This window comes from Oncorhynchus kisutch, linkage group LG24 (assembly GCF_002021735.2).
Source record: "Oncorhynchus kisutch isolate 150728-3 linkage group LG24, Okis_V2, whole genome shotgun sequence".
In the NCBI taxonomy this organism is placed as follows: domain Eukaryota; kingdom Metazoa; phylum Chordata; class Actinopteri; order Salmoniformes; family Salmonidae; genus Oncorhynchus; species Oncorhynchus kisutch.
Window position 1 is genome coordinate 20,065,712 of NC_034197.2, and position 126,036 is coordinate 20,191,747.

The following is a 126,036-nucleotide window of genomic DNA, read 5'->3' on the forward strand; positions in this document are numbered from 1 at the left end:
AAAAGCAACACAGCTCATCACCCTGAACACACCATCCCCACTGTCAAACATGGTGGTGGCAGCATCATGGTTTGGGCCTGCTTTTCTTCAGCAGGGACAGGGAAGATGGTTAAAATTGATGGGAAGATGGATGGAGCCAAATACAGGACCATTCTGGAAGAAAACCTGATGGAGTCTGCAAAAGACCTGAGACTGGGACGGAGATTTATCTTCCAACAAGACAATGATCCAAAACATAAAGCAAAATCTACAATGGAATGGTTCAAAAATAAACATATCCAGGTGTTAGAATGGCCAAGTCAAAGTCCAGACCTGAATCCAATCGAGAATCTGTGGAAAGAACTGAAAACAGCCTCCAGTATTTATGCTGCAGTAGTTTGTGTCGGGGGGCTGGGGTCAGTTTGTTATATCTGGAGTACTTCTCCTGTCCTATTCGGTGTCCTGTGTGAATCTAAGTGTGCGTTCTCTAATTCTCTCCTTCTTTCTTTCTCTCTCTCGGAGGACCTGAGCCCTAGGACCATGCCCCAGGACTACCTGACATGATGACTCCTTGCTGTCCCCAGTCCACCTGGCCATGCTGCTGTTCCAGTTTCAACTGACCTGAGCCCTAGGACCATGCCCCAGGACTACCTGACATTATGACTCCTTGCTGTCCCCAGTCCACCTGGCCATGCTGCTGCTCCAGTTTCAACTTCCACCTGACTGTGCTGCTGCTCCAGTTTCAACTGTTCTGCCTTATTATTATTCGACCATGCTAGTCATTTATGAACATTTGAACATCTTGGCCATGTTCTGTTATAATCTCCACCCGGCACAGCCAGAAGAGGACTGGCCACCCCACATAGCCTGGTTCCTCTCTAGGTTTATTCCTAGGTTTTGGCCTTTCTAGGGAGTTTTTCCTAGCCACCGTGCTTCTACACCTGCATTGCTTGCTGTTTGGGGTTTTAGGCTGGGTTTCTGTACAGCACTTTGAGATATCAGCTGATGTACGAAGGGCTATATAAATACATTTGATTTGATTTGAAAACTGCTGTTCACAAATGCTCTCCATCCAACCTCACTGAGCTCGAGCTGTTTTGCAAGGAGGAATGGGAAAAAATGTCAGTCTCTCGATGTGCAAAACTGATAGAGACATACCCCAAGCGACTTACAGCTGTAATCGTAGCAAAAGGTGGCGCTGCAAAGTATTAACTTAAGGGGGCTGAATAATTTTGCGCGCCCAATTTGTCAGTTTTTGATTTGTTAAAAAAGTTTGAAATATCCAATAAATGTCGTTCCACTTCATGATTGTGTCCCACTTGTTGTTGATTCTTCACATAAAAATACAGTTTTATATCTTTATGTTTGAACCTTGAAATGTGGCAAAAGGTCGCAAAGTTCAAGGGGGCCGAATACTTTCGCAAGGCACTGTATATGATATTTGAGTGAGAGTGACTAACAAAACCAGTGGGCCCCCCCCGGTCAGTAATTCAACCATGATTTTTTTAAACCTTTATTTAACTAGGCAAGTCAGTTAAGAACAAAATCTTATTTACAATGACGGCCTAGAAAAAGTGGGTTAACTGCCTTGTTCAGGGCAGAACAGTAGATTTTTACCATGTCAGCTCGAGGATTCGATCTAGCAACCCTTCAGTTACTGGCCCAACGCTCTAACCACTAGGCTACCTGCCACCCCACTACAAGTTTAGATAGCTGGCCACTAGACTTTATCTATCAAAAAAAAAATGACGGGCTAATTGAGTGGCTGACATATTCGAAAAACTGCTAATGCAGAACCACATTTCAAAGTTGCACCTTGTGTATTCTACTATTTTAACTCTCAACAGTAAGTTGAGACCCCGACTGAATTCCAAAACTAAAAATAATGTTATTTGTTTTCTATTGATCCTTGGGCCTACAAAAGGCACGTGCTAGACCATCTAAGGGGCATGATGCAAGCGTTTGTAAACTGCATCTGTCCAGCAGTATAAAGAACAAAGTAATATAAAAGTAGCTCTAATGTACCCATATTTAATTACAGCTTTCAATTCATAGACAATTTACTTTTTTACAGCTGAAGTTTCTGTCTGTGAATGTGATCTAAGACTAGTTCCTAACTGACCCAAGAGTAAGCTACAATGACTTGAGAAATTGGATACAATTCCCACTTTCCAATAGCTAAAGCTGCCCCTAAAAATACTGTAATTAGAAGTACTGCATAGTAACAATATACTACTAAACATGTTTGCACAATTTCAAGGATTTGCAAAGAAACTCACATATTAGTAAACTGATTGATCAGAATTATAATATATGGCTGAGAGGGGATTAAGTCATAGTTAAGCCTAGTGCATATAATAATACCATGTCATAACTTGTTTGTGGCAAATACGCTTCTCTGATAAGCCATTTTCATACTATGAATTCCCTAGTGAAGCAGAAAGAATAGAAAAGATACTGTAACAAATTACAAATGAATTTCAATAGCTCAATGTCCGTACAAACAGATGATTGGAATATTGATAATCTACCATTCAAGGTCACAAAGCAGTGAAAAAAACTAACTCAAACAAATGCAGGTGTAAAGCTGACTCAGAATTGACCCTATTTATCATTTTCAGATGTCTGAGACAATTGTTGTTTCTGGGCCTTTACCGAGAACAAAATTAATTTAACTTTGCTGCCCAAAGCAAAACACCTCCTTGTAAAATCAGTTTATATGGTGATATAAACAGTGCACTGCGAATTTTAGCACAAATTGAACATTTGGAACTAACCACTACCACAGTTACATTTTGGTTTCCTAGAGAAGATGCATTTATCCAGCTGGGGAAAGCAGCCACACTTCCGTTACCTATTGTGAGCCTCTGGTCAGAGAGTCTATGGCCGGGTTCTAGAGCATCAATTGTGCTCACTCACTGATTGATCTACAACTAATAATGAGTAGTTATTTACGATGCACAGCAATGTACTTTGTTTGGGTTATGTATATATTGCATATACAGTAAGGCCCATAATTAGTGGCTTGATAAATATGAGCAAAAAATACTGTATAAAATATATAATACAAATACTGAGTTAAAGTGCATTTGGAAAGTATTCAGACCCCTTTACTTTTTTGTACCCACGCACAATACCCCACAATGACATAGCGAAAACAGATTATTAGAAATACCTTATTTAAATAAGTATTCAGACCCTTTGCTATGAGACACAAAATTGAGCTCAGGTGCATCCTGTTTCCATTGATAGTCCTTGAGATGTTTCTACAACTTGATTGGAGTCCACCTGTGGTAAATTCAATTAATTGGACAAGATTTGGAAAGGCACACACCTGTCTATATAATGTCCCACAGTTGACAGTGCATGTCAGAGCAAAAACCAGTCCATACTGAGGAGTGGCTTCCGTCTGGCCACTCTACCATAAAGGCCTGATTGGTGGAATGCTGCAGAGATGGTTGTCCTTCTGGAAGGTTCTTCCATCTCCTCAGAGGAACTCTAGAGCGCTGTCAGAGTGACCATCGGTTTCTTGGTCACCTCCCTGACCAAAGCCCTTCTCCCCCAATTGTTCAGTTTTGCTGGGCGGCCAGCTATAGGAAGAGTCTTAATGGTTCCAAACTTCTTCCATTTAAGAAGGATGGATGCCACTGTGTTCCTGGGGACCTTCAATGCTGCAGACATTTTTTGGTACCCTTCCCCAGATCTGTGCCTCGACACAATCCTGTCTCGGAGCTCTATCGACAATTCCTTTGACCTCATGGCTTGGTTTTTGCTCTGACATGCACTGTCAACCGTATGACCTTATATAGACAGGTGTGTGACTTTTCAAATCATGTCCAACCAATTGAATTTACCACAGGTGGACTCCAATCAAGTTGTAGAAACATCTTAAGGATTATCAATGGAAACAGGATGCACCTGAGCTCAATTTCAAGTCTCATAGCAAAGGGTCTGAAGACTTATGTAAATAAGGTATTTCTGTTTTTTATTTATAAAAAAAAATGATTCATTCTATAAACCTCTTTTCACTTTGTCATTATGGGGTATTGTGTGTAGATTGATGAGGAGTTTTATTTTTATTTAATCCATTTTAGAATAAGGCTGTAACGTAACAAAATGTGGAAAAGGGGAAGGGGTCTGAATGCTTTCCGAATGCACTGTATATGGCTGGTGTGTGAGAGTGAGTGGTCAATCGTGACTTAATTGAACTGACAGGCTTAGCTGAGCAAAATGCTCATTGGTTTATTGACACTGGTTGTGAAGAAAAGACTGAGTAATGTATAGAGGGGTGGCGTACCTCAAGGTAAAAGTGTCTCAGTATAGTATATCGGATGGGCACACTATAATTGTAACTGAGCTGGCCAGACAATGACATAAGTAGTAGAAAAGTGACCGATACAAGCATCCCAGTGGAGGAAGACATGGTCCATACTCATTATTGACGTAGGCATACTACACAATGAATAGGAGGACGGGTTGTTAAACTGGGCTATTATTCTGGATTTCAGTCAGCTGACTCCAATCTAGTAATGGCACTTGATAGGAAGCGTTAAAACTAGTCAGCTGTGCGAAATCTATATGAACGTGGTATAAAAGTGTTTACGAAGGAAAGAATCATTTTCAATATGCTGATGAATTAAAGTAAAATGTCAAACAAAATGTGCCAGTTTCTCTGTTTTGTCTTAAAGGAATTGTTAGAGATTTTGGCAATAAGGCCCTTTATCTACTACTCCAAAGTCAGAGGATCTTGTGGATACTATTTTTATGTCTCTGTCTAGTTTGAAGGAAGTTAGAGGTAGTTTTGCAAGCCAATGCTAACAAGTGTTAGCACAATGACTGCTATTAGATACCCATAGTCATTGTGCTAAAAATGGTATCAAATAAGTTCATCTGACTCTGGGGAAGAAGATAAAGGGCCTCATTCCCATAGTCCCGAAGTATCCCTTTAAATACTGACAGTCCTTGTGTCACGGCTGTCTTCTGTTGAAGGACAGGCGGACCAAAACGCAGCGTGGTTATTTTTATACATCTTTAATAAAGATGATAACTTGAACAATGTATAATACAAAATAAGAAACGTGAAAAACCGAACCAGCCCTATCTGGTGCAACAGACACAAAGACAGGAACAATCACCCACAAAACCCAACACCAAACAGGCTACCTAAATATGGTTCCCAATCAGAGACAATGACTAACACCTGCCTCTGATTGAGAACCATATCAGGCCAAACACAGAAACAGACAAACTAGACACACAACATAGAATGCCCACTCAGATCACACCCTGACCAAACAAAACATAGAAACATACAAAGCAAACTATGGTCAGGGTGTGACACCTTGCTTAATTTTACTTTCTTGGAAGATAAAATGACTACTGAGCAACTCTGTCACCCCCTGACCTTAGATATCTCTGTTTTTCTATATATTTTGGTTAGGTCAGGGTGTGACTAGGGTGGGTACTCTAGTGTTTGTATGTCTAGGGCTTTTGTATGTCTAGGGGTTTTTGTATGTCTATGTTGGCCTGATATTGTTCCCAATCAGAGACAGCTGTTTATCATTGTCTCTGATTGGGGATCATATTCAGGTTGCCATTTTCCTCATTTGTGTCATGGGATCTTGACTATGTTTAGTTGCCTGTCTGCACTAATTTGTATAGCTTCACGTTTCGTGCGTTGGTTTTGTTGTTTTGTTAAGTGTTTCATTCATTAAAAGGAGAATGTATGCATACCCTGCTGCGCCTTGGTCTCAGTCATACCACGATCAGGAAGATCCCACCACCAATGGACCAAGTAGCGTGTTGAAGAGAAGCAGGGATCCCGGGCCCGGGAGAAAAGTGAGTGGAGGACATCCTGGACCTGGGAGGAGGTAATGGCAGGGGACAAGACCCTGCCATGGAAGCCGGCGGAGGCAGCCAAAGAGGAACGACGACGATACGAGGGGACACGGATAGCAGGGAAGCCCGAGAGGCAGCTCCAATAAAAAATGTGGGGGTGGCACACGGGGAGATTGGCGGAGGTAGGGTTCAGACCTGAGCCAACTCCCCGTGCTTACCATGGGGAGCGTGTGACTGGTCAGGCACCGTGTTATGCAGTGATGCGCGCACGGTGTCTCCAGTGCGCATTCATAGCCCGGTGCGCTCTATTCCAGCTCCCCGCATTTGCCGCGCTAGAGTGGGCATCCAGCCAGGATATCCTGCACCGGCTCTACGTACTGTATCGCCAGTACGCCTTCACAGCCCAGTGCGTCCTGTGCCAGCGCCCCGCATGTATTGAGCTAAAGTGAGCATCCAGCCAGGACGCATTGTGCCAGCTCTATGCTCCAGGTCTCCAGTGCGTCTCCACAGTCCAGTGCGTCCTGTGCCTCCTCCCCACAGTCGCCCTAAAGTGCGTGTCATCAGCCCGGTGCCACCTATACCGGTCCCACGCATCAGGTCTCCAGTGTGCCTCCACAGTCCAGTAAGTCCTGTGCCTCCTCTCCGCACTCGCCCTGAGGTGCTTGTCATCAGCCGGTGCCACCTGACCCGGTCCCACACATCAGGTCTCTAGTGTGCATCCACAGTCCAGTACGTCCTGTGCCTCTTCCCCGCACTCGCCCTGAGGTGCGTGTCATCATCCCGGTGCCACCTGTACCGGTCCCATGCATCAGACCTCCAGTGCACCTCCACAGTCCAGAGCTTCCGGCGACAGTTTCCAATCCAGAGCTTCTGGCGACAGTTCCCAGTCCAGAGCTTCCGGCGACAGTTTCCAGTCCGGAACCTCCAACGACGGTCCACAGTCCGGAACCTCCAGCAACAGTCCACAGTCCGGAACCTCCAGCGACGGTCCACAGTCCGGAGCCTCCAGCGACGGTCCGGGGTCTCCAGCGACGGTCCCCAGTCAGGGGTCTCCAGCGACGGTCCCCAGTCCGGGGCCTCTAGCGACGAGCTGCAGTCTAGAGCCTCCGGCGATGATCCACGGTCCAGTTCCATTAGCGTAAGGAGGGGAGACTGCGTCCAGACCCGGAGCCGCCAGGTAGATGCCCACCTGGACCCTCCTCTATAGGTTCAGGTTTGCGGCCAGGAGTCCGCACCTTTGGGGGGGTGTACTGTCATGCCCTGACCGAGAAAATGACTACTGAGCAACTCTGTCACGCCCTGACCTTAGATATCTCTGTTTTTCTATGTATTTTGGTTAGTTCAGGGTGTGACTAGGGTGGGTACTCTAGTTTTTGTATGTTTAGGGTTTTTGTATGTCTATGTTGGTCTGATATGGTTCCCAATCAGAGACAGCTGTTTATCGTTGTCTCTGATTGGGGATCATATTTGGGTAGCCATTTTCCTCATTTGTGTTGTGGGGATCTTGACTATGTTTAGTTGCCTGTCTGCACTAATTTGTATAGCTTCACGTTTCGTGCGTTGGTTTTGTTGTTTTGTTAAGTGTTTCATTCATTAAAAGGAGAATGTATGCTTACCCCGCTGCGAATTGGTCTCACTCATGACAATCGTGACAAACTCATGTAATGTCACGATAGAACATTGGACTGTTTGAGATATTATAAATATTGAGTTGTCAAATTGGTTTTTCTATCGGTGATGAAACATGTATTTTTCTGTTTTGATAAGATAAGAGAAAAACATTATGTTCAGGAAGTGAAGGAACGTTATCAATTAATCAGATACAATCAAATTTCACCAAGCACATTTGCCCCTAAGAAATATTTTTGAAACAAAACTTGCATCTCCAGTCACTTTTACATCCCTACATTTCAGAAAAATTATCTTTCCTTTCAAGAATAAGACACAAAGTATTTCCACTGAATCCTTACATTTCCACAGCAAATAACACCAACAGCATCCTCGCCATACACTTCAGCTGATCTCAGATCTGCATTTTCAATTAGTTTCAATCTCAATTGTCAACTATCAATTGTATGTGGTGTGCTGGAATTTTTTAGCTTTTGGTTTACATAATTACATTATGTAGGACACAGGCAGCCAGAAGCAATTTTTCTCTTTGGAACACTTGAGAGAGTGAATGGAGCAGATCTATTTAAAGAAGTGGGTTAATGGTGAGGGGAAGAGGCTTGATTCAGATAATAAACACATTTTTTACACATTAGGATGTTGGTTATTTCGCCATGATGCCCCCAGAGTCTCTGTTTAGTAGATTGCTGGAGCATCCCTACTATGAGGCATACAGTACAACAACATAAAGGGCCTTTCCACTTCATAGAAATGTCTCAATGTAATAATACGAATGCGTAGTGTATGCGTATCTTTCTATACAATGAAAGGGTGCAGGGAAAATTCTGTTGCTTGTAGACGTTTTTTTGGCCCAAAAGGTTACAATTGTGTTTTTTCTAGGTACTCAGTCCAATTTGTAAAAAAAAATCCAGTTCTGACTCTGATCTTGGGATATCAGTAACTGTTTTGCACAAAGATTCACCATCAATGAGCTATTCTAAAGTACAAAAAAAAAAATGGACTTCAAGCTAATTTGCCTAACCAAACCCAGCAACCATCAAAGCCATTAACACCAGTCTCAATAGTGCTGCAAGAAAGGTTGGAATATATCAAAACAGTCTGAAACAGTCTTACAGTCTGAAACAAAAATAAACAGCGCTGCATATTGATATTTAACCATGCTTTCTCGCTCTGGTGCAAGAATATTATTTTGGAATTGTCCCTGAAACCTAGATACTGCTTTTGATTGAATGCAACCTACTTCTACACACCTCTCAAAGCACTTCCATGCATCGATTTACTGTAGGAGCTGATTTCCATTTCTATTGGCAGATAAGAGAAAATCTCAAATAAACCAAAATGACACGCTAATGGTTGTGCAGACTCAAGTGCTATTTGTACCGATTTCTTAGCATGACATGAAAGTGGTTAAATACGGTTTACTTTTAACCAGTTGAGGTACTGCTGTACTGCTGCACTGATTAAGTAAAATTAATGCTCCCAAATTATAATTGATAGATTCACTTTGAAGTACCTTGGCACAGGTATGAGGCAAAAAAATCCTTTGAAGGCAGATTCTCCAACATTCCTCCTGTGTGAGCTTGCCAAAAATGGAAGTCAGAAAAATGAAGGAACTGTGAGAGGTACTGAAAAAGTAGTTCCAAGTTGTCCAAGACGCACAGCTAGATAGAGGATACACAACGAAATGCTTACTTGCAGTTTCCTTCTCGACAATGCAACAACAATAAGAAATAATAAAAGATAAGAACAGGAACATAAAGTAAATGGCTCAGTAGAATAGAATAAACATTTTAGCATGTAGGTATAATAGAGGAAGGCACAATTTACAGTCCAATATTTACATGTGTTTTTGGGAAGGGTTTATTGGGGGCAAGGATTTAAATTGTGCAGTATTTAAATCAAATCAAATTGTATTGGTCACATACACATAGAGTGTGGCAAAAAAAGTATGTAGTCAGCCACCAATTGTGCAAGTTCTCCCACTTAAAAAGATGAGAGAGGCCTGTAATTTTCATCATAGGTACACTTCAACTATGACAGACAAAATGAGAAAAAAGAATCCAGAAAATCACATTGTAGGATTTTTAATGAATTTATTAGCAACTTATGGTGGAAAATAAGTATTTGGTCAATAACAAAAGTTTATCTCAATACTTTGTTATATACCCTTTGTTGGCAATGACAGAGGTCAAACCTTTTCTGTAAGTCTTCACAAGGTTTTCACACACTGTTGCTGGTATTTTGGCCCATTCCTCCATGCAGATCTCCTCTAGAGGAGTGATGTTTTGGGGCTGTTGCTGGGCAACACGGACTTTCAACTCCCTCCAAAGATTTTTTATGGGGTTGAGATCTGGAGACTGGCTAGGCCACTCCAGGACCTTGAAATGCTTCTTACGAAGCCACTCCTTCGTTGCCCGGGCGGTGTGTTTGGGATCATTGTCATGCTGAAAGAACCAGCCATATTTCATCTTCAATGCCCTTGCTGATGGAAGGAGGTTTTCACTCAAAATCTCACGATATATATATATTAGGACAAGCAATGTCAGAGTAGAATACAGTATATACAGTCCCAAAGGAAAGTATTCAGACCTCTTTACCTTTTCCACATTTTTGTTATTCTAAAATTGGAAATATCACATTTACATACATTTTCAGACCCTTTACTCAGTACTTTGCTGAAGCACTTTTTGAAGTGATTACAGCCTCGAGTATTCTTGGGTATGACGCTACAAGCTTGGCACACCTGTATTTGGGGAGTTTCTCCCATTCTTCTCTGCAAATCCTCTCAATTTCTGTCAGGCTGGACAGCTTTTTTCAGGTCTCTCCAGAGATGTTCCATCGGGTTCAAGTCCGGGCTCTGGCTGGGCCACTCAAGGTCATTCAGAGACATGTCCCAAAGCCACTCCTGAATTGTCTTGGCTGTGTGCTTAGGGTCGCTGTCCTGTTGAAAGGTGACGCTTCACCCCAGTCTGATGTCCTGAGCGCTCTGGAGCAGGTTTTCATCAAGTGTCTGGTGTCTGGTTAGACTGTAAACTCTCCTTCCAGACTCACATTAAACATCTACAATCCAAAGTTAAATCTAGAATTGGCTTCCTATTTCGCAACAAAGCATCCTTCACTCATGCTGCCAAACATACCCTCGTAAAACTGACCATCCTACCGATCCTCGACTTCGGCGATGTCATTTACAAAATAGCCTCCAATACCCTACTCAATAAATTGGATGCAGTCTATCACAGTGCCATCCGTTTTGTCACCAAAGCCCCATATACTACCCACCACTGCGACCTGTACACTCTCGTTGGCTGGCCCTCGCTTCATACTTGTCGCCAAACCCACTGGCTCCAGGTCATCTACAAGACTCTGCTAGGTAAAGTCCCCCCTTATCTCAGCTCGCTTGTCACCATAGCAACAACCACCTGTAGCACGAGCTCCAGCAGGTATATCTCTCTGGTCACCCCCAAAACCAATTCCTCTTTGGCTGCCAATGACTGGAACGAACTACAAAAATCTCTGAAACTGGAAACACTTATCTCCCTCACTAGCTTTAAGCACCAGCTGTCAGAGCAGCTCACAGATTACTGCACCTGTACATAGCCCATCTATAATTTAGCCCAAACAACTACCTCTTCCCCTACTATATTTATTTATTTATTTTGCTCCTTTGCACCACATTATTTATATTTCTACTTTGCACATTCTTCCACTGCAAATCTACCTTTCCAGTGTTTTACTTGCTATATTGTATTTACTTCGCCACCATGGCTTTTTTTTTTGCCCTTATCTCACCTCATTTGCTCACATTGTATATAGACTTATTTTTATATTGTATTATTGACTGTATGTTAACTCTGTGTTGTTGTATGTGTCGAATTGTTTTGCTTTATCTTGGCCAGGTTGCAATTGTAAATGAGAACTTGTTCTCAACTTGTCTACCTGGTTAAATAAAGGATGGAGGATGGAGGATGGAATGAAGGTTGGAGGCCATTGTGTTCTTGAAGATCTTCAACTGCAGACATGTTTTGGTACCCTTCCCCAGATCTGTGCCTTGACACAATCCTGTCTCAGAGCTCTACGGACAATTCCTTTTACCTCATGGCTTGGTTTTTGCTCTGACATGCACTAACAATTGTGGGACCTTATATAGACAGGTATGTGACTTTCCAAATCATGTCCAATCAATTGTATTTACCACAGGTGGACTCCAATCAAGTTGTACATCTCAAGGATTCTCACCTGAGCTCAATTTCGAGTCTCATAGCAAAGGATTACTTATGTAAATAAGGTATTTTGTTTTTTTGTTTATTTATACATTTGCAAAAATGTCTAAAAAACTGTTTTTGCCTTGTCATTATGAGGTATTCTGTGTAGATTGAAACAAACTATTTAATCCATTTCAGAATAAGGCTGTAACCTAATAAAACGTGGAAAAACTCTAGGGGTCTGAATACTTTCGACGGCACTGTACATAGGAAATGAATAAAACAGTATGTAAACATTATTAAAGTGACAAGTGATTCCATGTCTATGTACATAGGGCAGCAGCCTCTAAAGTGCAGGGTTGAGAAACCGGATGGTAGCTGTCTAGTGACCGTGACTAAGTTCAGGGCAGGGTACTGGGTGGAGGCCATCTAATGATGGCTATTTAATATTCTGATGGCCTTGAGATAGAAGCTGTTTATCAGTCTCTCGGTCCCAGCTTTGATGCACCTGTACTGACCTCGCCTTCACCGGGGTGAACAGGCTGTGGCTTGAGTGGTTGATGTCCTTGATGATATTTTTGGCCTTCCTGTGACATCGGGTGCTGTAGGTGTCCTGAAGAGCAGGCAGTGTGCCCCCAGTGATGCATTGGGCACATTCCAGGGGGCCCTGCGGTTGTGAGCAGTGCAGTTGCCATACCAGGCGGTGATACAGCCCGATAGGATGCTCTCAATGGTGCATCTGTAAAAGTTTGTTAAGGTCTTAGGGGGCAAGCCACATTTCTTCAGCCTCCTGAGGTTGAAGAGGCGCTGATGCGCCTTCTTCAGCACACTGTTTGTGTGGGTGGACCATTTCAGATCGTCAGTGATATGTACGCAGAGGAACTTGAAGCTTTTCATTTTTTTCCACTGCAGTCTCATCTATGTGGATGGGGGCGTGCTCCCTCTGCACTCTCCTGAAGTCCACGATCAGCTCCTTCATTTTGTTGACGTTGAGCAATATGTATGCAGTATGCCATGCAGAAGGGTCCATCCCCTCTTCAGCCCTCAGCTGATCCTGGTTCAGCTTCCATCTGTCACTGTCAGCACTGGCCCAGGGGAATCCAATATGGACACTAACCCCAGGGACAGTCAATGCACTTTGCTCAAGCACTTTGAGTTGCATCATGGCCCCGTTTGTTGTACATTTCTGTCCACACATTTTAGTACAGTTTATAAGTGTACATGCATATATTCATAGGGATATTTAGATTAGATTATAGTTGTATAGCAGGGCCATGATCTAATGGAATACTTGTGTTTGACTACAGATGCACATATTTCCTTGTAGGAGGTGGTAACATATTTGTCCATGAGCATAACTGACATATTGCTTGATCAATAACAGGATTGTTTTTGCTGAGCTTTTGTTTTGAACAAATAATGTTTTTTTTTTTCTGCTCACGCCTTAGGGATAGAGGGAGAAGAGAAGACGGAAAAGGAGGGAAACATTAATACAAATGCAGAACAAACGGATAAATCAATATCATTGGTGGTGTTTGCTTTGGCTCACTCAGATGTTCAATCAATAGTCACCATGGAAGGAAAGGAAAAAGGAGTTCATCAAGACTAACAGTAGCAGTCCAGTTAATTGAATCTGTTTTTAACAGAAGAGAATAGGAAAACCCACTGCTGAACTATCAGTAACAAGCAGCTATAGAATTTAATGTATAGAGTATTTTGTAGTGCGTACACAGTGCATAAGTCTTCACACAGGGAGCTTTGTCATACATTTGATGTAAAGGCATCAAACTGCAGACACGAACATGATGTTACAGGTAAATTCCATGACAAAGTGAATGATTGGACCAAGAGTTTTGGCGGGTTTCAAGACGGCATTATGGTGCCATACAGTTACACCGTAAGATGTAGCGACATAAAAAAAATAAGAGCCACACAAGGTGCCGTGCAGGAAACTGGGTTAGTTACGGTTGATTATACAATTTATTATTATCCCACTGGGCACAGACGTCATTTCAATGTCTAGTTTTGATTTACATTTGATTGAGTTGTCAAATAACTTTAATTCAATGTGAAATCAACAACAAAAAATTCACCATGTCATTGGATTTAGGTTAAACATTGGATGAAAAGAATACAAAATTCCCTTACATTGATGACTTTTTGCAAATCCAATCTGTTTTCCACGTTGATTCAACGCCATCACATTAATTGTTATTGTGGAAATGACGTGGTAACAATGTTGATTCAGCCAGATTTTCCCAGTGGGATGTAATGCTGTGCATTATTCATGTTACACCTTTAAAATTAAAAGGCATCCTAGACCTCTACTGTCACTGAGGAAATGTCATATAATGAAGCGATGAACACCACTTCAGAAACATCATACATTTAGAGGTGATTGCCACGTGTAGGGCAGCTTTTGAGGCCTGATTTGGAGAGGCAGGATTTGTTGAGCGAGGAGAGACATCAATGTTTGATGAGAGATTTGTTTCCAACATGCTTTTCACATCACCTAGTTTCTCGTCGCTCCAGTGAGCTCGTCTGCTCCCTTGGTATCCGATCCACTGAAAGTGTGGAAGTCGGCCACTGGTTTTATAACCACATTCATCATTGTCCTTTCCTCCTGTCGAAGTATACTCTTCTCTGCCCACTTTTAGGAGGAGCTGGTGGTTCCTCTTGTCAATGCGTACATTTGAGACGAGGCCACGGGCATGTCCCCATTCTATTGAAGGACTTCCTTTCCTCGTCTAATTTCCTTCATCTCCACTAATGTGAATGGAAGTGATTTGTTGTAAAAATATTGTAAATCATCCTTTCCTCGATTTAAAATCCTAAAAGGATCAGTGCTAATGAAGGAAAGGGAAGTTAAGGAAGTAATCTTACATGCTGTCCAGACTGGACACGTCGCGTGTGCATCGCGTTGCAAAATAAATGTACACATACATGTTATTCAATCATTGGACCCACACTGCTCGCATGTACCAACGAGCGTCTGCTTAGCCAGGCGCTAAAATAGAACTTGTGGACTTTTGACACACGACGCCTGCAAGTCCTTCCTCTTCCATCTCCTCATTGGTTTTAGGAGCATATACCCACGTGGGTGATTGAAAGATGAACTGAGGTCCACACTGTGGTAATATACCTAAAAGTATATTAAAGTCATATACAGTCCAAAGAAGAAGAAGAAGCCTGATGGAAGGAGGAGGGATGACTAGAAACCAATTCAGTTTAAAGTTTTATCTGTGGATTAATTGTAGGAGTAGAGGACCTTTCAGGTAAAATAACAACCCAATGTTAAGATCCCAGGACAAATTAGGTAGCAACAGCAAGCTATCTAGCTAAATTGCCATAAATGTTTAATGCTTTTCGACCTGCGTGTCCTGATCATGTCTGGTGTGGGGGGTGATAGTGCACGCAGACTCACATGCGCATGCGGTCTGGTCAGCATGGTCAGCATAGTAGGAAAAACATTAATCCTCAGGGAGTTTCCTGTAAGTCCTTACACTCTCGTGGACATCTCTTTCCTGGAACCCTTTTCCCAGAGGAGTTGTACGTTCCACAGACCCTGGAAGAGATAGCTGTGTCTCCATGCAGACAGCCCTGGAGGAAGAGGGGGAGGGGGGAAGAGCGTAAAGACCAGAGTTCAATGGCAATGGCTCTGACAGGCCTGAGAGTGCAGCACACAGATAACACTTTTCTCTTCCTCTCTCTTTCTTTCTTTTTGTCTCTCTCTCACTATCTCATTCTGTCTTCTTCTTTTTCCCTCTCGCTCTCTCTGTCTCTCTCTCTGTTTCTTTCTCTGTTGGAGCAGAACCAGAGACATCCCGCGTGGGACAACCCAAAGTGGATCTGTTGTTGCTCCTACAATGCAAAGAGTGAAGTGAATCCCAGAACCACGACAAGACAGCTCTTCTCTCACAAGACACACCGAGATAGGAGACAGAGGGATGTGTCTGCGGCTGGAGCTCTGACTACCATCGTCCTGACTGACACCTCATTTATTCTGCCTATTAAGGGGAGGTGGCTCGTGGGGAACAGGGAGCGAGAGCCGCTCTGATATGGATCCAATGTGACATGGCTGCCTCATTCCTCACTCTGCAGTGTTGTTAGAGGCTGCCAGTCCCCCAGCTTTGTGAACCGCCCAGAGATGATCTTGAAATGAAGGGGAATTAAGTCAATCAAAAGTTACCGCTGTGTTCTAGTTGGACGGAGTTCCTTATTCAAAAAATTCGCTCTGCCCTTCTTTTGTTGTGGTTGCTAAGCTCCTTTAAACTGGGTCAAATAGTGGGCTAAATTAAGCAAATTTATTGGGACGTCAAGTTTGCAAAGGCAGGGTAGTCAAAATGTTAAAACGCTTGCTATCTAGAGTGAAATGTACTTCACGGCCCAGTTACAATTATGATAAGGCTCTGTGGCACATTTTATAACTCCCAGTCAGTTAGAGCCAATTATATGCATGTCCAATGACTGATTTGATACACAAAACCAACAAGTTAATATTGATGTATGATGGAATCCACCAACCCTATAGCAACAACACTTCACTAACATTTTTGCATGATTACTTTGCAAATCATTGTCTCAAGAGAATGCACTTATCACATTGTCCAATCAGCCAGACCATTTTAATCAGGAAATCCAAACCACATGCACACCTGGGAGAATCCATGCTAAGTAACGAGAGCTTGATTTGATTTACAAAACAAATCACATCCACACCAGTCACAAACATTAATTCATATGTTGGCTAATAGTATGGAGAGAAAGTTACCCTTCAGAAGAGTGACATTCAAGACAAGTAATAAAGAAAGACTACAAAAATTCAAAACACGAATATAAACAAATACAGTACAACATGCCTGAAAAAAGAGAGAGGATGTAGTGAAATGACATGGGAGGCTTATCGTAATGTAGTTCCTTTGTGGATGAAAATGGGAAGTCTCAATATTGCCATTATATTGGAAAACTCAACCCGGAGATGAAGCATACAGACTGTCTCCTACCACCAAGTAACTGTTACCAATTAGAGAGAAACTTATCACTGGGCAAAGACTAGTTCAATCAACTTTGTTTCCATGTCATTTCAACCCAAAATATCTATGTGATGAAGTAATCAACGTAAGGGCATTTAGTATTTTTTTCACCCAACTTGACGCACACACAGCTGTAGAACTACCCACTGTAGAGCTAAACAGCTGCTATGATACATCCACACACACACACACACACTGGACTACACACACAGGGCAGGCTCTCTCTCTTGCTCTCGTAGGAGGGAGAAGAGGTCCGACTGCAGTCCCAATCGCTCACTCGGGGATCCCACCTTGCAGCTGATGAAATCCGGAAGTCCCCGGCGTCTACGTCCCCGAGAGGATCCAAGCTTACCTGAGTCCCTTCAAGAGCCTCCGGAGACTGCCGATTCACCTCTTCCCGAGCCGATGCAGCTCGGCAGGGCTAGAATGTCTAGCCGAACGTGTATGCAGACTTGAGAACAAGAGTTGTCTGTACTGCAGTTCTGCCGGTTTTTGTGTCTACCTGTCCCTTCAAGAGAGCTAGCTCAGTTGTTGGAGTGAGTACACTGGTGGGTCTGAAAGATAATTGTTATTCTCTCCTGTTAGTGTAATTTAATTATGCCAATGTGCTTTCATCAATTGAAAGCCCTTAATCTATTTTATGAGAATTTGTAAGATTTCTTGTTTGCATAAAATAGACGCGGACCAGTCTTTCAATAATAGGTAATATAATTTATTCTCGGAGCGCGCTCCCACTTAATCACGTGCAGCAGTTTATATACAGATCATGACGTCATTTCACTGCTTTAACAGAATCCCCTCCTCTCGACCGGGACAAAGTAAGGTGAAAAGTTCATTCTAACTTACTAACACACTCCCAGATAACTTTTGACCCCTCAACATTATCGATCACCACTGAACTGACAGTTTTAATTAACAGAAAACCTAGGAATGCACTCACTGCCTTATCTAAAAACCCCAGAGCTAAGTTTCAGTAGGGTCAACCATAGGCTAATGACCTTATGTGTTTACACAGTCCCCAACCCATTTGTTTCTGCATAGTTGGAATGGTGTTCATTAACTTTTTATTATTCCTTGTCCGTGTCACACAATCCCTTCTTATTAACTCATATTGTCAATCACTTATAAAACAGAGTATAAGTTTACTTAGTTACAATTCTATTTAAAATGATTTGTTCAGTCATATTAATCATAATTTCCTAACATCTCCTTACTCGCCCCCCTCTCCATGCCACCATGCTGTGGGGCGACCAGTCCAAGTCTCTCCAGGTACTCATCGACTCAGGGGCCGATGTGAGTCTCATGGACGTTAACCTGGCGTCCGAGCTGGGCATCCCCACTCCACCCCTCTCCATTCCCATGGGTGTTAGAGCGCTGGACGGGCGCTCTATAGGCCGATGTGTTGGGGAACCACAGTGAGTGTTGGGGAACCACAGTGAAACTATCCAATTCCTGCTGGTTGAGTCTCTGCAGGTTCCCGCGGTATTGGGATTCTCTTGGCTCCATCGTCACAATCCCTCCATTGCCTGGGCTACTGGTGCCATCGTGGGCTGGAGCCCGTCCTGCCACACTCATTGCCTGAAGTCAGCTCTGCCTGCCCTGGGACATCTTCCTGGGCTTGGAAATTGCCCCGGACCTCTCCGCCAGCTCCACAGAGTACCAGGACCTCCGGGAGGGGTTCAGTAGGCCTGGGCCACTTCGCTTCCGCAGCACCGACCGGTATCCAAGAAGGTTAAGCCTGAGGTGCTGGCACGTAGCTATAGGGCCGCGGCTACATCCCCGGAAGCCGAGACCTGTCCCCCCCGCTCCAAGATCATTAGCCCCTCTGCTGTTCATCCTCTGTTGCCCCGTACCCTCTGTATTTTTCCTACCATTAGTCAAAACCATGTCTGACTGCCCCTTGTCTTCTGTTTCTAGGCCCATCCCTCCCCCGTGTCATCAATGGCCAGCCAGCGTACAAAGTGAGACCTCCTGAGGGTTCAACCACAGGGCAGGGGTTTCCAGTATCTGGTTGACTGGGAGGGTTATGGGACAAAGGAGAGGTGCTTGGTTCCCGCTAAAGACATCTTGGACCTGGCCCTCATCGCCGACTTTCACCATCTGCATCCCAGTCTCCCAGGTATCCGTCCAGGTGGAATGCCAGGTGGGGTCCCTAGAGGTGGTGGTGGGGGGTGGGGGGGGTACTGTCACGCCCTGATCTGTTTCATCTGCCCTTGTGCTTGTCTCCAACCCCCTCCAGGTGTCGCCCATCTTCCAAATGATCCCCTGTGTATTTATACCTGTTTTCTCTGTCTGTTTGTTGCCAGTTCGTCTTGTTTGATCAAGCTTACCAGCGTTTTTGCTGTCAGCTCCTATCCTTTTCCTTTCGTTCTCATCCTCCTTGTTTTTGACCTTTGCCTGTCCTGACCCTGTACCCACCCACCTGACCTGTCTGCCTGTCCCTGAGCCTGCTTGCCATCCTGTACCTTTGCTCCACCTCAGGATTACTGTACTCTGCCTGTCCCTGGCCCTGAGTCTGCCTGCAGTCCTGTACCGTTGCCTTACCCTGGATTATCGACCCCTGCCTGCCTTGACCTGTCTTTGCCTGCCCCTGTTTCTACAATAAACATTGTTACTTTGACAGTCTGCATCTGGGTCTTACCTTGATTCCTGATGGAGCAGAATACTACAGGTGTAGATCTTACAGTAAAATGCTTACTTACAAGCCCTTAACCAACAATGCAGTTATAAGAAAATACAAAAAAAAGATAAGAGATAAGAACAAAACATAATTAAAGAGCAGCAGTAAATAACAATAGCGGGGCTATATACAGGGGGTACCGTGTCGAGGTAATTGAAGTAACATGTACATGTAGTACATATTAAAGCAACTATGCATAGATAATAACCTAGAGTAGCAGCAGGATAGAAGGGGGGCAGTGCAAATAGTCTGGGTAGCCATTTGATTAGGAGTCTAATGGCTTCGGGGTAGAAGCTGTTTAGAAGCCTCTATGACCTAGACTTGGCGCTCCGGTACCGCTGGCTGGAGACTTTGATAATTTTTAGGGCTTTCCCCTGACACCGCCTGGTATAGAGGTCCTGGATGACAGGAAGCTTGGCCCGTTGATGTACTGGGCCGTACGCACTACCCTCTGTAATGCCTTGCGGTCCAAGGCCGAGCAGTTGCCATACCAGGCAGTGATGCAACCCGTCAGAAGGCTCTCGATGGTGCAGCTTTAAAACATTTTGAGGATCTGAGGACCCATGCCAAATCCTGAAGGGGAATAGGTTTTGTCATGCCCTCTTCACGACTGTCTTGGCGTGCTTGGACCATGTTAGTTTGTTGGTGTTGTGGACACCACGGAACTTGAAGCTCTCAACCTACTCTACTACAGCCCCGTCGATGGCATGCTCGGTCCTCCTTTTCCTGTAGTCCACAATCATCTCCATTGAGGGAGAGGTTGTTGTCCTTGCACCACTCGGTCTGTTCTCTGACCTCCTCCCTATAGGCTGTCTCATCGTTGTTGGTGATCAGACCTACACTGTTGTGTCATCAACTAACTTAATGATGGTGTTGGAGTCGTGCCTGGCCGTGCAGTCATGAGTGAACAGGGAATACAGGAGGGGACTGAGCACGCAACCCTGAAGTTTGAGAAATTGAGAATCAGCGTGACGAATGTGTTGTTACCTACCCTTACCACCTGGGGGCGGCCTGTCAGCAAGTTCAGGATCCAGTTGCAGAGGGAGGTTTGAGGGTGGTGTTGAACACTATGGTGTTGAACGCTGAGCTGTAGTCAATGAATAGTATTCTCACATACACTACTGTTCAAAGGTTTGGGGTCACTTAGAAATGTCCTTGTTTTTTAAAGAAAAGCTACTTTTTTGTCCATTAAAATAACATCAAATTGATCATAAATACAGTGTCGACATTGTTAATGTTGTAAATGACTACTGTAGCTGGAAACGGCAGATTTTTTAATGGAATATCTACATAGGCGTACAGAGGCCCATTATCAGCAACCATCACTCCTGTGTTCCAATGGCACGTTGTGTTAGCTAATCCAAGTTTATAATTTTAAGATACCAATTGATCATTGGAAAACTCTTTTGCAATTATGTTAGCACAGCTGAAAACTGTTGTTCTGATTAAAGAAGCAATAAAACTTCTTTAGACTATCTGGAGTATCTGGAGCATCAGCATTTGTGGGTTCAATTACAGGTTAAAAATGGCCACAACTTTCTTATTAAACTTGTCAGTCTATTCTTGTTCTAAGAAATTAAGGTTATTCCATGCGAGAAATTGCCAAGAAACTGAAGATCTTGTACAACGCTGTGTACTACTCCCTTCACAGAACAGCGCAAACTGGCTCTAACCAGAATAGAAAGAGGAGTGGGAGGCCCCGGTGCACAACTGAGCAACAGGACAAGTACATTAGAGAGTCTAGTTTGAGAAACTGTCCTCAACTGGCAGCTTCATTAAATAGTACCTGCAAAACACCAGTCTCAACGTCAACAATGATGAGGCGACTCTGGGATGCTGGCCTTCTGTAGTTTAGCATCTGCTTCATCTAGTCACTAGTGCTACCTCCTTAAATTTTTGCTTGTAAGCAGGAATCAGGAGGATGGAGTTATGGTCAGACTTACCAAATGGAGGGTGAGGGAGAGCTTTGTACGCGTCTCTGTGTGTGGATTAAATGTGGTATAGAATGTTTTTTCCTCTGGTTGCACATTTAACGTGCTAGTAATTAGAAATTAGGTCAAACTGATTTAAGTTTCTCTGTATTAAAGTCCCAGGCCACTAGGAGCTCCACCACTGGATGAACGTTTTCCTGTTTGCTCATAGTGGAATACAGCTAATTGAGTGCCAGCCTCTGTCTGTGGTGGTATGTAGACAGCTATGAAAAATAAAAAAATATCTACCTATCTACCTAAAATAACTCTCTAGGTAGATAGTGTGGTCTACAGCTTATCATGAGATACTCTACCTCAAGCAGGCAAAACCTTGAGACTTCCTTAGATATCGTGCACCAGCTATTGTTTAGAAATATGCATCGGCCCCCGCCCCATGTCTTACAAGAGGCTGCTGTTCTGTCCTGCTAATAGTGTATAGCCCTCCAGTTGTATGTTCTTAATGTCGTCGTTCAGACACTACTCTGTGAAATATTAGATATTACAGCTTTTAATGTCCTGTTGGTAGGATATACGTGCTTTCAGTTTGTCCCATTTATTTTCCAGCGATTGAACGTTAGCGAGCAGGATGGAAGGCAAGGGCAGATTTGCCACTTGTCCTGATCCTCACAAGGCACCCTGATCTCTTTCCGTGAAACCATTTCCTTTTCCAGCGAATCACAGAGATCTGGGCCTGGTCGGGTGTCTGTAGTAGTATATCCCTCCTGTCTGACTCATTGAAGAAGAACTCAGCAACATCATGTACAAAACAAGTTACGAACAACGCGAAAAAACAAACAAAATAGTATGGTTGGTTGAGAGTGGATAAAAAGGCAGCCTCCCCCTCCGGCGTCATGTTAAATGAACAGGGAGTTTATGGGAGTTCATCAAAATTGGATTTGTTTTCGATTTCTTTGTGGGTCTGTGTAATCTGAGGGAAATATGTGTCTCTATGGTCATCCATTTAGCAGGAGGTTAGGAAGTGCAGCTCAGTCTCCACCTAATTTTGTGGGCAGTGTGCACATAGCCTGTCTTCTCTTGAAAGCCAGGTCTGCCTTCGGCGGCCTTTCTCAATAGCAAAGCTATGCTTACTGAGTCTGTACATAGTCAAACATTTCTTTAATTTTGGGTCAATTGGTCAGGTATTCTGACACTGTGTACTCTCTGTTATGAGGCCAAATAGCATTCTAGTTTTCTCTGGGTTTTTAAAAATTCTTTCCAATGTGTCAAGTAATTATCTTTTTGTTTTCTCATGATTTGTTTGGGTCTAATTGTGTTGCTGTCTTGGGGCTCTGTGGGGTCTGTTTGGGTTTGTGAACAGAGCCCCAAGGACCAGTGTAACGCTCTGTGCTAAGTCAGGCGCAGGAAGCAGAGAGTACAGGGTAGTGCTTTTAATTGCACACACGGCGAACACAAGCCACCCCACGAAACACAGGGTGCACACAAAACAAATGCCCCAAACACGGGGACGCATACAGTCCTGAGAAAAGCCCACGAACGAAAACACGTCAACCTCAAAGGTGCACAGTAGCAACACAAAACAATCCCGCACAAAGAGCAGGCGGGCCTACTGGCTAACATAGCCCGACTAATCAGCCTACACACAAAACAGGTGAAACCAATAAACAGAAAGGGGAAAAGGGATCAGTGGCAGCTAGTAGGCCGGTGACGACGACCGCCGAGCGCCACCCGAAAAGGAAGGGGAGCCACCTTCGGTAGGAGTCGTGACAACCAGCTTGCTTGGGTGGCTCTTCTCCAGGTTCATTTCTCTGTAGGTGATGTGTTTGTTATGGAAGGTTTAAGGAATCGCTTCCTTTAAGGTGGTTATAGAATTTATCAGCTATTTTCTGGATTTTTTCTGGATTTTTATAATTAGCGGGTATCAGCCTAATTCTGCTCTGGGTGTTTTACGTTGTACATTGAGGATATTTTTGAATAATTCTGCATGCATAGTCTCAATTTGGTGTTTATCCCATTTAGTGAATTCTTGGTTGGTGAGTGGACCCCAGGCCTCACAACCATAAAGGGCAATGGGTTCTATAACTGATTCCAGTATTTTTAGCCAGATCCTAATTGGTATATCAAATTTTATGTTCCTTTTGATAGCATAGAAGGCCCTTCTTGCCTTGTCTCTCAGATCGTTTACTGCTTTGTGGAAGTTACCTATAGCGCTGATGTTTTGTCAGAGGAATGTATAGTTTTTTTGTGTGCTCTAGGGCAACAGTGACTAGATGTAATTTTTATTCATGGTCCTGGCAACTAAACCTTTTTTGGAAAACCATAATTTTTGGCTTACTGAGATTGACTGTCAGTGTCCAGAACTGACATAATCTATGCAGAAGATCTAGATGCTGCTGTAGGTCCTCCTTAGTTGGGGACAGAAGCACCAGATCATCAGCATACAGTAGACATTTGACTTCAGATTCTAGTAGGATGAGGCCGGGTGCTGCAGACTGTTATATTGCCCTCGCCAATTCGTTGATACAGTGCCTTGCGAAAGTATTCGGCCCCCTTGAACTTTGCGACCTTTTGCCACATTTCAGGCTTCAAACATAAAGATATAACTGTATTTTTTTGTGAAGAATCAACAACAAGTGGGACACAATCATGAAGTGGAACGACATTTATTGGATATTTCAAACTTTTTTAACAAATCAAAAACGGACAAATTGGGCGTGCAAAATTATTCAGCCCCCTTAAGTTAATACTTTGTAGCGCCACCTTTTGCTGCGATTACAGCTGTAAGTCGCTTGGGGTATGTCTCTATCAGTTTTGCACATCGAGAGACTGACATTTTTTCCCATTCCTCCTTGCAAAACAGCTCGAGCTCAGTGAGGTTGGATGGAGAGCATTTGTGAACAGCAGTTTTCAGTTCTTTCCACAGATTCTCGATTGGATTCAGGTCTGCACTTTGACTTGGCCATTCTAACACCTGGATATGTTTATTTTTGAACCATTCCATTGTAGATTTTGCTTTATGTTTTGGATCATTGTCTTGTTGGAAGACAAATCTCCGTCCCAGTCTCAGGTCTTTTGCAGACTCCATCAGGTTTTCTTCCAGAATAGTCCTGTATTTGGCTCCATCCATCTTCCCATCCATTTTAACCATCTTCCCTGTCCCTGCTGAAGAAAAGCAGGCCCAAACCATGATGCTGCCACCACCATGCTTGACAGTGGGGATGGTGTGTTCAGGGTGATGAGCTGTGTTGCTTTTACGCCAAACATAACATTTTGCATTGTTGCCAAAAAGTTCAATTTTGGTTTCATCTGACCAGAGCACCTTCTTCCACATGTTTGGTGTGTCTCCCAGGTGGCTTGTGGCAAACTTTAAACAACATTTCTTATGGATATCTTTAAGAAATGGCTTTCTTCTTGCCACTCTTCCATAAAGGCCAGATTTGTGCAATATACGACTGATTGTTGTCCTATGGACAGAGTCTCCCACCTCAGCTGTAGATCTCTGCAGTTCATCCAGAGTGATCATGGGCCTCTTGGCTGCATCTCTGATCAGTCTTCTCCTTGTATGAGCTGAAAGTTTAGAGGGACGGCCAGGTCTTGGTAGATTTGCAGTGGTCTGATACTCCTTCCATTTCAATATTATCGCTTGCACAGTGCTCCTTGGGATGTTTAAAGCTTGGGAAATCTTTTTGTATCCAAATCCGGCTTTAAACTTCTTCACAACAGTATCTCGGACCTGCCTGGTGTGTTCCTTGTTCTTCATGATGCTCTCTGCGCTTTTAACGGACCTCTGAGACTATCACAGTGCAGGTGCATTTATACGGAGACTTGATTACACACAGGTGGATTGTATTTATCATCATTAGTCATTTAGGTCAACATTGGATCATTCAGAGATCCTCACTGAACTTCTGGAGAGAGTTTTGCTGCACTGAAAGTAAAGGGGCTGAATAATTTTGCACGCCCAATTTTTAAGTTTTTGATTTGTTAAAAAAGTTTGAAATATCCAATAAATGTCGTTCCACTTGATGATTGTGTCCCACTTGTTGTTGATTCTTCACAAAAAAATACAGTTTTATATCTTTATGTTTGAAGCCTGAAATGTGGCAAAAGGTCGCAAAGTTCAAGGGGGCCGAATACTTTTGCAAGGCACTGTATATATGTTGAGGAGGGTGGGGCTTAAACTGCATCCCTGTCTCACCCCCTGGCCCTGTGGAAAGAAATGTATATGTATATATCTGTCTCTCTTTCTCTCCCTCTCTCTCTCTGCCCAAGAGCACAATACAGAGCTCTTATTACATGTTCCTTTGTCAGAAGTCACATTCATTAGAATAGATGTTAACTCAGCAAGTTCACAACTTCTCCCATACTCGTGATTCATCCCTTTACAATCCGAAGTCACTCCCATATTATTTGGTAGCCTAGAGTTTAAGAGAAATGGGCCAGTAACTCACGAGCTGACTAGATTAAAAATCTGTTGATGTGCCCTAGAGCAAGGCACTTAACCCTAATTGCTCCTGTAATTCACTCTGGATAAGAACGTCTGCTAAATGACTCAAATGTAAACAATTTGTTGCGTCCCAAATGGTACCCTATTCCTAATGTAGTGCACTACTTTTGACCAGAGCCCTATGGGAAATAGGGTGCCATCTGGGATGCAGCTATAGTCTCTCCGTGGAACTGCACTACCTACAGTGTGGTAAACACCTGACACCTCCACTGATGACTTTCATTGGTGTGACGTTCAATTTAAGTCTTTTCCAGGCATGTTTCATCCTTTGAGCGCTGAAGCATGCTCAATTTGTCATCAAGAGGGTTAGAGAGTCTCTTTCAAGCATTGCAATGTTCCATTATGTTTTTTAGTGAAGTAGGGTGGAATGGATGCAGAACTGTAAAAGAAAAGTCGAAAAATTTTAAAACGGTATGTGCCGAAGCTGAATGCAAACAATGGCACAACATGCAGTGGCACTCGGAATGTATTCCATTGAAGTGATAAGCACAATGTGGCTTCATATAGGCAACTTCTAAATACCAACAGCCAGCAGATTAACTGTCTATAGGCCTGTGAAGTGCAAACATGCTATTTGCTTTACAGGTTAGTTGGTGCCTGAGGTGGTTCTGTTTCTAAGGCTGGTTCATGCGATCAGTGATTTGAGAAGTGCTACAGTTAGGTGTGTTTTTTTACTATTTAAGTGTTAAAAAGCTTTCTGAGAGTTCATGGTTTGTGTTCAAATTACTTCCCCCTTTCATCCTCTCTGTGTAATTTCAATTTGGTGGGTTTCTTGCTCGCATGGTGCACAAACACACAATTTATGTATTTATTCACTTCCTCCACAGCTTGTTCAAAGAATTTCAAGCATCACCCTTTCTGACGAGTGAAGCTGAGGTTTTTAATTATTAATTGTGGCATATCTAAAGGATATTTTTTTAATCACTTTTATGTTTCCAATCCTGCACTCTACTCCGAGTAGAGCCTGAAATATTAGTTTATGTAGTTATATTTGAGTGATCGAATGACACCAAAGCTGTGACATCATACACTGCTCAAAAAAATAAAGGGAACACTTAAACAACACAATGTAACTCCAAGTCAATCACACTTCTGTGAAATCAAACTGTCCACTTAGGAAGCAACACTGATTGACAATATATTTCACATGCTGTTGTGCAAATGGAATAGACAACAGGTGGAAATTATAGGCAATTAGCAAGACACCCCCAATAAAGGAGTGGTTCTGCAGGTGATAACCACAGACCACTTTTCTGTTCCTATGCTTCCTGGCTGATGTTTTGGTCACTTTTGAATGCTGGCGGTGCTTTCACTCTAGTGGTAGCATGAGACGGAGTCTACAACCCACACAAGTGGCTCAGGTAGTGCAGCTCATCCATGATGGCACATCAATGCGAGCTGTGGCAAAAAGGTTTGCTGTGTCTGTCGGCGTAGTGTCCATAGCATGGAGGCGCTACCAGGAGACAGGCCAGTACATCAGGAGACGTGGAGGATGCCGTAGGAGGGCAACAACCCAGCAGCAGGACCGCTACCTCTACCTTTGTGCAAGGAGGAGCAGGAGGAGCACTGCAAGAGCACTGTAAAATGACCTCCAGCAGGCCACAAATGTGCATGTGTCTGCTCAAACGGTCAGAAACAGACTCCATGAGGGTGGTATGAGGGCCCGACGTCCACAGGTGGGCGTTGGGCTTACAGCCCAACACCATGCAGGACGTTTGGCATTTGCCAGAGAACACCAAGATTGGCAAATTCACCACTGGCGCCCTGTGCTCTTCACAGATGAAAGCAGGTTCACACTGCGCACATGTGACAGACGTGACAGTCTGGAGACGCCGTGGAGAACGTTCTGCTGCCTGCAACATCCTCCAGCATGACCGGTTTGGCGGTGGGTCAGTCATGGTGTGGGGTGGCATCTCTTTGCGGGGCCGCACAGCCCTCCATGTGCTCGCCAGAGGTAGCCTGACTGCCATTAGGTACCGAGATGAGATCCTCAGACCCCTTGTGAGACCATATGCTGGTGCGGTTGGCCCTGGGTTCCTCCTAATGCAAGACAATGCTAGACCTCATGTGGCTGGAGTGTGTCAGCAGTTCCTGCAGGAGGAAGGTATTGATGCTATGGACTGGCCCGCCCGTTCCCCAGACCTGAATCCAATTGAGCACATCTGGGACATAATGTCTCGCTCCATCCACCAACGCCACATTGCACCACAAACTGTCCAGGAGTTGGCGGATGCTTTAGTCCAGGTCTGGGAGGAGATCCCTCAGGAGACCATCCGCCACCTCATCAGGAGCATGCCCAGGCATTGTAGGGAGGTCATACAGGCACGTGGAGGCCACACACACACTACTGAGCCTCATTTTGACTTGTTTTAAGGACATTACATCAAAGTTGGATCAGCCTGTAGTGTGGTTTTCCACTTTAATTTTGAGTGTGACTCCAAATCCAGACCTCCATGGGTTGATACATTTGATTTCCATTGATAATTTTTGTGTGATTTTGTTGTCAGCACATTCAACTATGTAAAGCAAAAAGTATTTAATAAGAATATTTCATTAATTCAGATCTAGGATGTGTTATTTTAGTGTTCCCTTTATTTTTTTGAGCAGTGTATTTGGGCGTAATGGTTGCTGATCCGTTATCACAGGTACTCTTTCCGTAATAAAGCCGTATTGACATGGGAGAAAATCAGTCTCTCGCTACCATACAAACCTCGACAGGATGAAATTTGCTTTGATTGGTTTGTGTGTGACTTGTGTGTGATGTTTGTTTTACACAAGATCTGGCAAGCTCCGTTACTAGCCTTGTTTGTGAAATACCTTTCATTGACAAATTAGAATATGAAAGGTAGAACATAGTTGACCAAGTCATGGGAAGTTGATGCTCTAGTATAGTTCACCCAGGTAACACAGATGTTTGTAATAACGTTCCTGATTTGTTATTCTTTTGGTCATTTGACATTATAACTTTCCCAGAATGTCCTGGGAAGCAACATGTGTTAGCTGGGCAGTGTTTTTCCATTCTGGTTCTGGAGAGCCAAAAGGTACTAACACACCTACAGTCAGGTCCATAATTATTGGCACCTTTGATAAAGAGCAAAAAAGACTGTATAAAATAAACAACACAAATGCTGATCTATGTTGTATGCTCAAAAGATTTTGGAAATTATATTAATTTATACTAATATAATTGCTCAGAGAAAGGGATTTTGTTTAACAAGTAATACAAAAATGTGAAAAAAGATTACAGTATTGGCACCCCTGCACCCTCCGATTGCAAGAATAATGACACTGAGTCTGTTTCTAAATAGTTTTATGAGATTGGAAAACACGTTGGAGACCATTCCTCTGTACAGAATGTTTCCAGATCATTGATATCCTTTGTCTGCTCTTAATGACTACCCTCTTCAAATTAAACCACGTTTAAAATGGGGTTCAAGTCCGGAGACTAATTTTGCGGTCAATTTACAATTTCTTTGTGGATTTTGATGAGTTATTGGGGTTAATGTCTTGTTGGAAGATCCACTTGCGGCCAACTGTCAACCCCCTGGCAGAGGTTTTTGGCTTAAATGTCCTGGTACTTGGTAAAGTTTGTGATGCCATTGACCTTATCAAGCGCCAAAGGACCAGTGGAAGCAAAATAGCTCCATAACATCAAAGATGCACCACCATATTTTACCATAGATATGAGGTACTTTTCTGCATATGCTTCTGTTTTTCGACGCAAAACTGGTGTGTGTGGCCAAAGAGCTCTATTTTTATGTCATCTGACCATAGCACCGCCTGGAGTTTGATAAATGGCATTGGCATTTGGATTGGAAGCGGTGCTATATGTACTGTAAACATTTATGTACACCCCCTCATATAATTTACTCAAAAATATTTTTTACCACCGTCAATAACAATAACTGTAGCAAACCTGTGTTTATAAGCGTGGATATCGACTTTACCACTTCAGCATGGTTTTGTAGCACAGTCATTGCCACACAGGGCTAATTGGCCAGAAGGTTGAGGGTTCGCCGACCACCACTGACGAGCTCACTCTCCCTGCCTGTCTCATTACACTACTATCAGAGCCGACTGGCGACAATGATCAGCTAGGGGGAAATCAAATGTTCAACATTTTGATGCTATATTTATAATTGTATAAAATATATGCAACAGATTTTCCACCAACACAATTCTATGCCAATGCACAACACACAACCAATAAGCAACGTATAACTGCATACCGAATACTGACTTTGAGCACTTATCATCATGGTTTGCATTTTCAACACCACGATCAAGTGAACTATGACAATCTCGAAAACCTTTTTATTTTTTATTTTATTTTTTACTTCAGCTTTTAGTAAATACTTTCTTAACATTTTTTTCTTAAAACTGCGTTGTTGGTTAAGGGCTTGTAAGTAATTTCACTGTAAGGTCTACACCTGTTGTATTCGGCGCATGTGACAAATAACATTTGATTTGATTTGATTATGATTTGGTTTGACAATCTCCGAATGTCATTAAACTTTTGGCAATTGCGTCATTTGGATGCTGGAATTATATTAGAGTGGACGAACATGCACAGGTAGCCTACAGGAGACTTTTGAAGTAGCCTAATCCAGCAGGGTCTTGCCCATTAGGGCATAAGGGGCGGCAAGATTTCATATAATAAATTGTAACAGCACAAAGTAAATGGACCGTCTGTTCAGTCACAGAACTTCTAGGTCTGCTCTAGTCTCCTCCTTCCAATGAGTCGCTCACGCCAGACAGCTTACTTCCGCACATGACTAGATCTGCTTTGTCGGGTAAAGATGGCACTAAAACAAAAAGCTAATTGTAAATAACTTGTAAATAAACAATCATAACAGTCATAGGAGCCTGGGACCTGATAAACTGGTCAACTACATCCAACAAGAGTCAAAGCACAGAAATAATTTATAAACTCATATCTAACTAACTCTGAAATATTAAGATATTTCAGAATGAACATTAACTGGCTAGCGCATCAGGCTTTGTGACATTATTCTAGCTAGCTATCTCCTGATAGATCATGTGTTTTCACTTATTGCATCTGCGTGCTTGTTGTGTACTCCCTGGTGCACTTGTTTGTTCGTGAGCTGGCTGCTTGTTCTAAATAGTATAATCTAATCTGTTCTAAACAGTGGCGGCATGTGCAGCAGTGGTCACTTGGTTTTTGACATTCAAAGGTGAAATAGGTGTTTATGCTGTTATTAAAATGCACACACCGCTTTATATATCTTCTCAAAGAAACTACCGGTAGTTTGAAAACATGACATCATATTTCTGTCATGAGGCTCTGTTGACAATCAGCGTCCATGTTTATTCCACACAAAAGTTTATTCATTTTAAAAGTTAAATTATAAATATTTAGGCTATATTGAAGCGATACGTTCTTGGTCGAGGAATAGCTGCTCAGATCGGAAAGGAGGCAGAACATGTGTTAAACTTTCCTGAATAACTGGGCATGCTGGGAGCATAGGCCTATGTGGCCATAGGACAACTTAAGAGAATGATGATCGGCAACAGACATCAATATCAGAAGTAAAAATACAGCCAGACTGGCCTGCTACTGTGCCCTTCTATAATCTGTCAACGGTAGACCCACAACTGATCCAAATGGAATGAAACATTCAAATAACAGGAATGGTTAAAAAAAAACTACATGATTATGTTATAAAACTGTACATGCATCGAATAAGGTTTCTCAGTACTCTCTCATCTGTGTCTGTGAGACTGAGTTGGGGCTCTGGGATTTGACGCTAGCAATTGATATATGATGGGTTGGTGATAGAACCTACAGCCTGCATTCCATTGAATGATTTGTGTCTGAAATGCTGGCCTCTCTGCCATGGCCAGGTGAACCCTCCCTCCAGTTTCTCTCTCACATGCAGATGAACACTGGACTTGTTGCATTAGTATCTGTGTGTTAAGGAGTGCGAAACTGAGAAGATAGCCCTGCATAAACAAGCAGTAAATAACCTGGAGAAACCTGACGCAATGTAAATATTGCTGTCTGTTGCTTGATTGCACAATGTACCTTTGTATAATTCCACACATTTGTTGTTTGTCATGAACATTCAGGAGGATATACTTTGCAAAAAAGAGCTGTAACCCAAACCTGCTCATTGGGCTCTCAGTTTCCACCACACAAGGCTTTTGCACCATTATTCAAATGACATTTTCACTGCACTTTACAGCCTAGAGTAGAATTATACTCATTATACTTTGCCTGTGCTTAGCGCCATTCCGTTTCTTTGTTATCCTGAAAATGATTACAAGCATACCCATAACATGATGCAGCCACCACTATGCTTGAAAATATGGAGAGTGATACTCAGTAATGTGTTGTATTGGATTTGCCTCAAACTAAATACTTTGTATTCAGAACAAAAGGTGAATTGCTTTGCCACATTTTTTGCAGTATTATTTAGTGCTTTGTTGCATAAAGGGATGTTCATTTTGGAATATTTGTATTCTGTACAGGCTTCCTTCTTTTCACTCTGTCAATTAGCTTAGTATTGTGTAGTAACTACAATATTGTTGATCCATCCTCAGTTTTCTCCAATCACAGCCATTAAACTTTGTAACCATTTAAAAGTTAGCATTGGCCTCATGGTGACATCCATGAGCGGTTTCCTTCTTCTCCGGCAACGGAGTTAGGACGGACACCTGTATCTTTGTAGTGACTGGGTGTATCGATACACCATCCAAAATATAATTAATAACATCACCATGCTCAAAGGGATATTAAATTATTTTTACCCATCTACCAATAGCTACCCTTCTTTGGTCTTTGTGGTTGAATCGGTGTTTGAAATTCACTGCTCGGCTGAGGGACCTTACAGATAATTTTACGTGTGGGGTACAGAGATGAGGTGGTCATTAAAAAATTGTGTTAAACACTATTATTGCACACAGAGTGAGTCCATTAAACTAATTATGGGAAAGCTCATTTTTACTCCTGAACTTATTTAGCCTTGCCATAACAACGGAGTTGAATACTTATTGACTCAAGAAATTTCAGCTTTTAATTTTTTATCGATTTGTTGAAAGAAAACATAATTCCACTTACAAAATATGGGGTAGGCCATTGAACTTTTTTTTAAATCAATTTTAAATTCACGCTGTAAACCAACAAATGTAGAAAAGGTCAAGGGGTGTGAATACTTTCTGTAGGATACATTTATTGTCCTTAAACAAAATCAATAGGGGAGCTTTTTGAGCTGCGTGTCTTCAGTGTTCTTTCATGCCTTTTGTAACCAAACAAACAGACTTGCTAGTTTAGCTAACCAAACCATGAGTCTTAGCTTGCTATTATGAAAATTGAATTCAACAATGCCAATAATGTTTTCAAAAGCACCTCAAACATAGAACATGTAAGAATGAACTAAATCTGATGAATTCTAGTGTGCTGATATACTGTGCATTATAGGGAAATAATGCACACTCTAGAATGCCCTTCAAGCCAATCAGAAACGAGTATTCAACAATGACATTGTATAAGAGGTAATACAGTGAATCAGAGTGTTAGTGCTATAAGGGTTGAATAAGACTGTTTTATCTTGACTTATTAAGTCAGTGCATGCTCTGGTCTAGTCTGTGGGTACGATAGTAAATGCCATGGACAACTGAATCATTGAATTACATGTGAGGTAGTATATGGTAGAGTTGGTAGCTCATAGCAATTATTACTGTACAATTTATGTTAATGAGGTTTAATTACTATATAACCATTATCACTAAATGATGAGAATCCTTATTAGTAAAACATTAATATGTTAGATGTCATTACTCCTTTTGTTAGCCATAGTGAACCCATTGTTATGTATACAATATAATTAATGTATTTATTAATGTATTCTTAAGCCTGTCTATAGCCAATGCTCAGTGACTGCATAAAGGAGTATTAGATATTTCATAACAAATGTCTGGATTTTGACCCATGTTATTCATCTTAATAACGTTGATAATCCTTTGGGCCCACGCATGTAGAACACACAACCGCTATGACTCAGCCTTGGGCACGTGTACACAGGGAGGTGTCAGCGGTGCCCTAGAGTGCCGCCAACCCAATTTATTTTTCTATTAAAAAGCTGTGCTTTCTACCTCTTATTTCACAATTATAAGACAATTCTAAGTTATATTTTTCACAAATAAATATGCATATTGATTTAAATGACCATTCAACAACAAGGAAGCACAGGGCACAGTTCAGGTGGGTCGGGCAAAAGTCCAGAAGTGGGCGCAAGACAAGGTCTCACGAGAGCAACTGTCAAAGCAGAAAATGTCATAGGTTCATCGCAAATGATTGAGCTTTATACTGTATTTGTTTTGCATGTTAAAATTGTAAAATGGTTGAGGGGGTAAATTTGAACCTCAACCTCAATGTCTATGTACGGCCCTGCACTGGGTGTTGGGTGAAGTTGCCACTAGACGCTGATTTTGGGCCAATTTTGTATTTTCCCCACTAATGGTTAAGGTTAGGATTAGAGGAGGGGAAGCTGATCCTAGATCTGTACCTTCAGGAAACTTCACCCCGGAACCTTCACAGTCCTCTCTTGTTCTCTTCAACATAATTTTCCTTGCCGAGGTAGGTAACCAGCATGCTGGAGGACAAGCTGACATCCTCAATCGACTACCTATAAAATGTAGCTAATTATCCTGCCAACTCGAGTGGATGATGCTGTAGTAAAAGTATGCCAGTAGGCAGAAGTTCTCAAGTTCATTTGAAGTTTGCCATCGTTCTCTCCTCTCTTTCCTGGAGATGGAATGTTTAGCTATAGGGTTTCTAACTGATTAATATGCACACGGTTGCATGTTTGCCCCTTCATGATTCTTTGAGACGAGAGAGGAAATCTCGGCAAGTGAAGTTTTAGCACCTGTTTTGTTTGAGGGAGTATGTGTGTGTGTGTGTGTGTGTGTGTGTGTGTGTGTGTGTGTGTGTGTGTGTGTGTGTGTGTGTGTGTGTGTGTGTGTGTGTGTGTGTGTGTGTGTGTGTGTGTGTGTGTGTGTGTGTGTGTGCATGTGTGCGTGCGTGCGAATCTCCGTCTGTCTCTGTCTGTCTGTGGTTGTTCATGTGAAGAAAAAGCCCTTGGTTTGAGAGGTAGAGGGCTGATTTCATTTTCCCATGCACACTGGCTTGCAGTTGTCTCTTTTCTCCTCACTCTCTCTCTCTCTCTCTATCTATCTAGGGCAGCCCATGGTTTAACGAACAGCGATCAGCTGGCAGTCCCATCCTCCCATGTGCCCACACAATCTTGTTAAAGCATGCAGCTAATCTGTGGAGGAAATGGACTCTTCTCAGGCAAGCAGGTCTTTCATCATGCCATTGTCTGCCTTGATCACGCTCCCTCTCATACAAATACATATAGGTGCATAAGAAGAAGCCAGTTAGACTTAAAGAAGTTCATCGCACATTAGCTTGTCACCTGATTCCTTTGACAGTCAGGAGAGTGGGTTGACATATTGGCCAATCTGTATCTGACATTTAAGTGAGAGCTGCATTTGGAGCAGAGCTGACTTCCCTGTATGTTTTGTTCTTTATTTGTACAGACGTACCTTAATTTGATCATCCAGTTGTTGCAGGAATTTCCCTGCACGGCAAGAAATGCAACCTTGTAGTGTATTCAAGGTTTAAAAAGGCATCTTAAGTTTGTAATTTACACTTAAAAATGTCAGACTTGATTTGCACTAATGAAAAATGTATCAACCCCTATAACAAATGTCCATTAGTTATAATCCATCATAGATATTCACATTTCCTGTTGCTGCAGGATTATTTTCCTGCTGTGTGAAATTGGCTCAAATTAAGATACAGCATCTGTATCTCTCAAGTGAAAGTTGGTCCTCCATGGATAATTAAAACCAATGTGACATAAAGTAGAAACACAGAGAATACAGCTCTCTAACTGTTCCTCTAGAGGCTATCTGGTTTCCAATCCATCTCTCCCTCCTCCCACTGGGCACACCACATCATTTCAATGTGGATAATTGGGTTTATCAAGCGTCGATCAATGAGATTACAACCTATATTTACACACTCAAAAAGACAGACAAAAGTTTGTTGAATTTCCAATATGTTATCACTATTCTTTCAACCATCTAAAAGCATAAGCAAATTCTAATGGAACACAATGTCAGAAATGTTGTCAGATATTTTTTTCATCACTGTGCTTCATCTAATAGCAGAACCAAATGACCTGGATGGAAGTTGAGAATACATTAAAAGTGCAAGGTGCAAATGAGCAATTCCGTTCGAAATTCTGCACAGATTATTAGAGCAATTGTGAAGATCTCCACAGACCTGCGATGACCTATGTATGCTATCTTGAACATGCACGCTTTTTATGATTACATAAGAAGAAATGTATAGTTTCAGTAACCTCAAAATGTGGCCATGGATGTGTTACTAATTTTAAGGTTGAATGTTACATTAGTTAACTTTAGGCTATTTACTATGAATTAATATTGAGTTGTGTTTGGTTGACAACGCATCCAAATATCAACATTTGAATGAGATTTATCTTCTGCTTGGATAGTTCCATCTGCTAGGATAGTTCCACTGACTTAGTCTGGCTTTAATTCCATTTTGTCTACAAATGAATAATTCATATTTTTTTTATTTTTTTTTATTTCACCTTTATTTAACCAGGTAGGCTAGTTGAGAACAAGTTCTCATTTACAACTGCGACCTGGCCAAGATAAAGCATAGCAGTGTGAACAGACAACAACACAGAGTTACACATTGGAGTAAACAATAAACAAGTCAATAACACAGTAGGAAAAAAAAGAGTCTATATACATTGTGTGCAAAAGGCATGAGGAGGTAGGCGAATAATGACAATTTAGCAGATTAACACTGGAGTGATAAATGATCAGTTGATCATGTGCAAGTAGAGATACTGGTGTGCAAAAGAGCAGAAAAGTAAATAAATAAAAACAGTATGGGGATGAGGTAGGTAAATTGGGTGGGCTATTTACAGATGGACTATGGACATGTATATGTTGGATTCACATCTCCATCTCAGCCAAAAATCTAAGTTAAATAGATCATAAAATAAAACTTGAAATGCACTTTAACATAGATTTTTGGTTGAGGTGTAGACGTGAATCCTAGATATCAATTATTAATTTGTAGACAAACTGGAATTGTGTTTGGTTGCGTTGACTACCAAACACAATTCAATGTTAATAAATATCCTTACATTTGAATTCAAACCCCTTGGCCTATTGTATTATCTAGGTTTAGTTGAATTCTGGGTTATATTGAAACAATATTTTTATTTTATTTCACCTTTATTTAACCAGGTAGGCAAGTTGAGAACAAGTTCTCATTTACAATTGAGACCTGGCCAAGATAAAGCATAGCAGTTCGACACATACAACGACACAGAGTTACACATGGAGTAAAACAAACATACAGTCAATAATACAGTAGAAACAAGTATATATACGAAATGAGCAAATGAGGTGAGATAAGGGAGGTAAAGGCAAAAAAAGGCCACGGTGGCAAAGTAAATACAATATAGCAAGTAAAACACTGGAATGGTAGATTTGCAGTGGAAGAATGTGCAAAGTAGAAATAAAAATAATGGGGTGCAAAGGAGCAAAATAAAATAAATAAATAAAATAAATACAGTAGGGAAAGAGGTAGTTGTTTGGCCTAATTATAGGTGGGCTATGTACAGGTGCAGTAATCTGTGAGCTGCTCTGACAGCTGGTGCTTAAATCTAGTGAGGGAGATAAGTGTTTATAGCTCTTGATGACTTTGCAAATGCTATATAGGCCTAAATAAAGTAGCATCATTGATGATATATGAGTGGTAAAGTATGGTCATATTTAATTTGCTCTGTTAAACCTAACCTTTGGAATTACTTCAATAGGTACAGTGAATGTATTTCATTTTTAAGTGGAGATCTCTCAACAATCATTCTCACGATAGCACATTGCTCATAGTCAGTGACAAATATCATAGCTGGTGAATGTGGCAATACAACATCAGAAATGTTTGTTGTTGTTTTTCTCTGATAGTGGCTATAACATTGAAGATCTGACCAACATGTTTTACATAAGTAGTCAGACCCTTTGCTATGAGACTCGAAATTAAGCTCAGGTGCATCCGGTTTCCATTGATCATCCTTGAGATGTTTCTACAACTTGATTGGAATCCACCTGTGGTAAATTCAATTGATTGGACATGATTTGGAAAGGCACACACCTGTCTATATAAGGTCCCACTGTTGACAGTGCATGTCAGAGCAAAAACCAAGCCATGAGGTCCAAGGAATTGTCCATGGAGCTCCGAGACAGGATTGTGTTGAGGCACAGATCTAGGAAAGGGTACCAAAAAATGTCTGCAGTATTGAAGGTCCCCAAGAACACAGTGGAACCACCAAGACTCTTCCTAGAGATCCCCCCCCCCCCCCCCCCCCCCCCGGCCAAACTGAGCAATCGGGAGAGGGGCCATGGACGGGGAGGTGACCAAGAATCCGGTGGTCACTCTGACAGAGCTCTAGAGTTCCTCTGTGGAGAGAACCTTCCAGAAGGACAACCATCTCTGCAAGACTCCACCAATCAGACCTTTATGGTAGAGTGCCCAGACGGAAGCCACTCCTCAATAAAAGGCTGAGGACAGCACTCTTGGAGTTTGCTAAAAGGCACCTATAGACTCTCAGATCATGAGAAACAATATTATCTGGTCTGATGAAACCAAGATTGAACTATTTGGCCAGAATGCTAAGCGTCACGTCTGGAGGAAACCTGGCACCATCCCTACGGTGAAGCATGGTGGTGGCAGCATCATGCTGTGGGAATGTTTTTCAGCGGCAGGGACTGGGAGACTAGTCAGGATCGAGGGAAAGATGAACAGAGCAAAGTACAGACAGATCCTTGATGAAAACCTGCTCCAGAGTTCTCAGGACATCAGACTGGGGTGAAGGTTCACCTTCCAACAGGACAACGACCCTAAGCACACAGCAAAGACTCTTTGGCCTGAATGCCAAGCTTCACGTGTGGAGAAAGTCTCTGAATGTCCTTGAGTGGCTCAGCCAGAGCCCGGACTTGAACCTTTTCGAACATCTCTGGAGAGACCTGAAAATATCTGTGCAGCGACGCTCCCCATCCAACCTGACAGTGTTTGAGAGGATCTGCAGAGAAGAATGGGAGAAACTCCCCAAATACAGGTGTGCCAAGCTTGTAGCGTCATACCCAAGAAGACTTGAGGCTGTAATCGCTGTCAATGGTGCTTAAACAAAGTACTGAGTAAAGGGTCTGAATACTTATGTAAATGTGATATTTCAGTTTAGAATTTTTTATGAATTAGTAAGAATGTCAAAAAAACTGTTTTTGCTTTGTCATTATTGGGCAATGTGTGTAGATTGGTGAGGAGGAAAAAACAATTTAATCAATTATAGAATAAGGACGTAACCTCACAAAATGTGGAAAAAGTCAAGGGGTCTGAATACTTTCCGAAGGCACTGTACCAAGCTGTTCTCCAGCTACACCAATTATTTGGTGGCATGTAAATATATTTAGGATAGTTTTATCTAAAAAGGATAACTTTTTCAATGTTTTACAAAAAAACAAAACAAAATTCACTGAGAAGGATGGTCCTCTCCTTCCTCCTCTCAGGAGCCTCCACTGGTAGAGTTGCTTACCAAGATGGCATGGAATGCTCCTGAGTGGCCTAGTTACAGGTTTGACTTAAATCGTCTTGAAAATCTACAGCAAGACTTGAAAATGGCTGTCTAGCAATGCTCAACAACCAACTTGACAGAGCTTGAAGAATTTTTAAAAGAACAATGGGCAAATATTGTACAATCCAGGTGTGCAAAGCTCTTAGAGACACCCATCTGTAATTGCTGCCAAATGTGATTCTAACATGTATTGACTCAGGGGTGTAAATACTTATTTAATTTTCAATATATCTGCAAACATTTCTAAGAACATGTTTTCACTTTAGGTTGCCATAACAAAGGGGTTGAATTCTTATTGACTCAAGACATTTCAGCTTTTCTTTTTTTATGAATTTGTAAAAATGTTTAAAATAAACATAATTCCACTTTGACGGTATTGTGTATAGGCCAGTGACCAAAAAAATCTCTATTTAATACTTCCCAAAGCCTATGTCTGTTAAATGTGGTCAGGTCGCTTATACTGACACGGTTTAAATTGGTGACCAAATATATGTAGCCCCTTAAAGCCCTTTCTCGTGTTTAAATCTTAAAGTGCTGTAAAACAGTGGCAGGAGATGAGCAGCAGGTGTTCTCGACAAGGGATTTGAGTTAAATTCACTCCTATTACAGCCCTCTGTGTCTGTTGGCCGTCAAGTACAGCGGAGGAGAGCAACATCCTCTGCCTGCACTAGAAGGCAGTGTTTTGGTTCCAGTAAGCTGCCTGAATCGGTGGAAAGATAACAAGATAGAGAGAGAGGCAGACAGGGAGAGGGGTAATGAGAGAGAGACCGAGAGATGGACAGAAAGAGACAGCTCGCAGAGCACAAACTGGTTAAATTAATGTTGTTTCAACAGAATTTATCAACATATTGTGACGTGGAATCTACGTGGGAAAAAGTAATCTGTTGTTGTGAGGGTCAAATTTCAACCACAAGATTATGTCATCATGGTAACCAAATTTCCAAATAGTCAAACCTTGTGTAAATAAGGTATATCTGTTTTTTATTTGCAAAAATGTCTAAAAACCTGTTTTCACTTTGTAGAATAAGGCTGTAACATAACAAAATGTGGAAAAAGTCAAGGGGTCTGAATACTTTCGGAAGGCACTGTACATTGACTTCAATACAATACAATCTCACCCCCTTTCATAGACTTACACAGTAATTATGACAACTTCCAGAGGACATCCTCCAACCTATCAGAGCTCTTGCCGCATGATCTGACTTGTTGTCCACCCAATCAAAGGATCAGAGAATGAATCTAGTACTGAAAGCATAAGTTACAGCTAGCTAGCACTGTAATTCATAAAATGTAGTTGACTCAAAGAGAGAGAAAGACAATAGTTGAACAGTTTTTAACAAATGTATTTCTTCCTAAATGAAGGACAAGCAAGAGAGAGAGGGAGAGTCATTTTTGTTTCACTTTCAGTTTCACTTACTTAGCTAGCAAATGCAGCTAGCTAGTTTAGCCTACTCAAACACCCTGCAAAAAACAGAGGGAGGCTATGTTAGCTAGCTGGCTATGACTATCCAACATAACACTGGAACTCTTCCAAGTCAAGGTAAGCTTTTGGTTTTACAAATGTATTGCCACCAGGGGCCGCCAGTGTTAGTGCTAAACTGCTTACTGACTGTACACTGTAACGTTATTGCATGATTGTAGTGGGTTTACTAATGCATACGCGTGAGTTCTATTAGTTATGTTTACTATGGAGTTACTTTAGCTAATATAGTAACAACGATGTTGGCTGTGTGTAGCACTTATGATATGGTTTGGCTTGGAAAGTTGTTGTTGCCTGTTCACATACAGCTGATGTGTTGTGCATTGAAGTCCGCAAGTGAATGGAAAAGGTGAGAGGAGGAGAGCGCATATCAAATCAAATCAAATTTATTTATATAGCCCTTCGTACATCAGCTGATATCTCAAAGTGCTGTACAGAAACCCAGCCTAAAACCCCAAACAGCAAGCAATGCAGGTGTAGAAGCACGGTGGCTAGGAAAAACTCCCTAGAAAGGCCAATACCTAGGAAGAAACCTAGAGAGGAACCAGGCTATGTGGGGTGGCCAGTCCTCTTCTGGCTGTGCCGGGTGGAGATTATAACAGAACATGGCCAAGATGTTCAAATGTTCATAAATGACCAGCATGGTCGAATAATAATAAGGCAGAACAGTTGAAACTGGAGCAGCAGCACAGTCAGGTGGAAGTTGAAACTGGAGCAGCAGCATGGCCAGGTATAGATGCGAGAAGGAATACAATGTAGCTGCTATGAAAGTGAACTGTGTTTACGCGTGATCATTGGTGTATTCATTCTGTCGATTCTGTTAAAAATGTTTCTTAAACAGAAGCAAATGGAACGAAATGGGGATAAACATACCTGAATTTGTCCCATAGAAACTCTCCTTTGCAAATGTTGGCAAGAGTGTGCAAGACAGTGTTGAATGTGTCAATGTCTGTACATGTGTCACTGTCTGTCACCTAAAAAAATGTTCCTCTCCACCTGTGTGCACCTACGTTGTAAACTTTCATTCATAGACTAGGTTGTAGCAAACTCATGATGGGTATAGGGAAAATTTGAGTATCATGTAGTAGCCTAAACCTATCGCTGTTACAGTGAACTGTGTGAATGTAAAAAATTAATGACAGTCATCCAATATGCTGTAATAGAAATAAGGCCATGCTCATTAAAACATAAACGTCCTCCCTCATCTTAAATGGCACTGACCGCCACTGCTATGGTGTTCTGCTACTATACATCCTCCAATTCATATGATATTGTACAAATGCAATTCCATTTGTAACGTAACATTACATATTATCCTAAACGGAGGGAAAGAAATGTACATCCTAAATCGTACAAATTGCCCTGAGGCTAGGTTGATAAGGAGTTAGATTTGGTGTCAATGCAAAGGCTTGGTTCTCATAGAATGAGAAAGACATTTAGGAGTTTCAAGGATTGCCATACAAGTTGTTTTACATCGTTTTTGCTGGGTTTCATTTTGTTTCCTTTTATGAGAACGATTCATCATTCCTTGAGAGCAGAGAGACCGTTGACAGTTGAGACTGTGTGAATTGAGCCCAGCAGAGCGAAGTGGGCTGCCACCTGCAAGATCCTCACCCAAGCCCCAGGAATAGCCACATCCCAAATATTTTGTTGTTTTCCTTTGAGTACTGTTGTTGGATTATTTCAGTCTATGTACACAACAATTCAGCATTTAGCTTTATACGTGTAAATCAAAATTATTATTATAATAATATCACTTTCACAAGTTCGCATCGGAGATGGTGACTGGCCTCCCGGCAGGGTGAGCCCACGGTCGTGAACAAACTTGCAGTACGGCCTGTTAAGCACATTTTGTTTGTGCATGCTGCCACCTACTGCGCGGTAGCGTGTCGTCAATCACGTTACATTTATGATACCAATTTATTTTTATTTTTATAATATCCTTTAAAAAAACTTCCAACTAACCCTACACATTAAAAACACACTACCCCATTCCACTACTTTGAACCTCTGCTCCTGTACCATCCCAACGACCTATTAGGAAGGGACACCACGACTCAACACGCCCTGTAACTCTTCTGATGTCAAAACTCATATACCCATTTTATGTGATTGCTAAGTATGAACACTAAGAATCAAACCTTGCTGAAGGATATATCACTCGTTGGCCAATCACTCTGTGCTGGTTCAGATCTACTACTCACAGGGATCCTCTCCAGATCACTCACCTTTGACACATCCTCCTCTACTTTCTTCACTGCCTCAACATACTGTACAACACCCTCTGCAGTACCCTGACTCTGGCCACCTCAAACTGTCTTCAGAGCAACATTGCCACCCCTACAGTTAACACATCATTTTCTCTACTGAAACTACACAATCCTCTGTCCCATGACCTCCTGCACACTTCCCACATATTTCAATCTCCCTCCTCCATACTGCTGCAACATGACCATAAACGTTGCACCTGAAACAGCACAGTGGATTCGGTACAAAAACTCTAACAGGATAACTGACATATCCTACCAAGATTTTGTCAGGTAAAAACTCAAAAGTACTGACAGTGACTCCTCTGTTTCACCACACTCACCACTGGGTCTACGTCGAACCAAACAGTGGGCATCTCAAACACCAGGAATTTTCAACTTCAATTGCTCCAGCTCCACACTTAACGCTACCCCAGAAATGACTCCTTACAATCGTGCCCTATTCCTAAGAGCAAAGCAAGAAACAGATCTTGACCCAAGTTGCATGACACGGAGCGCCCACTCCCTCTGGGCAGAAGAAACAAACAAATATCAAGTCCACTACAGGTTACTTTCACTGATTCAACAGCACCCAACTGCTTTCTCACCCACCCTGAAACCACAAATGGATTCGCCAAAAGGAAAGGATCCAGTTTCCCCAAAAATGTCACTCCTACTGGACCAGCCTCTTCTTTATCATGTCCATCGATGTCAGGCTCGGGCTCCGAACTCTTCACCACACCTTCCACCTCACTTAACTTGCCCCCGTTCAATTCCATTTCACCTCCAGAACTCCGTCTGGTGCACGGCTCACTCTGTTTGCACTTGACATCAATCTTCTTTGACACTATCTCAATTTTTTTCGCCATCTTCGTCAAATTCAACTCCACCCTCTGGTCTCATCATTCACTTCGAACTCTTCTTACACTTCCATTCCTCCTCAGAAATCCATGTTTCTGTGTACCTGTCCCAATATTCCGCTTCTTGTTCGTCCACCATCTTCCTTCCTCTTTCCTATCCCGACGCTGTACAAAGGAGTGAAGATGGATGCCGTTTAAATACTATGAGGGTGATTGATTAAGCAAGGATATTCAGGTGAGTGAAGAAGGTTTGTGGCTAATGAAGATTGGATGCGGGTGAACAGATTGGCATGGTCACAGCTCTATGTCCATATGGAGTTCCTTGCTAATAAGTCACATTCCAATATAGGTGTCTGGGACCATATATAGAGTTCCTGCTCTAAGGCTGCATTCCAATACGGAAGACAGTGTCCATATATGGAGTTCATGCTGTGGATTAAATGTGTCCTCTGAAACTTAAAGCTCTCTTCCCGAAACTGTGTTATAAACTACACATTTCCGCAGATGAATCCAAAAGCTGTAATGTCTGACAATGGCCCCAAGTTGATCCTACTGTAAAAGTAACAATATAATAGGCACATCACCAAATCCAATATATCAGAGAGGGGGGGATCAAGAAAACTATTAACGGCATTAACATTTGAATTGCTTAATGACACAGTCATATCTCATCATAAGATCTGTGGAAGGGAGAGCATGTCAAATAATGGAAATGGTCAAGTACACCACCACTGTGAATATTGTTAATATTGTGAATCGTGTTACTTTGAAGGGAACGTTGTGCTTGGAATGCTCTGTCTCATTGGTATGTATCTTTTAATTTGATAAACAGCTGAGCTGTGGTTGGTTTGACTTGGTAACACTGCCATCACATGGTAGAAAATGAAAGGACAACCAACCAAGAGCTTTTTTTCATGTATTTTTCAATACAGAAAGCTTAAAAGCATTTTCTGAAACAATGTCGATTTTCAAAACAGACACAGATCTCTCAAATCATTACCGTCACCACAATCAACATCATCATCCTCATTAAGACCCAAACCAAAAGATCACACTAAGCTATGTCTCAATGTATAATGTTACAAAATGATAACATTTCCAAATAAGACATACAAAATCAGATGTTTCCTAAGAATACATCAAATCAAAAGGCACAATAATACATTGCACGTTACTTTAGGGTTTCCCAAACTCGGTCCTGGGGTCCCCCTGGGTGCACATTTTGTTTTCTGCCCTAACACTACACAGCTGATTCAAATAATCAACTCATAATCAAGCGTTGATTATTTGAATCAGCTGTGTAGTGCTAGGGCAGAAAACAAAATGTGCACCCAGGGGGACCCCAGGACCGAGTTTGGGAAACGCTGCATTAGTTAGTTACCTACTGTATAATACACATCGCATTTTGTACTATATAAAGAGAGTCACAGAGAGATTCACAGATGTGACTTGGGTTGTAGTCATCTTGGTTGTATGTCGCGTGATAGTGTTCATGGAAAGTACATCTCTCTCCCTCTCTTATCATAGATTTATCATGGGAATTACATAATATATATGATAACATTTTCAGGGACTCCACTTGCTCAGTGTCTACTACCCTACTCCTTGGCCTCCAGAGACCAGAGTCTCTTCATAATATACTTTTTAACTGGAGGTTATAGAGTTGGCAGGCTCTTGGTGTGTGAAGGAGATTCTGCCTGTCATGTATCATGGCATCGTAGGCTCTACACCTGGCAACCCCTCTGATCTGATTCTTTGTCTCTCCCCCTCCACCTCCACCTCTGTCTGGCAGCTCTGTTCTCCACTTTCCTTTCCTCCCTCATCCTCCTCCCCTTCCCCGCTACCCTCCCGCTTTCCCTCCCCTTCCCTCTCCCCATCCCCCTCCACCACCTCCCTCCCCTCCTCTCTCTGGCAGTTCTGTTCTCCACTATCCTGTCGTCTTCCCTCCACCTCCAGCCCCCCTAGGCAGCCCTCCCCCTGCTGCTCACACTGCACCACAAAGATCCTGTAGAACTCCAGCAGGACGACAAGGATGTTTTTACAGGTGAAGAAGATCATTAGCTGGTTGAGAACGTTCTCCCTGATCATGAGGTAGAGGCGGTAGATGAGGAACGGCCCGTCCTGGAGCCCCACAGTCAACAGCAGACTCCACACTTCACTGGAGCAGCACGGTGTATAGCAGGAGGGGGGAGCTCCAGGCAGTCCCTCCACTACAGCCACGCTTCCCTCCTGAGGGAAGCCGGGCTGGGACAAACAGGGCTGGAGATGGGCCTTGGGGGGACTGGTCTGGGTCAGAACCAAGGGGAACTGCATGAGGGCCCAGGAAAAGAGGGCAAGGCCCATAATGATAACGGCCCGGTTGGTCTTGACCTCGGGCTCCTTGAAGGTGTCAAAGATGTCCAGGATGTCAGCGCCCAGGCCCACGTAGACCATGAGGAGCTGGGAGAGCTGGTCGCGGGACATGTCTCCTTTGGGCATAAGCCAGCGGCCCAGCACCAATACGATGAGCATGGTCTGCTCCAGCCCTGCCGCCCAGTTCTCTGGGTCCAGCTGCAAGATGTCCTGCGTCAGTCAACACAACACACAATGAAATGAGATGATACTTTGTCTTCTAAGAAAGTTACTATGTATCTTTAAAAATGCTCCTTAACCAGAAGATAAAATGTACACATTAGAGCCTTGAAGAGGGAATTCATCCTGACTAAACTGTCATTATCTTGTGCTCCAAGATTCAAATAAATTCTGTCTCCAAACTTCAAAAGTAGCCATGAGGCAAAAAATTCCACCAAAAAAATCCCATAAGATCGAAATAGCCCCAAAATGATCATCACAGAAATATCTGAGAGTATCTTCAAGTGAGTCTAATCCAGACTTCTCAATCAATCACATCTCAATCAATGTGTCAATTACATTTCCCTCATCCTCCCTTATAATGTATTAATCCCTAGAGATTCACATCTTATCTGTGATCAGGTATCAGTTAATTGTTGCTGTGGGGAGGGGGTTGTAGTGTGATACCTACCGCTGAGATGGGGATGTGAGCCAGCAGCTCTTCTAGCTCGGGGCCAGAGGAGATGTTGACAGGGAGCTTGTACTGCAGCAGGCTGAGCTCCAGGAACCAAATGGAGGGGATGACGGTACTGAGGTAGAGGAAAACCATGGGGGAGAACCTAAAAGCAAAGCGACGAGGAGGGAAGGGGGAAGCTATTTTTAGCAACACACACACGTTTTTTTTGGCCAGTCAGTATAAGAAGTAAGCCTTACAGAAGTGTCCCATTTCAGACGGCCAATTATTCTCATCATGTATGCAAATCCCACTTGACAGTGCAAAGCCTTCTCCATGAGGAAAGAACTTCAAAGTGAGAGGGAGAGAGGGGCCTGGAGTAAGTTAACGTCTCAGCATGCCCCTCCGCACATGGAGGAAATATGAAGGCTGGCTTCTGCAGTATCATTAGGATCGATGGAGGAATCATTCCTCTGTTGCGTTAGAATCGGCAATGGCATAATTTCCTGTCATCCCTTTGAAGGGTGTGGAGCAGAGGTCATCCAGTATTTATGTTCATTCAGTTCAGGGCCCTGAGCCATGCAGGAGACGACGGTTTGAAAAGGAGTAAGAGTAGCATAAATAGACTGGCTTTTCATGGAAAATGACAGTTAATCCAGCAAGCGAGATAGTCAGAGTGTTGTTGAAGGACATATCATATTTTTAGGGAGATATACTGTGTACATAGAGATGGAGAGCTATACATGGAGAGAGAGAGAGAGAGAGAGGGGAAAGATATTTTGGATGCATACAATAAGTGGCTCACTATAGCTGCAGCTCACCACCTCATAAAAGAGTTCCACCAGTACAGTGGTGAGGTCAATATCCCAATAGAAAAAGGTTCATGTGGAGACAACTACAACCCTTCAATCCCAATTCCACCCCTGTAAAAAACAGGCAGAGCTGTGTAGACTGTGAAGACAGCCAGGCCAACGGGTTTATTTGCTAATGTCTTTCTATCTAACATTTCCATTTATCGCAACATGAACAGGAGAGGATTTTTTTTTCCTTGCATGAAATTAATGAGTTCATTTGTGTGGTTAATCATTATTACAATTGCTGTGTAACCCTGGGGCTGTTTGATTGTTTTTCATTAGGTTTTCCACTTGGGCTACGACTCCCAAGACAGGAATAGATAATAAAGATTGTGCAAAAATGGATGTGCCACTGTAAGTCTTACATTGTGTATTTTGTGTGTGGGTGTGGGTGTGCGTGTGGGTGTGGGTGTGTGGGTGTGCGTGTGCATGTGGGTGTGCGTGTGTGCACTGTGAAAATTATGGAGAATAGATTGAGGAGGACGCTTTATCGAGATCATGCACTATAATGGAGCAGAGGGCTTCTAAATGAGTTGATGATGTGTGTGTGTATATGAATTGGAAGTAAGTGTAGTATGAGTGGCTGATGTTAGAGGGACAAGTTACTGCCTTGTGGCTTTATACAAGGCAAAAGGAGGAAGCACTGGCAAATTCATGTGTTCATTCTTACATAACATTGGTACCAGAAACAGTTTGGCTAATACTTTTCTTTGCCAACAGGAATAATGCATTTTAATGCAGTCATTATAAGACTTAATTGTGTATGATAGGTAATGATTATCATTATTAGCTTTGTGTCATTGCTGTAGAAGGCACTGTAAGGCTATAGATGTTATATAGACGTTACCATTTCCACTCTGCATTGCGGGTACACTTGATGGTGACTGCCATCTCCACCCCCAGCAGAGCCACGCCCATCAGCAGCAGCCAATAGAGGGGCTCCCCTTTGACGGCGACCACACGCCACACGGTCACCACCCCATGCACAGCAAACAGGAAACGGCTCAGCAGAGCCAGCAGGAAGTTGATGATGCGACACATCCTGTCTGAGAGAGGAGTCCCACAAGCCCCAGTTGAGGAGGATGAAGTGTCCGTTAAGACACTGACCTAAGGTCAGTTTGGCCCTAATGGTTAAGGTTAGGATCAAATGAGGTGTCCGGTCCCAGATCTGCTTCAGTCAACTCCTTAGATTATCATTGTCATGTCATACATGAATAGTCAGAGGAGTTGGCTAAAACATAAACAGATGGAGCCAGACAATGAAGGAGGTAAGCTCATCCTAGAGCTGTTCTATCTGGAACCTCACCAGTGCTCTACTACAGTATGTGTGGTATCACCCAGGAGGTTAGTGAGTGTCAGTGATATAATAGTAAGAATATTTTTTAACACATTTTTGCAAAGAACTGAGTCTAAAAACCTCTTATATTTGAGTCATCATCGCACGTTAACCAAGTCAGCTTGAACTGACTCTTGATGAATTAGGTTACCATACCATACTGTATGGCTAATAGCTTTATCAACCCATACATTCAGTATTAGCCCATCTGTGACCAAACCAAACAGTTGAATTGGCATTAGACAATGAGTAGCCTCCATAGCTGATCTAGGTCAGCCAGATACTAGTCTGTAGGATGAAACAAGCCAACACTGATTAAGAACTGTGCGAGGAGCCAAAGTGTGACTTTGAGAGTGATAAGTGAGTGTGTATTACAAAACTGTCAACTGATCTCCGCCAGTCAACTTCAAAGGATTGTACGGAGACATATTTTTTTTATTTTTATATATTGGATCATTTAGGATCATCTGCTTTATGATCGTGATGACTAGGAGTGGTCCCCAGCCAATGCACTGTCCATGTTTGTCACATCTACTGTTGGTTACAATTTCAGCTGGTTAAAACCTCTTAAGCTGACAGTCCCTGAAATCGGGCACTAAAATTACTTTAAAAAAATATGTAAATGTTTACATAACTTATTTTATTGATTTCCCACCGTTTTATTAGTCAGAAGACAGCCATTCAGACCTTCCTAGGACCATGTCAACATCCTCTGTCGAATAAACATGTATTTGCCTCCCTATGGTGGCCGGCTGCATCATTACATCCATTTATATCACTTCACAGCAACTTTATGTCAAAGGGGCGGTCCTTAGAAAAACATTTATCCAGCTCGACTGCATCACAGCACAGGCATGGCAAAACAATCGCTGAATTTATCTCAAGCAGGCGGATCTAAATACATGACTTCCATAGCTCTACGATAAAAAATGTGATCTATCCACTTCTTTAAACCTAAAAGAAGTAAAGTAATTTTGTGCAAAAGTCAAACATTTGTTTTACATCAGAGGCAGATACATTGCATATACTAAGAACTACAAAATCGAGCCCTTTACATAGTCCTTCTCCCCTTGTCTATAGGAGAGACGCACACTGTTTAAATGGCCCAAATGTTGATTTAAACATTCACAAATAATTTTGACTATCACTAATGTCATGATATGTTTGGTAAAGTAATAAAGAAGGTGAAATATTTGGGTAGATGTTCCTAAAACGGATTATAACTATATATGTACAGTGTATTATAAAGTATGAAAAGGCGTATTCATTCATACCATCATATTTGTATATGTTTTATTATACTTTTGAAAATGTGCTCGTCACTGAATATCAATGCAAGTCCATTAGAAATATGTAATTATATACTGTGAGTTACATCTTTTGAGTACTAAAGCAACTATAATACTTCAAATACTTAAATAACTAAGTAACTAAGCTATAAGTAGCTAACTAACTAAACTTCTAACTGTTGTACAAAAAGTACAAAACTATTATTGTGATGATCAAAATGTGTTGTCAGTCTATTTTCTTCATACAATATACATGTATACACTATATGGTCATACTTACAGAGTGAAAAGTCCAGATGAAATTAAATCTTTCTTGAGAGTGGTTTAAATGTAGCTCCAATATTTCTTCAAGGCTAAGAGGCTTTTGTTTTCGTGAGTAGATACACGCCTATAGTGTGCAGTCCCTCACTTCTATATGACATGGCTAAGTTGTGCCACTGTGTCTGCTTTTTAAACACCTCCCACCCTAAATACACACACCACCACCAGCACCCCTGGCTCCCAACACAGACCATATCTGACAGAGGTAGCCTCACTGGATGAGTCGGCACAGGAGATAAGAGATCACTAAATCTCTGGATGAGTCGGCACAGGAGATAAGAGATCACTAAATCTCTGGATGAGTCGGCACAGGAGATAAGAGATCACTAAATCTCTGCATGAGTCGGCACAGGAGATATGAGATCACTAAATCTCTGCATGAGTCGGCACAGGAGATATGAGATGACTAAATCACTGGATGAGTAGGCACAGGAGATATGAGATGACTAAATCACTGGATGAGTTAGGCACAGGAGATATGAGATCACTAAATCACTGGATGAGTAGGCACAGGAGATAAGAGATCACTAAATCACTGGATGAGTAGGCACAGGAGATAAGAGATCACTAAATCACTGGATGAGTAGGCACAGGAGATAAGAGATCACTAAATCACTGGATGAGTAGGCACAGGAGATAAGAGATCACTAAATCACTGGATGAGTAGGCACAGGAGATAAGAGATCACTAAATCACTGGATGAGTAGGCACAGGAGATAAGAGATCACTAAATCTATGGGTAACATTTGACTTCAAATGGGGCATTCCTAACATCTTCATAAAACCCGTCATAACACCTTCATGAGTGTTGCAGTATCATTCATCCAATATTATTAGATATCTTAATTTGGCAGAATGCCACTGGGTAAACAGCTCTTGGAATTGTCTTATGGAATAACTTTTCATTGACAACATCTGGGAGAAAGTGGATCTGCAGTTCACCATGAGTTCTGGCCTGGAGCACCAATCGTAAATATTATGTAAGGCCTAGTGTGTGTGTGTGTGTGTGTGTGTGTGTGTGTGTGTGTGTGTGTGTGTGTGTGCGTGTGTGTGTGTGTGTGTGCGTGTGTGTGTGTCCCCACTAGATGGCATTGTTAGTGAAGGGCAGCAGATAACACTTCCCATCACTGCACCGACATCTTCATCGCCATCCTTCATGATGTCATCTCTCTGAGCCCAGAACAAAGTTATCTACACTGGAGGAGACAGCCTGCCATGGGCACCCAGCCCTGCCCTTTCCCACCCAGGGGTGGCCCCTGGTCGGTTCAGCACTGCTGGGCCTGATAACAGCCTTACTCATGCCCCCCAGCCAGCCTCCACACAGAGAAAACGTGGACCAAAAACAGACTCCCGAGATATCAGAGCCTGGTTCGTCTCTAGGTTTCCTCCTAGGCTCCTGCCTTTCTAGGGAGTTTTTCCTAGCCACCATGCTTCTACATCAGCATTGCTTGTGGTTTAAGTTTATAGGCTGGGTTTCTGTATAAGCACTTTATGACATCTGCTGATGTAAAAAGGGCTTTATAAATAAATGTAATTTGATTTGATCACTAAGGGAATATAGCTAGGAGGTTACAATAGTTTGTATGGTACTTCCTAACCATACAGACAACAACCAGTAGAAGTACTAGTAAGCAGTAATAACAGGTAATAAGCAGTAATAACCGTACTGCAAATAAACCACTATCTTATTCCTGGTTAGAGATGCAACTTAGTATTTACTTCATCATGTATATACATGTACATCATGCACACCTGATTCTGCAATGACTTCTAGGGGACCACAGTGTTCATTATTTTATAACCAGTATGTTATACCCCCATGAGGTTCCAGTTCTTCTGTTACATACACAAAGGGACATGCTGCCTGAGATCATCTGAATTATAAATACTGCACATATTTCAAAGTGCATAATCTGGATATCGGATTAAATTATTCACCATGCCTCAAATTAGTCTATTCCTCAAACTTGAGTTGATTTCATAAAGGGGATCACTGAATATGAAATGTATTGTAGCTAAAAAAAATAGACGTGGAAGCTTCTTGATGCTCTTAGTGAATCCATAACGCCTGCAATGAGGCTATTTGGACATTTGGATTTTTGAGAAAAAGGCAGATATTCTAGAGACAATCATGAGAAACAACTGTTCCAAAACTTTAAGCCGAAGCATTAAAACTCCAAAGTGAACATTTCCAGTGTGGAGATACACAGGTAGTGGAGGAAGTCCTTTAATAATGATAATAATAATCAGGAAACAGGAAGACCTGGCAGGAGGAGATAAGATGCTCTGAAGCCCAAATCAAACTGGAGAGGAAAAACGGGTGGAGGAATTATAGGAGAAAAAAGAGAAGTGGGGGAAGGCAGTGGGATGGTGGAGGGGAAGAGGGGCGGTGGGGAGAATAAGCCCTGCAGCCAAATAGACTACACCGCATCTTATCATCATGAAGTCTGGACATGTTTTTGTTTTCAACAGTTAGTCCATCACATGAGATGTGTTTGTGAGTTAAGCGAACAACAGTTGTTGTGCATATTAGTTTTCAGCAATGACACATTAGTGTGCTGTGTATGTTGCTGGTGTGAGCAGAGTTCATACATGTACAGTAAAAGGACATAGCTGAACGTCAGTCCATTGCTATGGCTTAGTGGGCAGCAATCAGTATCTTGCAGCAGTAGAGTTTGGGTGGCTAGTGAAGGTTTTTGGAGATAAAAGTCAGCAGCTGGACTACCATACAGTGAGCCTCACTGAGGAGAAGACATCGACTACCCCTCAAGGCTCCCTTGTACATAACTTGTACTTCAGAACATATCCATATACCTGATCTGATTTTGTTCGTCCATTCACTGTACTTTATCTGCTATTTACCAGGTCCCTACTTCACCATATTCTACGTAAATCCAGTTCTTCTTAAGGAAGCCTTGTTTACATCGGTGCCCCTATATAAGTCCCAGGATTCAAAGCGGCATGATTTTCCTCTATGTACAGTACTCCCGTCCTTGGTGGTGCCAGCCTGTCCATCCTTAGTCCTCCCAACTCACATGGTGTACGCCACCCAGTAGATCACATTGACGATGGCGAAGGTGGCGGGGAACACAGCCCTGGCGTAGACATCTATGGTGTCAGCTTGGAGGGGCTTGCAAGCGCAACAGCACTTGGAACAACAACTACAGCACTTCTTATCCTCTTCTCTCTCCTCTGACGCTGTGGTCCCCCGCACCCTCCTGGGCTCCACGTCCTCCTCCTCGGCGGTCTCGGCGCCGGAGCGCTGCGGACGGCGACTGGACACCATCAGGCCCTGGTTCATTCCAGCCACGGACAGGGAGAAGAGCACCATGGCCTGTTTCCCATTCTTTACGACTGACTGGAGAAGCAGAGAGAGAGATATGTCAATAGAGAAAGGCTACAACAGTCAATTCCTTTGTGAAGTATCTTTACCTCACACCAAAGGAACCCAAAGGAAATTGTGCATGTTAAAAATGCAAGTGCTTGTAGGTTCCTACTCACATTGTTTGCACCTATTGTGTCAACCCAATGTCCCTTGAACAATATGTGAACATTGAATGAATGTTGTGGTATAAATGGGTCAAATGAGGAACGGGCCTACCACTAAACCTTGGGGAACACCACAGTTGGGCAAGTGTTGTCCTCCCTTCTTACCTCGGAGCTCATCTTGTTGGCCTTGCTCTTGGCCTTCTCTTTGAGCCTGTAGTCAGCGTTGTAGTGAGCGAAGGCATACTCTATGAGCGCGGCGAACACAAACACATAGCAGATCCAGAAGTAGACATCCAGCGCTTTGATGGCCGAGGCTCGAGGGAGAGATGAGCGGGCGCTCACCATCAGAGTCGTCATGGTGAGCACAGTGGTGATCCCTTTACCAAAATATATATGGAAATTACATATTTGTTTTGAATAGAAAAGAGGAAGGTCCACACTCAATCGTTGATGTGAAATAAAGTTAAATAAAAAAGTGAAAGTGAAATAGCAGCAATCAGCAGTAGAAATAATCATCGTAATCCCCTCCCTATTCCAGGCCTGGAAAAATGACATAGACAGTGCTATGGATGCAAGGACTGACCATCTATGATATCAAAAGTATAGTTTTAACCATGTTTTGAGGCCATAGAGTGTTTGTTTACATTTACATTGTTCACAAACTTTGGCGTGAAACAAACTTTTTATTTCGGGTTCTGATGGGGTACGACAGTTGAACTAAGCTCATGAGGCATGTATAAGTTATATTATTCAATAATCAATTGGTACATATTATTAATTTATAAGTCCATAAACTGATGTAGCAACTGCTGATTGCACCTTTAAGATGGAAAACATTTTCTTCCTCTATTTTATATTTATTAAGGATTGTTTTTGGTTTACACAACACAAACAACCTAAGATAAGAATCTACAACTTGAACTGTGATGAGGGTTTCACCTTTTTCATTAATCAAATATAATTTGTCATCATGCATATCACATAACTATGAATATACTTCTCAATGGTAATGCACTTTATTTTCTTCAAATTCTAGGTCAATGTACAAGTAGACACATTCAGTTCACTTTGAATTCTTGCTGTCTCATTGAATATGTGTTTTCCCTGTCATTTCCCTACTAACATACTCACAGCAAGCTAATAGCCGCATTCCAGGCCGACTAGCTTGCAGACTACGCCCCCAATATCACTAACAGAATATTCTTAACATGATACTAACCCAGGGATACCCGAGCCGGGACTGCTGTTTGGCTGATCCAGAAGGACACCCAGGACATGGCAACCAATAGGATGGAGGGCATGTAGGACTGAATGATGTAGACGCCTCGGTTACGTCTCAGCTGGAAGCGAAGGCTGAGCCGCGGGAAACGTCCGGCTTGGCGTGAAAAAGTAGACCAGCATTAGCTTTTCAATCAGTCAAAATGATTTATAAAGCGCTTTTTATATTAACAATTGTCACAAAGTCCTACAGTAACCCGACCAAGACCCCAAAGAGCAAATTACAAGGAAAATGTCCCAAGAAGGAATACATCTTTAGAGGAACCCGACTCAGAGGAGGGGGCACATCCTCTCTGAATAACATGAGCCATTCTGTCTGTGCATAGAACATGCCCACAGAGGTGTCTGAGTTCAAAACATATTAGTTAAAAAGACCTAGGGTCTCTCTTACACAAGAGGCATGGTAAGACAACATTCAAAAGCATGACTCAAAATGGAGAGTTGTGTACAGTGAAAGAAGTGAAAGAAGTGCTCTGTATAGAAATGAAGAGAAATTTCATGAACATCCCACTGGCTGTTAAGTAGAGTAACCATGGTGATAGTGAAATGAGGATACGTGGGGGAAGCTCACCGGATTTGAAGTTCAGCGTCTCCGTGACAAATTTGTAGTCGATGATGGTGAACTGGGAGAGCTCCAGTTTGTCCAGTCCATGGATGTGTATCTGACTCTCAGACCAGTGGTACACAATGTCCTCTGAGGAGTAGCCATCTGGAACAGTCAAACAAACAAGCAGTCAACAAACAAACAGTCAACAAACAAGCAGTCAACCAATATTCGTCCCAACAACAATGGAGTATCATTGGAATATTAAATGTATGTGTAAGGAATTGACCCTAGCCTTGCTTCTGGTACTCGTGGTACACAATTTCCCTTTATATTATGGCCTACATGCAGCTCTACAGACACTGGGAGTAGTCTAAAGTGTTTTCCTGTCCTCTTCTGTATTCTCAGTAGAGCCGGCAGGTTGATCCCTTAAGTTTAATAAGAGACTGTTTCAGGTGTGGGATTTATCTGTCCAATCAATGAGATGAATTGATCAATGAACTACTGTACCAGGAAGAAAATAAAACCACCTTTACTTCGAATTGGGAAATCAATAGTCATGTTGTAAAGCAAGGGAACTCACTTTGACCCGGGGGCCGCAATCGACCTTCTGGAGGGCCGTACTGACAATTCGTTATATTTCCTCGGTGATCCTCTATCCATCGTTTTGGGAATTTACAATTCTCCCTGACTGTCTAGCTTTATTTTGCTGATTATTAGCGAGATGGACAGTCAAGAAACTGTACGAATGTAGGTCCATTATCATATCTACACCATTTCGATTAGAGTCTCCCACCCCCGCCCAAAATAAAACTATTCTAACAAAAAATTCTAAAAAAGTTAAAAACTCCAACCACCCACGGCCTGGATTAGACCCCCTAGCGGGATGATTTGTATGTTTGACACCCCTGCTGTAGACTATTGAGAGCCATCCATTAACCTTTTCACTTGTGAGTTCCAAATATCTCTAAAGGTCACCCCAGCCTGAGTTTTTTTATGCTGTGATGTCAGAATGCACTCACAGGACAGTTAACCCATGCTGCACTCAAACCAAGGCATGCTGCCTGCTAATTATCTATAGGCTATGTTTCAACTTGTCAATTTCAAATCATTTCCTAACAAGTTTTATTTTCTAACAACTTTTAAGGCAACAGGGAACTCGTAAAAATACGAGGCCAAATCATGAAGCTAGACAGTAGGCTGGTATTTGGGGTGATAACATTTGATTTGCTTTGTGATCTGTCAAAAACGGTAAACAACTTGTCAAATAATGTGCTCCGGTTATTGTATACACTGTAACAAGTACATCAAATATGTGTAATATGCTTAAAAGTGGCCAAACTAAGTTCATATTTTTCAGGCAATGGGCTCAGGCATCTTTGACTTTGTTCATTTGCGTTCTATAGTGAATGGCATTCTAGGATTAAGGAGTTAACATAAACATACATGGCTGCCATTATATAGAATTTAGCTGCTGTTAGCTTAGCTGACACGCATCTCTTTTCTAAACAATATTACATTTATCCCTTGTGCTCACCAGAGATGTGGTACATCGTAAACAAGTCTAGCTGTTATGGAAAGAGTTTGGCTATGGATGTGTTCCGTGTGATGTTTGGATGAGGAAGTTTGCATTTATCTTTTACAGGAGGAATAAAGTTGTGTAGACCTTTATTACCCATCAGTACAACACATTGTTTAGATGCTTTTCAGACAACAATGCTGTTTAGATGCATTTGTTGCATCATATGTTCTGTTGCTACTGTTCCAATCACATATTTGCGATGGTACGCTGCAGGGACCACTCAACAATGATCACAAATATGTGATCGTAATGGTCAATTAAGAGTGGTAGGGAACATGACAGACTATCGGTATTGAGATCATATAAAGAGATACAAGTCTATGTAAGTGATATAAGTCAACCCACAGCTTTCTAGGTCCAGCATACACTCCTGCTCATCCATGGGGTATTTGGTCAGGTCCATGTCACATGCCACAGTCGAGGTGATCCTGAGAGAACAAGTCATTTAGTAAACACCCACTTCAACCACAATAGTAACTTGACCCGTAACGGTAGGCCCTAGTCATTCTCACTTTGACATTATCATTAGGCATTATATAGCCTTAACTTCAGGCCACGGCAAATCAATCGTTAAAGGGCCTCGCCAGCCCACACCCTTTTCTTCTCTCCCTCCTCCCATGCCGTCCATCTCTCCTACCCATTTCCTCCTTCTTTCCTACTCGATCTATGCTCCTATTCCTCACACATTATATCCACCTCTCTCCTCCCCATTCCCCTCATTCCTCTCCCCTCCCCACTCTCCCACTCCTCACCGGCTGCTGTAAAGGATGACCCCATCAGGCTGCAGGCGAATCAGCTTGTTCTCCACGGTGACGTCATGGAACCAGGCGGATTTGGCGTTGACAATGAAGGTGTCGGGCAGCCAGAGTTTATCCACGAAGCGGCTATCCAGCCCCAGGGTCTTGTTGGTGTGGTTGTAGGACAGGCGGTCGTCCCGCCAGCTCTGACGCAGGAAAATGGTCATGGTGTACTCCTGCCAAGCAGTCACACACGGTAACAACAAGAGTAGGCATATACATACGCGCAGACACATGCACACACAGACAGACAGACAGACAGACAGACAGACAGACAGACAGACAGACAGACAGACAGACAGACAGACAGACAGACAGACAGACAGACAGACAGACACACACAGACACACACAGGGACAAAGCTGAGCCAAGGGCATTGCCAACTCTGGTACGAGACTGAGTGGTGGATCACGTTGAGACTTAGGGCAGTACTGTAGCTAGGAGAATAGGAGATGGATAAAGGCCTGTTTCAATACTTTTCAAATGTCTCCTTTAATACTTTCCCTAGGGTAATCACTGATCTGAACGCTATTAGTTAAGAGAAATATAGGTTACAAGACTATTGCTTTTCACCAATCCAACCTGGTTGAATCTGTTGAATACCTCAAGGGAGGAAGGAAGGATACCTTTCATAAGATTCATGCTCTGTCTGAATCCCTATTGGCTGATGTGGATGACACATAAGTGGTAGTTTCACATTTAGTTTTACTGCAACAGAACAGTAGCAGTGAAATATGGCAACCATTTTGTATAAAGGCCTGCAGGTGAATTTATACATTACCATGTTGGCTTCAGAGATGTGGTCAATACTGGCTACTTCAATAGCCATGGCAACATTCACGGGTGGGCCTGTGGGAAAAGAAGTGAGAAAAGAAAACAATCGCTCACTCCCTCCCTCCCTCCCTCCACCCCAAAGACACCCCTAGATAAGGATCAATGGCCACCCCACTTAACATTTCTCTACTGGAAGTGACATAGCACTATGTACATTCATACACATGACATTGGGGGTCTCATGGGCTTGTGCAGTGGTGTTGTATTTAGAAGTGCATACATAGCTAGCATTCTTTTGTAGTTTGCTCGATGATACGCATGATTTGTGCTGCTGAGATCGTGGACACTTGAAGGAAATCTAAAGGGAGGGAGATCAGGATCACCGAAGCAGAACTGAAAGGCTATTTATTCCAAACATTAAGGAATCATACATTACCATTCTCCACCATTCAGCACTTATCCCATAACCATTTACGTCAAATTGTATTCTATAGCCATTATCCTACCCACCATAGAGATAGCAGTCATCAGCATTGACAAGTGGGAGGACAGTCAAAGTCAATGAAACTCATTTTGGAGGATTTTAAAACTAATTGCAATCCATAATCCCTTAGCCTGTCACTAAAACCTAGCTCATTTTGACTAGTGACCCTTTGGGAGAGGCTCAGTGTTACACTTCTTTGTTTAGATTCTAGACACCTATGATTGTACCACTTTCCTTCTAATTTGAAATGGTGAAGGGATGTGAATTGAATAGACAGAGTAAGACCACACCAACTGATGTGCATGATTCTTCAATGGCCTTAGATAGCCCATCAGTAGGGCTTTATGGTAGCTGTCTAAGCGCTTAAATAATATATGAGGGAGATGTTATCTCATCTTATTTATGAGAGGAAGTAAGGAGGGAGTGGGACTATTGATCATTGTTGAGCATAATGTTGAGCTACAGGTGTGTAGTGGCCTTGTTGCTGGTTCACTAGGCCTGACATTGTGGTGGTTCTTATATCGACAAAGCTTTTTCACCTCTGCTTAGCTGAGTTAAGCTGTGAGGTTGAGAAATCTAATGCTGTGGACATTGGATGTTTCACATTTGGCAGGCATTCTCCAGCAACGCTCCTTTCTTTTCTCTCGCAACACTACGCACATCTTCCATTTCCAAAGCATCATTTAAATAATCCCTTCTGCAAACTCATTCCAACGCTTAATTGCTTTTGTTTGTAGTCTTTTGCGTCACGTTCAAACACAAATGCTTTTAATAGATTTTAATAGATTCAAACCTTTTATTTACATAGGGGTAAATATTTATTTAAAATAGGATCTAAAAATGACAAAATGGGGGCAGGGGAATTTAATACGATTGATTTTGAGAGGAGTCAAAATCATTTGAGTGTGATTTTCAAAATGCTTAAGTCCTATATACCTGGTTCTTGCTATGCTAAGAATGACTGTAAATGTGAGGGGGTGAAATGCAACCCAATGCCACGAGCAGTAGATCTCATACTCACCTCCTATCCCAGGGCGAAAATTTCGCGCATAGCCCTTCATTAACTCATCCAGATTAGGCAACCAGGAAATTTGTATGTCTGAACCTATATAGTCCCCAATGTCACTCAGCATGGCCCTATAGGGAACAAACACAGCACACTTGAGCACTCTGCGTCCACAGCACTAGAGAAGCTCTGAAGGAAGAAAGCTAAAGAGGCAAAGACAGTATTAGCATTTTCATGTTGAACATAGATTTGCGATCAAGATCGGTGGGCATGCAATTATCCTTGGAGGATATGAAAGAAAAGAGCAAACTTATTACAATAATACATTATTACAAAGTGCCTATTATCCATTAGGGATTTTGGAATAATGGACAAAACTATCTCACTTGAGAGCTTCATATTCCACACATTTCTGGGCTAAGTTGCAGTTCATAAACCCTTGACTTGTGTTCTCAGCTTCAAGACACATACTCATTAAGCGTCTCAGAGTAGTAGTGCAGATCTGGGATCATTCCCTATCTATGTAATCTTGTCTTGTCTATGAAATATTATTAATTATAATATAAAGGCTAAACTGATAATAGATCAGCACTCCTGACCCCAATCTTATATGTGCTGCTACTGACTGGACACAGTGCACACAGAAACTGACCACCAGAAGGCAGTGTTAGCTACTATGAGGGCTCACTCTGTGGACTCTTGGATGAGACAAAGGGCCAATTGTCTTACTCTGACTCTGATCTAACTTACTATGTGTTGTAATTAGTGATGTAAAATGTTCAAACCGCTGCAGATAGAAATTCCTTATTCTACCTGACTGACAATCATAGTGATATGTTCTAAATGCATGTCTAGTTGAATAAAGTTTAGTAACATTGCACCCTCCTGAACAGACCACTGGTTTCAAAAGGGACAAGAGAGAGTATCGTAAGAGGACAGACAGCACTCAGGACATGCAGAGGTGTTTCCCCGGACAATATTCAAACGAATAAATCCCTTTTGACATGTTACCCCTTTGTTCATAGTCGTTACATAGTAGCTAAAACATACTCCTGAAATGTACCAGACATTTTTTTTATTTTGTCTTTTAAAACCATGGAATGTTTTTTTTCGCTTGTATTCTGGGGTTTTAATCACATCCTATGACATAAATAGATGAGAACATTGACTGAATTAATACATCAAATGAACTGTCTCCATGTGATTGACAGCTGTAGTCTATCACTAGCCTAATTAGCAGCTTCTATATTCAGAGGTAGCTGTTGGGTCGTTCCATATGATTTCAATCCATTTCTGACAGCACCCCTTTTGGTTTGAACGAAACCTTCCATACATATTTGCCAATGATGGAAGTGGTCAGAAAGGAACTTTTTGGACCTGAATGCCAAAACGTTCAGATAGAGGTGCTCAAAGTTCACACATTTTGCATATTCTTTTAGCAAATTCTTTTGTGCAATTTTTCACAAATGCTGTAGCTATTTTACATCATCTGAGTGTCACGCCTTGGTCTTAGTATTTTGTGTTTTCTTTAATTATTTGGTCATGGGTTATTGTGGTGTGTTTTTGTCTTAGGGGTTTTGTGGGGTGTCTACGTAGTCTATGGCTGCCTGAGGCGATTCTTAATCAGAGTCAGGTGATTATCGTTGTCTCTGATTGGGAACCATATTTAGGCAGCCATATTCTGTGAGTGTTTTCGTGGGTGATTGTTCCTGTCTTTGTGTTTGCACCTGATAGGGCTGTTTCGGTTTTCGTTATTTCATTTCGTTATTTTTGTAGTTTCTGCTTGTATAGGGTTTTCCTTCAATTAAATAAATCATGAATCATCATCACGCTGCATTTTGGTCCGATCCTTGTTCTACCTCTTCGTCAGAGGAGGAGATAGAAGAGAGCCGTTACACTGAGGTGTTTGTGTTGTGCCCGTCATCGGTTGTGACACAGTTGAGACACAGCATACTCTTGAATAATTGACATTAAAACCTAAAAAAAAAAGACAATCTTTTGACAACCCTGTTTGTAAGCTTTCACATTATATCAAACTCAACCGTTTATCTTTTTCAGTGATGAACACATGGATGTCTCATGGTAGAGTGGGGTATGCAAAAATTGGTCAACTTTGAGCATTTCTATCTCCTGAATGTTTTGGCATTCAGGTCCAAAAAGTAACTTTCTGACCACTTCTACCATGGGCAAACATGTATGGAAGGTTTCGTATAGAATAGTTAGAAAGTGATTGAAATCATATCTTCAGAAACTCCCAATGTGCTGAACCTGTGAGGTCAAATAGAAATGTGACTGTGCAGAACATATGCCACCTAAACAAAATCCAAAGAGTTTAACAAAGTTTGTTACAATACTCCGGATTTTGGTTCAGTTGGTCCTGTAAAGATATAGGCAAATGAGCAAAAATAAAAACAGCCTGACTAAGTTCCAATATCCACAGTAGCATACCACTTATTTAGAGTGCATGCCCAATACATTTCTTCATTCTAACTGGTATGCTATTGATATTGGAATATCCCATAGGTGCCTCCATTTGTGGCCTTCCTCTTTGACAACTAGGTGTTCTAACTTAATAACCTAACTGATAAAGTGATGGGACCTGTTTAAAGTGGTGCTGTCTCGGCTAATGGCTACATACTGACTTCCTCTTGTAGGTCTACCTATAGTAACTTCAGTGCAGTGTATAGCACCACACCACAGGCTACATGATGCCCTCAGCAAAGGAAATGTGATGTCATGAAATGCTAATGGAACTGAGCATTTGATTAGTCTCGAGGGGGTTTCTGTAAACGTGCAAGGCCCGCTCTCTCACCCCTCCACTCTCTGTTCAAACAGTTCAAAGTCAATTTCCCGTCGATGTTGTTCCTCTTAGTCTTTAATTTCAGTTCATTAGCAGGATCTCCCGAGGCCCTGCTTCGCTAACCATCTGTTTACCAGCTATAACAAACTGGGTATGTCCGAAATGGCAGCCTATTCCCTATAATATAGTGCACTACTTTTTGACATTGTTAGTGCACAAGAAAGAGAATAGGATGCCATTTCAGATACAGCCACTGAGAGCTGAGGTGAAGAAGACTAAACACAAAAGAAACAGACTTTCTTGCCTCGGATAGAAATATAAAAGCCTTGTAATGTAGCCCCAGCAGTAACAAGCTTAATTTGCTTCATACAATGACATCAATTTGTACCTGAGAACAGAGAGGGAGATTTGCACTAGTCATCCTTGCATTTTTTGTTTATGTTGTAAATCCTGAATGTTGACAGCATGTAAAGCTGGCTAATTAAATCTGCAGCTTTTTGAATGCCAATCAGTAGAGAAACTGTACAGACATGAAATTGTGGCATTGCATAGATATGGCACATTCAAGCTCTGTCATTTCCAACCTTGATTAGCCAAATTAATTCTATAGCTTCTCTAAGCTGAAAGCTCTCTCTACGTACTGTGGCCTTTCCACCACAAACACAATGTAGTGTAACTGTGCTTTGTTCCACTGCTGATCCCGCAGCCATTTGGCTAGAGCATATCTGGACCCCTCAGCGATAGCATCTGCCTGATTTGCACATATGGAGCATCCATTAAGGACATACTAAGGGTATGTAGCCTATGGTGCCACCATGTCTTCCAGTAGGGCATAAGAGACTGCCAAGACAAGGCGAAAGGTCACTAACTATGCCACTGCTACCCCAGTAAACCAACAAGAATGAATTCATTCTCACATTTGAATATTTGTGATGTTTTTCCTTGAACCTCTTTCAACTTTGCATTTCTGGACTACTTCCAGTAGTACTGCAACAACCACCAGTTTTCCTTTAAATGCAGATATTTAATAATGGGACGGCAGGTAGCCTAGTGGTTAGAGCATTGGGCCAGTAACTGAAAGGTTGCTTGATCGACTCCCCGAGCTGACAAGGTCTGTCGGTCTGCCCCTGAACAAGACAGTTAACCAACTGTTCCTAGGCAGTCACTGTAAATAAGAAGGTGTTCTTAACTGACTTGCCTATTTAAAAAGGTTAAAAAAATAGAAATAAAAGGCTTAAATTTTACTAGGCCTAGGACTTGTGTGAGTAAAATAAACTGCACTACAGGACACACTATATGAAACATTAATCCTAAATGTTAAATATTTTAAAATGACAAAAATGTGACAAAAAAAAGTGAGATCACATTGCAGTGAAAACTGTCTGCCATTTAAACATTTGCCCTCAATAGGCTGTGTTAACACAGGTAGCCTATTCCAATCTTTTCCCTCTAATTGGTCTTTAGACAAAAAAATGTTTACCTTTATTTTAACAAGGCAAGTCAGTTAAGAACAAATTCTTATTTTCAATGACGTGTATATGCAGCCTTACATTGAAGAGGATTTATCCAGAAGAGGGGTAACTTCTAAGGATTATCACAACCAAGGGTATGGTGCATGTCACCTGAATCCATTTAAGGACAGCTGTGACTGACACCAAAGGTGAAATATTTTGCCAGGCCCGATTCTGACTTTAAATTATGATTATTTTTTAAACACATCGTCAAGTAGCCATGTTCAAGAAAATGTTTTGAATTTTGTTTCTAAAAGGTTTGGAAATGAGAGATGAGGCACTGTCAGATTGCTACTCAAAAACACTCACAAATTAAAATGTGGGGGATCGTATAGTGGCAAATAAAAATTCTAATGCATCAAGTTCACGAAGCGAGGATAATATATCTTCAATTTGACACACACATCTCAGAAAAACCTGCGAAAGATCATATTCTAATAACAATTACACCCTCTGCTGGTATGTGTTGTCAGGAGTGGCAGGACGCTACCAGGATTCACAACCTTGTACAACCTTTTGAACTGGGACAGTTTGCAACACTTGTGTAACTGAACATACCTCAACAGTTTACAGTTTAGAGACTGTTGCAATGACACGACCAGGATGGATGTGTGTCATTCTGATGTCAAGAGGCAACTTGCAAAAATGGATGTATACGGACTATTACAATAACCTTGTGGAGGCAGTAATCGCAAAGTATTTGCATTGTCACTGCATAGTTATTATGGGGTTGACTGTTTTTTGTAAGTATAAGAGTGTATATAGAAACTGTTCCTCATTCGACTTGTGTTATAACAAAGACCACTCAATTTCATTACAATGCTATGAAAAATCAATTATAAAATGACTACGTAACAACATGCTGTTGTTATAATCATCTCATTACTAGTAACAACTCATTTTAAGTTATGGTGTGACTTTGTACACACATATGTCACACATGATAGAATGTAACATTATTTACCACATATCCACTTCACGATTGCCTCTATCTCGTTATCTTTACTATGAACGTATGATCAGCATGGATGTCTATGTTGATGATGGGCCCCACAGCACTTAAGCTGTAACTAACTGCTCAAATGGTACATACAGTACGTGGGCATTGAGTAGGCTATTCCTCTGCTATTGCAGTGAAGTCATCAGGTTTTAGAATTCATTTGTAATCAGCTCATTTCACGCAAATTGGACAAATCAAAAAAAGGTAGGTTAGGAATTAGTTTCCATCAACACATTATCTAGGCTACATCAGAAACATATGTTATAGCCTCAATGTGCTTATTGTGTTGTAAATATAATTCAAAATCTGAAAACACTTGCAGAAATTGACTAAAAGCTTTGAGAGTCATCTAAACGGTCAGTAGGCTATATATGTTAGGATAAATCGGAACATAGCAACAGCTGACCTACAAAATAAGGGCAAAGTAGGCTATTATTACCAAAAATTGTCCCTAATTTAATAATATAGGCTATTCCAAAAAAACAAAATTCTATTAAATCCTTAGTGAAGCTTCTGGGAAAGTCTCCTCCGTAACCCTAGTCAAAAGAGCCGTAGCCTATAATAGGGTTATCTTACCTGGTGAAAATGTTGTCCCTGATATTCAGGAGGGCAAGGCTCGCCAACATGAAAGTTATCATGTCCATTTCAACAGCTGGCCAAAGTTCCCACAACAAGAAACGATCAAATAACCGAAGGGGATCGCACAAACTGTGTTCCTACCGTCCCATAATGTGGAGGAAGATCATGATTAAGTAAACTGTTGTGATGACTCATGATCTGCTCACACACGCGTGCCTCTTCTTGTCCCTGTCCCAGCCCAGCGTACAGAACGCACAGAGTCAACTCTTTGCTCAGACGACAACAGCAGTCTAGTTAACTGGAGCGTACTCTTGCGCTCCCCTTTCGCAGCACTTGCTCGAGAGAGAGGACCACACTAAACTGCCTCTCACTGCGTTGCCTGCTCGCTGAGCAACGTCAGATTAAATCGTCCACGCATGAAAACGCGTCTCCACTGTAAAACTCGAGGCAAGAAAAAATACAACAGATATAATCGATTTTATAAACTTTCAGTATTATTGTCATCTGCACAAGCCTATTCGTTTTGTTCAATCAAAACTAACAATAGATTCATTAATATTACGCATCCAACAATAGTCACTGTACCCCTATTTTGGCCTAGAAAATGCCTTTATAAATCTGTTTTTACTATGTGGTAAGAACCAGGTATACATACAAGTTCACTCCAGTCTATTCAAAATAGACCTTTATGATGTAGGCAAAAAAAAAGAAGTATTTTTATGCTAACATTTTTATGTAGTAAATAATTTGTGGTAAATAAACAATTACATTTTCAGATATCACATTTCCCCCATTTTGTGACGAAAGTATTTTCATAACAATGCACCTGCCCTGGTTTCATTTGCTCCACCCAAGGGAAGCAGGAAGTGATTCAGAAATAAAAACACTGTTTGCTTCCCTGAGGATTTTCAACATGGATTGTTGCAACACTTAATATTAAGCTATAGGCCTACAGTATGCTACACAATACAGTAGATTGGATGGATATTCTCTCTCGCTCCTCTCCTGGTGGCATAATCTACTCTTGTAAAGGGTGGTTATCTGCTTTGCCCCTCTAAGGTCACATGCCTTGCCTGTTCCCTCATGTGTCAGCAAATCTGTTTCTTTTGGGGCTTTGTGCATAGTGACATAGATTAGGATCAAAATCAGGAGTTATTGCATTTTAGAAATTGTTTGTATGCCTATACAGACAAAAAATGGCTTCCTGCATAGGCTACCAAATTTACATAAACCCCAAGATGTTATCTTTCTTTTTCTTCCAGCTTGCACTTCAAACCCTGAACAAAAATTCTGCTGAGCTGGTGTTGATTTTTATCAGTCCAGAAAAAATACATGTAAGATGTTCATTATAATCTTTCAAAAGTAACATAATAAATTCTTCAGTGAGTGAACATTTACATCAGAATTTAACGCCTCAGCCTCCCTTTTTGTTTTTTTGTCAAGGTCCTATGACACAGAAGGCAATCTTCTAACTAACATGGTTAGTCAGTTAAATTTAGATAATCAATGCATTTAAAAACAAAATGGGCGAAGAGTCTCACACCAATGATTCACAGTCCATTAAACCTAAGGATGAAATTCAAATAATGATCTTGCATAAGCCGCTCAGAGCTGCCCAAAGAAGTCATGATTGAGGTGGATTGCATGTAGGTCAAAATGATATAAGTTGATTTTATGACTCAGGCTATACTCTCCCTCAAGTTAACTCTTAACTGCGGGGTGTAGTACATTTTTGTAGGCAGGCATTTGGATGTCAATGTCAAGACACTCATGAAATTGTTGACAATACACTCACATAATATGATCATAAGCATCCTAGCTATTATACTTGTATGTTCGCCTACTTATTTCAATACAAGTCCCAAGTACAGCCTACTTAAATTATACAGTTGTATTATTACAATGGTAACATAAACATAATATGTTTCAATAACATGAATTTCATTGTGTATCTTTGTTTAAAAAAAATGAATAAAGAAAATTCAAAATCCTCGTAATGCACCTCTCCGTAGAGGGCAGGTAACCTGGAATTAGGATATTTATTGAAAGGTAGACTCAGCCTTATGAGGTAGATGCAGAAAATAAACAGCATAGTGGGTTAATTTCCACAACAACTAAGATCATTGAAGTGCGAGGCTCAACTCCTCTGCTCTTTTGGTACTCTGGCTACCATGCTGTGAACAGTGTCAAGCAAACCCATGCACATGTGTAGATACTCGCTCATCTCAATATCTCGCTGCTCGTTGCAAAGTCAATAAGCTGAGTCTACCTTTAAAGGGTACAGTAGCAAATGGAATAAATATTGTTCAATATTATCAATACTAACTTTGTATAATATTGTAATATATTGTGTACGTTTATACCCCAGACCATTGGTTTCCAAATAAACTTTGCTATTCTGCCTTTTTTACCATAAATCATTTCTGTTCCAATTCCAATTAAGCCCAATTTGCATTGAAACACATGGGGATTGTTTGTTGATATCCATAATATTCAATAAATCTGAGCATAAAATGTTTTTTTTCCGTCAGATGTAAGTTGATTAAAATACTCCAAAACTACAGCTATGCATATTATGCATCTATCCATGGTGCCTTTACCAAGATTAAAAACAACTAGGAACAATTAAAAGCCTTTGTACTCTCTCCAAGACGTTTGGAGTGGACAGGTAGTCATTGATGCAGAGAGAGGAGAATAAGATCAGGGTTGAAGGAATAAAAGACCTACAAGTATTAAACAAATGAGGGACAAGAAGATGACTATTGGACAATTCTCGTGCAGTTAGGGCTGGGCAATTGTCATATTGTTGTCCCGCATTCATCCAGGTGTTTCCATTTTTTTTCACCACATGTACCTTTGTACTACAGTAGAGAGGGAGATTTGAAACAGTCTTCAGACAGGCTTTAGGAAGACACGTTTAACTAATTAACAAGAATAGGAGTACAGCAAATGTGAACCAGCTTTCAGATAATGAATTAAAAGTTGTTTATGTATGGCATCTTATCCACTGAAGGCTGATCCGGGTGCAGGTTTGTGTTCTAACCAAGCAGTAACACACCTGATTCAACTAATCAAGTCTTGATTGAAGTTTATTGTTCGTTGATTAGTTGAACCAGGTGTGTATTGGTTGGCAAGAACAAAAGCCTGGCCCAAAATGATCTCTGTGGATACGATTGGACACCCCCTGTTATGAATGCTACTTACATGATGAATAGTAATGATACATTTATTTTAATAACTTTAGGGGAGATTATTATAATTTAAGTTTACATAAGAAATGTCAGTTTGTAAGTTTTTACATATGGAAATGAATTAAAGTTGATTATTTAAGAGGTGGGCTTATTTGGAACACCCATGGGCTTAAAGGGAACATTCGGTACCCATTAAGCCCAGCCCAGACTTCTCACATATTTTATCAAATATTTTTTATCTCACATAAACAAAATGGTGTAAGTAAAGTCATAAAACTTCACATGAGATATCAATCTTTAATTTGATCTCCACTTTTCTTATGAAAATTAGAGCTGTATACATTGGGAATATCTAAACTTAGATTGGTCGGCTTAATAGGTACACTTACCCAACTTTGTATTCTTCATTTACTCAAGTGTTTCATTTATTTTGGCAGTTACCTGTATTTATAACTAATGGATCTGCTGATTTACAGAAAAATGGCAATGTTTAATGACTCAGAAGCTTTTCTTCTAGTTGTCTCTGTCACTCACCCACCGATCTACTGTAGTGTTGCTCTCCCACTCTCCTGAGGGAAGATGAGGGGAGAAGAGGGAGAGGGAGAGAATACCAGATAGAGGATATGGACAGTCTAACACACGAGCTACTGTACCTTTCCTCTGCTGAATGCAAATTCATATTGCATCATATGGGCTTGAAAAAAAGGAAATGGGGAGAAGAACCCACACACACATCTCACCGTATAGCTTCCGCCCCTCTCTGGTGTCCATGGAAACACTACTAACACACATGTTTAGCAGCTGGCTGTTCAGTGGCTTGACGGTTCAAACAAGAGAAGACAGTAGCTAGCCTGCAAGTTACACATTTAGCGACTTCGAAGTTGCAGAAAGATCTCCAGGTAACACAGTCAATCAAGATAAGATAACATTTTAAAGTAGCCACATGCACACTACTTGTTCAACTCAGGTTAGCTCGCTAGCAAGTTAGTTTGTACAACGCTAGCTAGCGGGGTTGGCTGTTGCAAACGCCTATCTACCTGAACATGTTTCATAGGTCTGTGAGCTCTTTGTCATTTCAAGTTATTTCTGTTGACCAATGTTGTTCAATTTAGGTCTTATGGACGTACCTGCCAGGGATAGTCCTTCAGAGGAAGTCTCCATCTCATCCTTTCGTTCTGAATATCCTCCAGTCGACACTTGGAAAGATGAGGAAACAGGAGGTAGCTAACTCTAGGTCTAACATTTGTTCTGGAGGCGAAAGAAACGCACACCTGTTAGGCGTGGTGCTGGCTAGCGGAGTAGAACTCTTACATTTAAGGAGAGTCGCACACTCTAGGAGCTCAGATGCAATAATTGAATAACCCAATATCCAACGTTTCGACAGACAAGCTGTCTTCATCAGGGTCTAACATTTGTTGTTCTGTATGTGTCTTGTAGGGCCTTAATCACAAATGCATGCAAATGCAAACATACGGTAGCCTAGCTAGGTAGCCATTATAAAGTTATATTCCCACAAATTCAGATGAAGGCACAAGAGCGGAGACCTTCAGAGAGGACCCAGCACAACCAACGGATGCAGCAGAGTTGTCTTTAGAGTTAGATGCTACTAACTGGTGGGTGTCTCTGCTGCTTTGAGGACAGATGATTTGATAATTGAAAAATCTGTTTTAATTCGGCTTTAAATATTCCACTTTATTATACAACATACCTCTTTTGGCTTATGATTAACTTTTTACTTATAATAATATTTTGTCTATTATCTAACCTCATTCCAAGACTATTGCGCAAGTGTCTGGGAATGAGATGAAGGATTATCAAGAAATTATTTTACATTAATAGTGGTGTGCTTTATATTGTTAGATTACTCCATGTTATTAATAATGATCCATTCTTGACCATTCACCAAACCTTAGCCAATGTCTCTTTAATCTGCAAAGTGCGGATAATGATGACGACCTTGGGGAGGATGGCGGACGTAGTGGAAAGAAGAGTTATGCTGAGACAGCACGGATGTTCAAGCTGAGAAGAAACCTGGACCAGCTGGACTGCTTCCACCGACAGAAGGAGCACAACGTGCTGAAAGCCAGGTCTGTGTTTGCATCCAAAATACTTTTGTAGTGCACTATAAAGGAAATAGAGTTTAATTTAGGACATGGCCTGTGTTTGGCAAGGATCAGACCTTTGTATGCCACCTTAACACAAATCAAAGATTTGTTCTGCCCAAAGACATTCCAATGCCCCCTTTTTAGTCCTGCCCTAAGCCAAGGGACCGTTTCTGTAATTCATTGATTTGACTATTAAAAGAAAAATAATTTCAGCCAAAGAGGAAGCATTTCCGATAATGTGTCTACATTTGTTGTTGATTTGTGTTACAGAAAGCCATTAAGCACCCAATGAGCTTGCTAACAGTCTCTGAATGTTCTTGTGACTGCCATAATGAAAGCTTTTCACATTGTAGTTTGTTGTAGATTTAGTGCAGTGTTTTGCCTTTACTTCTTGGTTTCCAGAGAGGAGCTCAAAGTTTGCCGTCTGCATATTTCTGAGCTGGAGAGGCAGAGAGCTCGAGTGGAAGAGGAGATAGAGCAACAGAAAGAGGACGACAACAGGTAGGCACAAACAAAGCAAACCCAGATATAGCCAGGTCAGGGGGCGTATGTACTGTATCAAGTGACTAAGAGTAGGAGTGATGATCTAGGATCCCCTCCACCTGTCCATGAAATCTTATTAATTGTGATCTAAAATGCAAAACTGGTCCTAAGTCAGCACTTCTACTCTGAGACGCTTGATATTTATGGCCCCAGCTGATGACCTCTTTATCCCCATGTTAATGGGATTGTTTTTGACTTGATCCAAATAAAACAATTAGATGATAATGATCTTCTTTTATACAACACTTAGGTAACAAATACAATGTCTCTTAGCACCCATTTTGTTTTCATGCAGTGCGGCCGTGTTTCGCCTCCGAGCCCAGCACAAGCGCCTGTGTCAGGAGTTACAGCAAGAGGAGGAGCTGGAGTCACATGTGGCCACCACTCTGAGGGAACATGAGTGAGTACACTACTGCAGCAGCATGATTTAGGCCCCATTATAAGGCTTCAAAGTTACTGCCAAGTTTATCTATCCTAAAGAGATATTCACCCTTTGAGTGCTATTCCAGTTGGGCAAATAGCTACAATACTTCTGCTACTTGCAATTCGAATTCTTTCTTCAAACAGATGTTTATTGTTGCATCCAAGATGCTTTTTCAAGAGCAATTTGATTCAATTGCCACAAGCTCCCATTAGAACAAACCATTTTCCTTGCAGACTTGAGCTCTCGCTCTCTCTCTCGCTCTCTCTCTCTCTCTCTCTCTCTCTCGCTCTCATATCCAACCGCTCCCCCTTTCTCTGCAGACTGGAAATGTGTCAGGTGGAGGTGGAAATGGGTCGTTTCTCCCTCCTCCGTGTGGAGGTGCAGGAGGACGAGCAGGCCTACCAGGCGCTGCAGGCCCAGAGAGGAGAGGCCAGGCTGCAGAAGGAATACACCTCCACCCAGAGCCTGCAGCTCCGGACACAGTGCCTCAAAGCGTAAAGCAGCTCACTCCTTTTGATTTGTTCGTTTTTTTGTGAGCAACATAACTTTATTGCACACAAACTAGACAATACTAATGTCACATACAAAGTCATCTCGACACCCAAAAACTTTGTACACACAGGTACAAACACACACATACAAACATACATAACATACACACACGTACACCTGGATTGTGTGTTGTACTAGAGTAGTGGCCAGAGGGCACACAGTTAATGTATTGTGAAAATGTTGTAACATTTATTTTAATGCATACATTTTCTTTATTATAATGTATATTACTGCCTTAATTTTTGCTGGACACCAGTAAGAGTAGCTGCTGATGGGGATCCATAATAAATACCAATACAAGATATCACGTTTACATTTTAATCGTTATGTCTGTCACGAAAGACTACATACAGAGTGCCATGCATGGTAGTTATGATAACATTTTCCATAATATTGTCATGACCCAGGTTAATCTAACTGTATAGACATACAAAATGCTAGTCTAATGTTACTGAGATAATTTGTTTGTCATTCGTAAAGATTCCTTCCGTTTGAACGTGATGTTGTCTGTCTGTTAACAGGAGGCAGGCGGCCACACAGAAGGAAGAGGAGACTGACTATCAGAGGACCACAGAGCTGGCGCAGGCTAGCCGCCAGAAAGCAGCGCTGTATCTAAAAGAGACTATCAACAGGTAACGGCTGTGTTCAACCTATCAACAGGTAACACCTATAAAATGAGCATATAGAATGTATTGAACTTAGCTATGAACTCGTAAGAGAGTTGATAACCAGATATCCCATAGAAGTTTATAATTAACATCATATCAAATGAATGTATGCACCCTCCTTCGCTCTTGAGTGATCGCTACGTCCCTTTTGTGTCCAGGATGCATCGGGAAGAGGCAGAGAAGGAGCAGCAGAGTCGAGGGCTGAGGCAGAAAAGGATGCAGGCAGTCCTGTCATTGAAGGCCAACATTGCATGCACCCAAGTAAGCAGTGGACACTTTTTTCAGGGTGAACATGAAACGGCCCAAGGCTATTGTTTAAGCATTGAGTAGAGTTAAGATAATAGCGCTGGTCCTCAGCTCCTAGCTCGTGTTTCTGAGGGTCCAGCATAATGGAAAATAGCAATGGGCATCGTCACATTGTCATGAACACAAGGTGACACAATTACTTCTGCCTTCCAATGGACGGACATTTGTTCTGATTTACTGTATTAAGCTGGGAATACATTTTGGACCTCTTTGTACGATTTAGTAGTTTAATAATCTTGACCAATTGCTACTGTATTAGTGGAGTGAACACAGTGTGATGAAGCCCTCACTGCAGAATTTAATTTCTAGCGTCAGTATTATTCTTACTGAAAGCCTAGTTTGTGTTTTGTCCTCAGGAACGAAGGGAAAGTGTCATCCCTCCTTGACCTTGTTCACTCTACATTTGTGTTGTTTCCAGGAGAGCCTGCGAGCCCAACAGACGAGGGCCAGAGCCCAGGCTTGGAGACAAGAGGAGGAGGAGAGACAGCTGAGAGAGTCCCTACAGACACAGGGTATCAACAGCACCAAGTACATGTACCAACAGAAAAAGCTCCAGGAATTCCACCAAAAGAAAGAGTGTGTTCTTCTGATCAATCTACTTTTCTCTCCCACTCAACAAGTGGGTGTTTTCTTCTCACAATAACGCGCCAAGGAGAAACATGATCCTATTTTGCTCACAATGGCTTGTTGTTGTCATTTTTCAGAGAATTTCAGGAGAAGCAGAAATCCAAACGGGTGGAAATTGTCTCCAAGTTACTGCTGGAAGAGGAGTTGTTAGAGAGACGTAAGAGGCACCATGCTCTCCTGTTCCCTCCCACCCAGAGGTTGGAGAGGTTGGCAGGGCAGGAGAGATCTCCAGAGAAGCTCCTTCAGAGCCTTGATCCACAGCCGGCAAAAACAAAGGAAGAGGAAAGAAAACGAGTGAGTGGAAATATCACAGATGAAGAATTCAGACTGCTGAAACAAGAGTCAAATAAAACAAATTGGTACACATGACATGAAAACTCCATAAATAGTTGGCTATTTTTCACAGCAGTAATAGGGTACCTAATACCCTCTCTTTGTGTGTGTATGCGTGTGCATGTGCGTATGTATGTATGTGGGCAGAGAGTTTTGCACATCTCACTGAAGGCACGTTGTGACAGCTTGATGTGTCTGTTTTCAACCATGAGCATCCACACATCCCCTCACATTCCTTCCCAGCAGGACACAGTGTTTAGTGACAGCAGCTCTTCATCAGAGCTTTCTGACCAGGAGGAGAGCAGGGACCTGGAGGAGGAGCAGGGCCTCACTGACAGCCTGGCGCAGCCTGAGTTCACTGGCCTCTGGGACCAGACACGTCAAGTTCACCAGGTACCATTTTAATAACACACATCATCATCAACACGCAAATACAATCACATTGAGATTAGACATGATGCTCAACTCTATTTCCTTTTTGTGTTCCATCTCAAAATAAATGTATATCCATAAGTATAGTAAACATAAGTCATTTGTTGTATAGTGTAGTCAATCAAGCCTTATAGGCTTGTGGTAAATCTGGAAACACAATTGACCATTGAGAACTATGAAATAGTAAGTGAGAAATAAATGTTAAACTGGGACTGCTACCTCTCGGTCACATTCTATAGAACAGGAGAACGGACGGCTTTAGAACTACTCTAATACTCCCCAGCCAGCAGCAGTGGGTTGCCTCTACTGCCTCTCTCCCACTCTTGAGATCCATGGCGACAGACATCACTTCTCATTTGCTGGTGCCTTGGAAGCCTCCAACGGAACATGACAGTCATTCAGGCCAGATAGTCCTGTGTGCGAGAAGTCATGCGGAAAGGTTTTTACTTTTCACATGCACTTCTGCAAATGATGTCCTCATAACACCACGACACATTGGGTTGGGTTTGGATTGGGAGCTGAGTTGTAATGAGAAAAGGACCATAGGCCAAAATTACTCAGCTCCTTAACTCTTGAGGGTGAGACTGAAATCACTGCAATTTTCCTAAATGCATATCACATTTGTGCTTTCCCTCAAAGGCTGATGTCTTGTCCTGTTTGTGTCTGGATGCTGCCTTGCCTGCCTTGATTAACTGAGCAGGACATGAATGGCCTGTCTATGAGAATTCAGAACGGTCTCCACTGGTAGACAATAACTACAGTCTCTACAGTACACTACATATTATGCAACTACTAAATACAATCATACACTATTAATGTTTTGTTTGTAGAGTTTATCTACTGTCGTGTACTTGTAAATTTAAAGCTGCTGCCTCTAAATAATTGTTAACATATTGTTTATTTCATTTGTTCCATGGCATGGTGTTGGTTGCATTGGCCATGCCCTCTTGTGCCAATATGGCTTTGAAAGAAAAATATGCCTAAATGTTATATCTGTTTGTTTAAAATTCAAGCTGTAGTATATCAATATAGATATTTTTCAACTTTGAAATATGACCTGAATTGGTGTTCATTTCCCCCCTGATTTTCCAGAGCACACCAAATGAAGATGCTAAATCATTACAGTCGCGAGCAGAGAGACGAGATATGTCTTTGCTGCCGGTGGGGAAACCTCCAGTGGCTGGTAAAAGAGTTATACAGGGGAAGGAATTTAAAGGCTCACCTTTCATCAGCAAGCCAGAAATCATCCTCTTCAAGGTACATTGTTCTGCATTGTGTAACTATTTATTGTATTGCAGAACATGCAGTTATTTCATACTGTGCAGTCATTTCAGACAAAATGACATGCAGGTATTTCACAAATCCAAATACTGTTGCAGGATTTTGATGTGGGACAGGTGTACAAGAAGAAGGTCACCTTGACTAATGTCAGCTACACAACCAATTATTGCAAGTTACTTGGTGTCACCATGGATCTGATGGATTTCATTTCTATAAGGTGAGCGTTATAGCCTCAGTTCCATGGTAGGTTAAATTGGAACAGAAGTGGAAAACAACTGTCTTGCTAAGCGATCAAAACCTGTTACCGTACTCATTTCTCGTATGCTCAGAAAAACGGAACAGTTAATGTATGGGTCTAGGGTCAAATTGTTTTACAATCCTTCAAATGGTCAAATTAACAATTTAAGGTTGGGTAATTTGATCCTAGATGTTTGGTTGGGTCCGCACAACTTCTCCCTCGATCATCCACCCCCTCGCAAAGCCTACACACTAGCTCAGTTTTGGTAATGCGTTTCTTTGTCCTGAGCCTCCATCCCTCCCACCCACAAAACAAAGGAGGGATGAGTGTTACACATGGGTCCCACACCACTCACTCTATCCCTTTCCAGAGAGATAGTGAGAGAACTCTGACTTTATGCAGTTACGTGGGCCTCTGCTCTTTCTGCCTCGGTGAGTGAACTAAAACCTCGTCCTCCCAGGCTGCTGCTTGCTCAGAGCCCAGTCAGTGTCTCGTGGTTGGGTTGGTTGGAGCCTTGGCAGGACCTGTCTGCACACATCGACTCCACACACACTCTACTTCTCAGTGAGCCGTTCAGCTCAGCTCACCCATTACTCTGAGGTGCCAGTGCCACAGCCTATCATCCACCAGTACTGTGACCCAGAGGAGGAGGATTCTTCATTGGGTATATAGTACGCTGTAGAATCACTTTTGAAAAGGTAGATTTGAATGCCTTAATGGAATGTTGTTTTAAGTACCCGAAAGATCTGTACCCAATAGATTTTCTGGTGAAAATGGGGATGGATTGCTATAATGTACTATAATGCAAGCAATATGGTTGTTGTGATTGATAAAAATAAATTGGGGACTGTTATGTAATGTGGATTTTAGTATTTTGTTTTGGAGGATTATTCTTTTAAAATGTTATTTAAAAGGCCTTAAATGACCATTATGTTCAGGGCTTAAGTATCTGAAATCAACATTTGCTCAGCGGTAGACAAACGTTAACCAAGAACGTGCTCTGATTTTTACACGCCGCCCGTCCATCGCTCTTTCGACGCCCCCTGAAATTCAAAAAATGGCTCCCAAACTCCCCCCCCCCCCCCCAGCATAGCTGTGTGTGTGCCAGGGCTGATTCTCTCTGCCATGTCTTAGCCTTACTGCTGGGACTCTGCTAGGTGGACTGCCCAGGCTCTGCCAAACATTACTAAGGCATTATACACATTAAAATGCAGCACTTTTACAGCTTAAACATTTTTTTAAATAAACAATTTGACTTACTAACATCCTTCAGTGCTTTTAATGCCTAAGACTAAGCCAGAGAGTGTTCCAAAATGGACACCTGACTCAGAATCTGTCATATGGCTCCTCTCTTCTGGTTAATGTGACAGGACTCATGTTTTGGCACCGCACCATATGTAGCCATCAGGCATGTTTTGGTGTTAACAATGTTGATGAACTACCTAGTGCTAATTTATTTGTTATAGTATCGGTGTCACCCAGGAGGGTTTGATAATGTATATACCAGGCAGTCATACTGCACCTATGGGCTCCTGCCATATATTTTTAGTCTAACTGTAAATATTGCCTGATTTGCTGTACTGTTCACCACACGTCTTCAACATAGTCTCACTCAACACTCAATCCCTAGTGAACTGTTCTCTTTTTTCTTTGAAAACATTTATTTATTTATTTTTATTTATTATCTAGAAACTCTGCCTCCCTCCATGCCTTCATATGGCATTTAGAAAGCAGACTGTCAGATATTGTAGGTCAGGGGTCCCCAATTACATTCAGCCGTGGGATCGAATTTTCCTTGAGTGAATGAATGGGGGCGGAACATAGTTATAAATAATTTGCACACTGCAAATTGACTGCAATAATCCCAAACAGATATAGTATTTGACAAACCTTGATTACATTGGGAAACGATCACATATGCCTCTTTATTTACACGTGGGAATACTTGGGAATAGATTTCCTAAATTATCACTTTGAGCGGATTTCCTAGTGATTTTACAGTATTTTATGTCCAACATCAAAAAAATAAATGTATATCCCCAAAAATTAAATCACTCCCGGCCGAATTTGGCCCGCGGGCCTCCTATTGGGGAACCCTGGTATAGGTAGATACAGTAGATGGTACATACTTTGTTAAAGTGTGACTCCTCTTATTGAGACAACAGATGTTGGTTGTGTTCTGTGATCCTGCCTGTGAGCGTGCCCATTTTGGCCTCTTTCATTCATTTCCAGGGCACAGCAGGCTACTGTCGACTGTCTTTGGAACTACTGAAAGTCAATCTGATTTCTATCTATTTGAAATAGCATGATATGACATGTGATTTCTCTCACTAGTAGTTTAATGGATTTTGATGTAAGTATGTAAATTAAGACATAATATAGGGTATGTATAGGTGTGATTGACAGGCCCAAAATCAGAACAAATTTCGAAAATGAATATAATTTTGAGTTGACTTCCTGGTGATGTTTTAGTCTTATGTCCAACAACAACATAAATAATAGTAATACAAATATATTTCTTAGAAAACCAAAAAAAATCCCCAGAGGACCACGTATTGGGGAACCCTGATCTACAGTATGTCCTATTTGGAGAGGGGTGAGGAATGGGATCCAGGGAGCATTTCAGCCCACCTCTCCTAGCCTCTCTGCCAGAGGACTGTCCAGATCAAAAACACCCCCTTGTTATTGGAAAAAGAGATCACTCCAAAACTAGTCTAGTCAAATTGGTTGAGCCTGGTTGTGTCAGACTCAAAATGGGTTTCAGCTCAAGTCTATGTGACATGAGAGCAATATACTGTATAATAATTGGAATCATTAAGCCATAATCACACAATAGTTTGATACTGATTCCCAGCTTGTGCTCTACAGTCTTCTTTACTGTTGTGCTTATGGTTGTTTTTTCCAACTCATTGTTTATCTATTGAATTTTGAGAAATTCTCCTGCGGCCTTTTCGCTCCACCTTATCGATTGGGTAGCCTTTTATATCTTTTGGAGGCTGGAACATTTGGAGTGCTCCAGGGCAATCTCTTGGCTCTGTCTGGCATGTGTCAACAGATACCCATGTTGCAATTGAATATTTGGGATACTGGCTTTTGCCTCGATAATTTTTTAAAAACGTGGTCATCAGTATGCGCTAGTAGGCTATACAATATCAGACATATAATTGATTAGGAATTTCTGAATACTGTTTCTTACATCAGTAGCTTTAAGAATTGAATGCTAACCTTTGCTCCTGTTATGTTGTGCTGATCATATATCGGAATAACAGCTTAATGTCAACTTTTGACCCCCCTGTTTTCAATTATATTCCTTTTCTTTTCCCGGCAGACACAACATCCTTTAGTATTGAAATAGTTCTGGATGCTTTTTTTGTAGAATGTTGCTGTTATTCATTTTGAACTTGTCTTACTTGTTTGCTTTTTACACAGAACTTAGCATGTGGAACTTAGCACGTGGAACATAGCACGTGGAACTTAGCACGTGGAACTTAGCAATTAGCGCACGCGCACACACACTATGTTGCAATTTCAATCTGCCTCAAATGCATCCATAATGTTTAATATGATCTGGCCAAATTTTCACAACCATTGTGTAAATGGATCTGCAATATAATTCCACTAAGTATGGAGAATATCATGCTGTGTTGTCTCAATGGCTTTGAAATGTCTGTCTGCAGTATGAATGGCTCCGAGACAGGATTGTGTCGAGACACAGATTTTTATTTAACTAGGCAAGTCAGTTAAGAACAAATTCTTATTTACAATGACGACAGATTTTTACCTTGTCAGCTCGGGAATTCGATCTTAGCAACCTTTCGGTTACGGGCCCAACACTCTAAACACTAGGCTACCTGCCGCCCTTCTGGGGAAGGGTACCAAAAAATGTCTGCAGCATTGAAGGTCCCCATGAACACCGTGGCCTCCATCATTCTTAAATGGAAGAAGTTTGGAACCACCAAGACTCTTCCTAGAGCTGGCCGCCCAACCAAACTGAGCAATCGGGGGAGAAGGGGAGGTGACCAAGAACCCGATGGTCACTCTGACAGAGCTCCAAAGTTACTCCGTGGAGATGGGAGAACCTTCCAGAAGGACAACCATCTCGCAACACTCCACCAAACAGGCCTTTATGGTAGAGTGGCCAGATGGAAGCCATTTACTCAGTAAAAGGCACATGGCAGCCCGCTTGGAGTTTACAAAAGGCACCTAAAGGACTCTCAGACCATGAGAAACAAGATTCTCTGGTCTGATGAAACCAAGATTGAACTATTTGGCCAGAATGCCAAGCGTCACATCTGGAGGAAACCTGGCACCATCCCTATGGTGAAGCATGGTGGTGGCAGCATCATGCTGTGGGGATGTTTTTCAGCGCCAGGGACTGGGAGACTAGTCAGGACAGAGGGAAAGATGAACAGAGCAAAGTACAGAGAGATCCTTGATGGAAACCTGCTCCAGAGTTCTCAGGACCTCAGACTGGGGTGAAGGTTCACCTTCCAACAGGACAACGACCCTAAGCACACAGCAAAGACAACGCAGGAGTGGCTTCGGGACATGTCTCTGAAAGTCCTTGAGTGGCCCAGCCAGAGCCCGGACCTGAACCTGATCAAACATATCTGGAGAGACCTGAAAATAGCTGTGCAGCGACATTCCCCATCCAACCTGACAGAGTTAGAGAGTATCTGAGGAGAAGAATGGGAGAAACTCTCCCAAATACAGGTGTGCCAAGCATGTAGCATCATACCCAAGAAAACTTGAGGCTGTAATCACTGCCAAAGGTGTTTCAACAAAGTACTTAGTAAAGGTTCTGAATACTTATGTAAACGTGATGTTTCACTGTCTAAAAACCTGTTTTTGATTTGTCATTACGGAGTATTATGTGTAGATTGATGAGGGGGAAAAAACAATATAATTTTAGAATAAGTCTGTAACAAAACAAAATGTGGAAAAAGCCAAGGAGTCTGAATACTTTCCGAATGCACTGTATATCCCACTGTGTGTGAGATGCATTCATTTGAATTAGGTTGAATCTTCCGTTTCAGCTTTGAGCCTCCTGGTCCAATATCAGCTGGGATGGCCTGTGACATGCAGGTCATTTTTCAACCAATGGTGAGTCAGTCAGACAAACAGACAGACAAGCATACCCATCTGTCTCCAAGAGTTATTTACCTTCCTATCAAATTATCACTATTGATGTCCTTCTAGATGAATAAGGATTTGAAGGGAGAGGTCCAGTTTGTGTCAGCAGCTGGCCCCTTCTCTGTGCCCATCAGATGTACCATTAAGAAATGTGATGTAAGTACTAAGAAGGACCTCGTCTGAGGAGTGCCCATTTATCTTAGTATCCTACTACCTGCTGTCATCTGCATATTTCCTAAAATGGCTGCACACGGCCCTCAATTCTTCTATTCCTTATGTATAGTATTGCATTTACAATCTTGGAATATTCATCTCTACAAATGTACCCTCTCAAATACTGTGTACCTCATCCATGTGCTTTCTTAGTACTTATGCACCTTTTCATTGTGTCTCATGACTCCTAGCTGTCTGTGGACATCAACCTCATTGTCTTTGGTACCCACGTGGTGGGCCAGACCATTTCCCGGGCTATCACCCTGACCAACAGGGGGGCCCTGGGGACATGCTTCACCCTGGTCTCCTCCCCCTGGCCTAGCCTAGCGCAGTCCCAGCTCCAAGCCCAGGCTCATGGCTTGTCTCAGGCCTCCTCCGCAAGCACCGAGGTGAGACCCTGACCCTTGATCCCAGTCACATGCATGTCCCTGTGCCATATCAGGTTTATAGAAACATTACAGTAATAAACTTTTTTACCATGAGCAATTGATTCCTGTGTCCAGCTGTCTTGTTAGCGGCGTGCACTGTAATTTGAATATATCCAATAGACACTGCTCTGACCAGTGCTGGACAGTGGTATAGGGGTTTTGTAAGTGTTTGTGTGTGTAGCTTTCACAGGAAAGGAGCACTTCAGTAGCAGCAGCCTCTGACAGCCAGGAGAGCCCTGCATCACGGGACTCAGGAGAACTCAAATCAGAGAGGAAGAGTCAGGAACCCTTGCTAGTCTCAGACTCCAAACAGTCAGGTAAATGATGCACACATGCGTCTTTGATGTGTAAAAAATGAAACAGTTAAACTCTCTACTCAGCATGTTTTTAAAAATCTGATTAATAGATGCTTTGATAATTATATCAAAGCTCATGTTATCAGTCGTCAGTAAAGTTTGTCAGATCAGTGATCACCTCCGGGAAAGGAGGAAGGAAGATTTCAATGGCAAATATTGGCGAGTGGGTGTGTGTGGATGCATGCTTGTATGTACGTGTCTCTGTGTGTGTGTGTGTGTGTGTGTCTGTGTGTGTGTGTGTGTGTGTGTGTGTGGTATTAGGGGCCCAGACACCTGCTGTGTCAGAGACCCTGGGGGGTGTGGAGGCTGCCTCAGGAAGACACAGCCTGGCCTCAGAGCAGCAGGAGGGAGGCCCAGCCCTCAAGGCCAGCACGGAAGAGCCCTCAGACAGCAGCAGTGACATCACCATCGGAGAGGTACAGCACCTTTGAGTAACTGCTATAGTGTTGCTATATCAACACTGGAAAATAATTACTAGGGTACAACACCTGTTCTTTGTAGAAGAGACTGGAATGTTGAATGAAGAACAAAAGTTTAGTCCAATTTTTAGTCCATACAGTTGAAGTTGGAAGTTTACATACACTTAGGTTGGAGTCAAACTCCTTTTTCAACCACTCACATTCTACATAACTAAGTTGACTGTGCCTTTAAACAGCTTGGAAAATTCCAGAAAATGATTCTGATAGGCTAATTTACATCATTTGAGTCAATTGGAGGTGTACCCCTGGATGTATTTCAAGGCCTACCTTCAAACTTAGTGCCTCTTTGCTTGACATCATGAGAAAGTCAAAAGAAATCAGCCAAGACCTCAGAAAAATAATTGTAGACCTCCACAAGTCTGGTTCATTTTTGGGAGCAATTTTCAAATGCCTGAAGGTGCCACGTTCATCTGTACAAACAATAGTACGCAAGTATAAACACCATGGGACCACGCAGCCGTCATACCGCTCAGGAAGGAGACGCGTTCAGGCCTATATCGACATAACCTGAAAGGCCGCTCAGCAAGGAAGAAACCACTGCTCCAAAGCTAGACTACGGTTTGCAACTACACATGGGGACAAAGATCGTACTTTTTGGAGAAATGTCCTCTGGTCTGATGAAACAAAAATAGAACTGTTTGGCCATAATGACCATCGTTATGTTTGGAGGAAAAAGGGGGAGGCTTGCAAGCTGAAGAACACCATCCCAAACGTGAAGCACTGGGGTGGCAGCATCATGTTGTGGGGGTGCTTTTGCTACAGGAGGGACTGGTGCACTTCACAAAATAGATGGCATCATGAGAAGGGAAAATTATGTGGATATATTGAAGCAACATCTCAAGACATCAGTCAGGAAGTTAAAGCTTGGTCGCAAATGGGTCTTCCAAATGGGTTATGGAGAACAAAGTCAAGGTATTGAAGTAGCCATCACAAAGCCCTGACCTCAATCCCATAGAATATTTGTGGGCAGAACTGAAAAAGCGTGTGTGAGCAAAGAGGCCTACAAACCTGACTCAATTACACCAGCTCTGTCAGGAGGAATGGGCCAAAATTCACCCAACTTATTGTGGGAAGCTTGTGGAAGGCTACCCAAAACGTTTGATCCAAGTTAAACAATGTAAAGACAATGCTACCAAATACGAATTGAGTGTATGTAAACTTCTGACCCACTGGGAATGTGATGAAAGAAATAAAAGCTTTCTACTGTTCTGACATTTAACAATCTTAAAATAAAGTGGTGATCCTAACTGACCTAAGACAGGGAATTTTTACTAGGATTAAATGTCAGGAATTGTGAAAGAGTTTTAATATATTTGGCTACGGTGTATGTAAACTTCCAACTTCAACTGTATGTTAAGAACGTAAGTAACTGAAAATAAGAGGTGCTATGTAAATTTGTTGTTATTATGATACAACTTTTCTTCATCCCCACTTCTCTGTATAGTTTTGTATTGATAGATGTCTGCCTTGGTCTTTGTGTGTGAATGCGTAAAATGGTGAATTATCAGACATGACCAAATGCATAAAAAATTACAGCACACACATCCACACTAGTTCTGTAGTGATAGTCTGTCATCTCTCTCTGTCTCTCTCCATGGTGGGTTTGTGCACTAATGTCATGTGTCCTGCGGTCTCTACCTGTCTAGTTGTTGGCTCATTCTGGGCTCATTACTCCTGTCTTGGGGGTAATGGTGCATTGCTTCTCCCGCTTCCTTTCGTGTGTGTGTGTGTGTGTGTGTGTGTGTGTCCACCATTTTACGCATTTACACACATTGTGCTCCCAGAGAATTGAAACTTTCCTGGAGTGAGGTGCAAGTGTTCTTTTTTCCACAACTTATTATTGAAATCCCTGTGTTATGGTGCAGAGGATGACACCAAACATTGACTGTAGTTAGATTTTATATGACCATGAAGTTTCACATCTGTATCACTATCATGAGATGTAGGGTACTATATTAAAACCAGCCCTAAAAAGATTTCACCTGGAGTGTATTCACTAGGAACCAAACAGAAGCAAATGGGCCAAAATGGGGAGGGACCTACCTGAATTTGTCCAATATGAAACTAGTTTATTGCAAAATGTTTTCCGTTGCAGAATGTTTTGCTACGCTGTGCACTAATGAATACCGCTGATCCTGCCTTTGATGATGTGATTGTTGTTGTGACATGTTCCCTCAAGACTTCCTCCCATGCCTAGGTCAGAGAGGGGGAGGTGGGCCCGTTTGAAAGTGTCAAGTTGGAGATTGTATTCACACCCACCGTACCAGGGGAGGCTAAGTTGGACTTCCACATCAAGTTCTCCGACCCAACCTGTGAACCAGTAAGATTTTACTCATGATGTCATCATCATTACCTGAGTGAACTAAAACTACAGCAAAAGTCTATTCAGCCAAAGCCAATAGCCAGGCGTTAACTTATGTATGATTATATTTACTCAATATTTACAATATACTATATAATTAAGCAATGAGGCCTGAGAGAGTGTGGTATATGGCCAATATACCACGGCTATACCACGGCTAATAATATATAATGTGTGAAGGCTAATGAGATTAATGTCCTTCTGGCATATCCCGGAATCATCCAAGCACTAGTTTTGATTGACAGGGGCCTTGTCTATTCACAGATATCCATTGGGGTCCGAGGGACGGCTGTGTGCGTGCCTGTGTGGGTGGCCCAGCCAAGCATTGTCCTGAAGATCTGCATGTTCGATCGCCTCTATCAAGACAGTATCGTGGTCCAAAGCAGGTGAGTCCGTCAATTGGGTAGAGACGGTAATTAATTTACGTGATGTACAGTAGACCTTGGCCTGGGCAGGAGTCTGATCTAGTGGTAGTGCTGCCAACTGGGTTACAAATCCCACCTCTACCCTTCCTGTCACGCTCTGACCATAGAGAGCCTTTTTTTACTCTCCATTTTGGTTTGGTCGGGGTGTTCCTATCTAGGTTGTCTAGTTCTATGTTGGCCTGGGATGGTTCCCAATCAGAGGCAGCTGTTTATTGTTGTTTTATTGTTTCCCCATTGTGCTTTGTGGGATCGTGTCTATGTATAGTTGCCTGCGAGAACTATATTAGCTTCACGTTTCACTTTGCGCTTTATTGTTTTCTGTGTGTTTCACTTCTAATAAAAGATGATGGAACCATACCACCCTGCACTTTGGTCCGACCATCATTACAACAACGTTCGTGACACTTCCTCTCTGTGTCCCTCCATGCCGGTCTCCCTCCATACCTATATCCCCCTCTAGAAGACAACACATTCTTAAAAAACAAATGCAGTGTAATAGCACTTTTCTTGCCGTTTATACTTGACACGTTTATATAACTTGTTTCTAGCTGCTGTTGCATATTCTGAGTGCTAGTCTAGCATGTGCTAAATTCTGTTTTTACAGAAAAACTGCTCAAGAAAATGCCTTGCAATCACATGGACAGCTTACTCAAGCTTTTCTGAGATATAACTCAGCAAATGGGGACAATTTTAAATATACCGTTCATAATATTTAATAATATGAACAAAAGCTTGGAAATGTATTAGACTTCACTTACACCCACCAAACCCTGGGACTACTGTATCGGATGGGGTCCAAGGACCCCGGATACGGTGCCATTTAAGATCTCAATCCCCTCTTCTTTAGGTGGGATTGAGCAATAGCAAATCCTTTTTCATTATGAATGTTATACATTATGCCGAGGAGTTAAGAAAGTGCTGCAGGCCATAACGTTTACAGGCATGTCACTCCACACGTACGTCTTTTTGTCACACGTCACAGTGCGAGAAGGGATTTGTGGCAGCTGCCATCTGGAAGCTGGAGCACACAAATGCATTTGACAATGACAGCGACAGTGACGCCGAGAACGCCAGCTTTTTAACCCCCCCCCCAAAAGTCCCCAAAAATAGACATCAACTAGCATCATACAATATGTTATGTTTGCTCTTTTACCAATGGTATAAAATAATATACTGTGTTGTACATAGAACAGCTTTATAGTTATGGTTGTATAAAGCAGTTTGGGGCATATAAGCATATTTGGGGGAAACAGTGAGAGCAGCACCAACCAGCATCACACAAAATGTCAACTTGGCTTTTGAGTCAATGATTTATCCACTTTTAGCATATTTCACGTGACAGCAAGTTTCATCGCCTACACCCAGTCAAATCGAAGCCAAACATTTAAAACCATTTCCACTGACACCTGCTGGGGAGTCAAAGAAGATGACAAAGCAGACAACAATCTGCTTTTCCTAAAACCACCTCCTGCCCTCTTTCTTCCCTCACTTATTTATAACAATACATCCTGTATGCACAACCGTCCTCCTCTCACCCCGAGGAATGAGGCTGAGTTGATTAATGTCTTCTGTTTCTGACGCCGCTCCTCTTCCTACAGAAACAATAGTTGCCTCGCTTTTGAATGGAAGATTCCTAAAAATAGAGCATAAAGGAACGGGTGCCTAGGCATTTCTCCAGTAGTCTCCTGAGTTGGTTGATTTGGGGTTTATCTTTTGACGTTGCCAGGAGAGGGGAGACATCGCTGTGGTGTTGGTGGTGGTGGGGTAATTACTCAGACTCCCTCTGAGGTGTTGAGTATCCCATCAGGCCTTGGGCCACGTGGGTTTTCACCAAGTGTGCCATCTGGACGTGCAGGGGATGGAAAGTGGCACCGCTACAGTATAGCCATGGGCACCTTGACTAGTGACGTATGTTAGTAGAGGCCTTAGCCTTAACAAGTCATGAATGTTAAGAATTATTATTGTTATGGGCTAGCCTTGTCCCAGGCTATATGTTTGGCATGATGAGGAGTGGCATAATGGCACAACCAGACTGATACCCAGTCTATCCATGAGCAACTCTAGCACTAAACCACAGTTTCTAAACCCAGAGGCGGAACATTGCAAGACTTCCAGGAACACTTGTGAAACAGACCAAGCAGACCAGGCCGCGGTTTGGGGTTTGAGGAGTCAATGAGAGAAGGGAAAAATTCTTCCTTAGTTGTTAATTTTATCAAAATCTAAAGGCACGACATAGACTCGAGCCAATGTCTTGAGTAGTTGAAAATGCAATTACTCCAACCTCGTGAAAATGACAAACTGAGATGTTGTCATTTTTGTCAAAAACTACTTTATATCAAAGGACTGGTTTAATTTGATGGCCTGCGCATGGACAATTTGGCGCGAGATGACATTTAGATCAATAACTTGTTCTGCAAATGTGCTTAGCTAGCCAACGCCTACAGGTGTGATCAGGGATTTCTATTGGAGAAGCAGTTTTAGCACATCTTCTAACTGTACTGTCTTTGATTAAACCTTCCCCCGTCAAGGGCACTAAGCATGCAATGGGTGTGAGCGCACTAGTCAGTCAGATGACTAGTCAGATGACCAGATGACAGTGTAAGGAAGTCTATCAGCTCCACAGCTATAAGCCTCCTGGATATATGGGGCTTAGGATTTTAACTAGTATAACTGAAAGCATTAAACCTCCACCAGCCATAGGCCTTATCACTAAACCCTATCTGGTCAAGCGTATTAGAATATAATACCCGTGTAATACCCTTTTGATAATCATTAGATCACGCTCTTATCCAGTGATGAACGATGGGTGTCAGTTCAAAACCATAACCGGTGGAAAGCATTGGCACTGCAGGAGAACATGAAGTATGACTCATAGAATGAACGTTAGAGCTACAATGTTAATTCTATGGAGAGTCTTTCGTCATGATTAGAAAACATCCAGTCATTTTTTTACCCAGAGTCATAGTACTGAACAAAAATATAAACGCAACATGTAACGTGTTGCTCCCATGTTTCATGAGCTGAAATAAAATATCCCAGAATTCTTCCATATGCACAAAAGCATATTTCTCTCAAATCTTGTGCTCAAATTTGTTTAAATACCTGTTAGTGAAAATGTTTCCTTTTGCCAGGATAACCTGGCAAAAGGAAACACCTGACAGGTGTGGCATATCAAGAAGTTGATTAAACAGCATGATCATTACACAGGTGCACCTTGTGCTAGGGATGATAAAAGGCCACTCTAAAATGTGCAGTTTTGGAACATCTGTGGCATTGTGTGACAAATATTGAGGGAGCTTGCAATTGGCATACTGACTGCAGGAATGTTCACCAGAACAGTTGCCAGAGAATTGAATGTTCATTTCTCTAACATAAGCCGCCTTCAACATTGTTTTAGATAATTTGGCAGTACGTCCAACCGGCCTCACACGTGTATCCACGCCAGCCCAGGACCTCCACATCTGGCTCCTTAACCTGCAGGATCATCTTTAGACCAGCCACCCGGACAACTGATGAAGTTGAGGAAAATTTCTGTCTGTAATAAAGTCCTTTTGTGGCCTGGCTCCCCAGTGGGTGCCCTCCCAGACCCACACATGGCTGCACCCCTGCCCAGTCATGTGAAATACATCATTTAGGCCCTAATCTATGTATTTCAATTGACTGATTTCCTTATACGAACTGTAACGCAGTTAAATCATTGAAGTTGTTGCATGTTGCGTTTATATTTTTGTTCAGTATACAGTGCATTCGGAAAGTATTCAGACCCCTTTACTTCACATTTTGTTACATTACAGCCTTATTCTAAAATTGATTATGTTTTTTTCCCCCTCATCAAACTACACATAATGACAAATCAAAACAGGTTTTTAGACAGTGAAAAATCATATTTAGACCTCTCTCAGACCCTGTACTTTGTTGAATCACCTTTGGCAGCGTTTACAACCTCGAGTCTTCTTGGATATGAAACTACGAGCTTGGCACACCTGTATTTGGGGAGCTTCTCCCATTCTTCGCTGAAGATCCTCTTAAGCTCTGTCAAGTTGGATGGTGAGGGTCACTGCACAGCTATTTTCAGGTCTCTTCAGAGATGTTCGATCGGGTTCAAGTCCGGGCTCTTGCTGGTCACTCAAGGATATTCAGAGACTTGTGCCAAAGCCACTCCTGCAAGGTCCTGAGTGCTCTGGAGCAGGTTTCCATCAAGATCTCTCTGTACTTTGCTCCGTTCATCTTTCCCTCGATCCTGACTAGTCTCCCAGTCCCTGTCGCTGAAAAACACCCCCGCTGCATGATGCTGCCACTACCATGCTTCACCGTAGGCATGGTATTGGCCAGGTGATGAGCGGTGCCTGGTTAGTTCCAGATGTGACGTTTGGCTTCCAGATAATCTTGTTTCTCATGGTCTGAGAGTCCTTTAGGTGCCTTTTGGAAAAGTCCAAGTGGGCTGTCATGTGCCTTTTTACTGAGGAGTGGCTTTCATCTGGCCATTCCACCATAAAGGCCTGATTGGTGGAGTGCTGCAGAGATGGTTGTCCTTCTGGAAGGTTCTCCCATCTCCACAGAGGAACTCTAGAGCTCTGTCAGAGTGACCATTGGGTTCTTGGGTCACCTCCCTGACCAAGGCCCTTCTCCCTCGATTGCTTAGTTTGTCTGGGTGGCCAGCTCTAGTCAGTGTCTTGGTGGTTCCAAACTTCTTCCATTTAAGAATGATGGAGGCCACTGTGTTCTTGGGGACCTTTAATACTGCAGAAATTCTTTGGTACCTTTCCCCAGATCTGTGCCTCGACACAATCCTGTCTCGGAGCTCTACGGACAATTCCTTCGACCTCATGGCTTGGTTTTTGCTGTGACTGTCAACTGTGGGATCTTATATAGACAGATGTGTGCCTTTCCAAATAATGTCCAATCAATTGAATATATCACAGGTGGACTCCAATCAAGTTGTAGAAACATCAAGGATGGTCAATGGAAACAGGATGCACCAGCGCTCAATTTTGAGTCTCATAGCAAAGGGTTTGAATACTTCGTTTTTTTTGCCAAATTTGCCCAAAAAAATCTAAAAACCTGTTTTCGCTTTGTCATTACGGGGTATTGTATGTCGATTGATGAGGAAAACAATTAATTTAATAAATTATAATAAACAAAATGTGGAAAAAGTGAAGGGGTCTGAACACTTTCCAGATGCACTGTACATGCAGTGCCTTCAGAAAGTATTAATTACACATTTTGTTGTGTTAGAGCCTGAATTCAATATTTTTTTTCTCTCATCCATCTACACACAATACCCCATAATAATAATCTACACGCAAAGTCGTTCTGCCCCTGAACAGGCAGTTAACCCACTGTTCCTAGGCCGTCATTGAAAATAAGAATTTGTTCTTAACTGACTTGCCTAGTAAAATAAAGGTCAAAATAAAAAATATCCCATAAAATGATTTTAGAAATTGTTGCAAATGTATTACAACAATTTCAGAAATATCTAATTTACATAAGTACTCACACCTCTGAGTCAATACTTTGTAGAAGCACCTTTGGCAGTGATTACAGCTGTGATTCTTTCTGGGTAAGTCTCTAAGAGCTTTGCATACCTGGATTGTACAATATTTGCACATTATTCTTTTTAATTCTTCAAGCTCTGTCAAGTTGTTGATCATTGCTAGACAGCCATTTTCAAGTCTTGCCATAGATTTTCAAGCCGATTTCAGTCAAAATTGTAACTAGGCCACTCAGGAACATTCAGTGTCGTGTTGTTAAGCAACTCCAGTGTATATTTGGCCTTGTGTTGTAGGTTGTTGTCCTGCTGTAAAGTTCATTTGTCTCCCAGTGTCTGTTTGAAAGCAGACTGAACCAGGTTTTCCTTTAGGATTTTTCCTCTGCTTAGCTCTATTCTGTTTATTTTTATCCTAAAAAAAACTCCTTAGTCCATGCCGATGTCAAGCATACCAATAACATGATGCAGCCACCACCATGCTTCAAATATTAGAGTGGTACTCGGTTATGTGTTGTTTTGGATTTACCCCAAACATAACACTTTGTATTCAGGACATCTTTGCCACATTTTCTTGCAGTTCTACTTTAATGCCTTTTTGCAAACAGGATGCATGTTTTGGAATATGTTTATTCTGTACAGGCTTCCTTCTTTTCACTCTGTCATTTAGTTTAGTATTGTAGAGTAACTACAATGTTGTAGTTTTCTCCTATTACAGCCATTAAACTCTGTAACTGTTTTAAAGTCACCATTGGCCTCGTGGTGGAATCCATGAGCGGTTTCCTTCCTCTCCGGCAACTGAGTTAGAAATGACACCTGTATCTTTGTAGTGACTGGATGTATTAATACACCACCCAAAGTGTAATTAATAACTTAACCATGCACAAGGGCATATTCAATGTCTGCTTTTTTTGTTCCACCAATAGGTGCCCTTCTTTGCAAGGCATTGGAAAACCTCCCTGGTCTTTGTGGTTAAATCTGTGTTTGAAATTCACTGCTCGACTGAGGGAGCTTACAGATTGATAATTGTATGTGTGGGGTACAGAGATGAGGTAGTCATACAAATCATGTTAAACACTATTATTGCACACAGAGTGAGTCCAGGCAACCTATTATGTGACTTGTTAAGCACATGTATACTCCTGAACTTATTTAGGCATGCCATAACAAAGGGGTTGAATACTTATTGACTCAAGACATTTCAGATTTAGATTTTTAATTAATTTGTAAAACAATTAAAAAACATAATTCCACTTTAACATTATGGGGTATTTTATGTAGGCCACTGAACAAAACATCTAAATGTAATACATTTTAAATTCAGGCTGTAACACAACAAAATGAGGAAAAGGTCAAGGGGTGTGAATACTTTCTGAAGGCACTGTAGAGATCTCTTCATATGTCTCTGCTTTTACCCGCAAATGATGAGTTCACTAGACTGCCCTATCCAATTCATATCCAACAAATGGCCTTAATTGATTATATGTCTCTGAATTCCTGGGACAGCAGTTTAAAGGTTGTCGTTTTGCTCAGGTAAAGACGGCCACTCCGACACCCCTGAGTGTCCTTGCCTCCGGGAGAAGAGCCATCTGTTTGACCCCCTATTCAAAGTGGATCACTTCATTTAGGCGTCGGGAAAAGGAATGAGCGCACCCATTCGGCACCTCTATTGAATCGATTTCTTTGGGGGTTCAACACTTCCACCATGCAGTGGTCTCACTTCTGTATACTGGATGTGATGGAAAAAACTGACTTCACAGCGCTTCCACCGAGTGTGAGTCATTGAGTGTAGCTGTTGAGAGGGGAGCTCGTGTGTGTGTGTGTGTGTGTGTGTGTGTGTGTGTGTGTGTGTATGTGTGTCGTTGGCCGTGCGTGGAGAATTCCCTGGGTAGTGATCCATTTATATCACCACAGCTACAGAGGGAGGCTTCTCACCACCGACACAACCATCTGTTGGAACCCCCTGAAATTGGGTCACCTAAATTATCGGCTGGGAGACGAGGACATGAGTACATTGCAGCAGTACCTACCAGACAATTTGTGTTCATGTCCCTCACACACTCATGATCCCCTCTCCGACTTCCTCGTCAAATATCTACATTGTAACAAGGGGACATCCTGGGAGTCTGTTGTGTAAAGTACACTCACCTTTAAATTTGCTTCGTGAGGGTCCTCTTAATTTAGTGTCGAAGCATGTAAAATGTATACAACAAATCACATAAACTGATGGATGCCATCTTGAGCAGTAGCTTGGTGAAACCTGTTGTGTAATAGACATAACACCGCCCTAACCAAACAGCGCTGTTGTCTGTTGTATTGCAGAGCGAGCACAGCTCTTCGGCTGACATTCAAGGTGTGTCCGGAGCTGAGGAACCACATGGAGATCCTGCCTAAGACCGGCTACATCCAGGCCAGGTCCAGCTTCAACGCGAAGCTTAAGTTCCTGCCCAGGTATCCACACATACTAACACCAGAATCATAGTACACACAGTAGCAAAATCTAGCAAAATGCTTTGCAACGAAAAACAGAAACAAGCATTTCTTACTGGACAACTTCAGGTCGTCCCTCCCTGTTTGTCTGTTTTCTTCCGTTTGGTGCCTAGTTAATACAATGATAATGGATTGGATTGTCATACAGCATGCTGAAAGTGTGTTATACTGTATGTGAAGGGTTTATATATGTATGTTCAGAATGCTTTACCGTACTCTAAAATCATGGTGTGAATATTTCAGACCAGATTCAATTTAGCCTGCCTTATCTTTGTTTTACTGTTTCTCTTATTCTGAAACTGGAGGCAGTTTACCTGGTAATTTTAAGTGGTGGACCGGTTTCTTTAAGTAATGGAATTTAACTTCAGTTTAATGGAAACACTAATGACCAAAAAATCTTGTCACTGCCAGCAGTTACAATTATGAAACATGTCCTCCATCATCTTCACCAATTAAACAGCGCACTGCGAAGTGCAAATCGCTCCCAACACAGAAATAGAGTGCCGTGAAGGCTTCTGATAATGTTTTTTAATGACTTTGAAGGACATGGTAATTTCTGGAAGGATGGGTGGGCTATTTTTAGGACGGTGAGGCTGAGTTGAGCTGCAGTTTGAGCACCAGGGGAACAGGGAAGACGACCTTCAGTACATGGATGAGAGGAGTAGAGAACGCTGCGGAGAGGGGGCGTGAGTTCCTGTTCACGCCTACCTTGTTTTTTTTGGCATATTCATAGCTAAGAAGATTTCAGGTCTACTGATGGCAGTGGAAGATGAGGGAGGTTTTACATGACAAAAGTTAATGGCATATCGGATGCCTCGACTCCAGGGGGCTGGAGGGGAAGTGGGAAATGACAATAATCTGCCTTAGTGAATCAGAGAGAGGTTTAAAACCAGGATTAAGGGGAGAGAGCATTACTGCTGCCATGCTGTGGCAGGAGGCATGCCCCTCCTCTCCTTCTGTCTCTCAACATCTCTCTCTTTTTCTCTCTGATCACTCACTCTCCCCCCTACTTTCTCTGTTTTTCTCTCTCACTTTCTCTCTCTCTGACCTTATTCCTCCATCCACCCATCCAGCAGTAGAAGACCTGATTGCGTATCCAGTACAGTGCTTAGTTACATAACGGTCCGGGCTGACGCACAAAGCCCCATTCTGAGGTCTCTTGGAGAACACTGTAATCCTTAACATGCTCTAAACTCCTAAAGAGAGCCTCAGCAGACAGGAAATCCAGCCGGATACAAAAAGTTTGGAAAATATCACATGATCTCAGGTGTTAACAAAAACATACCTTCTCTCAAGCACATACTCTAGCTAGGCTGTCACGACTAGCACAGCAACGGTCTGCAACTGGTGGGTGGGGGTTGTATGATGCATCAGCTCCAATTTTGATTTGCGGTATTATTTCTAGATTCTATGTGTCTGTGTGTGTGTGTGTTTCTTTTGTCTTAAGCCGTTCGTGACTATGCGACATCCAAACTGCCAGCTCTGGTACTGCTAGAACCGTGGCAGTAGGTTCCGTGTGAGAAGATTCCGTAGGTTGGCCTCACCACACACAAAGGCAGGAAGGCAGGCAGGGCTGTTTCATCTTACTGCTAGATAACTAATTTGTTATATATTCTTCAGACGGCCGTTTAGCTCTGCCTCTGCCTCTTCTCCAATAGATTCTGACTGTGAGTGTAAATGTAGTGTAAACTCCTGAACCACGGATGGATCGCCCTCAGGCTACAGAGAGTTCGGAATCCTCCACAGTCCTAGAAATGTCTCTTTCTCGCTCTCTCTCTATTTCTTTGTCTCTCTATCATCTCTCTTTGTCTTTACAGTACATATCCAGACCAAAATATACATAGCAGTAGATCATCTCTTATAGCAGTTCATTGTGGGGATAAATATCATTTTTTAAAATAGTATTAGGGCAGATATTGATAGCTAAATCCAGTTTTTTATGTACTCAATATACTACGATCGTTTTTTCCAATTAGCTAGATAATGAAAATGATCATATTGACAGGGGGGATCTGATCCTACATCAGCACAACTACTGTGATGAGCTTTGTGAATACGGGCCATGGTCAGCGGATTTGATTGAACAGGGACCTGTTCTGGATCATAAATGGTTTAGGTCTAATCTGTGGGAGATGTTGCCCAGCTCGTCCGGTCAACTAGTCAGCTCAGGCTGGTAAAAGGGAGATTACTCTTGATTTACCCAGATTGACTCAGATTACAATTAACAGAGCTGCTGCCTTCACCAAGCAGTGCATCATTTACTGGTCTACATCACTAACATACATAAATGTTACTGTACATGAGTTACCAGGAAGGAAAACTATATATTTTCAATAATATTTTTTGAGGGGGGATGTCAGTTGTCAAGGGTGTTTTTCCTCCTTTTCCTAAATGTGATGATGAGAAATTCCCTAATCTTCTTTAATCCATTTTGTAATCCTTGTTCATAATCACTGTTTAATGTGAAAGTGAAAGCCAAGCAGGAGCCCATTTTGAATAGGGATATATATTTTTAAACATACTCTGCTGCCTTTTCTCAGGTAGCCTAAAGTTTAAACCACTGTATAGCACGAACGTTGTCCCAAAGTTAGACAGTATTCCGCTGACAGAGACTGATGGATCTCTGACTCTCTCTCTCTCTCTCTCTCTCACTCACTCACTCACACTCTCACTCTCGTGTCAGTCTGCTGAGCCTTCCACTGTCAGGATTATAGGTGGTCCACAGTTTATTGCGTTTTAGACTTTCCAAGTTTTAAGCAGTGACACAAAATGACTCCAACAGGATCTTTCTGCCACTTGTGTTGTGACTCAGGCAGATGCCAATGAAATGTTCGCTGAAATGCCACCTTGGTCTTTGACTGCTTATGTGAGGATAATATAATGAATAATGTCATTGGTTTATACACAAGCATTGCTTTCTAAGCACCACAGGTACAACTATACCTGTGTAGGTCTACAGGTAACTGCCAAAATAAAGGAAACACTTGAGTAAATGAGGGATACAAGGTATATTGAAAGCAGGTGCTAATTAAGCAATTAACATCCCATCATGCTTAGGGTCATGTTTAAAAATGCCCAGTTGCCCATTATTTTGGCTACCATGGCTGAAGAAGAGATCTCAGTGACATTGAAAGAGGGGTCTCAAAGGAGCATAGGGGTTTTAAAGGGTGTGTGTGTCACCAGATCTCAACGCAATTGAACACTTATGGGAGATTCTGGAGTGGTGCCTGAGACTGCGTTTTCCACCACCATCAACAGAACACCAAATGATGGATATTCTGGTGGAAGAATGCGTCGCATCCTTCCAGTAGCATTCCAGACACTTGTAGAATTTATGCCGAGGTGCATTGAAACTGTCCTGGTGGCCCAACGTGCTTTTAAGACACTTTATGTTGGTGTTTCCTTTATTTTAGAAGATACCTTTTTAAGTTCTCTTATAATTCATTATCTTGTTGAAGACTACATGTGCATAGTGTTATTTGGGTAAGATTTGGAGGAGAGAAATGGTGGATAAACTGGTTGCCGAGTGCAGCATGAGGTAAAATTGCGGGATGCCAAAAACTTGAAAACCTCATCCAACCGCACATTTCCCCTCAGCAGCATATGGGTCTGGCGACATCCCGCCAGGCTTTTTCACTCTACCCTGCCAAGCTAGTTCAAGAGTGACTCTCCAGCAGAGATTCTATTAGCAGAGAACACAAGGGCTTCCAAACAACTCCCAATAATAATTCCCCCTTCTGTCATTGAGGGATTGAGATACAATTGAGACATGTTCGCTTCTCTGTTTTGTTGTAAATGTCATATAGTACAGATGAAGGATCTTAATTTGATCACCCTTTTGTTGCAGGAAATGTCTTGCACAGCAGGAAATGCAGAGGTGTAGTGTATTCAAGGTTTAAAAAGTCTTCTAAAGTTTGTAATTTCCACTTTAATATGTCAGACTTAATTTCCCTAACAAAAACATTGTTTTAACCCGTAAAAAAGTGTACATTAATTAGAATTCACACAATAATTCACATGTCCTGTTGCTGCAGGATTATTTTCCTGCTGTGAGAAACTGGTCAATTTAAGATCCAACATCTGTATATCCGAGCTGGTTGAAATACAACACTGATTTGCTGTAAGGTCGTAATTATGAAACACGCCTTTTCCCTAGGCTCTGACAGATTTGTTGGAAGCATTGGGCGTCACTTCCAGAGCTTTGTATTCATTTGGAAAACCTCTGACATCTGGAAATCCCTCTTAAATTGCTTTAAACCCTCTGACACTGGCAGCATTAGCTCTCATGCCTTCATAGAGCCACCATTACCAAACAGGGAGAGAGAGGAGTCAGGAGTGGGCTGGGTTTGTGCTGCTCACTGTGGATCCACTGTGGATTGGCATCTGTTTTCATGCTAATCAAGTATTGGCTGCGTAGTAGTAGAGAGGTGGCAGTTCTCACGAGAGCAGCTCTCCACCTAGGGTATTGATTGAGCTAGTGCTTTACATAAGCTCTGTGTATGACTGCAAGCCCTCTTTGATGTGTACTTATGCCGAACATCACCATGGCTACAGCCCACAGTAGTGTGAAGGCGTGCTCTCTTGCCTTCCCTGGTGGTTCTACAGATCTAAACGGGGGATAGTCGTGTTGGTTTACAGTGAAACGCTGAAGGTTTTCCTCCATGGGCTCTCTCTATCCCTCACACTGAGAATTTTCCCAGTTGTTGAGGGCTGGGACATATTTGCTGATGTAATGTTTGAAGGTAAACTCTGAAATATGACATACACGGTGGGGCGACTTACAGAAGTCAACAACAAAATTCTAATCTAACAAGACTGCTAGCATTGGCTCTTCCCAATAGTAGCAGCCTTGACAGATTGTGGTTGTTCATGAGCAGGAAGTTGCCGCGCTGTGCATGATGGTGTCATATTGCTGAGTTAATGTACAGTATAATGATTTCCTGTATTCTTATACCCACTACCCTGTTCTCCCCCCCCCTAGACGTTCCTTGTTCGAGGATGCAAAAACGTTTTTTGACAGTGAAACAGGAGTGCTGGAAGTCCCCTTGACAGTGCAAGTGGCTGATCAGGTTTGTTGCACTGTTAAGCTCTAAACTTACAGGCAAGAATTCAATTGTGTTATTTCAAAGTGCACAAAAAGTAAACAATCTGTATCAGTCAACTAACACTGATACTATCAGTTGAAAATGTCCACAAAGGGGACACAGCTAGGGATGCAGAAGGAAGCAATTTGGGAGATGAGTTTTCTTCAAATACTGCACAAACAGCCTTCGAGAGATACCATTGTGGAAAGTGTCAATATGTGATGATTGAATTCTGGACGCAGTCTACAGTATGAAGTATCATACAATACAACAGCCCCTCTCAATCCACAGGGAAGTGTTGAGTACTTATTCATAAGTAGCAAACCTTTTGCAGGTCCCCATGAAGGGCAGAAGCACTGAAGGTTGTAAATTAACCCATTTTAATGGTAGCAAGCTAAAAATGATCCACCACCCCAAGGCCTGCACTGTTCCATGAGTGCTAATGAGCCAAGCATAAAGGTTATTCCATGTTGTTTTACTGAAAAGGTCTCCATAATATCATTTGGATTATTTGTTTTTCGTGTTGTTTCCACTCCATTTGAGCTCTTTTAAATAAATAGATTCAAAATAGATTAAAAAGATTTTATCTCACAGAATGATATTATTTCTATTCAGCTTTCAGTTGTGAAACTGTTACATTCAGGGTGTTTGGCACGTAAACTGCTGATCAGGTAATACAACTGGAAATCATAAAGGGATTATCTAAAGGGCACTGATTCGTGATGCTCCGGGGATTATTCTGGATATCCCACCACCTATTGATTTATGCCAAAAGTGTTTTATCAATGTATAGTTATCCAAGTGAAGTATTAAGTAAGTACATTAGGGATTGTTAAATTCCTTTTGACGTGCACACACAGACACACACACACAGACTCAACAGCAGACTCAAATCCAACACACACAACAGGCTCCAACCCAACACTCGTGCCGCATTTGTGCTGTGTTACCCAGTCATCAAATCCCCCAAACTGGCCAGCAGTCACACTCCTTCAGCCAAATCATCACTTTACCCTCCCTGCCCCCCCATGCCCCTTCGCCCGCCTCCTAAACCCACACCCCTATACTTAGGAGGAGCGTAGAGGATTTGGAGGCAGTATGTTTTCACAGAGCCAAAAGCAGGCCAGCAGGATGTTCCTGCAGAGACCCAAAGCTGTGCCCCCATTCTTGAACCCTTAACCCTGGCTCCCTTCCAGGCCTCCCTCTTTGGCCACCAGGCCCTCTCTGTCCGGTGCTGAAAGCGTGAACGGGTAAACAAGGAAAGCTGCCGCACCCAGATACGGCTGAGGAGGACATTAATACATAGGTAGGAACGCTGCTATCAGGACATCAAATTGTATTTGTCACATGCGCCGAATACAACAAGTGTAGTAGACCTTACAATAAAATGTCCTTAACCAACAAGGCAATTTTAAGAAACATAAATGTTAAGTAAAAAATAGATAAGTAAAAAAATAATAATTAAAGAGCAGCAGTAGTGAAGCTACATACAGGGTTATCTGTACAGAGTTAATGTGCGGTTAGTCGAGGTAATTGAGATAATATGTACATGTATGTAGAGTTAAAGTGACTATGCATAGATAATAAACAGAGAGTAGCAGCAGTGTAAAAGGGGACGGGGGGACGACGACAATGAAAATAGTCTGGGTAGCCCTTTGATTAGCTGTTCAGGAATCTTATGGCTTGGGAGTAGAAGCTGTTAAGAAGCCTTTTGGACCTAGACTTGGCGTTCCGGTACCGCTTGCCGTGCGGTAACAGAGAGAACAGTCTATGACTAGGGTGGCTATAGTCTGACAATTTTTAGGGCCTTCCTCTGACACCGCCTGGTATAGAGGTCCTGGATGGCAGGAAGCTTGGCCCCAGTGATGTACTGGGCCGTACGCACTACCATCTGTAGTGCCTTGCGGTCGGAGGCCGAGCAGTTTCCATACCAGGCAGTGATGCAACTGGTCACGATGCTCTCGATGCTGTAGAACTTTTTGAGGATCTGAGGACCCATGCCAAATCTTTTCAGTCTCCTGAGGGGGAGGAATAGGCTTTGTCGTGCTCTCTTCACGACTGTCTTGGTGTGTTTGGACCATTCTAGTTTGTTGGTGATGTGGACACCAAGGAACTTGAAGCTCTCAACCTGCTCCACTACAGCCCCGTCGACAAGAATGGGGGCGTGCTCGGTCCTCCTTTTCCTGTAGTCCACACTCATCTCCTTTTTCTTGACAACAGATTGTTCCACCTGGGTCAAAAATGTATATATTTTAATCGTGCCAGGCTAGCTAAATCAAGTTGGGATTGAAACATATAGAGTACTTGTCAAAAGTTTGGACACACCTACTCATTCCTGGGTTTTTCTTCATTTTTACTATTTTCTACATTGTAGAATAATAAATCACTGACATTGTCACCAGCAAAGCACCACCTACTCTGCTTCTCATAAAGAAACGGTGGTTGGAACCATCAGACCAAAGGACAGATTTCCACCGGTCTAATGTCTATTACTCGTGTTTCTTTTTATTGGTGTCCTTTAGTAGTGGTTTCTTTGCAGCAATTTGACCATGAGGGCCTGATTCACTCAGTCTCCTCTGAACAGTTGATGTTGAGATGTGTCTGTTGAACTCTGAAGCATTTATTTGGGCTGCAATTTCTGAGGCTGGTAACTCTTTTGAACGTATTCTCTGCAGCAGAGGTAACTCTGGGTCTTCCTTTCCTGTGACGGTCCTCATGAGAACCAGTTTCATCATAGCGCTTGATGGTTTTTGCGACTGCACTTGAAGAAACTTTCAAAGTTCTTGACATTTTCTGGATTGAGTGACCTTCATGTCTTAAAGTAATGATGGGCTGTCGTTTCTCTTTGCTTATTTGAACTGTTCTGTCCATATTATGGCAAATCTTCTGTATACCACCCCTACCTTGTCACAACACAACTGATTGGCTCAAACGCATTAAGAAGGAAAGACATTCCATAAATTAACTTAATTAACAATGCACACGTGTTCAATGAAATGCATTCCAGGTGACTTCCTTATGAAGCTGGTTGAGAAAATGTGGCTACTTTGAATAATCAAAAATATATTTTGATTTGTTTTACACTTTTTTGGTTACTAGATGATTCCATACGTGTTATTTTATAGTTTTGATGTCATCACTATTATTCTGCAATGTAAAAAAAAAACTTGAATGAGTAGGAGTCAAAACTTTTGACTGGTATTGTACATATATACCCATATAATTCTATGTATAGGTCCCATGACTGCTTAAATGAATAAGTATCGTAAAGAACCTCTAGATAGAAGTTGAAGTTCCAAATATGAGTTATGCACAATTTTTGCGTACATCAAGAGTTGTTTTGCAAATAAAAGACATTGACTGCATAGGATATTACAAAACAGAATAGAAATAAGGCAGAAATACTCTCTTTCACTGGGCTTTCAGGTCCGGCCTGTTCCATTCACGGTCCATGCAGTCATCACCTCCTCTGACCTGTGCTTTGACCGGACAGAGGTGGACTTTGGCCACTGCTCCATCTACGAATCAGTGAAGACCAGCGTGCGCCTCACAAACCTAACCCTCCTGCCCCAGGACTTTGGCTTTCTGAGCATACCTCAGGTACGGCCTCCATCTGCCTGACGGACTGCAACCCTATGGACTGACCTTTGACCTAATTTCCTGCTGTTTGCTTCTCTATAATCCACTATTCCACCTTGGCTAAATCAAGTCATCATCATAAAACATCAGTAGGAAACACTTCTGTTTATTAATTTGGACTCTACTGGTTTTTACTCTGATATGCCAATTTGGCCTATGCTATACTCTCCAGCAGGAGATATCTGACAATTGAATTAGAATGAATTATATTTCTATGTATTTGACTCTGTGTCTGCTGTTATATCTATGGCTTTAGACTTTTATGATCTCACCTAAACCTGTCCTGAATAGCTAATCCGGCCCTATGGAGATTTTCTGCTTTCAGGACAAAACCGTGTTTGGATGGCCTGAGCACTGAGCAGTTGAGCAGTGTTTTTCTCCTCCTAGTTTGTGCAGGTCCAGCCCAACGACGGCTTCGGCACTCTCCTCCCATTGGAAACCTTGGAGGTGGATTTGATCTTTAGCGCCAAGAAGGCAGGAGAGTACAGCTTTCAGCTCAACTGCAAATCCGGAATTAACAGGTATCAATATTTTGTTCCTTCCTACACCTTGTCCTGTCACAAAATAGAGTGCTATCAAGTATATTTCACTGCATTACTTTTGTGTTTTCCCCAATGGTTGCTATAGAGACTTCCCCCTGGCATGTCGTGCAGTCGGGGTGCACCCTCCGCTAGAGCTGTCTCACTCTCTGGTCCAGTTCGGAGCCACGGCGGTTGGTGACTGTTCCACAGCCGTGCTGCACGTGGTCAACGCACACACCAGCCTCAACGAGTTCACACACCCCGTGCCCCGCATTGGCCGGGACCCTGTTGCCCCGGTGGGCCCCCGGCTGTTCGCCTTCACTCCCCCCGAAAACTCAGAGATTAGCCTCACCCCCAGGACAGGCAAGGTCTTACCTGGACAGGTACTCTACCAACAAGCAGTGTGCTTCCACTTTACTTGAACACTTTGTGATGAGGCCTAGCATATTATGTAGTTTCTCTATTCTACTCCATTCCAGTGTATACTCTGTTCTGATGACTGCATTGTTTATTTATGTTACCTTTTATTTAACCATTGAGAACACGTTTTATTTTGCGATAACAACCTGACTGGTCACGTCATTAGGTCATTGACTGGTTCATTACTGTGTTCCAAGAGGTGCCTGGTGCAGGTGACATTCAGGCCCAGGTTGTGTGACCAGGCCATAAGGGAAGAAGCGGTGCGGCTGCTGTGTCGCTCCGAAGAGCTGAGCCTCCACGAGTTAGAGAGGGTTACCAAGGCCGAGGGGAACAGGAAGGGAGGGGAGCAGGAGGGGCTGGTAAGCTTCAGTTCTTGGAGTCACTCCATCCTCCTAATAAAAGTTGAATGAGTCTGCATGGTCAATATTGTCTGCTTAGCACAAAGACTGGAAGTCATTGCGCTAATGCTAGTTAGCAATTACGCTAACGTTAGATAGCAACTTCCTTAAAACTGCACACAAAAACATAAAAATGGTAAAAAGTAAAAAATCCCAAACTATCCTTTTTATGTTGTCTTGCTGCCATACAATGTGTTTGACTTTGACCGTGTGTGTGTACGTATGTGCACATTATTGTTCATGTGTACTGTATTTGTGTGCTAACTCAGTGTAAAAGGGAGGCCCCTACGGCCCCCCAGAAAGGCAAGAAGCCGCCCCCCGCCCGGCCCCAGGCGAAGCAGACCCTGAAGGAGAAGATCAGCAAAGTGTCCATCAGCCCCAAAACAGACAGCCCCTTCAGAGCCCCCAACCCAGCCGACATACAGTCAGGGTACGGCTCATCTATACCACCACAACTATCACTTAGATACCATGCATACATACATTTTTATACCATGGCATCATTGTTGAATACTTTTTTCTGATTGGCTTGAAGGGCATTCTAGAGCATACATTTATTATTTTCCACAGAACGCATAGCCCCTCGTTGATTATCCCTTACATATTTCAGTGACAAATCAAAAATGTACTGTAAATGTTTACTTAATTCTGAGGTAAACTTCCTCCTAAAAGCTGTTCTATGTTAAAACGTAAGTAACTTAGGCAGAGGTTAATTGCAAGCTGACATCATTACATTTAACCATCTGCTTCAGACCTTGCACTGTGTTTAGTGCGTTTACTTTTTAGCGTTTAGTGAGTAATGTATTTTGTCTTCTCTATGAAATAATAACTGTTAAAGGCATTGGGCGGAATCCTAAACTACGCACATTCGAAGACAACTTATTTTTGCACAAATTATGCATTTATGTCAATGGGATTTAACCCTCCTTTTTCTCCACAGTTTTCGTGGTATCCAATTGGTAGTTAGTCTTGTCTCATCGCTGCAACTCCTGTACGGACTCGGGAGAGGCCAAGGTCGAGAGCCGTGCATCCTCCGAAACACAACCCAACCAAGCCACACTGCTTCTTGACACAATGCCCACTTAACCCGGAAGCCAGCCGCACCAATGTGTCGGAGGAAACACCATACACCTGGTGACCGTGTCAGCGTGCACTGCGCCTGGCCCGCCACAGGAGTGGCTAGTCACTAGTGCACGATGGGACAAGGACATCCCTGTCGGCCAAACCTTCCCCTAACCCGGACAACGCTGGGCCAATTGTGCACCGCCCCATGGGTCTCCCGGTCGCACCCCGGCTGCGACAGAGCCTGGACTTGAACCCAGAATCTCTAGTGGCATAGACCACTGCGCCACTCGGGAGGCAATCAAGATAGGTTTAGGATTGGGTCAATAGTTAGTGATGTTTGTGTTGTTTGGTTCGCAGATCAGAGGAGTACGCTGTAGGCAGGGCCTCCCTCCTGCACTCCTTCCCTGAGCACTACAGTCGATACGTCATCCCTTGCTTCGTGTCCGATGGAGAGCCACCCCAGAGTGACCTCCAGGCCCAGCCATCCTGCAGGTAGTATACTATACACACTACAACTCCCATGTAGATCCTATTTACAATACCAACCTTATATTCATTTGTCTGTGCCCCCCATTTTCATTTACATGAATCAATTACACACATTCATTTAGTGGGGATAATGTGGAGAGAACAGGTTGAAGTGTTTCTCCCACTGCCTCTGTTGTTGTAACTCTGTCCCAGCAGCCTCCTCAACACGCTGTACCTGGAGCTGCATTGCCCAGCCGTTAGGCCCCCCCTGGTGGTCGCATCCAGTAATGGCCAGACCACCATCAACTACCACCAGGTGGCTGTGGGTCAGTCCATTCAAATGTATTCTTCTGACCAGAGCTGCAATCAAATACTATTTGAAATCTTTTGAAACTTTGAGTGTTTGCTTAAGCAAGTGGACAGAGTGCCAAATGGACAGAGTTTGTGGTTTTGGGACAATTTTATTGGTTCATTAATTGTTTTATTTCAATCAAGGACAGATCAAGTATTTTAAATGATTTCAAATAGTATTTGAACCCAGGTCTGATTCTGACATTGGAAGTTTTTTCCCTATTTTCCCTTGCCTGTGAATATATTGCTACTTGTGTCAATTCTGTGTTTCTTTTGTTCACTTAGGGCAGAAAGTGGTCAAAAAGCTCACTATTCAGAATATTTCTCAGGAAGCCTTGGAGGTATCCTTTTCTGGGTCACAACATGCACAAACGACCTAGATCGCCAGAGTGTGAGGATCTGTGATTATGTGAGAAAAGTCAGTGGGGTTTATTCATGAATATTTACCTCTGCACAAAAAATTCTGGTGCTCAGAATGAAAAAGTATTTCAGTTCTAATAACATATTGACATTCTGAGTATGATGCATGCATCAATCCACTTGTTTCATTATTTCATTGGTTTTCAACATAAAGTGGTTGATTAATTTAAATAAAAAAGAAGCCTCAGTCTTTCTCTATGTGCTGGTTGAAAGGTGCTGATGTAGCCTATATTAAAAAAATAAATAACATCGCATGGCCTATTTGTGTCATTGATACACACATTATATATAGCTAGTATTGTATAGCTTTAAGGCTAATCTAGACACATCAGACCTAGAAACCAGAGGTTATTCAGTGAGGTGAAACAGATACAAAAGTTATGAATAGAACTGACATGATTCCCTGGTCTACATGCTGACAATCATATCTGTTCCACAGATCCACTGGTTGAAAAAATAGCATAATTGCAAGTTTGATTGTCTTCTAACTTTGCAAGACAATAGTCACTTGAACATGTACATTTGATTAATTTAGCTGATGCTCTTATCCAGCGTGATTTACAGTTAGTGCATTCATCTTAAGGTAGCTACGACAACCACATATGACAGTCATAGTAAGTCAAACTATTACTTTTTAAAATTGGCTTTGGGGATGATGCAAAAAATTACGTTTTACACTTGGTCTGAGAAAACACTTGCAGAACAGTGGACCCACACAAGCGTATCTTTCACCCATTGCACCCTCCTGAACAGGTCACTTTGAAGGTAGGATTGAAATATTGCTGTTACCTGACTACTCTTCCTTAACCCATGCCAAGCTGAGGTCCTCAGTGCTGGACCTGAGTGGTCCGTTCTCCCTTCTAAATGCTCTGAGACGGCTGGGTCCTGGAGCCACACACACATTGTTACTGGCCTTCACACCCGCACAGGGAAAAAGGGTGGGTCAATCGCACTTAATGGACCTGAAAACAAACACACATGTTGCTGTCTTCCCTATAGCTGATGCTGTGGCTCCTTTCACAGTACCGCGAGACTGTGGAGATCCACAGCCCAAACATGACCCTGGAGATCACGCTATGCGGGATGGGAGTGGATCCTCTTCTCACCTCCTCCCACCAGGCTGGCCTCATGGACTTTGGCTACATGTTGGAGAAGGAGAGAGCCTCCCAGGTCTTTAAGGTCAGTTAGCCAGCATCAACTAGTATCTTGTCCAGGGGGGTGTACTTGTAGATCAAGCTGCCTCAAGCTACAGAAACAGGAGAGAGGATATTTTCCTATGGGTCATTCTGTTTCGAACTAAGCTTACTTTGTATACTTCTACAGCAGCAGGCTACTTAGCCTGTACTGCGCCCAATACCATGTCAATGAAGTTGTGATATTGAAAGCTGTGTCCTCTGTCTTCAGCTGCAGAACACGTCATCTCTGTCGGTGCGCTTCTCTGTGCTGCTGCACAGCCTGTCGCTGGGGTGTAAAGCCCTGAGTGGAGCAGACTCTTTCCCTGCCCTCCTCAGCCCAGGCCCAGAGGAACAGACACACTCCACTGTGGGTAAGACCAGTCCATCCGACCTAGGTCCACATCTCTCACTCAGAACTAAGGGCTAATGCCATGAGCTGTTGCATTCTCTGTAGTTAGTGTTAGCTATCGTTTGTTGGATTAAAAAATCTAGCGTTTTCTGGTGCAGCATTATATTAAATCTAATTATGTTAAATTGTTTCTGAAGCTAACATTGTTGTTAAATGAATAATAATCTTGGTTTCTTCTACCTCCCCGTGGCCAGGGACCCAGAACTACAGTGGTCGGAGTGTGTTCAATGTGACGCCCATAGAGGGCACCATCGCCCCAGGAAAGAGCCAGGACATCACCGTGACCTTCCTGCCAGACCACGAGAGCCTCCACTACTCGGACATACTGAAGGTGGAGCTCATGAACAAGGTACCACAGAATCATCCAGCTCGCCTGACATAGTGACTGCATCTGAAATGGCACCCTTCTGCCTCTATATTCCATACATAGTGCTACTAAAAAAGTGGTGCACTATAGCTAATGCGCATGATTCTCTACTTAACGCTATCTCTACTCTACTCGTTCGACTGCCCAGACAACTGGCTACTCTGGCGAATTTCATTGATGAATAAATGGCGCTCCTTTTAATGAAACAAAACACACCACCTAATTTCTTATGAGATTTTAGGGTGATTATGCGAATGGTCATATTTTTCTCTCATGCTGCAAAAACTCAACAGCGCGCACCACTAGGCAAAATATGTGCTTTGGATGAAACAAAACAAAGGTATGCTACAGTTTAACACCATCTGTTCTAAAATGAAATTCACTGTACATAGTTCAAAACAACACTTTAGTCTACCTTGAAACAACACTTTATAACTCAAGAAGATCCTAAATGCATATTCTCATTAAACTGATTGAGATCAAATGGTTGTTATGCAGATGCTGCATGGACATTTCACTGGTACAACTTGAATAGTTATCATTCACGAATGACAGTGAGAAATGTGAAGGGAGGGTGACTACAAAAATGTGTGCATAAAGTAGAGGTAAAGAAACGCATGCGTGATTCGGAACTTCAGTTCTGGGGAAGAGGCTTCCAGGGGGGCGGGATGGAGTAGTCACTTTCGGATCCGCAGCCTCTGCCTATTTTTTTATGTTTATTTGAGCGTTGTTCAAATGAAACCTCACCACCACCACCCAGTGGTAGTCCTAAGAGATGATGCAGTCAGTGTGAATGTGAGAGTGAGGCCTAAAAAATGAATTAAACTTTACTAAGCCACTCATCACACACACACATGTACACACACAGCTGAATATAGAGCAATGTATGAACCCGTTTCCTGATAAAGGCTGTTATATTAGGTTGGCACTGAGTGAGAAGGTATCTAATGCAGGAGTTCAGTGGAACTACATAGATTTACTGACACAGGATGTTTCCGATTTTAATCACCATCTCAGACTGTAAAGTGTTTTTAAAGATAAACTGACCACTATTATGTCATTTTGGATTGTATGTAGAGGACATAAGCTGCTCTAACACCCTGCCGCTCCTTCCCTTAGAGCACAGTGTGTGTCATGGTGCTGAAGGGTGCAGCTCGCTCTCACATCATGTACCTGTGTGGAGGAGACCCACTGGCAGTGCCCACTGATGCCGTTCACCCTCTGCCAGCCTCCGGGGACTCTGAGCACACAGGTATCCTTCTCTCGCGCTCTCTTTCTCTCTCTGGTGCTCTCTCTCTTTCTCCTTACTACACCAGTCACCGGCTTCATTAATAAGTGCATCAATGACATCGTCCCCACAGTGACCGTATGGACATACCCCAACCAGAAGCCATGGATTACAGGCAACATCCGCACTGAACTAAAGGCTAGAGCTGTAGCTTTCAAGGAGTGGGACAATAATCCAGACGCATATAAGGAATCCTACTATGCCCTCCGACGAGCCATCAAACAGGCAAAGCGTCAATACAGGACTAAGATCGAATCCTACTATGCCGGCTCTGGCGCTCGACGGATGTGGCAGGGCTTGCAAGCTATCACAGATTGCAAAGAGAAACCCAGCCATGGGCTGCCCAGCAATGCAAGCCTACTAGATGAGCTAAATGCCTTCTATGCTTGCTTCTAGGTAAGCAACACTAAACCATGCATGAGAACACCACCTGTTCCAGACTACTGGGTGATCCTGCTCTTCGTAGCCAATGTGTGTAAGACCTTTAAACAGGTTAACATTCACAAGGCCGCGGGGCCAGACGGAATACATGGACGCATAATTGGTGCATGCGCTGACCAGCTGGCCAGTGTTATCACTGACATTTTCAACCTATCCCTGACCCGGTCTGTAATACCAACTTGTTTCAAGCAGACTACTATAGTCCCCGTGCCCAAGAACGCCAAGGTAACCTGTCTAAATTACTATCTCCCCGTAGCATTCACCAATAGCCATGAAATGCTACCACACGGTCTGGAACGAACAGGACCCTGAACATCTTCTACCCCCAAGCCATAAGACTGCTAAACAAGACTGATAAATAGTTAATCAAATGGCTCCCCAGACTACCTGCATTGACCCTTTTTTGCACTAACTCTCTTGCACTGATTCTATGCACACATAATGGACTCTACCCACTCACTCACATACTGACACACACACACTTTCACACTCACCACATATGCTGCTGCTACCTGTCTATTATCTATCCTGTTGCCTAGTCACTTTACCCCTACCTATATGTACATAACTACCTCAAGTACCTGCACATCGACTCGGTACTGGTACTCCTTGTATATAGCCATGTTATTTTTACTTGTTATTTGTTATTCACTGGTATTTATTCCTCGTGTCACTAATCTTTAACTCTGCATTGTTGGAAAGGAACCCGTAAGTAAGCATTTCACTGTCAGTCTACAGTCTGTTGTTTACGAAGCATGTGACAAATACAAATGTATTCCATTTTTGATTTGTGACTGTAAGCCTGTTTTGCTTGTTCTCTTCTCCTTGTGTAGTAGACTGTGAGAAGCCCCCTCTCCCTGTGCTGCTCACCCTTAGAGGGGTCTACAGAGAGGGGGCCATGAGCCCAGCGGTCAGAGAGCTGGAGGTGGGCTGCATCTGCTCCACACAGCCTATGGCCAAAAAGGTAGGCTAATACTTATACTGTTGTTGTTGATTACAATTAAAAAACAAGGGGTTAGACTTCTTCTGGAGACTTTTGGTTACAACATCCTATCTTTAAATAATGTAAACACGCACATGACCACGACCAGGGTCACTGCTAGCTCACTGGTTCCAGCAGCAGCAGCCTTACAAACAGGTTGAAATACCATCATTACAAAACAGGTTGAAATCTGGTTGAAATAACATAATTAAAAACAGCTTGAAATCTAGTTTAAATAATGTCATTAGGATGAGTTCAGATTCATTTGGAGATCCTAACATTGGCTGCAGTGTACCACTCCCCCTTATTTACTCTCTCTCTCTCTCTCATGGACTCAAAATCAGTGAATTAGTGTAAGCATAGGCTAGGGAGTTAGTTTCCACCACATTTCTGAAAAGATCCCATGCTGTTTATTCCATGAGATGGAGTGAGCAACTGCACAGTTAGGGGAGAAAAGTAAACAATCGGACCACTTGACCACAACACATGACTTCCCCCTCCCTCTCCTCCTGTGTTGACCTTACCTATGTTGTGAACTTTGCCCTCTCCTGTCCATGTGCAGAACGTGGAGTTCAGCTGGGAGGGGCTTCAGGCAATGCAACAGAGGGGCTTCACCGTGGAGCCGACCAGGGGCACGGTGGATGCCGGCCACAGACGCACCATCACTGTGATCTGGACTCCTCCTTGTGGCCTTAAGGTGCGACTGCCGTCTAAAAGCCTCAACATGAATACACCGTATACATGGGGTTGGGCTTTGGGGTCAATTCAGTTCAATTCATCTATTGAAAATAATCTCACAAGGAAAACGTGGCTGAAAGTTTTTCAGTTCATGAATTTAATTGCCATTCACTTCTCACTTCTTCTAGAATGGTGTGTAACCATACCATGACCTGTACTTTAACACATTGTTTCTCAAGGTGGCCACATTTTTTGTTCTAGCCCAGCAGCAATACCACATCAGACTCAATTTATGAACACATCACCAAGCCCTTGATTAGTTGAATCAGGTGTGTTAGCTCTGGGTTATAACAGAAATGTGCACACTCTAGTGGTCCCCCGAGAAACACTGCTCTGTTGTGCACTATGGTGTAACGTTCACCACCTATTCAGATAAATGATCAATCAGGGTAGTTACAAGCTAATTATTAGAATCAGGTGTGCTTGGTTAGGGGTGGAGTGAAAACATGCAGTACAGTAGCGCTCCACGTCCAGGGTGGAGAGCCCTGTACTAGACACAGCAAGCTGTCAAGTTATTCGTCCCAGGTGGTTCCACGTGAAGGGAAAACTGTATAATATAGTTTTAGTTATTTCACTCCCTTAGATCTGCATAGGATGGTAGTTTTTGTTTTGACATATTTCAGTTACCAAAGAAAATGTGCAAATCAAGTGAAGCCATAACTGCATACAAAAAAAGAGTCCATATGTATTACAAAGTCTGTGTGAAGAGAACGTACAAACTACACTTCCTGTTCCTTCATGTGGCTTTCTACATTACTAAACATATATTTTCCTCTTATTGTATTTGCACATGTACTGTACATCCTCCACTGATTGTTGATTTAATTCTGATTGTGTGTGTCTGTGTCGGTGCGTGCGTGTCTGTATGTGTGATTTTAGCCGAATGAGGTGGTGCAGGTGTGTGCGCCCCTCACCCTGAGAGGAGACGAGACAGAGGTATACAGTGTCACCCTGCTGGCCTTGGCTTCCAGAGCTAGTCAAGACCCTTCACACACAAACTAACCAATATGCAAACATATAGAACACTTCACACAGTAACCAATATCCAAAGACACAGAACACTTCAGATGGGACTGGAGGAAAATTAACTCATTGTTATATGTTTAAATATTGTTTAAATACTTCAGTGTAATATACGATTGTGGACAAAATGTCCCTTGTCATGGTACTATGAAATGTTTTAAAGCATAATTTGAGGCACTTTGTGGACAAGTTATATGGATATGGGTTATTTTATAAGCAAAAATATTGTGGAAAGAATATTTAAAAACATTGACAACAATGCATTTCAATAAATACCTATGGGCATAATCACATAATCAGCCTTTGATCATTATTGGGGGACTATCTCAAACTCAAATTAGACGATAGCCCCTGTTCTAGGCTGGTTTCACCACCAGGGGGCAGAATACACCAATGTTGTTAATTAACAAACTATAGTTTGGGAAGTCGGTTAGGACATCGACCTTGTGCATGACACAGGTAAATTTTCCAACAATTGTTTACAGACAGATTATTTCACTTAAAAATTCACTGTATCACAATTCCATTGGGTCAGAAGTTTACATACACGAAGTTGACTGTGCCTTTAAACAGCTTGGAAAATCAGCCAAGACCTCAGTCTGGTTCATCCTTGGGAAAATGTCCAAATGCCTGAAGGTACCATATTCATCTGTACAAACAATAGTTTGCAAGTATAAACACCATGGAACAACGCAGCTGTCATAATGCTCATTAGGTAGACGCTTTGTCTCCTAGAGATGAACGTACTTTGGTGCGAAAAGTGCAAATCAATCCCAGAACAACAGCAAAGGACCTTATGAAGATGCTGGAGGAAACAGGTACAAAGGTATCTATATCCACAGTAAAACAAGTCCTATATAGACATAACCTGAAAGGCAGCTCAGCAAGGAAGAAGCCACTGCTCCAAAACCGCCATAAAAAAGTCAGACTACGGTTTGCAACTGCACATGGGGACAAAGATTGTACTTTTTGGAGAAATGTCCTCTGGTCTGATGAAACAAAAATATAACTGTTTGGCCGTAATGACCATTGTTATGTTTGGAGGAAAAAGGGGGAGCCTTGCAAGCCGAAGAACCGCAAAGCACTGGGGTGGTAGCATCATGTTGTGGGGGTGCTTTGCTGCAGGAGGGACTGGTGCACTTCGCAAAATAGATGGAATCATGAGAGGGGGAAATTACGTGGATATATTGAAGCAACATCTCAAGACATCAGTTAAGTTAAAGCTTGGTCACAAATGGGTCTTCCAAATGGACAATGACCCTAAGCATACTTCCAAAGTTGTGGCAAAAAGGCTTAAGGACAACAGAGCCAAGGAATTGGAGTGGCCATCACAAAGCCCTGACCTCAATCCAATAGAAATTTGTGGGCAGAACTGAAAAGGCGTGTGTGAGCAAGGAGGCCTACAAACCTGACTCAGTTACACCAGCTCTGTCAGGAGGAATGGGCCAAAATTCACCCAACTTATTGTGGGAAGCTTGTGGAAGGCTACCTTAAACGCTTGACCCAAGTTAAACAATGTAAAGGCAATGCTACCAAATACTAATTGAGTGTATGTAAAATTCTGACCCACTGGGAATGTGATGAAAGAAATAAAACCTGAAATAAATCATTTTCTCTACTATTATTCTAACATTTCACATTCTTAAAATAAAGTTGTGATCCTAACTGACCTAAGACAGGGAGTTTTAACTAGGATTAAATGTCAGGAATTGTGAAAAACTGAGTTTAAATGTACTTGGCTAAGGTGTATGTAAACTTCCGACTTCAACTGTAAGTGTCAAAAAGTGCATGGGGTATAATTTATTTGGAGAATAAGTCCAGACCACTGCAAGTTCACATCCCTCCCTGCCTGTCACATACTGTATTGTTGTCAATGTATGCCTACTCTCTGATCAGTTCCATCACTGTTACAAGATCCAGTAAATCTACTCAATTAGAATAGTGTATACACTGGGTATACGAAACATTAGGAACACCTTCCTAATATTGAGTCCCCCCCCTCCTCCTCAGAACAGCCTCAATTCGTCAGGGTATGGACTATACAAGGTGTCGAAAGCGTTCCATAGGGATGCTGGCCCATGTTGACGCCAATGCTTCCCACAGTAGTCAAGTTGGCTGGATGTCCTTCGGGTGGTGGACCATTCTTGATACACACGGGAAACTGTTGAGTGTGAAAAACCCAGCAGTGTTGCGCCTGGCATCTACTACCATACCCCGTTCAAAGGCATTTCAATATTTTGTCTTGTCCATTCACCCTCTGAATGGCACACAGACACAATCCATGTCTCAATTGTCTCAAGGCTTAAAAATCCTTCTTTAACCTGTCTCCTCCCCTTCACCTACACATATTTAAGTGGATTTAACAAGTGACATCAATAAGGGATCATAGCTTTCACCTGATCAGTCTATGTCATGGAAAGAGCAGGTGTTCTTAATGTTTTGTATACTCAGTGTATCTCTGATAATAATTCCATGTCAATTGTAATATAAGAATTTGCTAAGTTACTTATAACAAGGCTTTGAAAACGTAATGATCAGGATATATTCCTATTCGTGAATTTACAATTTAACATGCATTCTGTCATTACATCCTGGACTGCGCAGCTACAAAACAAAACAAGGAGAATGAGAACGAAGTGCTCAGTTTAATCATGTGGTGAAGCTCTTTATAGGAATAGCAGATGCTATGGATGGGCCAATAGGAACCATCCGTTCAGAGAGATGCATGTGGTAAGCATTTATCAGAGATTGAAACAGATTACACTAGATCGGATTAGTGCATCCCAACCTGGCTATACAAAGCAAGGTCATTATGAGCTTAGTTTAATGTAATGTCACCCGTTTTATTAAATGTATGAGATCATATTTGTGTTGCCATTTTGCCTTTTTCTAATCTGATTTGTTGTCTGATCTCCACTAATACCATATGATGCTGCTACTACTTGTTTTCTCTGATCAGTGGAGTTGTGAGAGTTAGTGTATTTGTGTGGTGGTGGTTTGTTGGTGTGGACATGTTGAATTATTCTTGTGGGGAACAGAAGTCCCCACAAGAATAGTAAACAAACCAACTGGGGACATTTTGTTAGTCCCGACAAGGTCAAATGCTATTTCTAGGGGGTTTAGGAGCTAGGGTTAGGTTAAGAGTACGGGTTAGGGAAAATAGGAATTTGAATGGGACTGAATTGTATGTCCCCACAAGGTTAGCTGTGCAAGACTGTGTGTGTGAGAGAGGGAATTGGCCTCCATTTTTCTGAAACGTGCTGATTTAAAGAAGCAATAAAACTGGCCTTTAGACTAGTTGAGTATCTGGAGCATCAGCATTTGTGGGTTCAATTACAGGCTCAAAAAGGCCAGAAACAAAGAACTTTCTTCTGAAACTCGTCAGTCTATTCTTGTTCTTAGAAATTAAGGCTATTCCATGCAATAAATTGCCAAGAAACTGAAGAGCTCATACAACACTGTATACTACTTCCTTCACAGAACCGCGCAAACTGGCGCTAACCAGAATAGAAAGAGTGGGAGGCCCCGGTGCACAACTGAGCAAGAGGACAAGTACATTAGAGTGTCTAGTTTGAGTAACAGACGCCTCACAATTCCTCAACTGGCAGCTTCATTAAATAGTACCCGCAAAACACCAGTCTCAACGTCAACAGTGAAGAGGCGACTTCAAGGCAGAGTTCCTCAGTCCAATGTCTGTGTTCTTTTGCCCATCTTAATCTTTTATTGGCCTGAAATGTCGCTTTTTCTTTGCAACTCTGCCTAGAAGGACAGCATCCTGGAGTCACCTCTTCACTGTTGATGTTGAGACTGGTGTTTTCCTAAACAATGGATAGATAGTACACTGGGGCTTTCTCTTACAGCCTATTGTCTGACTTGCGCCTGCCTTTGACAATCTTGGAAAAGGTTCCCTGGGGCACATGGCATTAGCTTCACAACACATGAATGCAGACATAGTGTATCCAAGACAACTAAATCTCACCAGCGCTCAGGTCTAGCTGAAATGGGGCTGGGCTGTGCAGATGGGTCCCTATGAAACCAGCCACCAACTTAACTCAGAGGTGTTGTCTTTATAGATAGCAGTCTTTACACCAGGGGTAGGCAACCCTGATCCTGGAGTGCCACAGGCACTTTTTTTTAAATTTAACCGACCTGGAAGACCAGGTGTGTAATATTTAGGCAATCACTGAACTGATCAATTAGCTCAGTTGGTCGGTGTGGTGGGTGACTAGTTCGAACAAAATCCTGCAGTACAGGACTTCAGGAACAGGGTTGCCTACCCCTGCTCTACACACACTCCACGAGGTGTATTTTTTTTACAGAAGTATCCATTCAAATGTCTGCAATACATACACATGCGCGCACATATAGATTTTTGTAAATCCAAAGATTGACTAATACAATAGTATGTGTATATCATAGAGGCATTATTGTTGCCCATCTATCATTGCAAAATGCACATATTGTAGTTTTTCAAGCATGAGGAATGCAGCTCATTGAGTGATATTTTGTATCATTACCAAAAGTTCATAGGTCGCATACACAGTTTTGCAGATAGCACAGGGCTCTCCAACCCTGTTCCTAGAGAGCTACCCTCCTGTAGGTTTTCACTCAAAACCCCCAGTTGTAACTAACCTGGTTCAGCTTATCAACCAACTAATTACTAGTATCAGGTGTGCTAGATTAGGGTTGGAGGGAAAACCTACAGGAAGGTAGCTCTCCAGGAACAGGGTTGGAAAGACTTGTTAATTAAGCACTTTTTTGCACCCACCTTACGTTACTTGTTCCTAACAATGCAGTATAATGTCAAACCAGTACCCCCCCCCCCCCCCCCAAAAAGACAAATAATCAACAAATGTTGGAACGAATCCAATTAACAACACAAATAGCACTGTAACAGTAACCCAAATGCAATCTACACGTATATACACCAGTTGAATTTACACAAGATATACTAAGAATGATATGTACAGCAGTATATTACAGTGAGCTATGTCAAAAATCCAGTATAAATACACAGTACAAAACCCCAAAATGGATAGAATTGCAGGACAGTTGCTTGCGGACCAGAGTCCGGAATATAAATATACAGTACCCGTCAAAAGTTGACGCCTACTCATTCCAGGGTTTTTCTTTATTTTTACTATTTTTTTACATTGTAGAATAATAGTAAAGACATCGAAACTATGAAATAACACATGGAATCATGTAGTAACTTTTACCAAATACGGCTATCTTCTGTATACCACCCCTTCCTTGCCACAACACAACTGATGGCTCAAAAAAATTAAGGCAAGCCATGCATGAGATTACTAGCTGTTCTGGACAGCTGTGTAATCACTCTCCATAGCCGATGTGAGTAAGATCTTTAAACAGTTTAACATTCAGACTGATTACTCAGATGCATACTCAGAGCATGCGCTGACCAGTTGGAAAGTGTCTTCACTGACATTTTCAATCTCTCCCTGACCCAGTCTGTAATACCTACATGTTTCAAGCAGACCACCATGGTCCCTGTGCCAAAGAACACCAATGTAACCTGTCTAAATGACTATCCCCTTAGCACTCACATCTGTATCCATGAAATGCTTTGAAAGAATGATGGAGATGTTGTTGCCTACCTTTATCACTTGGGGTCAGCCCGTCAGGAAGTCTAGGACCCAGTTGCACAAGGAGGGGTTCAGACACAGGGCCCTGAGCTTAGTGATGAGTTTGGAGGGCACTGGTGTTGCGTCATCTGTGGATCTGTTGGGGCGGTATGCAAATTGTAGTGGATCTAGGGTGTTGGGTCAGGTGGAGGTGATATGATCCTTAACTAGCCTCTCAAAGCACACAACAAGAGAGTTTTCATCTATATTTTTCGAAGCTGTCTATTTACCACCACAAAACAATGCTGGCACTAAGACCACACTCAAAAAGCTGTATAGGGCCAGAAGCAAACAAGAACATATTCACAAAGAGTCGGCACTCCTAGTGGCAGTGATTTTAATGCAGCAGAACTGAAATCCGTTTTATCTCATTTCTACCAGTAGGTCACCTATGCAACTAAAAACCTCTAGAAGCCATGGATTACAGGCAACATCCTCACTAAGATAAAGGCTAGAGCTGCCACTTTCAAGGAGCAGGAAACTAATCTGGACGCTTATAAGAAATCCTGCTATGCCCTCTGACGAACCATCAAACAGGCAAAGCGTCAATACAGGACTAAGATCGAATCTTACTACACAGGCTCTGACCCTTGTTAGATGTGGCAGGGCTTACAAACTATCCCGGATTAGAACCAGAAACCCAGCCACGAGCTACCCAGTGACCCAAGATGAGGTAAATTCCTTCTATTCTCGTTTTGAGGCTCGCAAAACAGAACCATGCATGAGATTACTAGCTGTTCTGGACAGCTGTGTAATCACTCTCTCCATAGCCGATGTGAGTAAGATCTTTAAACAGTTTAACATTCAGACTGATTACTCAGATGCATACTCAGAGCATGCGCTGACCAGTTGGAATGTGTCTTCACTGACATTTTCAATCTCTCCCTGACCCAGTCTGTAATACCTACATGTTTCAAGCAGACCACCATGGTCCCTGTGCCAAAGAACACCAATGTAACCTGTCTAAATGACTATCCCCTTAGCACTCACATCTGTATCCATGAAATGCTTTGAAAGAATGGTCATGGCTCACATCAACACAGACACCCTGGACCCCCTCCAATTCTCATACCACCCCAACAGATCCACAAATTATGCAACCCACACTGCCCCAACTGGACATAAGGAACACCTACATGAGAATGCTGTTCATTGACTACAGCTCAGCGTTCAACACCATAGTGCCCTCCAAGCTCATACTTAAGCTAAGGACCCTGGGACTGAACACCTCCCTCTGCAACTGGATCCTGGACTTCCTGACGGGCAGCCCCCATATGGTGAGGGTAGGCAACAACACATCTGGCCCTTCAGGGTGCGTGCTTAGTCCCCTCCTGTACTCCCTGTTCACCCACGACTGTGTGGCTGCACATGACTCCAACACCTTCATTAAGTTTGCAGAAGACAAGAAGGGGGTAAGCCTGATCACTGACGAAGATGAGACGGCCTATAGGGAGGAGGTCCGAGACCTGGCAGTGTGGTGCCAGGACAACAACCTCTCCCTCAACATCAGCAAGATAAAGGAGCTGATCGTGGACTAAAGAAAATGGAGGGTCGAGCAGGCCCCCATTTCACATCGATGGGGCTCACATCGACAGGGCTGTAGTGGAGCGGGTTTGTGAGCTTCCTCGGTGTCATCAAATCAATCAATCAATCAAATGTATTTATATAGCCCTTCTTACATCAGCTGGTATATCAAAGTGCTGTACAGAAACCCAGCCTAAAAACCCAAACAGCAAGAAATGCAGGTGTGGAAGCACGGTGTCTAGGAGAAACTCCCTAGAAAGGCCAAAACCTAGGAAGAAACCTAGAGAGGAACCAGGCTATGAGGGGTGACCTCTTCTGGCTGTGCCGGGTGGAGATTATAACAGAACATGGCCAAGATGTTCAAATGTTCATAAATGGCCAGCATAGTCAAATAATAATCACAGTAGTTGTCGAGGGTGCAACAAGTTAGCACCTCCGGAGTAAATGTCAGTTGGCTTTTCATAGCCGATCATTGAGAGTATCTCTACCGCTCCTGCTGTCCCTAGAGAGTTGAAAACAGCAGGTCTGGGACAGGTAGCACGTCCGGTGAACAGGTCAGGGTTCCATAGCCGCAGGCAGAACAGTTTAAACTGGAGCAGCAGCACAGCCAGATGGACTGGGGACAGCAAGGAGTCATCATGCCAGGTAGTCCTGAGGCATGGTCCTAGGGCTCAGGTCCTCTGAGAGAGAGAAAGAAAGAGAGAAAAAGAGAATTAGAGAGCATACTTAAATTCACACAGGACACCGGATAAGACAGGAGAAATACTCAAGATATAACAGATTAACCCTCCTAGCACCCCGACACAAACTACTGCAGCATAAAAACTGGAGGCTGAGACAGGAGGGGTCAGGAGACACTGTGGCCCCATCCGATGATACCCCCGGACAGGGCCAAAAAGGCAGGATATAACCCCACCCACTTTGCCAAAGCACAGCCCCCACACCACTAGAGGGATATCTTCAACCACCAACTTACCATCCTGAGACAAGGCCGAGTATAGCCCACAAAGATCTCCGCCACGGCACAACCCAAGGGGGGAGGGGCGCCAACCCAGTGTCCACATCCCTAAGGATCTATCATGGTCCAAACACACTAATACTGGCGTGAAGAGGGCACGACAATGCCGCTTCCCCTCAGGAGGCTGAAAAGATTTAGCATTGGCCCTCAGATCCTCAAAAGGTTCTACAGCTGCACCATTGAGAAGATCTTGACTGGCTGCATCACTGCTTGGTATGGCAACTGCTTGGCATCTGACCGTAAGGCACTACAGAGGGTAGCGTGTACGGCACATTACATCACTGGGGCGGAGCTCCCTGCCATCCAGGACCTCTAAATTAGGCGTAGTCAGAGGAAGGCCCTAAAAATGGCCAAATATTCCCTCCACCCAAGTCATAGACTGTTCTCTCTGCTATCGCACGGCAAGCAGTAACGGAGCGCCAAGTCTAGGACCAAAATGCTACTGAACAGCTTCTACCCCCGAGCCATAAGACTGCTGAACAGTTAATCAAATAGCTGCCCTGACTATTTGCATTGACCCCCCCTATTTATTCATGTTTTTCTGACTCTCTTGCACCGGCTCAATGCACACTCACTGGGCTCTACTCACACATACTTACACTGACACACATACACACACAAAACACACACGCATATAGACGTCACACACGGACACGCTTTCACACTCTAACATATACAGAGTAACAACAGTGTATGTGAACTCTGTATATTATCTATCCTGATTGCCTATTACCCCTACGTACATATTACCTACATTACCTCGTACCCCTGCACATTGACTCGGTACCGGTACTCCTTGTATACTGTATATTCTCGTTATTTTGTGTTACTATTTACTTTTTTTATTTTGTTCAAATTTATTTTACTTTTTAGCTCTGAATTGTTGGGAAAGGGCTCATAAGTAAGCATTTAACAGTAAAGTCTACACCTGTTTTATTCAGCGCATGTGACAGTGGATTTGACCTGGTAGAAGGGCTGTGCTTGCCAATGTAACACACACACACAATCCTCACCTGTAACAGGACTCTAGAGAATTCTGATGCATGGGTAGGATGACATTTTAAATTGTCAGAGTTAGTATAGCTTTACATGATTATAATTGCTGTCTCGAGCTACTAGCAAAAAATGTATTTTAAAATTGACTAGAATGAAGCATTTGCAAATGAAATTCTCCTGTCTGCAATGCACAGCAGACATACCCCAGAGACCGGGTAGGGTAGTAGACAATGCCTGGTTATACAGAATTATTGTTGATCTTAATGAACTTCAGCTCCTGGAGAGGGATATGTTGATGCTCCTGTCTCCCTGCCGGAGGGTCACACTGTGGGAGGGCAGAGGCTCTCTCTCTTTCTCCCCTGGGTAATGGACGAGGGGATATTGTGTTCCAGGTCTCTAAGTAACGTCTTAACCCACTGAGCATCAGCCCTTCCTCTGAGCGCTATCACACACACAAGCTGCTGCCTGCTGGTGATAATGAGTAGATGGATATTTTCCCCTACAGACAGAGCTGGGATAGCTAGGTCCCCTGACAGTTTTTGTTTTCACTGGTACTTCTGTTTTCTCTATTAAAGTTCACAAGGTAAATTGAGGACTTTTGTGTGTTTATCGTGAACCGTGAACATATGAATTTGCCTAGGTCATGATGACCAACACCTGTAGAGCTACTTTGGATAACAAATGTGGAGGTGGTGAGCCTCCGCTAATCTAGGCCCTATCAGATAACAGCTATCCGAGTCCAACCCAACACAAATCAAATGTTATTTGTCACATGCGCCACGTGTAGACTCTACTGTGAAATGCTAACTTACAAGCCCTTTCCCAACAATGTAGAGTTAAAAAGTAAGAAAATAAGCAAATAAGAAAAAAACGAAAGGAAATAGTAACACATTAAAATAACAATGATGAGGCTATATACAAGGAGTACTAGTACAGAGTCAATGAGCAGGGGTACAAGGTGGTTGAGGCAATACAATGAGCTCCAAACGTATTTGGACAGTGACAAATGCTTTGATGTTTTGGCTCTGTACTCCAGCACTTTGGATGATACAATGACTATGTGGTTAAAGTGCAGACTGTCAGCTTTCATTTTAGGGTATTTCCATCTATCGGGTGAACTGTTAAGAAATTACAGCACTTTATGTACATAGTCTCCCCATTTTAGGGGACCAAAAGTATTGGGACAAATTCACTTACAGTGCATTTGGATGGTATTCAGACCCCTTGACTTTTTCCACATTTTGTTACGTTACAGCCTTATTCTGAAAATGATGAGGAAAACAACGTTTTAATCCATCTACACATAATGACAAAGCAAATTCTTTGCTAATTTATATATTTTTTTTTACTGAAATATCACATTTTACATAAGTATTCAGACCCTTTACTCAGTACTTTGTTGAAAGACCTTTGGCAGCGATTACAGCCTTGAGTATTATTGGGTATTACGCTTCAAGCTTGGCACACCTGTATCTGGGGAGTTTCTCCCATTCTTCTCTACAGATCCTCTCAAGCTCTGTCAGGTTGGATGGGGAGCGTCGCTAGACAGCTATTTTCAGGTCTCTCCAGAGATGTTCGATCAAGTTCATGTCCGGACTCTGGCTGGGCCACTCAAGGACATTCAGAAACTTGTCCCGAAGCCACTCCTGCATTGTCTTGGCTGTGTGCTTAGGGTCGATTTCCTGTTGGAAGGTGAACCTTTGCCCCAGTCTGAGGTCCTGAGAGCTCTGTAGCAGGTTTTCATCAAGGATTTCTCTGTACTTTGCTCCGTTCATACTTCCCTCGATTCTGACTAGTCTTCCAGTCCCTGCTGCAGAGAAACATCCCACAGCATGATGCTGCCACCACCATGCTTCACTGTAGGGATGGTGCTAGGTTGCCTCCAGATGTGACGCTTGTTATTCAAGCCAAAGACAAATCTTGGTTTCATCAGACCAGAGAATCTTGTTTCTCATGGTCTGATAATCCTATAGGTGCCTTTTGGCAAACTCCAAGCGGTCATGTGCCTTTCACTGAGGAGTGGCTTCTGTCTGGCCACTCTACCATAAAGGCATGATTGGTGTAGTTCTGCAGAGATGGTTGTCCTTCTGGAACGTTCTCCGATCTCCACAGAGGAGCTCTGTCAGATTGACCATCGGGTTCTTGGTCACCTCGCTGACCAAGGCCCTTCTCCCCCGATTGATAAGTTTGGCCGGGCGACCAGCTCTAGGAAGAGTCTTGGTGGTTCCAAACTTCTTCCTTTTAAGAATGATTTAGGCCACTGTGTTCTTGGGGACCTTCAATGCTGCAGAAATGTTTTGGTACCCTTCCGCAGATCTGTGCCTCAACAGAATCCTGTCTCGGAGCTCTACGGACAATTCCTTCGACCTCATGGCTTGGTTTTTGCTCTGACATGCACTGTCAACTGTGGGACCTTCTATAGACGGGTGTGTGCCTTTCCAAATCATGTCCAATCAATTGCATTTACCACAGGTGGACTCCAATCAAGTTGTATTAACATCCCAAGGATAACAGGATGAACCTGAGCATAATTTCGAGTCTCATAGCAAAAGGTTTGAATACTTATAAAAAATAAGGTATACCTTTTTTATTTTTGTAAATTTGCAAAAATGCCTAACCCTGTTTTCGCTTTGTTATTATGGGGTATTGTGTGTAGATTGAGGATTTTTTTGTGATTTAAACATTTTTGGGATGCATTTGCTGTTTGTTTTGGTTGTGTTACAGATTATTTTGTGACCACTAGAAATAAGTGGTAAATAATGTATTGTCATTTTGGAGTCACTTTTATTGTAAATAAGAATGTTTCTAAACACTTCTACATTAATGTGAAAGCTACAATTTTTACAGATAATCCTGAATGAATTGTAAATGATGAGTGAGAGAAGCAGAAATATCATACCCCCAAGACATGCTAGCCTCTCACCATTACAATAACAGGCGAGGTTGGCATTTTTTAGGGGGTATGATATTTATGCCTCTAACTTTCTCATTCAATGTGGCGGTGTTGAAAGCTGAACTGTAGTCAATGAACAGCATTCTCACGTAGGTGTTCCTTTTGTCCCGGCGGGAAATGGCAGTGTGACAGAGATTGCATCATCATGTATCTGTTGGGGCATTATGCGAATTGGGGTGGGTCTGGGATGATGGTGTTGATGTGAGCCATGACCAGCCTTTCCAAGCATTTCATGGCTACAGATGTGAGTGCAATGGGGCGATAGTCATTTAGACAGGTTACCTTGGCATTCTTGGGAAAAGGGACT

At 42.4% G+C, this 126,036-nt stretch overlaps 3 protein-coding genes across 8 annotated transcripts; 1 reads left to right on the forward strand and 2 right to left on the reverse strand.

Moving 5' to 3' along the window:
* Window positions 1-18,761: 18,761 nt before the first annotated feature.
* Window positions 18,762-48,984, reverse strand: LOC109869734 (transmembrane protein 26-like). The gene is made up of 4 exons (XM_031804354.1): window positions 48,791-48,984; window positions 47,108-47,255; window positions 45,976-46,647; window positions 18,762-18,833 (listed from the first exon to the last, which is right to left on the reverse strand). The coding sequence occupies exons 1-4, from the start codon at window positions 48,982-48,984 to the stop codon at window positions 18,762-18,764; spliced, it is 1,086 nt and encodes a 361-aa protein (XP_031660214.1).
* Window positions 48,985-52,668: 3,684 nt separating this feature from the next.
* LOC109869291 (gamma-aminobutyric acid type A receptor subunit delta) lies at window positions 52,669-71,160 on the reverse strand. 4 transcript variants are annotated; one of them, XM_020459345.2, is made up of 9 exons: window positions 71,052-71,160; window positions 60,859-60,974; window positions 59,361-59,428; window positions 58,535-58,755; window positions 58,128-58,210; window positions 56,228-56,365; window positions 55,598-55,753; window positions 54,544-54,755; window positions 52,669-54,247 (listed from the first exon to the last, which is right to left on the reverse strand). In XM_020459345.2, the coding sequence occupies exons 2-9, from the start codon at window positions 60,968-60,970 to the stop codon at window positions 53,921-53,923; spliced, it is 1,317 nt and encodes a 438-aa protein (XP_020314934.1). In that variant the 5' UTR covers window positions 60,971-60,974; window positions 71,052-71,160; the 3' UTR covers window positions 52,669-53,920. The 4 variants fall into 4 exon arrangements, with proteins under 4 accessions (XP_020314934.1, XP_020314933.1, XP_020314935.1 ...); XM_020459344.2 differs by lacking the exon at window positions 71,052-71,160 and adding an exon at window positions 66,731-67,123; XM_020459346.2 differs by lacking the exons at window positions 60,859-60,974; window positions 71,052-71,160 and adding an exon at window positions 66,731-67,106.
* cfap74 (cilia and flagella associated protein 74) lies at window positions 70,663-114,077 on the forward strand. Of its 3 annotated transcripts, none has more exons than XM_020459342.2 (39): window positions 70,663-70,823; window positions 71,037-71,144; window positions 71,447-71,537; window positions 71,862-72,011; window positions 72,432-72,530; window positions 72,868-72,972; window positions 73,317-73,490; window positions 74,070-74,180; window positions 74,375-74,477; window positions 74,941-75,098; window positions 75,227-75,443; window positions 75,726-75,875; window positions 77,007-77,171; window positions 77,294-77,412; window positions 82,470-82,536; window positions 82,633-82,722; window positions 82,971-83,168; window positions 83,389-83,524; window positions 83,825-83,979; window positions 86,240-86,362; window positions 86,669-86,790; window positions 94,637-94,765; window positions 99,786-99,873; window positions 103,315-103,488; window positions 103,915-104,048; window positions 104,155-104,431; window positions 104,666-104,827; window positions 105,136-105,296; window positions 106,289-106,423; window positions 106,613-106,725; window positions 107,036-107,091; window positions 107,989-108,108; window positions 108,194-108,349; window positions 108,575-108,716; window positions 108,949-109,103; window positions 110,241-110,373; window positions 111,684-111,814; window positions 112,395-112,529; window positions 113,450-114,077. In XM_020459342.2, exons 2-39 carry the CDS (start codon window positions 71,042-71,044, stop codon window positions 113,570-113,572), a joined length of 5,160 nt encoding a protein of 1,719 aa, XP_020314931.1. In that variant the 5' UTR covers window positions 70,663-70,823; window positions 71,037-71,041; the 3' UTR covers window positions 113,573-114,077. The 3 variants fall into 3 exon arrangements, with proteins under 3 accessions (XP_020314931.1, XP_031659849.1, XP_031659850.1); XM_031803989.1 differs by having other exon boundaries at window positions 106,616-106,725; XM_031803990.1 differs by having other exon boundaries at window positions 75,729-75,875.
* Window positions 114,078-126,036: the final 11,959 nt, after the last annotated feature.

Excerpts from the sequence above, each read along its gene's own strand:
- LOC109869734 (XM_031804354.1), bottom strand. The coding sequence starts at position 48,984 with ATGTGTCGCATCATCAACTTCCTGCTGGCTCTGCTGAGCCGTTTCCTG. Across the intron at positions 47,256-48,790 it reads CGCAATGCAGAGTGGAAATG|GTTCTCCCCCATGGTTTTCC; the intron begins GTAACGTCTATA and ends CTTTGCTTTTAG. Across the intron at positions 18,834-45,975 it reads AGAGAGAGGAGGGGAGGGAG|GGACCCCACCTGGCATTCCA; the intron begins GTGGTGGAGGGG and ends CACCACCTCTAG.
- LOC109869291 (XM_020459344.2), bottom strand. The coding sequence starts at position 66,798 with ATGGACATGATAACTTTCATGTTGGCGAGCCTTGCCCTCCTGAATATC. Across the intron at positions 60,975-66,730 it reads AGGGACAACATTTTCACCAG|GGCCATGCTGAGTGACATTG; the intron begins GTAAGATAACCC and ends TGTTCCCTATAG. Across the intron at positions 58,756-59,360 it reads ACATCTCTGAAGCCAACATG|GAGTACACCATGACCATTTT; the intron begins GTAATGTATAAA and ends ACTGCTTGGCAG.
- cfap74 (XM_020459342.2), top strand. The coding sequence starts at position 71,042 with ATGGACGTACCTGCCAGGGATAGTCCTTCAGAGGAAGTCTCCATCTCA. Across the intron at positions 71,145-71,446 it reads GAAAGATGAGGAAACAGGAG|ATGAAGGCACAAGAGCGGAG; the intron begins GTAGCTAACTCT and ends CCACAAATTCAG. Across the intron at positions 107,092-107,988 it reads TTTCTCAGGAAGCCTTGGAG|CTGAGGTCCTCAGTGCTGGA; the intron begins GTATCCTTTTCT and ends ACCCATGCCAAG.